At 38.4% G+C, this 144,179-nt stretch overlaps 2 protein-coding genes, 1 long non-coding RNA gene and 1 pseudogene across 5 annotated transcripts; 2 read left to right on the top strand and 2 right to left on the bottom strand.

Moving 5' to 3' along the window:
- The first annotated feature begins 77,471 nt into the window (after nt 1-77,471).
- LOC128210776 (BTB/POZ domain-containing protein 6-B-like) lies at nt 77,472-84,738 on the top strand (annotated as a pseudogene).
- Nucleotides 84,739-90,582: 5,844 nt separating this feature from the next.
- On the bottom strand, nt 90,583-108,554 carry LOC128212465 (transmembrane anterior posterior transformation protein 1 homolog). 2 transcript variants are annotated; one of them, XR_008257461.1, is made up of 12 exons: nt 108,401-108,554; nt 108,112-108,242; nt 107,629-107,747; nt 106,562-106,724; nt 105,578-105,713; nt 105,117-105,214; nt 104,023-104,173; nt 96,207-96,316; nt 95,399-95,458; nt 93,841-93,986; nt 92,064-93,402; nt 90,583-91,918 (listed from the first exon to the last, which is right to left on the bottom strand). XR_008257461.1 is itself a non-coding variant. In XM_052917940.1 (11 exons), the coding sequence occupies exons 1-11, from the start codon at nt 108,534-108,536 to the stop codon at nt 92,553-92,555; spliced, it is 2,100 nt and encodes a 699-aa protein (XP_052773900.1). In that variant the 5' UTR covers nt 108,537-108,554; the 3' UTR covers nt 90,583-92,552. The 2 variants fall into 2 exon arrangements, 1 of the variants encoding a protein (XP_052773900.1); XM_052917940.1 differs by having other exon boundaries at nt 90,583-93,402.
- Nucleotides 108,555-112,279: 3,725 nt separating this feature from the next.
- LOC128212356 (protein SERAC1-like) lies at nt 112,280-140,453 on the top strand. 2 transcript variants are annotated; one of them, XM_052917765.1, is made up of 17 exons: nt 112,280-112,379; nt 112,757-112,998; nt 113,363-113,390; nt 113,857-113,990; nt 114,361-114,411; nt 115,634-115,762; nt 116,073-116,191; nt 118,200-118,322; nt 119,265-119,378; nt 120,595-120,757; nt 123,705-123,870; nt 126,720-126,876; nt 128,010-128,110; nt 132,892-132,989; nt 133,850-134,038; nt 134,442-134,585; nt 139,270-140,453. In XM_052917765.1, exons 2-17 carry the CDS (start codon nt 112,797-112,799, stop codon nt 139,440-139,442), a joined length of 2,091 nt encoding a protein of 696 aa, XP_052773725.1. In that variant the 5' UTR covers nt 112,280-112,379; nt 112,757-112,796; the 3' UTR covers nt 139,443-140,453. The 2 variants fall into 2 exon arrangements, with proteins under 2 accessions (XP_052773725.1, XP_052773724.1); XM_052917764.1 differs by having other exon boundaries at nt 120,595-120,799.
- LOC128212357 (uncharacterized) lies at nt 135,064-138,485 on the bottom strand. Its single transcript, XR_008257439.1, has 3 exons — nt 138,124-138,485; nt 137,600-137,760; nt 135,064-137,427 (listed from the first exon to the last, which is right to left on the bottom strand). It is a non-coding gene; the product is annotated as an uncharacterized LOC128212357 (long non-coding RNA).
- Nucleotides 140,454-144,179: the final 3,726 nt, after the last annotated feature.

Genomic DNA, 144,179 nt, shown 5'->3' with positions numbered 1-144,179 from the left:
TTGAACCTTTTGCAATGACGTAGAAGGCTGGGACCGCGCGCGTTGTTCTTAGACGGCGGCTCGCATGGTGACTACGTTCTTACTTCTGACCGAAAAGACGTCACTTTACGTCACCGGCTGTCACCTGGGCTCCATACGGTTAACTGGGGACCTCGTTTTCGCGTTTTTGAACCCTTTTTGCGTTGACGTAGAAGCTGGACCGCGCGCGTTGTTCTTAGACGGCGGCCTCGCATGGTGACTACGTTCTTACTTCTGACCGAAAAGACGTCACTTTACGTACCGGCTGTCACCTGAGCCCTCCCATACGGTTAACGTGGGGACCTCGTTTATCGTTTTTGAAACCTTTTGCGAAGACGTAGAAGGCTGGGACCGCGCGTGTTGTTCTTAGACGGCGGCTCGCATGGTGACTACGTTCTTACTTCTGACCGAAAAGACGTCACTTTACGTCACCGGCTGTCACCTGGGCCCTCCCATACGGTTAACGTGGGGACCTCGTTTCGCGTTTTTTGAACCCTTTTGCGTTGACGTAGAAGGCTGGGACCGCGCGCGTTGTTCTTAGACGGCGGCTCGCATGGTGACTACGTTCTTACTTCTGACCGAAAAGACGTCACTTTACGTCACCGGCTGTCACCTGGGCCCTCCCATACGGTTAACGTGGGGACCTCGTTTCGCGTTTTTGAACCCTTTTGCGATGACGTAGAAGGCTGGGACTGCGCGCGTTGTTCTTAGACGGCGGCTCGCATGGTGACTACGTTCTTACTTCTGACCGAAAAGACGTCACTTTACGTCACCGGCTGTCACCTGGGCCCTCCCATACGGTAACGTGGGGACCTCGTTCGCGTTTTTGAACCCTTTCGCGTTGACGTAGAAGGCTGGGACCGCGCGCGTTGTTCTTAGACGGCGGCTCGCATGGTGGACTACGTTCTTACTTCTGACCGAAAAGACGTCACTTTACGTCACCGGCTGTCACCTGGGCCCTACCATACGGTTAACGTGGGGACCTCGTTTCGGTGTTTGAACCCTTTCGCGTTGACGTAGAAGGCTGGAACCGCGCGCGTTGTTCTTAAACGGCGGCTGCATGGTGACTACGTTCTTACTTCTGACCGAAAGACGTCACTTTACGTCACGGCTGTCACCTGGGCCCTCCCATACGGTTAACATGGGGACCTCGTTTCGCGCTTTGAACCTTTGCGTTGACGTAGAAGGCTGGGACCGCGCGCGTTGTTCTTTGACGGCGGCTCGCATGGTGACTACGTTCTTACTTCTGACCGAAAAGACGTCACTTTACGTCACCGGCTGTCACCTGGGCCCTCCCATACGTTTAACGTGAGGACCTCGTTTCGCGTTTTTGAACCCTTTCGCGTTGACGTAGAAGGCTGGGACCGCGCGCGTTGTTCTTAGACGGCGGCTCGCATGGTAACTACGTTCTTACTTCTGACCGAAAAGACGTCACTTTACGTCACCGGCTGTCACCTGGGCCCTCCATACGGTTAACGTGGGGACCTCGTTTCGCGTTTTTGAACCCTTTTGCAATGACGTAGAAGGCTGGGACCGCGCGCGTTGTTCTTAGACGGCGGCTCGCATGGTGACTACGTTCTTACTTCTGACGAAAAGACGTCACTTTACGTCACCGGCTGTCACCTGGGCCCTCCCATACGGTTAACTTGGGGACCTCGTTTCGCGTTTTTGAACCTTTTTGCGTTGACGTAGAAGGCTGGGACCGCGCGCGTTGTTCTTAGACGGCGGCTCGCATGGTGACTACGTTCTTACTTCTGACCGAAAGACGTCACTTTACGTCACCGGCTGTCACCTGGGCCCTCCCATACGGTTAACGTGGGGACCTCGTTTCGCGTTTTTGAACCTTTCGCGTTGACGTAGAAGGCTGGGACCGCGCGCGTTGTTCTAAGACGCGGCTGCATGGTGACTACGTTCTTACTTCTGACCGAAAAGACGTCACTTTACGTCACCGGCTGTCACCTGGGCCCTCCCATACGGTTAACGTGGGGACCTCGTTTCGCGTTTTTGAACCCTTTTGCGTTGACGTAGAAGGCTGGGACCGCGCGCGTTGTTCTTAGACGGCGGCTCGCATGGTGACTACGTTCTTACTTCTGACCGAAAAGACGTCACTTTACGTCACCGGCTGTCACCTGGGCCCTCCCATACGGTTAACGGGGACCTCGTTTCGCGTTTTTGAACCCTTTCGCGTTGACATAGAAGGCTGAGACCGCGCGCGTTGTTCTAAGACGGCGGCTCGCATGGTGACTACGTTCTTACTTCTGACCGAAAATACGTCACTTTACGTCACCGGCTGTCACCTGGGCCCTACCATACGGTTAACGTGGGGACCTCGTTTTCGGTTTTTTGAACCCTTTTGCGTTGACGTAGAAGGCTGGGACCGCGCGCGTTGTTCTTAGACGGCGGCTCGCATGGTGACTACGTTCTTACTTCTGACCGGAAAAGACGTCACTTTACGTCACCGGCTGTCACCTGGGCCCTCCCGTACGGTTAACGTGGGGACCTCGTTTCGCGTTTTTGAACCCTTTTGCGTTGACGTAGAAGGCTGGGACCGGGCGCGTTGTTCTTAGACGGCGGCTCGCATGGTGACTACGTTCTTACTTCTGATCGAAAAGACGTCACTTTACGTCACCGGCTGTCACCTGGCCCTCCCATACGGTTAACGTGGGGACCTCGTTTCGCGTTTTTGAACCCTTTCGCGTTGACGTAGAAGGCTGGGACTGCGCGCGTTGTTCTTAGACGGGGTCTTGCATGGTGACTACGTTCTTACTTCTGACCGAAAAGACGTCACTTTACGTCACCGGCTGTCACCTGGGCCCTCCCATACGGTTAACGTGGGGACCTCGTTTCGCGTTTTTGAACCCTTTAGCGTTGACGTAGAAGGCTGGGACCGCGCGAGTTGTTCTTAGGACGGCGGCTCGCATGGTGACTATTTCTACTTTTGACCGAAAAGACGTCACTTTACGTCACCGGCTGTCACCTGGGCCTCCCATACGGTTAACGTGGGGACCTCGTTTCTCGTTTTGTACCCTTTTGCGTTGACGTAGAAGGCTGGGACCACGCGCGTTGTTCTTAGACGGCGGCTCGCATGGTGACTACGTTCTTACTTTACCGAAAAGACGTCACTTTACGTCACCGGCTGTCACCTGGGCCCTCCCATACGGTTTGAGAGGGGACCTCGTTTCGCGTTTTTTGAACCTTTCGCGTTAACGTTGAAGGATGGGACTGCGCGCGTTGTTCTTAGACGGCGGCTCGCATGGTCACCATGTTCTTACTTCTAACCGAAAAGACGTCACTTTACGTCACCGGCTGTCACCTGGGCCTCCCATAAGGTTAACGTGGGGACCTCGTTTCGCGTTTTTGAACCCTTTCGCGTTGACGTAGAAGGCTGGGACCGCGCGCGTTGTCTTAGACGGCGGCTCGCATGGTGACTACGTTCTTACTTCTGACCGAAAAGACGTCACTTTACGTCACCGGCTGTCACCTGGGCCCTCCCATACGGTTAACGTGGGGACCTCGTTTCGCGTTTTTGAACCTTTGCGTTGACGTAGAAGGCTGGGACCGCGCGCGTTGTTCTTAGACGGCGGCGCATGGTGACTACGTTCTTACTTCTGACCGAAAAGACGTCACTTTACGTCACCGGCTGTCACCTGGGCCTCCCATACGGTTAACGTGGGGACCTCGTTTCGCGTTTTTGAATCCTTTCGCGTTGACGTAGAAGGCTGGGACCGCGCGCGTTGTTCTAAGACGTAGGCTCGCATGGTGACTACGTTCTTACTTCTGACCGAAAAGACGTCACTTTACGTCACCGGCTGTCACTGGGCCCTCCCATATGGTTAACGGGGACTCGTTTCGCGTTTTTGAACCCTTTCGCGTTGACGTAAAAGCTGGGACTGTGCGTGTTGTTCTTAGACGGCGGCTCGCATGGTGACTACGTCTTACTTCTGACCGAAAAGACGTCACTTTACGTCACCGGCTGTCACCTGGGCCCTCCCATACGGTTAACGTGGGGACCTCGTTTCGCGTTTTTGTACCCTTTTGCGTTGACGTAGAAGGCTGGGACCGCGCGCGTTGTTCGTAGACGGCGGCTCGCATGGTGACTACGTTCTTACTTCTGACCGAAAAGACGTCACTTTACGTCACCGGCTGTCACCTGGGCCCTCCCATACGGTTAACGGGAACCTCGTTTCGCGTTTTTGAACCCTTTTGCGTTGACGTAGAAGGCTGGGACCGCGCGCGTTGTTCTTAGACGGCGGCTCGCATGGTAACTACGTTCTTACTTCTGACCGAAAAGACGTCACTTTACGTCACCGGCTGTCAACTGGGCCCTCCCATACGGTTAACGTGGGGACCTCGTTTCGCGTTTTTGAACCCTTTTGCGTTGACGTAGAAGGCTGGGACCGCGCGCGTTGTTCTTAGACGGCGGTTTGCATGGTGACTACGTTCTTACTTCTGACCGAAAAGACGTCACTTTACGTCACCGGCTGTCACCTGGGCCCTCCCATACGGTTAAGTGGGGACCTCGTTTCGCGTTTTTGAACCCTTTCGCGTTAACGTGAAGGATGGGACCGCGCGCGTTGTTCTTAGACGGCGGCTCGCAGGATCACCGTTCTTACTTCTGACCGAAAAGACGTCACTTTACGTCACCGGCTGTCACCTGGGCCCTCCCAAAGGTTAACGTGGGGACCTCGTTTCGCGTTTTTGAACCCTTTCGCGTTGACGTAGAAGGCTGGGACCGCGCGCGTTGTTCTTAGACGGCGGCTCGCATGGTGACTACGTTCTTACTTCTGACCGAAAAGACGTCACTTTACGTCACCGGCTGTCACCGGGCCCTCCCATACGGTTAACGTGGGGACCTCGTTTCGCGTTTTTGAACCTTTTCGCGTTGACGTAGAAGGCTGGGACCGCGCGCGTTGTTCTTAGACGGCGGCTCGCATGGTGACTACGTTCTTACTTCTGACCGAAAAGACGTCACTTACGTCACCGGCTGTCACCTGGGCCTCCCCATACGGTTAACGTGGGGACTCCTTCGTTCGCGTTTTTGAACCTTTTGCGTTGACGTAGAAGGCTGGGACCGCGCGCGTTGTTCTTAGACGGCGGCTCGCATGGTGACTACGTTCTTACTTCTGACCGAAAAGACGTCACTTTACGTCACCGGCTGTCACCTGGGCCCTCCCATACGGTTAACGTGGGGACCTCGTTTCGCGTTTTTGAACCCTTTTGCGTTGACGTAGAAGGCTGGGACCGCGCGCGTTGTTAAGACGGCGGCTCGCATGGTGACTACGTTCTTACTTCTGACCGAAAAGACGTCACTTTACGTCACCTGCTGTCACCTGGGCCCTCCCATACGGTTAACGTGGGGACCTCGTTTCGCGTTTTTGAACCCTTTTGCGTTGACGTAGAAGGCTGGGACCGCGCGCGTTGTTCTTAGACGGCGGCTCGCATGGTGACTACGTTCTTACTTCTGACCGAAAAGACGTCACTTTACGTCACCGGCTGTCACCTGGGCCCTCCCATACGGTTAACGTGGGGACCTCGTTTCGCGTTTTTGAACCCTTTCGCGTTGACATAGAAGGCTGAGACCGCGCGCGTTGTTCTTAGACGGCGGCTCGCATGGTGACTACGTTCTTACTTCTGACCGAAAAGACGTCACTTTACGTCACCGGCTGTCACCTGGGCCCTCCCATACGGTTAAAGTGGGGACCTCGTTTCGCTTTTTTGAACCTTTCGCGTTAACGTGAAGGATGGGACCGCGCGCGTTGTTCTTAGACGGCGGCTCGCATGGTCACTGTTCTTACTTCTGACGAAAGACGTCACTTTACGTCACCGGCTGTCAACTGGGCCCTCCCATAAGGTTAACGTGGGGACTCGTTTCGCGTTTTTGAACCCTTTCGCGTTGACGTAAAGGCTGGAACCGCGCGCGTTGTTCTTAGACGGCGGCTCGCATGGTGACTACGTTCTTACTTCTGACCGAAAAGACGTCACTTTACGTCACCGGCTGTCACCTGGCCCTCCATACGGTTAACGTGGGGACCTCGTTTCGCGTTTTTGAACCTTTTCGCGTTGACGTAGAAGGCTGGGACCGCGCGCGTTGTTCTAAGACGTAGGCTCGCATGGTGACTACGTTCTTACTTCTGACCGAAAAGACGTCACTTTACGTCACCGGCTGTCACCTGGGCTCCCATATGGTTAACGTGGGGACTTCGTTTCGCGTTTTGAACCCTTTCGCGTTGACGTAAAAGCCTGGGACTGTGCGTGTTGTTCTTAGACGGCGGCTCGCATGGTGACTACGTTCTTACTTCTGACCGAAAAGACGTCACTTTACGTCACCGGCTGTCACCTGGGCCCTCCCATACGGTTAACGTGGGGACCTCGTTTCGAGTTTTTGTACCCTTTCGCGTTGACGTAGAAGGCTGGGACCGCGCGCGTTGTTCTTAGACGGCGGCTCGCATGGTGACTACGTTCTTACTTCTGACCGAAAAGACGTCACTTTACGTCACCGGCTGTCACCTGGGCCCTCCCATACGGTTAACGTGGGAACCTCGTTTCGCGTTTTTGAACCCTTTCGCGTTGACGTAGAAGGCTGGGACCGCGCGCGTGTTCTTAGACGGCGGCTCGCATGGTGACTACGTTCTTACTTCTGACCGAAAAGACGTCACTTTACGTCACCGGCTGTCAACTGGGCCCTCCCATACGGTTAACGTGGGGACCTCGTTCGCGTTTTTGAACCCTTTCGCGTTGACGTAGAAGGCTGGGACCGCGCGCGTTGTTCTTAGACGGCGGCTCGCATGGTGACTACGTTTCTTACTTCTGACCGAAAAGACGTCACTTTACGTCACCGGCTGTCACCTGGGCCCTCCCATACGGTTAAAGTGGGGACCTCGTTTCGCGTTTTTGAACCCTTTCGCGTTAACGTTGAAGGCTGGGACCCGCGCGCGTTGTTCTTAGACGGCGGCTCGCATGGTCACATGTTCTTACTTCTGACCGAAAAGACGTCACTTTACGTCACCGGCTGTCACCTGGGCCCTCCCATACGGTTAACGTGGGGACCTCGTTTCGCGTTTTTGAACCCTTTCGCGTTGACGTAGAAGGCTGGGACCGCGCGCGTTGTTCTTAGACGGCGGCTCGCATGGTGACTACGTTCTTACTTCTGACCGAAAAGACGTCACTTTACGTCACCGGCTGTCACCTGGGCCCTCCCATACGGTTAACGTGGGGACCTCGTTTCGCGTTTTTTGAACCCTTTCGCGTTGACGTAGAAGGCTGGGACCGCGCGCGTTGTTCTTAGACGGCGGCTCGCATGGTGACTACGTTCTTACTTCTGACCGAAAAGGACGTCACTTTACGTCACCGGCTGTCACCTGGGCACTCCCATACGGTTAACGTGGGGACCTCGTTTCGCGTTTTTGAATCCTTTCGCGTTGACGTAGAAGGCTGGGACCGCACGTGTTGTTCTAAGACGTAGGCTCGCATGGTGACTACGTTCTTACTTCTGACCGAAAAGACGTCACTTTACGTCACCGGCTGTCACCTGGGCCCTCCCATATGGTTAACGTGGGGACTTCGTTTCGCGTTTTTGAACCCTTTCGCGTTGACGTAAAAGCCTGGGACTGTGCGTGTTGTTCTTAGGCGGCGGCTCGCATGGTGACTACGTTCTTACTTCTGACCGAAAAGACGTCACTTTACGTCACCGGCTGTCACCTGGGCCCTCCCATACGGTTAACGTGGGGACCTCGTTTCGCGTTTTTGTACCCTTTCGCGTTGACGTAGAAGGCTGGGACCGCGCGCGTTGTTCTTAGACGGCGGCTCGCATGGTGACTACGTTCTTACTTCTGACCGAAAAGACGTCACTTTACGTCACCGGCTGTCACCTGGGCCCTCCCATACGGTTAACGTGGGAACCTCGTTTCGCGTTTTTGAACCCTTTCGCGTTGACGTAGAAGGCTGGGACCGCGGCGCGTTGTTCTTAGACGGCGGCTCGCATGGTAACTACGTTCTTACTTCTGACCGAAAAGACGTCACTTTACGTCACCGGCTGTCAACTGGGCCCTCCCATACGGTTAACGTGGGGACCTCGTTTCGCGTTTTTGAACCCTTTTGCAATGACGTAGAAGGCTGGGACCGCGCGCGTTGTTCTTAGACGGCGGCTCGCATGGTGACTACGTTCTTACTTCTGACCGAAAAGACGTCACTTTACGTCACCGGCTGTCACCTGGGCCCTCCCATACGGTTAACTTGGGGACCTCGTTTCGCGTTTTTGAACCTTTTTGCGTTGACGTAGAAGGCTGGGACCGCGCGCGTTGTTCTTAGACGGCGGCTCGCATGGTGACTACGTTCTTACTTCTGACCGAAAAGACGTCACTTTACGTCACCGGCTGTCACCTGGGCCCTCCCATACGGTTAACGTGGGGACCTCGTTTCGCGTTTTTGAACCCTTTCGCGTTGACGTAGAAGGCTGGGACCGCGCGCGTTGTTCTAAGACGGCGGCTCGCATGGTGACTACGTTCTTACTTCTGACCGAAAAGACGTCACTTTACGTCACCGGCTGTCACCTGGGCCCTCCCATACGGTTAACGTGGGGACATCGTTTCGCGTTTTTGAACCCTTTTGCGTTGACGTAGAAGGCTGGGACCGCGCGCGTTGTTCTTAGACGGCGGCTCGCATGGTGACTACGTTCTTACTTCTGACCGAAAAGACGTCACTTTACGTCACCGGCTGTCACCTGGGCCCTCCCATACGGTTAACGTGGGGACCTCGTTTCGCGTTTTTGAACCCTTTCGCGTTGACATAGAAGGCTGAGACCGCGCGCGTTGTTCTTAGACGGCGGCTCGCATGGTGACTACGTTCTTACTTCTGACCGAAAAGACGTCACTTTACGTCACCGGCTGTCACCTGGGCCCTCCCATACGGTTAACGTGGGGACCTCGTTTCGCGTTTTTGAACCCTTTCGCGTTGACATAGAAGGCTGGGACCGCGCGCGTTGTTCTTAGACGGCGGCTTGCATGGTGACTACGTTCTTACTTTTGACCGAAAAGACGTCACTTTACGTCACCGGCTGTCACCTGGGCCCTCCCATACGGTTAACGTGGGGACCTCGTTTCGCGTTTTTGAACCTTTTTGCGTTGACGTAGAAGGCTGGGACCGCGCGCGTTGTTCTTAGACGGCGGCTCGCATGGTCACCATGTTCTTACTTCTGACCGAAAAGACGTCACTTTACGTCACCGGCTGTCACCTGGGCCCTCCCATACGGTTAACGTGGGGACCTCGTTTCGCGTTTTTGAACCCTTTCGCGTTGACGTAGAAGGCTGGGACCGCGCGCGTTGTTCTTAGACGGCTGCTCGCATGGTGACTACGTTCTTACTTCTGACCGAAAAGACGTCACTTTACGTCACCGGCTGTCACCTGGGCCCTCCCATACGGTTAACGTGGGGACCTCGTTTCGCGTTTTTGAACCCTTTCGCGTTGACGTAGAAGGCTGGGACCGCGCGCGTTGTTCTTAGACGTCGGCTTGCATGGTGACTACGTTCTTACTTCTGACCGAAAAGACGTCACTTTACGTCACCGGCTGTCACCTGGGCCCTCCCATACGGTTAACGTGGGGACCTCGTTTCGCGTTTTTTGAACCCTTTTGCGTTGACGTAGAAGGCTGGGACCGCGCGCGTTGTTCTTAGACGGCGGCTCGCATGGTGACTACGTTCTTACTTCTGACCGAAAAGACGTCACTTTACGTTACCGGCTGTCACCTGAGCCCTCCCATACGGTTAACGTGGGGACCTCGTTTCGCGTTTTTGAACCCTTTCGCGTTGACGTAAAAGGCTGGGACCGCGCGCGTTGTTCTTAGACGGCGGCTCGCATGGTGACTACGTTCTTCCTTCTGACCGAAAAGACGTCACTTTACGTCACCGGCTGTCACCTGGGCCCTCCCATACGGTTAACGTGGGGACCTCGTTTCGCGTTTTTGAACCCTTTTGCGTTGACGTAGAAGGCTGGGACCGCGCGCGTTGTTCTAAGACGGCGGCTCGCATGGTGACTACGTTCTTACTTCTGACCGAAAAGACGTCACTTTACGTCACCGGCTGTCACCTGGGCCCTCCCATACGGTTAACGTGGGGACCTCGTTTCGCGTTTTTGAACCTTTTCGCGATGACGTAGAAGGCTGGGACCGCGCGCGTTGTTCTTAGACGGCGGCTCGCATGGTGACTACGTTCTTACTTCTGACCGAAAAGACGTCACTTTACGTCACCGGCTGTCACCTGGGCCCTCCCATACGGTTAACGTGGGGACCTCGTTTCGCGTTTTTGAACCCTTTCGCGTTGACGTAGAAGGCTGGGACCGCGCGCGTTGTTCTTAGACGGCGGCTCGCATGGTGACTACGTTCTTACTTCTGACCGAAAAGACGTCACTTTACGTCACCGGCTGTCACCTGGGCCCTCCCATACGGTTAACGTGGGGACCTCGTTTCGCGTGTTTGAACCCTTTCGCGTTGACGTAGAAGGCTGGGACTGCGCGCGTTGTTCTTAAACGGCGGCTCGCATGGTGACTACGTTCTTACTTCTGACCGAAAAGACGTCACTTTACGTCACCGGCTGTCACCTGGGCCCTCCCATACGGTTAACGTGGGGACCTCGTTTCGCGCTTTTGAACCCTTTGCGTTGACGTAGAAGGCTGGGACCGCGCGCGTTGTTCTTAGACGGCGGCTCGCATGGTGACTACGTTCTTACTTCTGACCGAAAAGACGTCACTTTACGTCACCGGCTGTCACCTGGGCCCTCCCATACGTTTAACGTGAGGACCTCGTTTCGCGTTTTTGAACCCTTTCGCGTTGACGTAGAAGGCTGGGACCGCGCGCGTTGTTCTTAGACGGCGGCTCGCATGGTGACTACGTTCTTACTTCTGACCGAAAAGACGTCACTTTACGTCACCGGCTGTCACCTGGGCCCTCCCATACGGTTAACGTGGGGACCTCGTTTCGCGTTTTGAACCCTTTCGCGTTGACGTAGAAGGCTGGGACCGCGCGCGTTGTTCTTAGACGGCGGCTCGCATGGTAACTACGTTCTTACTTCTGACCGAAAAGACGTGACTTTACGTCACCGGCTGTCACCTGGGCCCTCCCATACGGTTAACGTGGGGACCTCGTTTCGCGTTTTTGAACCCTTTTGCAATGACGTAGAAGGCTGGGACCGCGCGCGTTGTTCTTAGACGGCGGCTCGCATGGTGACTACGTTCTTACTTCTGACCGAAAAGACGTCACTTTACGTCACCGGCTGTCACCTGGGCCCTCCCATACGGTTAACTTGGGGACCTCGTTTCGCGTTTTTGAACCTTTTTGCGTTGACGTAGAAGGCTGGGACCGCGCGCGTTGTTCTTAGACGGCGGCTCGCATGGTGACTACGTTCTTACTTCTGACCGAAAAGACGTCACTTTACGTCACCGGCTGTCACCTGGGCCCTCCCATACGGTTAACGTGGGGACCTCGTTTCGCGTTTTTGAACCCTTTCGCGTTGATGTAGAAGGCTGGGACCGCGCGCGTTGTTCTAAGACGGCGGCTTGCATGGTGACTACGTTCTTACTTCTGACCGAAAAGACGTCACTTTACGTCACCGGCTGTCACCTGGGCCCTCCCATACGGTTAACGTGGGGACCTCGTTTCGCGTTTTTGAACCCTTTTGCGTTGACGTAGAAGGCTTGGACCGCGCGCGTTGTTCTTAGACGGCGGCTCGCATGGTGACTACGTTCTTACTTCTGACCGAAAAGACGTCACTTTACGTCACCGGCTGTCACCTGGGCCCTCCCATACGGTTAACGTGGGGACCTCGTTTCGCGTTTTTGAACCCTTTCGCGTTGACGTAGAAGGCTGGGACCGCGCGCGTTGTTCTAAGACGGCGGCTCGCATGGTGACTACGTTCTTACTTCTGACCGAAAATACGTCACTTTACGTCACCGGCTGTCACCTGGGCCCTCCCATACGGTTAACGTGGGGACCTCGTTTCGCGTTTTTGAACCCTTTTGCGTTGACGTAGAAGGCTGGGACCGCGCGCGTTGTTCTTAGACGGCGGCTCGCATGGTGACTACGTTCTTACTTCTGACCGAAAAGACGTCACTTTACGTCACCGGCTGTCACCTGGGCCCTCCCGTACGGTTAACGTGGGGACCTCGTTTCGCGTTTTTGAACCCTTTTGCGTTGACGTAGAAGGCTGGGACCGCGCGCGTTGTTCTTAGACGGCGGCTCGCATGGTGACTACGTTCTTACTTCTGACCGAAAAGACGTCACTTTACGTCACCGGCTGTCACCTGGGCCCTCCCATACGGTTAACGTGGGGACCTCGTTTCGCGTTTTTGAACCCTTTCGCGTTGACGTAGAAGGCTGGGACTGCGCGCGTTGTTCTTAGACGGTGGCTTGCTTGGTGACTACGTTCTTACTTCTGACCGAAAAGACGTCACTTTACGTCACCGGCTGTCACCTGGGCCCTCCCATACGGTTAACGTGGGGACCTCGTTTCGCGTTTTTGAACCCTTTAGCGTTGACGTAGAAGGCTGGGACCGCGCGAGTTGTTCTTAGACGGCGGCTCGCATGGTGACTATGTTCTTACTTTTGACCGAAAAGACGTCACTTTACGTCACCGGCTGTCACCTGGGCCCTCCCATACGGTTAACGTGGGGACCTCGTTTCGCGTTTTTGAACCCTTTTGCGTTGACGTAGAAGGCAGGGACCGCGCGCGTTGTTCTTAGACGGCGGCTCGCATGGTGACTACGTTCTTACTTCTGACCGAAAAGACGTCACTTTACGTCACCGGCTGTCACCTGGGCCCTCCCATACGGTTAACGTGGGGACCTCGTTTCTCGTTTTTGTACCCTTTTGCGTTGACGTAGAAGGCTGGGACCGCGCGCGTTGTTCTTAGACGGCGGCTCGCATGGTGACTACGTTCTTACTTCTGACCGAAAAGACGTCACTTTACGTCACCGGCTGTCACCTGGGCCCTCCCATACGGTTAAAGTGGGGACCTCGTTTCGCGTTTTTGAACCCTTTCGCGTTAACGTTGAAGGATGGGACCGCGCGCGTTGTTCTTAGACGGCGGCTCGCATGGTCACCATGTTCTTACTTCTAACCGAAAAGACGTCACTTTACGTCACCGGCTGTCACCTGGGCCCTCCCATACGGTTAACGTGGGGACCTCGTTTCGCGTTTTTGAACCCTTTCGCGTTGACGTAGAAGGCTGGGACCGCGCGCGTTGTTCTTAGACGGCGGCTTGCATGGTGACTACGTTCTTACTTCTGACCGAAAAGACGTCACTTTACGTCACCGGCTGTCACCTGGGCCCTCCCATACGGTTAACGTGGGGACCTCGTTTCGCGTTTTTGAACCTTTTCGCGTTGACGTAGAAGGCTGGGACCGCGAGCGTTGTTCTTAGACGGCGGCTCGCATGGTGACTACGTTCTTACTTCTGACCGAAAAGACGTCACTTTACGTCACCGGCTGTCACCTGGGCACTCCCATACGGTTAACGTGGGGACCTCGTTTCGCGTTTTTGAATCCTTTCGCGTTGACGTAGAAGGCTGGGACCGCGCGCGTTGTTCTAAGACGTAGGCTCGCATGGTGACTACGTTCTTACTTCTGACCGAAAAGACGTCACTTTACGTCACCGGCTGTCACCTGGGCCCTCCCATACGGTTAACGTGGGGACCTCGTTTCGCGTTTTTGAACCCTTTCGCGTTGACGTAAAAGCCTGGGACTGTGCGTGTTGTTCTTAGACGGCGGCTCGCATGGTGACTACGTTCTTACTTCTGACCGAAAAGACGTCACTTTACGTCACCGGCTGTCACCTGGGCCCTCCCATACGGTTAACGTGGGGACCTCGTTTCGCGTTTTTGTACCCTTTTGCGTTGACGTAGAAGGCTGGGACCGCGCGCGTTGTTCTTAGACGGCGGCTCGCATGGTGACTACGTTCTTACTTCTGACCGAAAAGACGTCACTTTACGTCACCGGCTGTCACCTGGGCCCTCCCATACGGTTAACGTGGGAACCTCGTTTCGCGTTTTTGAACCCTTTCGCGTTGACGTAGAAGGCTGGGACCGCGCGCGTTGTTCTTAGACGGCGGCTCGCATGGTAACTACGTTCTTACTTCTGACCGAAAAGACGTCACTTTACGTCACCGGCTGTCAACTGGGCCCTCCCATACGGTTAACGTGGGGACCTCGTTTCGCGTTTTTGAACCCTTTTGCGTTGACGTAGAAGGCTGGGACCGCGCGCGTTGTTCTTAGACGGCGGCTTGCATGGTGACTACGTTCTTACTTCTGACCGAAAAGACGTCACTTTACGTCACCGGCTGTCACCTGGGCCCTCCCATACGGTTAAAGTGGGGACCTCGTTTCGCGTTTTTGAACCCTTTCGCGTTAACGTTGAAGGATGGGACCGCGCGCGTTGTTCTTAGACGGCGGCTCGCATGGTCACCATGTTCTTACTTCTGACCGAAAAGACGTCACTTTACGTCACCGGCTGTCACCTGGGCCCTCCCATAAGGTTAACGTGGGGACCTCGTTTCGCGTTTTTGAACCCTTTCGCGTTGACGTAGAAGGCTGGGACCGCGCGCGTTGTTCTTAGACGGCGGCTCGCATGGTGACTACGTTCTTACTTCTGACCGAAAAGACGTCACTTTACGTCACCGGCTGTCACCTGGGCCCTCCCATACGGTTAACGTGGGGACCTCGTTTCGCGTTTTTGAACCTTTTCGCGTTGACGTAGAAGGCTGGGACCGCGCGCGTTGTTCTTAGACGGCGGCTCGCATGGTGACTACGTTCTTACTTCTGACCGAAAAGACGTCACTTTACGTCACCTGCTGTCACCTGGGCACTCCCATACGGTTAACGTGGGGACCTCGTTTCGCGTTTTTGAACCCTTTCGCGTTGACGTAGAAGGCTGGGACCGCGCGCGTTGTTCTAAGACGTAGGCTTGCATGGTGACTACGTTCTTACTTCTGACCGAAAAGACGTCACTTTACGTCACCGGCTGTCACCTGGGCCCTCCCATACGGTTAACGTGGGGACTTCGTTTCGCGTTTTTGAACCCTTTCGCGTTGACGTAGAAGGCTGGGACCGCGCGCGTTGTTCTTAGACGGCGGCTCGCATGGTGACTACGTTCTTACTTCTGACCGAAAAGACGTCACTTTACGTCACCGGCTGTCACCTGGGCACTCCCATACGGTTAACGTGGGGACCTCGTTTCGCGTTTTTGAACCCTTTCGCGTTGACGTAGAAGGCTGGGACCGCGCGCGTTGTTCTAAGACGTAGGCTCGCATGGTGACTACGTTCTTACTTCTGACCGAAAAGACGTCACTTTACGTCACCGGCTGTCACCTGGGCCCTCCCATATGGTTAACGTGGGGACTTCGTTTCGCGTTTTTGAACCCTTTCGCGTTGACGTAAAAGCCTGGGACTGTGCGTGTTGTTCTTAGGCGGCGGCTCGCATGGTGACTACGTTCTTACTTCAGACCGAAAAGACGTCACTTTACGTCACCGGCTGTCACCTGGGCCCTCCCATACGGTTAACGTGGGGACCTTGTTTCGCGTTTTTGAACCCTTTTGCGTTGACGTAGAAGGCTGGGACCGCGCGCGTTGTTCTTAGACGGCGGCTCGCATGGTGACTACGTTCTTACTTCTGACCGAAAAGACGTCACTTTACGTCACCGGCTGTCACCTGGGCCCTCCCATACGGTTAACGTGGGGACCTCGTTTCGCCTGTTTGAACCCTTTTGGGTTGACGTAGAAGGCTGGGACCGCGCGCGTTGTTCTTAGACGGCGGCTCGCATGGTGACTACGTTCTTACTTCTGACCGAAAAGACGTCACTTTACGTTACCGGCTGTCACCTGGGCCCTCCCATACGGTTAACGTGGGGACCTCGTTTCGCGTTTTTGAACCCTTTTGCGTTGACGTAGAAGGCTGGGACCGCGCGCGTTGTTCTAAGACGGCGGCTCGCATGGTGACTACGTTCTTACTTCTGACCGAAAAGACGTCACTTTACGTCACCGGCTGTCACCTGGGCCCTCCCATACGGTTAACGTGGGGACTTCGTTTCGCCTGTTTGAACCCTTTCGCGTTGACGTAGAAGGCTGGGACCGCGCGCGTTGTTCTTAGACGGCGGCTCGCATGGTGACTACGTTCTTACTTCTGACCGAAAAGACGTCACTTTACGTCACCGGCTGTCACCTGGGCCCTCCCATACGGTTAACGTGGGGACCTCGTTTCGCGTTTTTGAACCCTTTCGCGTTGACGTAGAAGGCTGGGACCGCGCGCGTTGTTCTTAGACGGCGGCTCGCATGGTGACTACGTTCTTACTTCTGACCGAAAAGTCGTCACTTTACGTCACCGGCTGTCACCTGGGCCCTCCCATACGGTTAACGTGGGGACCTCGTTTCGCGTTTTTGAACCCTTTTGCGTTGACGTAGAAGGCTGGGACCGCGCGCGTTGTTCTTAGACGGCGGCTCGCATGGTGACTACGTTCTTACTTCTGACCGAAAAGACGTCACTTTACGTCACCGGCTTTCACCTGGGCCCTCCCATAGGGTTAACGTGGGGACCTCGTTTCGCGTTTTTGAACCCTTTCGCGTTGACGTAGAAGGCTGGGACCGCGCGCGTTGTTCTTAGACGGCGGCTCGCATGGTGACTACGTTCTTACTTCTGACCGAAAAGACGTCACTTTACGTCACCGGCTGTCACCTGGGCCCTCCCATACGGTTAACGTGGGGACCTCGTTTCGCGTTTTTGAACCCTTTCGCGTTGACGTAGAAGGCTGGGACCGCGCGCGTTGTTCTTAGACGGCGGCTCGCATGGTGACTACGTTCTTACTTCTGACCGAAAAGACGTCACTTTACGTCACCGGCTGTCACCTGGGCCCTCCCATTCGGTTAACGTGGGGACCTCGTTTCGCGTTTTTGAACCCTTTTGCGTTGACGTAGAAGGCTGGGACCGCGCGCGTTGTTCTTAGACGGCGGCTCTGGTGGTGATTACGTTCTTACTTCTGACCGAAAAGACGTCACTTTACGTCACCGGCTGTCACCTGGGCCCTCCCATACGGTTAACGTGGGGACCTCATTTCGCGTTTTTGAACCCTTTCGCGTTGACGTAGAAGGCTGGGACAGCGCGCGTTGTTCTTAGACGGCGGCTCGCATGGTGACTACGTTCTTACTTCTGACCGAAAAGACGTCACTTTACGTCACCGGCTGTCACCTGGGCCCTCCCATACGGTTAACGTGGGGACCTCGTTTCGCGTTTTTGAACCCTTTCGCGTTGACGTAGAAGGCTGGGACCGCGCGCGTTGTTCTTAGACGGCGGCTCGCATGGTGACTACGTTCTTACTTCTGACCGAAAAGACGTCACTTTACGTCACCGGCTGTCACCTGGGCCCTCCCATACGGTTAACGTGGGGACCTCGTTTCGCGTTTTTGAACCCTTTCGCGTTGACGTAGAAGGCTGGGACCGCGCGCGTTGTTCTTAGACGGCGGCTCGCATGGTGACTACGTTCTTACTTCTGACCGAAAAGACGTCACTTTACGTCACCGGCTGTCACCTGGGCCCTCCCATACGGTTAACGTGGGGACCTCGTTTCGCGTTTTTGAACCCTTTTGCGTTGACGTAGAAGGCTGGGACCGCGCGCGTTGTTCTTAGACGGCGGCTTGCATGGTGACTACGTTCTTACTTCTGACCGAAAAGACGTCACTTTACGTCACCGGCTGTCACCTGGGCCCTCCCATACGGTTAACGTGGGGACCTCGTTTTGCGTTACCCTTTTTGAACCCTTTCGCGTTGACGTAGAAGGCTGGGACCGCGCGCGTTGTTCTTAGACGGCGGCTCGCATGGTGACTACGTTCTTACTTCTGACCGAAAAGACGTCACTTTACGTCACCGGCTGTCACCTGGGCCCTCCCATACGGTTAACGTGGGTACCTCGTTTCGCGTTTTTGAACCCTTTTGCGTTGACGTAAAAGGCTGGGACCGCGCGCGTTGTTCTTAGACGGCGGCTCGCATGGTGACTACGTTCTTACTTCTGACCGAAAAGACGTCACTTTACGTCACCGGCTGTCACCTGGGCCCTCCCATACGGTTAACGTGGGGACCATGTTTCGCCTGTTTGAACCCTTTCGCGTTGACGTAGAAGGCTGGGACCGCGCGCGTTGTTCTTAGACGGCGGCTCGCATGGTGACTACGTTCTTACTTCTGACCGAAAAGACGTCACTTTACGTCACCGGCTGTCACCTGGGCCCTCCCATACGGTTAACGTGGGGACCTCGTTTCGCGTTTTTGAACCCTTTTGCGTTAACGTAGAAGGCTGGGACTGCGCGCGTTGTTCTTAGACGGCGGCTCGCATGGTGACTACGTTCTTACTTCCGACCGATATGACGTCACTTTACGTCACCGGCTGTCACCTGGGCCCTCCCATACGGTTAACGTGGGGACCTCGTTTCGCGTTTTTGAACCCTTTTGCGTTGACGTAGAAGGCTGGGACTGCGCGCGTTGTTCTTAGACGGCGGCTCGCATGGTGACTACGTTCTTACTTCTGACCGAAAAGACGTCACTTTACGTCACCGGCTGTCACCTGGGCCCTCCCATACGGTTAACGTGGGGACCTCATTTCGCGTTTTTGAACCCTTTTGCGTTGACGTAGGAGGCTGGGACCGCGCGCGTTGTTCTTAGATGGCGGCTGGCATGGTGACTACGTTCTTACTTCTGACCGAAAAGACGTCACTTTACGTCACCGGCTGTCACCTGGGCCCTCCCATACGGTTAACGTGGGGACCTCTTTTCGCGTTTTTGAACCCTTTTGCGTTGACGTAGAAGGCTGGGACCGCGCGCGTTGTTCTTAGACGGCGGCTCGCATGGTGACTACGTTCTTACTTCTGACCGAAAAGACGTCACTTTACGTCACCGGCTGTCACCTGGGCCCTCCCATACGGTTAACGTGGGGACCTCGTTTCGCGTTTTTGAACCCTTTTGCGTTGACGTAGAAGGCTGGGACCGCGCGCGTTGTTCTTAGACGGCGGCTCGCATGGTGACTACGTTCTTACTTCTGACCGAAAAGACGTCACTTTACGTCACCGGCTGTCACCTGGGCCCTCCCATACGGTTAACGTGGGGACCTCGTTTCGCGTTTTTGAACCCTTTCGCGTTGACGTAGAAGGCTGGGACCGCGCGCGTTGTTCTTAGACGGCGGCTCGCATGGTGACTACGTTCTTACTTCTGACCGAAAAGACGTCACTTTACGACACCGGCTGTCACCTGGGCCCTCCCATACGGTTAACGTGAGGACATCGTTTCGCGTTTTTGAACCCTTTTGCGTTGACGTAGAAGACTAGGACCGCGCGCGTTGTTCTTAGACGGGGGCTCGCATGGTGACTACGTTCTTACTTCTGACCGAAAAGTCGTCACTTTACGTCACCGGCTGTCACCTGGGCCCTCCCATACGGTTAACGTGGGGACCTCGTTTCGCGTTTTTGAACCCTTTCGCGTTGACGTAGAAGGCTGGGACCGCGCGCGTTGTTCTTAGACGGGGGCTCGCATGGTGACTACGTTCTTACTTCTGACCGAAAAGACGTCACTTTACGTCACCGGCTGTCACCTGGGCCCTCCCATACGGTTAACGTGGGGACCTCGTTTCGCGTTTTTGAACCCTTTTGCGTTAACGTAGAAGGCTGGGACTGCGCGCGTTGTTCTTAGACGGCGGCTCGCATGGTGACTACGTTCTTACTTCTGACCGAAAAGACGTCACTTTACGTCACCGGCTGTCACCTGGGCCCTCCCATACGGTTAACGTGGGGACCTCGTTTCGCGTTTTTGAACCCTTTTGCGTTGACGTAGAAGGCTGGGACTGCGCGCGTTGTTCTTAGACGGCGGCTCGCATGGTGACTACGTTCTTACTTCTGACCGAAAAGACGTCACTTTACGTCACCGGCTGTCACCTGGGCCCTCCCATACGGTTAACGTGGGGACCTCGTTTCGCGTTTTTGAACCCTTTTGCGTTGACGTAGGAGGCTGGGACCGCGCGCGTTGTTCTTAGATGGCGGCTGGCATGGTGACTACGTTCTTACTTCTGACCGAAAAGACGTCACTTTACGTCACCGGCTGTCACCTGGGCCCTCCCATACGGTTAACGTGGGGACCTCGTTTCGCGTTTTTGAACCCTTTTGCGTTGACGTAGAAGGCTGGGACCGCGCGCGTTGTTCTTAGACGGCGGCTCGCATGGTGACTACGTTCTTACTTCTGACCGAAAAGACGTCACTTTACGTCACCGGCTGTCACCTGGGCCCTCCCATACGGTTAACGTGGGGACCTCGTTTCGCGTTTTTGAACCCTTTTGCGTTGACGTAGAAGGCTGGGACCGCGCGCGTTGTTCTTAGACGGCGGCTCGCATGGTGACTACGTTCTTACTTCTGACCGAAAAGACGTCACTTTACGTCACCGGCTGTCACCTGGGCCCTCCCATACGGTTAACGTGGGGACCTCGTTTCCCGTTTTTGAACCCTTTCGCGTTGACGTAGAAGGCTGGGACCGCGCGCGTTGTTCTTAGACGGCGGCTCGCATGGTGACTACGTTCTTACTTCTGACCGAAAAGACGTCACTTTACGACACCGGCTGTCACCTGGGCCCTCCCATACGGTTAACGTGAGGACATCGTTTCGCGTTTTTGAACCCTTTTGCGTTGACGTAGAAGACTAGGACCGCGCGCGTTGTTCTTAGACGGGGGCTCGCATGGTGACTACGTTCTTACTTCTGACCGAAAAGTCGTCACTTTACGTCACCGGCTGTCACCTGGGCCCTCCCATACGGTTAACATGGGGACCTCGTTTCGCGTTTTTGAACCCTTTCGCGTTGACGTAGAAGGCTGGGACCGCGCGCGTTGTTCTTAGACGGCGGCTCGCATGGTGACTACGTTCTTACTTCTGACCGAAAAGACGTCACTTTACGTCACCGGCTGTCACCTGGGCCCTCCCATACGGTTAACGTGGGGACTTCGTTTCGCGTTTTTGAACCCTTTTGCGTTGACGTAGAAGGCTGGGACCGCGCGCGTTGTTCTTAGACGGCGGCTCGCATGGTGACTACGTTCTTACTTCTGACCGAAAAGACGTCACTTTACGTCGCCGGCTGTCACCTGGGCCCTCCCATACGGTTAACGTGGGGACCTCGTTTCGCGTTTTTGAACCCTTTTGCGTTGACGTAGAAGGCTGGGACCGCGCGCGTTGTTCTAAGACGGCGGCTCGCATGGTGACTACGTTCTTACTTCTGACCGAAAAGACGTCACTTTACGTCACCGGCTGTCACCTGGGCCCTCCCATACGGTTAACGTGGGGACTTCGTTTCGCCTGTTTGAACCCTTTCGCGTTGACGTAGAAGGCTGGGACCGCGCGCGTTGTTCTTTGACGGCGGCTCGCATGGTGACTACGTTCTTACTTCTGACCGAAAAGACGTCACTTTACGTCACCGGCTGTCACCTGGGCCCTCCCATACGGTTAACGTGGGGACCTCGTTTCGCGTTTTTGAACCCTTTCGCGTTGACGTAGAAGGCTGGGACCGCGCGCGTTGTTCTTAGACGGCGGCTCGCATGGTGACTACGTTCTTACTTCTGACCGAAAAGACGTCACTTTACGTCACCGGCTGTCACCTGGGCCCTCCCATACGGTTAACGTGGGGACCTCGTTTCGCGTTTTTGAACCCTTTTGCGTTGACGTAGAAGGCTGGGACCGCGCGCGTTGTTCTTAGACGGCGGCTCGCATGGTGACTACGTTCTTACTTCTGACCGAAAAGACGTCACTTTACGTCACCGGCTTTCACCTGGGCCCTCCCATACGGTTAACGTGGGGACCTCGTTTCGCGTTTTTGAACCCTTTCGCGTTGACGTAGAAGGCTGGGACCGCGCGCGTTGTTCTTAGACGGCGGCTCGCATGGTGACTACGTTCTTACTTCTGACCGAAAAGACGTCACTTTACGTCACCGGCTGTCACCTGGGCCCTCCCATACGGTTAACGTGGGGACCTCGTTTCGCGTTTTTGAACCCTTTCGCGTTAACGTAGAAGGCTGGGACCGCGCGCGTTGTTCTTAGACGGCGGCTCGCATGGTGACTACGTTCTTACTTCTGACCGAAAAGACGTCACTTTACGTCACCGGCTGTCACCTGGGCCCTCCCATACGGTTAACGTGGGGACCTCGTTTCGCGTTTTTGAACCCTTTTGCGTTGACGTAGAAGGCTGGGACCGCGCGCGTTGTTCTTAGACGGCGGCTCTGGTGGTGATTACGTTCTTACTTCTGACCGAAAAGACGTCACTTTACGTCACCGGCTGTCACCTGGGCCCTCCCATACGGTTAACGTGGGGACCTCGTTTCGCGTTTTTGAACCCTTTCGCGTTGACGTAGAAGGCTGGGACAGCGCGCGTTGTTCTTAGACGGCGGCTCGCATGGTGACTACGTTCTTACTTCTGACCGAAAAGACGTCACTTTACGTCACCGGCTGTCACCTGGGCCCTCCCATACGGTTAACGTGGGGACCTCGTTTCGCGTTTTTGAACCCTTTCGCGTTGACGTAGAAGGCTGGGACCGCGCGCGTTGTTCTTAGACGGCGGCTCGCATGGTGACTACGTTCTTACTTCTGACCGAAAAGACGTCACTTTACGTCACCGGCTGTCACCTGGGCCCTCCCATACGGTTAACGTGGGGACCTCGTTTCGCGTTTTTGAACCCTTTCGCGTTGACGTAGAAGGCTGGGACCGCGCGCGTTGTTCTTAGACGGCGGCTCGCATGGTGACTACGTTCTTACTTCTGACCGAAAAGACGTCACTTTACGTCACCGGCTGTCACCTGGGCCCTCCCATACGGTTAACGTGGGGACCTCGTTTCGCGTTTTTGAACCCTTTTGCGTTGACGTAGAAGGCTGGGACCGCGCGCGTTGTTCTTAGACGGCGGCTCGCATGGTGACTACGTTCTTACTTCTGACCGAAAAGACGTCACTTTACGTCACCGGCTGTCACCTGGGCCCTCCCATACGGTTAACGTGGGGACCTCGTTTTGCGTTACCCTTTTTGAACCCTTTCGCGTTGACGTAGAAGGCTGGGACCGCGCGCGTTGTTCTTAGACGGCGGCTCGCATGGTGACTACGTTCTTACTTCTGACCGAAAAGACGTCACTTTACGTCACCGGCTGTCACCTGGGCCCTCCCATACGGTTAACGTGGGTACCTCGTTTCGCGTTTTTGAACCCTTTGGCGTTGACGTAGAAGGCTGGGACCGCGCGCGTTGTTCTTAGACGGCGGCTCGCATGGTGACTACGTTCTTACTTCTGACCGAAAAGACGTCACTTTACGTCACCGGCTGTCACCTGGGCCCTCCCATACGGTTAACGTGGGGACCTCGTTTCGCGTTTTTGAACCCTTTCGCGTTGACGTAGAAGGCTGGGACCGCGCGCGTTGTTCTTAGACGGCGGCTCGCATGGCGACTACGTTCTTACTTCAGACCGATATGACGTCACTTTACGTCACCGGCTGTCACCTGGGCCCTCCCATACGGTTAACGTGGGGACCTCGTTTCCCGTTTTTGAACACTTTCGCGTTGATGTAGAAGGCTGGGACCGGGCGCGTTGTTCTTAGACGGCGGCTCGCATGGCGACTACGTTCTTACTTCAGACCGATATGACGTCACTTTACGTCACCGGCTGTCACCCGGGCCCTCCCATACGGTTAACGTGGGGACCTCGTTTCCCGTTTTTGAACACTTTCGCGTTGACGTAGAAGGCTGGGACCGGGCGCGTTGTTCTTAGACGGCGGCTCGCATGGCGACTACGTTCTTACTTCAGACCGATATGACGTCACTTTACGTCACCGGCTGTCACCCGGGCCCTCCCATACGGTTAACGTGGGGACCTCGTTTCCCGTTTTTGAACACTTTCGCGTTGACGTAGAAGGCTGGGACCGGGCGCGTTGTTCTTAGACGGCGGCTCGCATGGCGACTACGTTCTTACTTCAGACCGATATGACGTCACTTATTTTATACTCCGGGTTCCGTCGTGAGCAGAGTAGTTCAACTACCGCACACCTATCCTGGGCAGCACCAGTACTAGGTGCTTTCACCTCTGCAAGGCACTGACAACTTCTGTTCATGCCAGAGGCAGTGGGAAAGTGCGAATGGTCTTAAAAAGGATTAACCAATCACAACAGAAGTGACTTGTTCCGCCCAGAAATCGAACTCGGTTTGTCCGATTCTGAGTCCAACGTTCTACCGATTGAGCTCAACGGGCGGACTCCGACTACACAGAAAAATTATCCAACTTACATACCAAAAATATAAAGTAATGTGACAGCTTTATGACCCAAAGCATCGCAGTTTATCCATAACTGTGCATTTGTAGCCAGTCGGCTGTCAACCACTTGCGCATTTGTTCACTGTAAAATATCAATCACTAGTATTGATCATAGTATTGATTATGATCATAGTACTGATCATAGTACAATAGTAGTTATCATATTAAGTTCCAAGCGAGAAAAACTACAGAACGAAAGTAATTTCCTCTACTGATGCCATAGTTGTATGTTGACTACATGTCATAATTAATATTTTGGTAGTGTTCTGTAGCAGTTTTCAATCAAAAATAATTTCTTGCGAATTACATAATCAAATAAAGATTCATTCAATAAGCACAGCGTTGAAAATATTTTTGGTGTTAGTAGTTTAAAAAAATGTATTCCATATATTTGGAATATTTGCAAAACATAGTTTGACACGTTATACAATAAAAGTGTACTGGTAGGCAGATGTCATCATAGAAAATGGTTAAAAAATTAAACTATTAACGTTTTATATATATGGTAACCTTATGAATTAGTAAACAGAAAAATCAGTATCAGTATAATCAGAATGATAACATCAGTATCGATGTGAATTAAATGATTCTAAATGTTAAATGCATCTAAACTTTTAAATGCTGTTTGACATGCAAAAAGGGATAATGGTATTGAAATATAAGTTGAGTTTATTGAGAACGTACATTTTGCTTGAACACTAGAAAAGTCAAAAGATTCGCAATCGAGACGGCAACCTATCTATGGAACTGCAACCTATCTTTGTAAAAATCGGAACTGCAACCTATCATTTCCTTTTCGTTCTCATATCTTTCAAAACCATTAAAATATTCGTTCATAAATACATGTACCAGTTATGTTTAAACAAATCTGAAGTGTTTAATGCAGTTTTCCCAATATATTACCTCATTTTCCGCTAAATCCGAGGCTAAATGATAAATTGAACTGTAACCTACCAGTAGAATTTCGTACATGTTGGACACATTGCAGAAGTGTTCTCGATAACGCTTAAAGTTTCAAGGAAAACATGGATATTCTAATACACACTAGGTAGGTGGGCATATGATAGGCTATGTTTTACATTCAAGAAATTATCAAAATTATATGTATTACCTTGATTTTCGGCTCCAGTCGAGTCTTTTCTTGACGCCATCTTGCACTGCAACCACCATTTGGTCACGTGGATTCCCCGCCGTGGATGCTTATTGAATACGGCCCCTGATCAAATAATTCTATGGATTATCTATATATATATGCATAAATCGCATGAAAGGTAGAGTGTATTTAAATAAATCGTTGTCTAAAATTACGAAATTCTCGAACTAAAATGAAAATAGTCACTAAGATGCTTATTGAATACGGCCCCTGAACAAATAATTCAATGTCTTATAACTTATTGACGGAATATAATCACTTCTTTGATCAATAATATAGTTTAATGACAATGGGCGTCATCCTTATCCCCTGGATGTGTCCGCCACATGTGCCCATGAGGAGCAAATATGATCGGATGTTTCATATCTGTCTTTTTAATCTTTCTCGAAACATACATTTTTGGCTGCTGTCTTGTCCCTGTCGAGGTTAAAACGTTTTACACTGTATTTTTCGAACTTTACAAACAGAGAGGTTGTTTTCTTTAAGTATGTTATAAGTTTTCAGTTTAAAACACGATATTTCATAACAAAGGCAGATATGAGAATCAGAAACAATCAAAATGGGTCATTTTGCTATATTACTAGAGATGTCAGGGATTTGTAAAATAATGGTTTTGAGTTGTTTATATTGTAACTTTCGAAATGCCGATACTTTTTTTTCAAGGTTTAACAAAATGGAGTCGAGTTTTTTAACTACCAAATTAATGTTACACGATAGCGAACAAAACTAAAAGCTTACAGGAAAACACGCGTGTCCGTTCCGTGGGTAGAAACACCAGATTTATTCATATAGGGAGAACTCGGAACCCCTTGTGATATAGGTGAATACCTGGATATGCAAATCTTTTGTATACTCTATTGAATGGTTTTATTTAACTTTTTTTCATGTATTTCAGGGGTGCGGGTAGCATAGCTGGCACGGTGATTGGTGTGTTGGTGTTTATCGGAATAGTGGTCGGGATCTACGTGTGTTGTCGGCGAAGATACCATCCCGTGGTCGTCCAGCAAACCGGAGCGCCTGGCGTGACGGTTGTCAATACTAACAACCGTATGTACAGTTCTAGCCTCATCGGTTTAAATCAATTTAGATGACAACGAGCCACCCTGATTTGAACATTCAGTTTTGTTAAACCACACAAATTAAATAAGCCCAGACAAACGCGTATGGACTTGGGCTTGTTTAACAAATCGCTTCAAGCGTTTTGGCTTCATGGCAATTTCCATCATTGATAAGTAGATTGATGTTTGGATATTTTAGGGTGGAGCGGTGAGATAATTTTCAGGGACCGTTAAATAGCACAGTGAACTTTCTCAAATGTGTAAGTTATTAACCCTGTGTGGTTTCTGTGCTCAAGTCATTCATTGTTGCGAATGTTTGATCCATATTCTGACTAGTGCTTATATGCTCAATAGTCGTTTTTAGAAATGGCTTAGCTGGCTTAGTGTTTTATCTGTAATATGAATTCAAGAACAAGATAAAAGCTATAATCCAGCAGTTTTTTTCTGTAAAACAATATTTTTACATTTCACTCATATTCTGACCAGTACATATCTACACACAATTTCAGAAATGGGACAGCAGGTTCAGTATCCAGGGTAACAGTTCGCCTCGCCACCATATGCGGGAGGTGGCGACGCCTATCCACCACAAACAAAACAGGGCGGGAATTACTAAAGACTATGATATTACTAGCTATCGTGATGATTTGAACAACATAATATTTGAACTAATGAAAATATCTACATGTATTTGTTTTTTTTCTTAACTATTAACCATTAACTATTAATTATGTCTTACTGATTTCAATTAAACTGAAACAGCTGTGTTAAAGGTTTGGATGAAGTTCCTGCTTGCAAGATCCGTCTTCAAGCATGTGTTCAAAGTAAGACTTGGGACCTTGTCGCTATTAATGAAGACATAGTATTGTTTTTATTGATACAAAACGTTCCTGCGTTCATGCTGTCAGTTTTAAAATTGTATTCGTCCGACGTCGTTATATAGTTCCATCAGTTTTTAATCGTGTGTTAACTGATCGCCAATAATTTTGCTCCACGTCACAAACAGGTAATTATTGATAGCTTTTTATTATCCTTTTAGTTTTGAGCTATGAAGAGAGTAATGTAACAGCTTTATTCTGTTCTTCGTCATTTAAAACTACAATGGAGACTTACATCATTAAACATAAGTGTGGAGCTAAACAATATGTTACTTACACGGCTCGCTAAAAGCTAATCCATGCGTATCTCTGACATAACTAATCTAAAATGGACTCTTACAAAACGGATCTATACATGACTCGGACAAAACTAAACTCTAAAAATCTTTGTCCCTTGACATAATCAAACAAATCTCGAATCATTTAAAAAAATACTTATAAAACATACCTAATAAATAATAAATGTTAAAGATGTAAAAATGCGAATCCATATAAACGAGTCTTCTTTTTTACATTTAGTACTCTGAGAAAATTAAAGCTATATTGAATATGAACATAAACGTAATAACTTCTCTAAACTTACTTATTTACTATTATTAACTGAGTCTGGGCAGGGTTCTTGAGTATTCATCAACTTCAATGATAACTGTAGTTTATCTTTTCAGTTCAAATACCAGGGCTTGACGTCTGATTTAGTGATAACTTTAGTTTACCTTTGGCCTTGACACCAGGGAAAGTGGCGTGCTAATTTGCAATTGACTAGGTCAAATAATCAAAATGAATAGACAGATTTGACAACTGTGAATGAACTTTGCGCTCATTAGAGGAGATAGTGAAGTGTTCTGAGGTACGAATCAACAGATTTGACTAAAGTCTTGAGATCTTTGTGTTTATTTGAAGAGATACTGATGTGTTTTGAAGTACAGGGTGCATGATAATTTTTGCTTTATCAGATATGTTGGTAGCCGGATTTATATCTCAGGAAATGAAATTATCAAAATATTAATTTGAACAAAAGTATTGTTTTTAACCTGGGAAGTCAAGCAGATGCTGGTCTAGTGTAATCGTCTAAATTGAAGATGCATTTATAAGTGCAGTTGTTTGGAAGTCTGTACGTACAGTTACACTTTTAACTAACCGCAGTTGCTTTGGTGCCAACACGATAACGCTTATTAGTCGAAAGACTAGTATTTCCTTCAAAAATTCACTTCACAATTTTGTTACATAACAAATTTTCTTTTTAAAAAATCACGTTTATTTTTAAGACGTTATCTTTGTTCGCGCGCGAAAACTTCGGAAGAAGAAAACTTCGTTAGGAACTCTTACTTAACACGTAAAATTTAACTATTAATATAAATATTTCTTATTGAAGAGAGAAATGACAATTGTATCACTTCAGCCGTATTTGGTAAGCTCAAAAGATAAGCTACGGTTGACGTGAGTGTAATAATGTTTACATTTAATGATTTTGAAATGTTGGTATTTTGTCAATTATTTATTTCCATCGGCTTCGTAACTCAACGCCGATGTCGGTTAAAATCTTACACAAACACTACAAGGTCGATAAAACGAAATCGAAATTAAGTTGGGAAGGAGTTCTTCTAAACTTCTATGAATTGTTTTTCATGCTGAATTATTGCAAAAATGGTACAAATAACCTTCGATGAAATGTATACAAAAAGGAAAACAAGTCATACAACACTGGAAAAGAAGGAATCTGACTCCTATCGGCGAAATAACAGTAGTTACTCATTTTATCTTTGTTCATTAATCATTTTACAAATTTACCAAATTCACATGATATGATCTTAAAAAACATTAACTAATTGTTATTTTTAAATTTCGTTTGATACGGAAATCCAAAAATAAGTATAATTTTGTTAAAAAAGATTAGCCTGAAGATGTCTTAAGATAGTTGATCTAGCTGCCTTTACGAAAATTCAATAATGTGTTGGATTGAAAAACGTTATATCGTTACTTTTATTAAATAATTTGCTTTATAATAAATGTATATTTGTCATAAACGTTTTCAAACTGAACACTTAATAATTATTGTAGGGCATATTTGATTTATATGTCATTGTCCACTTATGTGTATGTTTATCAAATAAAGATTCATTCAATAAGCACAGCGTTGAAAATATTTTTGGTGTTAGTAGTTTAAAAAAATGTATTCCATATATTTGGAATATTTGCAAAACATAGTTTGACACGTTATACAATAAAAGTGTACTGGTAGGCAGATGTCATCATAGAAAATGGTTAAAAAATTAAACTATTAACGTTTTATATATATGGTAACCTTATGAATTAGTAAACAGAAAAATCAGTATCAGTATAATCAGTATGATAACATCAGTATCGATGTGAATTAAATGATTCTAAATGTTAAATGCATCTAAACTTTTAAATGCTGTTTGACATGCAAAAAGGGATAATGGTATTGAAATATAAGTTGAGTTTATTGAGAACGTACATTTTGCTTGAACACTAGAAAAGTCAAAAGATTCGCAATCGAGACGGCAACCTATCTATGGAACTGCAACCTATCTTTGTAAAAATCGAAACTGCAACCTATCATTTCCTTTTCGTTCTCATATCTTTCAAAACCATTAAAGTATTCGTTCATAAATACATGTACCAGTTATGTTTAAACAAATCTGAAGTGTTTAATGCAGTTTTCCCAATATATTACCTCATTTTCCGCTAAATCCGAGGCTAAATGATAAATTGAACTGTAGTCTACCTGTAGAATTTCGTACATGTTGGACACATTGCAGAAGTGTTCTCGATAACGGTTAAAGTTTCAAGGAAAACATGGATATTCTAATACACACTAGGTAGGTGGGCATATGATAGGCTATGTTTTACATTCAAGAAATTATCAAAATTATATGTATTACCTTGATTTTCGGCTCCAGTCGAGTCTTTTCTTGACGCCATCTTGCACTGCAACCAACCATTTGGTCACGTGGATTCCCCGCCGTGGATGCTTATTGAATACGGCCCCTGATCAAATAATTCTATGGATTATCTATATATATATGCATAAATCGCATGAAAGGTAGAGTGTATTTAAATAAATCGTTGTCTAAAATTACGAAATTCTCGAACTAAAATGAAAATAGTCACTAAGATGCTTATTGAATACGGCCCCTGAACAAATAATTCAATGTCTTATAACTTATTGACGGAATATAATCACTTCTTTGATCAATAATATAGTTTAATGACAATGGGCGTCATCCTTATCCCCTGGATGTGTCCGCCACATGTGCCCATGAGGAGCAAATATGATCGGATGTTTCATATCTGTCTTTTTAATCTTTCTCGAAACATACATTTTTGGCTGCTGTCTTGTCCCTGTCGAGGTTAAAACGTTTTACACTGTATTTTTCGAACTTTACAAACAGAGAGGTTGTTTTCTTTAAGTATGTTATAAGTTTTCAGTTTAAAACACGATATTTCATAACAAAGGCAGATATGAGAATCAGAAACAATCAAAATGGGTCATTTTGCTATATTACTAGAGATGTCAGGGATTTGTAAAATAATGGTTTTGAGTTGTTTATATTGTAACTTTCGAAATGCCGATACTTTTTTTCAAGGTTTAACAAAATGGAGTCGAGTTTTTTAACTACCAAATTAATGTTACACGATAGCGAACAAAACTAAAAGCTTACAGGAAAACACGCGTGTCCGTTCCGTGGGTAGAAACACCAGATTTATTCATATAGGGAGAACTCGGAACCCCTTGTGATATAGGTGAATACCTGGATATGCAAATCTTTTGTATACTCTATTGAATGGTTTTATTTAACTTTTTTTCATGTATTTCAGGGGTGCGGGTAGCATAGCTGGCACGGTGATTGGTGTGTTGGTGTTTATCGGAATAGTGGTCGGGATCTACGTGTGTTGTCGGCGAAGATACCATCCCGTGGTCGTCCAGCAAACCGGAGCGCCTGGCGTGACGGTTGTCAATACTAACAACCGTATGTACAGTTCTAGCCTCATCGGTTTAAATCAATTTAGATGACAACGAGCCACCCTGATTTGAACATTCAGTTTTGTTAAACCACACAAATTAAATAAGCCCAGACAAACGCGTATGGACTTGGGCTTGTTTAACAAATCGCTTCAAGCGTTTTGGCTTCATGGCAATTTCCATCATTGATAAGTAGATTGATGTTTGGATATTTTAGGGTGGAGCGGTGAGATAATTTTCAGGGACCGTTAAATAGCACAGTGAACTTTCTCAAATGTGTAAGTTATTAACCCTGTGTGGTTTCTGTGCTCAAGTCATTCATTGTTGCGAATGTTTGATCCATATTCTGACTAGTGCTTATATGCTCAATAGTCGTTTTTAGAAATGGCTTAGCTGGCTTAGTGTTTTATCTGTAATATGAATTCAAGAACAAGATAAAAGCTATAATCCAGCAGTTTTTTTCTGTAAAACAATATTTTTACATTTCACTCATATTCTGACCAGTACATATCTACACACAATTTCAGAAATGGGACAGCAGGTTCAGTATCCAGGGTAACAGTTCGCCTCGCCACCATATGCGGGAGGTGGCGACGCCTATCCACCACAAACAAAACAGGGCGGGAATTACTAAAGACTATGATATTACTAGCTATCGTGATGATTTGAACAACATAATATTTGAACTAATGAAAATATCTAATGAAAGATCAATAAATAAAATAATTCACAATGGAGTAGAAAAAACAAAAAGTGAAGAAATAATCAAAGACATTTATTCATTCTACAGTAATCTATATAAAAAAGACATTAACATACAAACCGATAACAACTTCTTTCCAGATAATAACAAAAAACTCAATGATGAGCAAAAAAAATCATGTGAAGGTTTATTGACAGAGTATGAATGTGGCAAAGCACTAAAAGAAATGCAAAACAGAAAAAGTCCGGGATCTGACGGTATAACTACCGAATTCTATAAAATCTTTTGGAATGATATAAAACGATTCTTAGTAAACTCATTAAATTTTTCATTTCAAAATAAAAACCTAACTGAACTCCAAAAACAAAGCGTCATATCTCTTCTACCAAAAAAAGACAAACTATTAACAGACATTAACAACTGGAGGCCAATATCACTTCTCAATATAGATTATAAAATAGCCTCAAAATCCATAGCAAATAGAATCAAAAACATACTAGCCAACCTTATTAATGAAGATCAAACTGGATTTATTAAAGGGCGATATATAGGTGAAAACGTAAGAATTCTGTATGATATTATTGAACAAATAAATAAAGATAATGAAAAAGGAATTATTTTCTTCTCTGATTTTCATAAAGCCTTCGATAGTGTGAACCATGACTATATGTTTGAATGTTTAAAGTATTTCAACTTTGGAGAAACACTTATAAATTGGGTAAAACTATTTTACAATGATGCCCAAAGTTGCATTAATGTGAATGGACACTTATCAAACTTCTTTAAAATTGACAAAGGTGTAAGACAAGGGTGTCCCCTATCACCTTATCTATTTCTCATATGTATTGAAATTTTATCACTGAATATAAATAACAACAACAACATAAAAGGAATAAATATTTTCAATAATGAAATAAAACAAACATTATTTGCTGACGATGCAAGCTTTTTCCTTGATGGTACAGAAATCTCATTCCAAAACCTTGTAACAACATTTGAAAAATTTAGTCAAATATCTGGACTAAAATTGAACATATCAAAATGTACTGTCTTGAGAATCGGTACACTGCGATATACCAATAAAAAATTCTGTAAGTCAAAAAAATTTGTATGGACATCTAATGAAGCCTCAACGTTAGGTATATGTTTCTCAAATGACCATAGAAAGATACATGAACTAAATTTAGAACCTAAAATAAATGCATTTCAACACACTCTCTATAAATGGAAAAGATGGAAACTCTCATTGATAGGAAAAATCACTGTTTTAAAATCATATGCATTCCCGAAACTTGTTTACCCACTAACCGTGCTACCTAATCCAACAGAACCAACAATAAAACGAATTAAAAATATTATGTTTGACTTTCTTTGGGACTCAAAACCAGATAAAATTTCCAGAGACACAATATACCAAACCTATGAAAATGGCGGACTAAAAATGCTAGACATAGAATCCTTTATCAATGCATTAAAAGCTAGTTGGATCAAAAGATTAATAACTAAGAGTAATGCTAAATGGAATAAACTATATAACTCAGAACTCAATAAATTTGGTGGAACAAACATATGGAAATATAACACTAATGTAAACGATGCTAGCAACTTCCAGCTAAATTTTACCTTTCTAAAACAAATCCTTACATCTTGGTGCAAAATCAATTATAACAAGACCGTGAAAAATCTAGCAAAAGAATTTTTATGGAATAACTCTAATCTTAAACAAAGCAATGGCAATACCCTTCTTTATAAAGACTGGCAAAAAAAAAAAAATATTTTATGTTGAACAAATTTTCGATTTTGAAATTAAAGATTTTTTTACTTTCGAACAGATGCAAATTAAATATAACATTGTGGATGGTGATTTTCTCAAATATCTTACGTTAATAAAAACTATAAATAAAATATGGGGACAAGAACTAAAAGACTACCATGCCACTTTAAACAAAGAGCCAGAATACCTTATAGACAAGTTAAGAAAAAAGAACAAAGTAAACAAAATCCTTTATAATAAACAAATTGAATTAAAACAAAAAAATAACAAATGTCTTATTAAATGGGACATTGAATTTCCTGAGGAAGAATTAAATTGGAAGCATATACTGACAACACCAATCCACTCTACAATAGACACAAAATTAAGAGAATATCAATATAAGTATATAATGAATTTAGTTCCCAACAATGATTACCTACACAAATGTAAAATCACAAACTCAAGACTATGCGATTTTTGTTCAATGGCACCAGAAACACAAAAACATCTCTTCTGGGAATGTCCAATAACTCAAAACTTTTGGTCAAATTTACAAAATTTTATTAATACAAAACATATTCAAACAAACATAATGCAATACAGAGTAATATCATTAGGAGTTAAAAAGAACAATAATAATACAAACATTAATTTGATAAACTTTCTTCTGATATTAGCAAAGTACTACATAAGTTATTGTAAATATGACAGAAAAATACCAGAAATAGCATCATTTAAAAACTATTTGTTGAGGCGCATCTTAATAGAAAAAATAATCGCAACACAAAAAGACAAACTAGATGTATTTGAAGCAAAATGGAATGAATTTTTGCAACTGTGTTAATATATCTGCATGTGATCAAACACCTTACTTATGAAATTACAATTCCAACTAAACAATAGAATTATCTCCCTTAGAGTACCCTTTTAAAAATATATCTGCTTGTGATCTAACAACTCACTTATGAAAGTACACTATCAACTAAATTATAGAATTATCTCCCTTATAGTATTTTTTTTTCTTTATTATTTATTGGCTCCCCCTATCTCCTCTCTCTTTGTTCTCTACAAAAAACTTAAAAATTCAAGAATAGGAAAAACATACTTTATATTGATGAATAAACTTTGCTCGATATAAACTATATAAATATATATACTTCTTACTTAGTTGTTATAGATTATGTCAACATGTTAATTTATATTGACTGAACTATTTAAATTCTTTATATTGACTGTCTGTGTATGTATATGTATATTTGTATATGTTTATATTGTTCCAAAATCTTGAATAAAAATAATTGAAAAAAAAAGAAGAAAATATCTACATGTATTTGTTTTTTTCTTAACTATTAACCATTAACTATTAATTATGTCTTACTGATTTCAATTAAACTGAAACAGCTGTGTTAAAGGTTTGGATGAAGTTCCTGCTTGCAAGATCCGTCTTCAAGCATGTGTTCAAAGTAAGACTTGGGACCTTGTCGCTATTAATGAAGACATAGTATTGTTTTTATTGATACAAAACGTTCCTGCGTTCATGCTGTCAGTTTTAAAATTGTATTCGTCCGACGTCGTTATATAGTTCCATCAGTTTTTAATCGTGTGTTAACTGATCGCCAATAATTTTGCTCCACGTCACAAACAGGTAATTATTGATAGCTTTTTATTATCCTTTTAGTTTTGAGCTATGAAGAGAGTAATGTAACAGCTTTATTCTGTTCTTCGTCATTTAAAACTACAATGGAGACTTACATCATTAAACATAAGTGTGGAGCTAAACAATATGTTACTTACACGGCTCGCTAAAAGCTAATCCATGCGTATCTCTGACATAACTAATCTAAAATGGACTCTTACAAAACGGATCTATACATGACTCGGACAAAACTAAACTCTAAAAATCTTTGTCCCTTGACATAATCAAACAAATCTCGAATCATTTAAAAAAATACTTATAAAACATACCTAATAAATAATAAATGTTAAAGATGTAAAAATGCGAATCCATATAAACGAGTCTTCTTTTTTACATTTAGTACTCTGAGAAAATTAAAGCTATATTGAATATGAACATAAACGTAATAACTTCTCTAAACTTACTTATTTACTATTATTAACTGAGTCTGGGCAGGGTTCTTGAGTATTCATCAACTTCAATGATAACTGTAGTTTATCTTTTCAGTTCAAATACCAGGGCTTGACGTCTGATTTAGTGATAACTTTAGTTTACCTTTGGCCTTGACACCAGGGAAAGTGGCGTGCTAATTTGCAATTGACTAGGTCAAATAATCAAAATGAATAGACAGATTTGACAACTGTGAATGAACTTTGCGCTCATTAGAGGAGATAGTGAAGTGTTCTGAGGTACGAATCAACAGATTTGACTAAAGTCTTGAGATCTTTGTGTTTATTTGAAGAGATACTGATGTGTTTTGAAGTACAGGGTGCATGATAATTTTTGCTTTATCAGATATGTTGGTAGCCGGATTTATATCTCAGGAAATGAAATTATCAAAATATTAATTTGAACAAAAGTATTGTTTTTAACCTGGGAAGTCAAGCAGATGCTGGTCTAGTGTAATCGTCTAAATTGAAGATGCATTTATAAGTGCAGTTGTTTGGAAGTCTGTACGTACAGTTACACTTTTAACTAACCGCAGTTGCTTTGGTGCCAACACGATAACGCTTATTAGTCGAAAGACTAGTATTTCCTTCAAAAATTCACTTCACAATTTTGTTACATAACAAATTTTCTTTTTAAAAAATCACGTTTATTTTTAAGACGTTATCTTTGTTCGCGCGCGAAAACTTCGGAAGAAGAAAACTTCGTTAGGAACTCTTACTTAACACGTAAAATTTAACTATTAATATAAATATTTCTTATTGAAGAGAGAAATGACAATTGTATCACTTCAGCCGTATTTGGTAAGCTCAAAAGATAAGCTACGGTTGACGTGAGTGTAATAATGTTTACATTTAATGATTTTGAAATGTTGGTATTTTGTCAATTATTTATTTCCATCGGCTTCGTAACTCAACGCCGATGTCGGTTAAAATCTTACACAAACACTACAAGGTCGATAAAACGAAATCGAAATTAAGTTGGGAAGGAGTTCTTCTAAACTTCTATGAATTGTTTTTCATGCTGAATTATTGCAAAAATGGTACAAATAACCTTCGATGAAATGTATATAAAAAGGAAAACAAGTCATACAACACTGGAAAAGAAGGAATCTGACTCCTATCGGCGAAATAACAGTAGTTACTCATTTTATCTTTGTTCATTAATCATTTTACAAATTTACCAAATTCACATGATATGATCTTAAAAAACATTAACTAATTGTTATTTTTAAATTTCGTTTGATACGGAAATCCAAAAATAAGTATAATTTTGTTAAAAAAGATTAGCCTGAAGATGTCTTAAGATAGTTGATCTAGCTGCCTTTACGAAAATTCAATAATGTGTTGGATTGAAAAACGTTATATCGTTACTTTTATTAAATAATTTGCTTTATAATAAATGTATATTTGTCATAAACGTTTTCAAACTGAACACTTAATAATTATTGTAGGGCATATTTGATTTATATGTCATTGTCCACTTATGTGTATGTTTATCAAATAAAGATTCATTCAATAAGCACAGCGTTGAAAATATTTTTGGTGTTAGTAGTTTAAAAAAATGTATTCCATATATTTGGAATATTTGCAAAACATAGTTTGACACGTTATACAATAAAAGTGTACTGGTAGGCAGATGTCATCATAGAAAATGGTTAAACAATTAAACTATTAACGTTTTATATATATGGTAACCTTATGAATTAGTAAACAGAAAAATCAGTATCAGTATAATCAGTATGATAACATCAGTATCGATGTGAATTAAATGATTCTAAATGTTAAATGCATCTAAACTTTTAAATGCTGTTTGACATGCAAAAAGGGATAATGGTATTGAAATATAAGTTGAGTTTATTGAGAACGTACATTTTGCTTGAACACTAGAAAAGTCAAAAGATTCGCAATCGAGACGGCAACCTATCTATGGAACTGCAACCTATCTTTGTAAAAATCGAAACTGCAACCTATCATTTCCTTTTCGTTCTCATATCTTTCAAAACCATTAAAGTATTCGTTCATAAATACATGTACCAGTTATGTTTAAACAAATCTGAAGTGTTTAATGCAGTTTTCCCAATATATTACCTCATTTTCCGCTAAATCCGAGGCTAAATGATAAATTGAACTGTAGTCTACCTGTAGAATTTCGTACATGTTGGACACATTGCAGAAGTGTTCTCGATAACGGTTAAAGTTTCAAGGAAAACATGGATATTCTAATACACACTAGGTAGGTGGGCATATGATAGGCTATGTTTTACATTCAAGAAATTATCAAAATTATATGTATTACCTTGATTTTCGGCTCCAGTCGAGTCTTTTCTTGACGCCATCTTGCACTGCAACCAACCATTTGGTCACGTGGATTCCCCGCCGTGGATGCTTATTGAATACGGCCCCTGATCAAATAATTCTATGGATTATCTATATATATATGCATAAATCGCATGAAAGGTAGAGTGTATTTAAATAAATCGTTGTCTAAAATTACGAAATTCTCGAACTAAAATGAAAATAGTCACTAAGATGCTTATTGAATACGGCCCCTGAACAAATAATTCAATGTCTTATAACTTATTGACGGAATATAATCACTTCTTTGATCAATAATATAGTTTAATGACAATGGGCGTCATCCTTATCCCCTGGATGTGTCCGCCACATGTGCCCATGAGGAGCAAATATGATCGGATGTTTCATATCTGTCTTTTTAATCTTTCTCGAAACATACATTTTTGGCTGCTGTCTTGTCCCTGTCGAGGTTAAAACGTTTTACACTGTATTTTTCGAACTTTACAAACAGAGAGGTTGTTTTCTTTAAGTATGTTATAAGTTTTCAGTTTAAAACACGATATTTCATAACAAAGGCAGATATGAGAATCAGAAACAATCAAAATGGGTCATTTTGCTATATTACTAGAGATGTCAGGGATTTGTAAAATAATGGTTTTGAGTTGTTTATATTGTAACTTTCGAAATGCCGATACTTTTTTTCAAGGTTTAACAAAATGGAGTCGAGTTTTTTAACTACCAAATTAATGTTACACGATAGCGAACAAAACTAAAAGCTTACAGGAAAACACGCGTGTCCGTTCCGTGGGTAGAAACACCAGATTTATTCATATAGGGAGAACTCGGAACCCCTTGTGATATAGGTGAATACCTGGATATGCAAATCTTTTGTATACTCTATTGAATGGTTTTATTTAACTTTTTTTCATGTATTTCAGGGGTGCGGGTAGCATAGCTGGCACGGTGATTGGTGTGTTGGTGTTTATCGGAATAGTGGTCGGGATCTACGTGTGTTGTCGGCGAAGATACCATCCCGTGGTCGTCCAGCAAACCGGAGCGCCTGGCGTGACGGTTGTCAATACTAACAACCGTATGTACAGTTCTAGCCTCATCGGTTTAAATCAATTTAGATGACAACGAGCCACCCTGATTTGAACATTCAGTTTTGTTAAACACACAAATTAAATAAGCCCAGACAAACGCGTATGGACTTGGGCTTGTTTAACAAATCGCTTCAAGCGTTTTGGCTTCATGGCAATTTCCATCATTGATAAGTAGATTGATGTTTGGATATTTTAGGGTGGAGCGGTGAGATAATTTTCAGGGACCGTTAAATAGCACAGTGAACTTTCTCAAATGTGTAAGTTATTAACCCTGTGTGGTTTCTGTGCTCAAGTCATTCATTGTTGCGAATGTTTGATCCATATTCTGACTAGTGCTTATATGCTCAATAGTCGTTTTTAGAAATGGCTTAGCTGGCTTAGTGTTTTATCTGTAATATGAATTCAAGAACAAGATAAAAGCTATAATCCAGCAGTTTTTTTCTGTAAAACAATATTTTTACATTTCACTCATATTCTGACCAGTACATATCTACACACAATTTCAGAAATGGGACAGCAGGTTCAGTATCCAGGGTAACAGTTCGCCTCGCCACCATATGCGGGAGGTGGCGACGCCTATCCACCACAAACAAAACAGGGCGGGAATTACTAAAGACTATGATATTACTAGCTATCGTGATGATTTGAACAACATAATATTTGAACTAATGAAAATATCTACATGTATTTGTTTTTTTCTTAACTTTTAACCATTAACTATTAATTATGTCTTACTGATTTCAATTAAACTGAAACAGCTGTGTTAAAGGTTTGGATGAAGTTCCTGCTTGCAAGATCCGTCTTCAAGCATGTGTTCAAAGTAAGACTTGGGACCTTGTCGCTATTAATGAAGACATAGTATTGTTTTTATTGATACAAAACGTTCCTGCGTTCATGCTGTCAGTTTTAAAATTGTATTCGTCCGACGTCGTTATATAGTTCCATCAGTTTTTAATCGTGTGTTAACTGATCGCCAATAATTTTGCTCCACGTCACAAACAGGTAATTATTGATAGCTTTTTATTATCCTTTTAGTTTTGAGCTATGAAGAGAGTAATGTAACAGCTTTATTCTGTTCTTCGTCATTTAAAACTACAATGGAGACTTACATCATTAAACATAAGTGTGGAGCTAAACAATATGTTACTTACACGGCTCGCTAAAAGCTAATCCATGCGTATCTCTGACATAACTAATCTAAAATGGACTCTTACAAAACGGATCTATACATGACTCGGACAAAACTAAACTCTAAAAATCTTTGTCCCTTGACATAATCAAACAAATCTCGAATCATTTAAAAAAATACTTATAAAACATACCTAATAAATAATAAATGTTAAAGATGTAAAAATGCGAATCCATATAAACGAGTCTTCTTTTTTACATTTAGTACTCTGAGAAAATTAAAGCTATATTGAATATGAACATAAACGTAATAACTTCTCTAAACTTACTTATTTACTATTATTAACTGAGTCTGGGCAGGGTTCTTGAGTATTCATCAACTTCAATGATAACTGTAGTTTATCTTTTCAGTTCAAATACCAGGGCTTGACGTCTGATTTAGTGATAACTTTAGTTTACCTTTGGCCTTGACACCAGGGAAAGTGGCGTGCTAATTTGCAATTGACTAGGTCAAATAATCAAAATGAATAGACAGATTTGACAACTGTGAATGAACTTTGCGCTCATTAGAGGAGATAGTGAAGTGTTCTGAGGTACGAATCAACAGATTTGACTAAAGTCTTGAGATCTTTGTGTTTATTTGAAGAGATACTGATGTGTTTTGAAGTACAGGGTGCATGATAATTTTTGCTTTATCAGATATGTTGGTAGCCGGATTTATATCTCAGGAAATGAAATTATCAAAATATTAATTTGAACAAAAGTATTGTTTTTAACCTGGGAAGTCAAGCAGATGCTGGTCTAGTGTAATCGTCTAAATTGAAGATGCATTTATAAGTGCAGTTGTTTGGAAGTCTGTACGTACAGTTACACTTTTAACTAACCGCAGTTGCTTTGGTGCCAACACGATAACGCTTATTAGTCGAAAGACTAGTATTTCCTTCAAAAATTCACTTCACAATTTTGTTACATAACAAATTTTCTTTTTAAAAAATCACGTTTATTTTTAAGACGTTATCTTTGTTCGCGCGCGAAAACTTCGGAAGAAGAAAACTTCGTTAGGAACTCTTACTTAACACGTAAAATCTAACTATTAATATAAATATTTCTTATTGAAGAGAGAAATGACAATTGTATCACTTCAGCCGTATTTGGTAAGCTCAAAAGATAAGCTACGGTTGACGTGAGTGTAATAATGTTTACATTTAATGATTTTGAAATGTTGGTATTTTGTCAATTATTTATTTCCATCGGCTTCGTAACTCAACGCCGATGTCGGTTAAAATCTTACACAAACACTACAAGGTCGATAAAACGAAATCGAAATTAAGTTGGGAAGGAGTTCTTCTAAACTTCTATGAATTGTTTTTCATGCTGAATTATTGCAAAAATGGTACAAATAACCTTCGATGAAATGTATACAAAAAGGAAAACAAGTCATACAACACTGGAAAAGAAGGAATCTGACTCCTATCGGCGAAATAACAGTAGTTACTCATTTTATCTTTGTTTATTAATCATTTTACAAATTTACCAAATTCACATGATATGATCTTAAAAAACATTAACTAATTGTTATTTTTAAATTTCGTTTGATACGGAAATCCAAAAATAAGTATAATTTTGTTAAAAAAGATTAGCCTGAAGATGTCTTAAGATAGTTGATCTAGCTGCCTTTACGAAAATTCAATAATGTGTTGGATTGAAAAACGTTATATCGTTACTTTTATTAAATAATTTGCTTTATAATAAATGTATATTTGTCATAAACGTTTTCATACTGAACACTTAATAATTATTGTAGGGCATATTTGATTTATATGTCATTGTCCACTTATGTGTATGTGGTTGACAGCTTTGAGAAGTTGTTATGTTCCGAGTTAAGTTGACCACTTTGTTAGTTCCGTAGCGCTACGCTATACTGAAGTATAACGCCACAGTACTGGTACGGACAAATCACAAGGAACTCCTTTGACGCGAGTTAGAGTGAGGTTAAAGTTACGCTATATATTAAACTTCACTAATGGCTGTACAGATAGACCGTACGGGTTGGTAATTGTACACGTTCAATTAGGGTTTCGCAACCTCTTTACTGCCAATCTTACTTAGCGCTATTTTAGCCAATAAAATATACATATATCATACAAAAGTACTACTCAACGAACAAATCGTAGTCCAACAGTGCTGCACAAACATATTTCTCACATCCTAAACCGCAAGGACTATTTTCGCGTAGTAATCGTTCCGGTCAGCGGCTTGAACGCACGTGTCATAGAGTGTCGGTCAGTTAAAGGTGGCACGGCGAGGCATTGTGGGCCGTGCAGGTGGCTCTCATATCCGACCGCTGACGCAAAAATAACGCTGAAATACAAGAAATCACGACTAATAGAAATAGTTCGTGCAATAAGTGTATTTGTTTTTGCATTTCTGTTCGCTGTTATCGGACTGGCAGTGTGTAATTTCGTTTTCACATAACCCTTGCTCCCTATGCTTGTCTCCGTTCTGAAATCAAGTGTTCGGTATAGTTTAGTTAAGTAAGATTCAGTTTGTTTCGACGTTTAGTTTGGTTTAGTTTATTCAAGAATACGTCTTGAGGCATTTTTAGTGGAAATGAGAAACCAGTAATGGCATCCGTGTTGAGCTGGTCATTGTTGTTGCAAGTGCCCGCTACCAAATGGCTGACATGCAGCCACTTATTTAAAGTGGCACTCTTATTAAAATAAAATAAAGCACATGTATAACAAACATAAATTTTGAGTGATTAATCCCTAACTACAAACTAAATAATGCATTTATGGAAAATATCACGAACTAATCACAAGATTTTAGCAGTGAATTTAATAGCTGAACACCAAAAACTATTAATTAAATGATTGGTGAATGCTTAAAGATTTAAAGCGATCTACTGTAGTGTCATAAGTTAGAAATGCCGTGTTTTCTTCACATTTTTTTCAAATTTAACTCGGAATCCTTCATAAGAACCATTGTTTTCGGCATGAATTCATCCTTACTAGTAAATATAAACAAATGTATTAATTGAGGTAAATCTTATTTGGGAGTAATAGTGCATCCTTAAATATTATACTGATGTTTTTTTTTTGAAGTACGACATTTTATGTTACGCGTTATTGCAAATGACTTATCGTCAATTTTATAATAGCTAACAACCATTAATTACTCCTATATTTAATTGACGATGTCAGCATGTTTTCAACTAAGACTTGGTGTATTGCAAGGGTCCATATGTCCTAATCATCAACGTAAGATTTATGTTGTCTTAAATATTTGTGTAATCGGATAGTTTAATCTTAATTTCCGAACCTTCAGGAAAAAATGCAGATATTCAGGCTAATTTACAGATCCATTAATCACTTCGTTCTCAGAGAAATAAAATTAAGTCCGTTGTTTTGCGCTATATATTTTAATTACTACCCTTCAGTAGGTATAGGTTAATACAGTTACAATTACACATTTGAAGTTCAGGAGTGTCTAGAAATTCCAGTAAATCTCTGAATCCATTGAATTTATTTTTTGCACAGCATGGAAATGACAGTGTTTCTAGGTTAAACATTGCTAGTGAAAGGTTGGTGCCGACATTTCATGAACTATGTGTGTAAAATCGTTCTACCTTCAACCGGACGGAAGGATAACAAAATACGGCTACATTTTATAGTACAATCTCATATCTGGTTGCCATCATTGTTATTGACAATTTTAAACCCTATTTTACTGTTTATTAAAATCATCAATCTTCTCCTTATTCTTTCTTTCTGTATTTAATGAGTGTTAGATCGGAAACGATGAAATACATGTAGGTTAAAATTGTCTTCTTTAAATATTACTTTGTCATAGATTTTTGTCTTTTCAACATTTCATTCCTTATAAATTCCTTAAAGATGCACTATTACTCAAAATTAAGATTTAACACATTTAATACAATTGTTTTGATATACCATAAAGGATGAACAAATGTCGAAAACAATAGATCTTATGGAGTATACCGAGTTTAATTTGAAATAAATGTGCAAAAAAAAACGGTTTTGCTACCTTATGAGACTAAAGTAGATCGCAGTAAATCTTGTAGCATTCACCAATCATTTAATATTTTTGCGTTTTCAGCTATTAAAAACACGGTTATATTATTGTTAATAGTAATTAGTATTTTCCATAAGTGCATTATTTAGTAAGTATTTGAGGGTGCATCACTCAAAATCTATGTTTGTTTTACATGTGTTTGTATTGATTTTTGAAGAGTGTCACTTTAAAGCTACTGAAGTTTAATATAACAACAACTAAAGCTTTTGAAAATGAGCTTTGATTGACGTTGACTGTCTGAATCTAAGGTATTCGATCTGTACAGCCATTGGCTAGTTATCGCACGTTTTAATTCACGATACTAACTTTGCTGTGTGTTTCATGAAATGCTGGTATCATTAATATTGAATTCATTTTAACCAATCAAAAATAAATATCAAATTTATAATTTAGATTTCTGTGGTATATCATGATTTGTTGAACCTTTTTACCTTAACATAAGCAAAACTGTATTAGCATTAAATGTCTCAAGCCCAAAGAGATATTCAGTAAGTTTTAAGTACGCACTCAAAGTGCATACTTGTATACTACTCATGAATCATTTACAACTGGTATGTTGTTACTCTTTTTGCGTGTCGGTAAGGGACGGCAAAGGTCAGGGCCGCGGACACGCGGAGGGACTGCGGGACACGTTACGTGTAACGTTAGAAACGGTTTTCTGAATTAAGCTCATTTCCTCTCACAACTTAGATACTTATTAGCAATGAATCTTTATTTGCACTTTTTATTATGTTTTTGTCATATAAACAAGCATTTTCCTTACATATCACGCGATATCTGAGCTCCTAAGAATACATATATCATGAAGGTGTTTTACATTTTCGCAAAGCTCGGTTTAATTTTAAGTATATGTTTCGGATCTCTTATTTTATTTGAGACTTCCTGAAATGATTTTGCACATCAAGGTCATAGCAACCATGACCTTTGACCTTATGATATCAAAAAAGGGTCATTTGCTAGTCATGACGAACTGACATACGAAGTTTGAAGTTCCTGTGTGCAATAGTAAATCAGGAGAAACCAATGTTTAGCCTAAGGTCACCCAAATATACTGATTTACCAGGAATTTGGATTCTGTACCTTATTTCATCATTGAGTGGAAATTAAGTTTTTTTACCTCAAGGTCACGGCAATCTTGATTGTAGCCATACTCAAAATCAACTGGGGCAATGTACTAGTCATGACCAAATGACATACGAAATATGAAGCTCCTGGGTGCAAGCGTTCTTTAGTTGTGCCATTTTAAGCCTAAGGTCACCACAAACTTATTGTTTTCATCTGAGGGTCACCCCACCAATTCACAACAATTTTAAAATATCATGATTTGAATCAGTATGTATTTGAACAGATGCCAGTCAATTAAAACACACTAACGTGTTGACCTAGAATATCAGAATGGCCTTTCTGGTTTAATAATACCTGTTTTCTAGGACATACAATTACGGTTAACTTTGATTTTTATTCTTACTCGTTTGTTTGTAAAAAGCCAATCGATATATACTCCACGCGTAATCATTTCGTATTTTTGAAATTGATAGGTTTGTATTGAACCTTGTCTCAGTTTCTTACTTCCTTTTTACTTGGATCCCTTTCAGCCAAATACAAAAGGGCGATTATCATTGAACTTTCACAACTTGTTTAAAATATTCATTCCCACTTTGACCCACTCTTTCACTATGTTCATATAAATGACTTTATTTACCATTGCTTGTACTGCATTAGACGATTTTCTATGAGCAAATCGCACATATATCTCATTACCATTTTGAGAATAACAAACAATTTGTACCTGAAGCGTTACATCATAATTGTACGATGTAGAGTTATATACATTGCTTATTGTCAGTTCTTGGAATCATCGTGGGAAAATGCTCTTTTCGAAATACGACTTTCGCTCGATGTTTAAAAAGGTACTGAAATAATCGAACGGGAATGCAAATACAGTTAAGATATAAATTGAGTGCTACATCAAAACACTTAAAAATGATCACGTTTTTGCCGACGACGGTAGCAGGTTATAATAAACACTTGCTTATATAGTATAACCTGCTACCGTCGTCGGCAAAAACGTGTTCATTTTTAAGTGTTTTGATGTAGCACTCAATTTATATCTTAACTTTATTTGCATTCCCGTTGTCGCCATTATTGTTTGTACGACACAAATTAGCATATTACCACCAGGGATGATCGGCCAATGGCTTAAAATAATGTTGATTCTGTTCTCGCGGCTCTGAAAGTGACAGCGTCCCGCTGTGAAAATGCTTTTCACTCATAAATCATAACGTATATAAAAACACCTATAGTGCTTGAATCTATTCAAAGTTATCCGTTTGCCAATATTTAATGGATAAACTCTCACTGTTTAATTATTTTCCTGCAAAGAAGCGGAAAGAAATATCCTGGATTTTTAACACACCTCACAGGGTGATTGAACGATCTTTGATAGTGTGCATATTATTCATGCAGGGAGTTGACTCATCGTTTGGTCTTAAATGGTGTTTGGAAGCTCTTTATTGACAAAATAACTATTATGGAAATTTTATGCCTTTATACAATGTAACACCACCCATTCTTGTCTTAGTCCATCAAATGGACGCGATAAGGAATGATTGTAGTTTCAGACAACTCAGTCTGTTTGCTAATAAAGAAACCATGAGGTAGTAAAACAAAGCAAATTATTTTGTCTTCATGACTACTTTTAGGGCAGAATTTAATTATCGGTAGGAATTGACATTAACCGGAAATGGCTGGCTGATGGCTCGTTTTCAGTTTCATGTGTTGTACCTAAACAGATTTCGGTCTAGATATATATTTATTGTGTAAGAGCAACTTCACATATCGCTTGACACTTAAAATGTATCTCATTGATAGTATTCTTAATATATCAGCATTTACTCAAAATTTCAATTCAAACACACACACATATATATATATATATATATCATTATGAGAACTTCTGAATTTGGATTCGTCAATCGAAGCAAATAAAGATATGGAATTGTATTAAATTGAACTATAAATAAATTAAATTTATTTACCCTTTGGAGCAATGATCTCCATAGAAAAAATTATTTTATCATTTACATCTTGTATCGCAAACGTTTGCATTTTCAAAAACAGATATATTTCTTCCCAGATAATGAACGGAATAACTGGCTTGAGTAAGCACACAAAACAGCATTTGATTTATTTGTCTGAGACACTTAGAAGTAGTTCCATGCGTAAGAACTACTTCTCATATCGGTTTTCAATGGCCACAAGTTGTTCCTTAATTGTCTTGCATACAATTTTCTAGATCATTGTTTCCAGTTGTGTAAAGGTGGCACCCTTGCAGTCGTTTACTTTGTGTTTCTGAGCCACTGGGAGCAGAAGGACTCACTTCGAGCGCACATAAAATATGTGAATCTGTGAACTGTCTAAATGAAACCTCATACCGCTAAAAATTCAAACGGGTGATATTCAAACGGGTGATATATTTACCAATATATTTGCGATTGAATTGCTTTGTTTGTCATGTTAATCTTCGTAAATTGAGGATCTGTTTGACAAGATGAAAGAATCGGACAATTATACACATACGGCTTTTATAAGAAGAAGAAGAAAGTTTATTCAAAGATATATATCACACAATACATATTTGAAATAGGCCAACATGACCCGTGATCAAATCAATGTAATACAATGACTTATATATACATGTATGGCGGAACAGATTGATTGAATCTATTTATATATTCACAGATTTAACAACTATATTCATATAATTTAATATAATTGTCTTTATCGGTTATGAGTTATTACTTAACTGTATATCTATCAACCGTATGACTTATGCACTACAATGATACCATGAATTTTGATAAGCAATTCTTGTTACTACTGTACTCATTATGTACAAATAACATCAATAATGTTTTGCTAGTTTGGACTAAGTTTTTAACAGAAAGATAGTCTATGGAATACCCAAATCAGGCTGGTACGTACAAATATGTATGGTTGTCATCGATACCGATTAATGTGTGTCAACTTATTCCGAATAATTTATTAATCTGTTGTATTTTATATATACACTTTACGTCTAGCATAAAGAGTACCGTTATTCAAATACAATGTAACCGTACACTAAGTCGTGTTTACACTCATTCTTAATTTTCTTAATTCAAAAGCATGATATATGTATGCTGATAAGTTTCTTACAGTATTAACGTTTTCGGACTGCAAAAGTTGTACAGTCTTATACATACTAGGCCTAAGTCTATAATATCGTTTTATATATTTATCTCTTATAGTATTATAAAGATTACATTCCATCAAAAAATGGTATTCATCTTCGAGTACTTGGCATAAATTACAGATCTTCTCTTGGTACATTTGACCATCGTCCAGTTTCTATTAGTAAACGATGAGAACTAAGTCTTAACCGTGACATAGCAATTCTATATTTTTCTACATTAACAATATTCAAGTATGCTTGGTATTCAAAATTGCCGAGATATATATAAAACGTTGCCCTAGATGAATCATTTATCCGACTATTAAGATTTTGAATAAAGTTATCTTTGACTATTTGCTTAAACAAGCTGATAAATACATTTATATCACCAACACCTTGTGTTAATCATATCTCATTGAACCCAAAATTACACAGCATGTCTCTTACACTAGCGGCCCAGTTCTTCTTTGCTGGTCTTATATCAATGTCTCTTAACATCATTTTATACACATTGTTAATAAATTTTCTATCCGAGCACTCTATCACTTTAAACCAGTATTTAAGAATAGATACATAACGTAGATGAACAAAGTCTAAGCGTCCCAGCTCGTTATATACAAAATCGTTTTGCGTTGATGTCTTAACTTTCAGTATTGATTTGCAAAATAAAGTATGTATGCGTTCTACACACAATGCATCTGTAAATCCCCAAACCTCACATCCATAAAATAAGATAGGCTTAACCAGCTGATCAAAATGATCTAAAATATGTTCTACGGAAATATTAGTGAAATGAAATAAGTATCTCTTCAACTTGAAAATAGCTTTTAGCGCTTGGCCAGCTAATGTCTTGCATGTATTTTACAACGAACCACCAGGCGTGAAAACAATACCCAGATAACAATATTTGTTAACAATCTCAATATTCCCACCCTCATAACGGAAGTTCAAATCATTAGGCAGTCTACCGCAATTTCAAAACACAACTATCTTTGTTTTATCTCTTTTAACAATTAATTTCCAGCGTTTACCTTATTGCTCCAGAATATCTAAATTAGATTGCATATCTGCTGGTGTAGTTGCAAAAATAACAATATTGTCTGCGTACATCAACAGGAATATTTTTAGTGTGTTTACATCAATGCCATTCGCACCTTTTGTCATAAGCTCTTCCTCTAAATCGTTTAGATACATTGCAAATAAAAATGGACTCAAACTTTCACCTTGCCTGACACCGAGTAAACATTCAAAGGCATCACCTGTTTTACCTAGTAATTTAACACGTGAGCTAACAGTATTATACATTGACTTTATAATATTAAATAATTTAACTCTTATACCTAGTCTATATATCTTTTGCCAAATATTTGGCCTATATGCAGTTCGTTAATCACGCTTACTGCAAACACGCAGATTTTCTAGGGTTCCTTGAATTTTACATTTGGTTTTTTTTGTCTAAAACTAATCAATTTCAACATTTTTATTTCGCGATTTATTTGTCAGTTTTTTTAACTCTTAAATTTATCAATAGATTAAAAATGATTTTGATTTAATTTTAACATATAATGCAAATCAACCTCGGGCATGCAATGTTTTTGACGTTCGGAAGGCATGGCAACGGCCGGGAATAATTTAATTACTAAACCGAACAATACCACGATTTCCCATTCAAGTGTTTAACACTGATGCAGTTAAATTCAATGATTCAATCATAAACGCAGTCGAGCGTCATTTTCACCAGGTACTGAAAGCTCCGCGTACGTTTTCACTATTTTTCCTCAGAGTGTCAATTTTGCCACTTTGGTTAAAATACACACAAGGCCTAGACAGCAAAGGAATCAAACTACTTAACGTAGTTTAACCAGTGATAGCCATTAGTTTTATTAGGTTTTTTTTTCTCACTTTTTACAAAAACTATTAACAATCAACAAAGAACAATAAGGAGGTAACAAAGCAATTTTGGAAAATAGTGCCACAAACTTGACTCATGGAAAGTATTAAATCTATTGGGCATAGAAGTAGTTTTCATATTTTTTTAAAAAAAGCAAGGATTGTTATTATGTTATATTTATAACTTTAACTTGTCGAACGTTATCAATAGGGAATTAGGCTCTTCAACAAACTACAACCCCAAAGCAATACATTAAAAAATTAGAAACAAATGCAATTGTTTACATTTCAAGAATGTTTATAAATCAAACCAATGCAAACGAATAGTGATGTCAATTAATTGACTTATAGTTAACAAGTAACATTGATAATATTATAAGGAAAGTGCACACTAACGGTCAAACACATATATCAGCATATACAAATATGTACAGTGACAATACGTCAGAACCAACCACATTTATTGACATCAACAGCACAACAACATTTAAATGTTAACTAGAGATCCTGTCAACTAAACGTAGTTTTACGATAATCCAATTAATAATTTAACTCTTAAACTTTAAATAAAAAACATCAACAATAACTATGGTCCACTGCCACGTCATGTAACAACGACTTTGTTTACATTGCAATGAAGCCTGATTGGTAAATGTTCTTCAAGGCGAAGGTTCTTCAACAATTGCTTACAATGAAAATGTACCTTCATAACAGCGGTCACATTGGTGTTCACATTAAGGACACATATCGTTTCCTTCCAGGTAGGATCAATTGCATTGTCACAAAAACATTATCTTAAGCTGCTTTACACCTGATCCAGTTGTATAGCCTTATCCAACCGAACTTGCGGTCATTCTCTTTGCAATAAACTGCTATTATCACGACAGCCATGAACATTAATTAATTGAGAAAAGTATTCTACTATAAGGCCTTTAATATGTTCATCTCACCAGCTTTATACAAAACACAAGGACAGTAAGATGAATAAAAGGTTCAGTTCAGTCAGCAGCGATCATATCAGCTCACCAAAAGAGAGCATTGTTCTGCAATATGAGTCAACACTAGTGTCCGGTTCCTTTACTGGTTTCTTAGTATTGATTTGAGCTAATTCCTTTGTCATGACATTAACTGTTTTTCTTTCATACAACTTAGGTTTTTCTCGTGATTTGGTTTGTATTCAAGAGTTTTTCACCTAGCTGTGTTCCGAGATATCACACTGAATGGATTTTACTTTTAATCACAACATGTAAACACAACCTGGAACAGCCACATTAGTAGAATGTGCGTTAGTAAAGAAATTCAGGACGAGCAGGACTGTCAAATCAATCACAGTCCTCCGAAAGCGCTACCGGCCTTCCAACAGGTAAAAGCCGAACCATTCCTTTCATGTGGGTCCCGCCTGGTCAAAAGATAATTAAAAATTTAAAAAGGCCTATATTCATAAGAATATTAATGAAAATATAATATCAAGATGTTTGATAACTAACGACGTAGGTAGTCGGTATGTTCGGCCATTTTTTTACCGCATCTATCTATGTGCATAACTCCCGCGATGGAAAAGAAGCATATACATATCTGCCGCCTTTACAGGCCATACAAATATAATGCAACATTTTGTTTATATTTAACATCCATCCTCCAATTTTCACCATTGCTTAGGAAGCTGCCTGTTTTACAATATTTAGAATCACATTTTTTTCTTGTTAATGACAAAAAACAACATACATGGCAAATAACTACATAATGACCATACTGTTAAGCCTAGCCATCTCGAATTTATAATGAGGGTCTTCAAAGAGCCGTGTGATGTTGTAACAGAGAACGCCGTCCTGTCCGTCTGTGAATTCGAACTGCCTAAAAGAAAAAGAAAAACAAGTTTGTGTTTTGTGAAATGTGAGTAAATGCAACCTTGCCTAGAAACGTGAAGTTGACTGTTTGAAACAATCTTTACCGTATCAATTTCTAATTGAACGTGTTTTGTGAATTTAGTCTCATTTGATTTATGTATGTTTATTGAAATGAGATTTAAGTTCAAACATACAGCGTTGGTCTTAAGCTGGTTACGCAATTAAAACTCTATGCAGTGTATTCAGATCATTTCGAGACTCTCTAGTGAGAAAAGGGATACCAATTATGTGTTAAAAATGATATATTGAAGTTTGTAAATGCCAGGATTATGAGAATCTCGTCTGATTTGCAGGTAAAAACTCAAATATCATGGAGTTTATTGCATTAAACTTGTAACCCAATATTCGGCTTTATGGCGTTCGTCTTACGATACATGCTCATCAGAACTAAAACATGTTAACATATTAACGTATACACACCGCAGCACGTAGATATCACCTTCCTTTACGTTACAGTCAAATTTGTGCTCACGTCCGTCCATGAACGTAAACGTAAACGTCTTCTCTGCGAACGTGACGTGCCTGGCCTTATGGTGCGTAAAATTCCACGTGCGATGAAGCTCGTCTGGAAACACGCAACGCCGCTCTGAAAAATAGCAAAATGTAGCACAACATAAACACATTTAAGTGTATAACTTGTTTGTCCATTATTCATGAAATTGAACTGTATGACGTCAATTTTCTACCGAGCATGACATTTCACCAAGATTTCACTCCGATTGTATTATAAACAAACGTTTCGTATACGTTACTTGTACGTGTACGTGCCGACTTCGTTACAATCTATGTCATTAAAGGTTTGTGTAAAAGGTACAAGTTTAACACGTAGACTCGAGCAAACTGACATATAACGCAACGGTACTGGTATAAACAAATCACGGGGAACTCGATTGCGAGTGTCAGTGAGCTTACAATTACGCTATATATATAATACTAAAAACAAGTGGCTGTTCAAAAGGAATGGCTGGGTAATTTTACACGTACACGTATACCTAGGGTTTCACAATATTTTTACTGCGGAACTTACATTGTGTCGTATTTAAGTCAATTATTAAAGTATTGTACAACTCAACGAACATTTTGTAGTTTCACAATACTGTACAAGCATATTTCTTGATTGTTTCATCTTACCTGTGCGGACAATTTCTGCGTAGTCACCTTTCTGGTCCGCGGCTTGAACGCACGTGTCATTCAGTGTCGGCCAGTTAACGGTGGTACGAGGGAGGAGTTGTGGGCCGAGCAGGTGACCCTCATATCCAACCGCTGAAACATAAATATCGCTGAAATTCAATACAAGGTATCACAAGTATTTCTCAAACAGTTCGAACAAAGAAATGTAATTATTATCTCATTTATGTACGTTGTTATCAAACTGGCAGTGAGTTATTTCGTATTCCCGCCCGTGATAATCTACGCCAACATCAATTGTTCTTGATTATACGACTGTAAAGGAAATCATCAACAATTGACTTTTATAAATATAGATTGCATTCAACATTATGAACATAATAATTAGTTGTTTCATTTGACGCGCTTTACGACAAGGACACCATGCATGTTACCGTTGAGTCTGACGATGCTGTACTCGCCGACAACACTGTTCCCGAAGATGGCAGCAAACCCCAGACAGAGAACACCGGAACCTTGGATCCCTATGCTTGTCTCCGTGCTGAAATCAAGTGTTCGGTTCAGTTAATATGAGTTTAGTTAAGATAAGTTAGATTTAGTTTAAATTTAAAGTTTAGTTTTGTTCAATCTAAAGGCACGTTATGAGGAATGTATGACTAGATATGAGAAACCAGTACAGGAATCTGTTAAGAGATGGTCATTGTTGGTGCAGGAGCTAGGAACGACATGGGTGACAGGCAGCCACCTTACTGAATATTTTATTGTTGATTTTGAAGTACGGCGTATTATGTTCCGCCTAATAGCTTAAGACTTATATATTCATAACATTTCACAGCCATTCTTTACTCCCATAATTCTATAACGATATAACTATATAATATACAAAATGTTGTATTGCACAAATCCATATGTTCTTATTATATCAACGTAAACTTATGTTGTCTAAAATATTGGAATAGTAGTATTGTTTAATCTATTTTTCTAAACCTTCTGGAAACATGTAGACATACCAGCTAGTTTATAGAACCATTGATAACATTCTCCGAGAACTTACATTATGCCCGTAGTTTCACTATAATTTTTAATTACCACAATTTGATGTATATTGGTTAAAACAATTTCAGATACACTTTTGAAGTTCGGAATTGTCTTAAAATGTCAATAAATTCCCGAACCCCTTGAATTATTTCTTTTTAAAACAGCACGTTTAAATGAAATGAATAGCGTTAAACATTAGAAGTGAAAGGTTGACGGATACATTTCAAGAAGTTTTGACATCCGTTCAACCAGCAACCGGACGGAAGGATAGCAAAATACGGCTACATATTATTAGCCAATCTCATATTTGATTCACATCCTTGTAATTGTCAAATTCAAACTAAATAAAAGTATTTTTATTTTGTATTAAAGTCAATGTCTAGAGTAAAACATTTTTTTTATAAATGATTGACCGAGGCCATCTAATATCCTCATGCATAAATCACGAATGGACCTTCCACACGATTTAAGCACGGACTGAGAAATACAAAACACATAATTGTCGCTAAAGGTGGCGCAGATGTTTTATACCAGACGTTATACCATTTCAGTCAATATTCTCAATGTGACAGAGTGTGTTTCCATTAGCCATTCAGGCAATTCATGTAAATCAGAGTCAGCCTTTCTTCCATCAACTGCTAGAGAGGCGCACGATTCAACTACGTTTCATAATATCCGCCACGGGCTACAAGTAAAATGTGTTTTCATCCACTTTCATTAATGACCGTCGCGATGTTTAAGAACAAGCTAAAATGACATGATGCTCATAATGAAGGTTATTTTTTCGGCTTTATTAATTCTGACTCCATTTCCACCCGAGCGGACCAGCAGCGACGGCTGCCAAGCCGTTCACATCAATTGCTCTAAGTGATCCCAGTAATACCCAACGGTCAAACCAGATTGCGATAACATTATTGTATAGCAGGTGTCATTATAGGGCGTTTGTCTCATAAATAGGCGATTTACTTTATACCGCTCTTACGTGTTTCGTCATTCCACATCCAGTTAATTGGATATAAATCGTCACATCGGCATATACAAGTCGACATGACTACATTCCTTCATCGTCAATTTTTCATAATTATGTATCATTGATATATGGATAGACAATTTTCCCGAGAAGAAATGTGTGTCCCCTACTCTCTAAACACCGGTAGCAGATCCTGGTCAAGTTGGTTTTTCCGAGATACCTCGCCGTCATTGAGTGTGCCCGGATACGCAGTCGCTCGCGATCGGGCGTCAAGAGCGTCCATCGGTCTCTGAGGCGGCCGGGAATGTCGCATGTACCGTTCAAGTGGCGGGGAGGGCTTACAGGCGGAATGTCACGCTGTGAGACTCGCCGAGACTCCACAATGTACTCGCACGATAGACTGGGTGTCGCTTCAATTCCAGAGCTTATGAGTATGAGTTTGGTATGATAATATTTGAATTGGTCTCTCAACCTTTTTACAGTTCACACATTGTCATTATTTTGAATTAAATTTCGAGGTGTTCACTTTGATCCTCACCTCAAAGAATTTGTCAGTATCAAAGCTCATAAAAGATACCTTGTGTCTTGTTTCATAAGTATTGTATTAGTACTACATCTTTCATTTTCTTTTCATACAGAATTTTATTTCTTTTCTTTGCTAGAATAATGATAGTTTCACTAATTAATGCCAAGTCAATACGACCATGCGCACCCAAAAACATTACGTCAACATTGAACCTACCTAGGTCGGCGACGGCAGCGATCACCACTACGATCTTTGTCTGTGTAAAGCATAAAGAAAATGATTTAATATATGTACTATATTTTTTCAGAGGTACATATCATGATCTACATCATTTTAGTGTTGAACTATTTTTATAATACAGTCGTTTACCATTTATATACACTATTAGACGCACTGTAGATATTTATTAGTTTTAGTGTTGACATCTCTGTTATGCATTTCCACGACGTTTATTTGAAGGCGACGCGTTGTCGTTTACTGGCATCAATAATGTGTGGTTTATGGTGTTCCCAATTTGTTTTCAGCAGTGGGAGTCATTAGATTAATGTTCTACTCATAAAATATACGAACCTTTTTGTCAAATATTAAACTTATTAAACGTTCCTGTATGTTATGAGTGTCGGAAATGCAGATAAATTACGTTTCAATTTTCGGTCTTAAATATTTTCATATAAAATTTATTTTGCTGATTCAAAAAATGTTTTCAATAATGTTTTAAAGTAACTGAAGTTTAATACAACAACAGCTCAAGCGAATGGACATTAGTTGTTTGATGCTGTCTGTCTATATGTATGGTATCTGAACCAACATTAAGCAAGTCTAACATGTCAATATACCCTAATAATAGTTGCAATGACAGACTTAAAAGGCTGGTATCATTTATTTATAATTAGATACAATCCATCGACTAAGTTAGTAAGTATATATTAAACAAATAAATTAGATTGCTGTGGTATAAGATGTTATTGTTAAACTTTTAAACCTGAACGTCAGCAAAATGGCATCACCAATAAATGTGTGAAACCCAAAAGAGATACGCTGAAAGCATGTAGTTGGCACTCAAATTGCATACTTGTATCCTGCTCATGAATTACTTCCAACTATTTTTATGTTACTTATGTTATATTGTATTAGTTTGTTTTTATCACGAGTGAACATCATAAAAGGTTTCGTAACAAACGCAGGCATATCCATAATTTGTGTTGATTTTTTGTCTTCTAGTCCATTAAGCTTTCTAACTATCGATTTATTCTTTCCTGGACCTTTATTTTTGGATCTTTTTTCCTCGTCGGTAAAGGACTGCACGACATATGCAGGACAGCGTGACATGTACTTAGTTTTATATTTCTCAGAAAACCTCATTAATTCATACGGTTACAATCAATAATTAATGTTATGTACAACTGCTTTCGTCTAACAATAGAGTTATTTTGCATAAAGAGATTAGGGTTAGTAATGTTCGCAACGATGTATATCAATTTTGCTGAACTAATTTGATGAAAGAACACGGTAAGTCTTTCTCATTGAAATGCATTTAATATTCATACATAACAAATGGTTAGTCATATTGTAATGTTAAGTTTCTACTCATAACAAATATGATAATACAATATCATGTTGTTGTTTTTTGTTCCACAACATGAGATTCTGGCCAATTATTATAGTGTGTTCGCCAACTTCGCAAAGTTCATATTAGTTTTAAGTTTAATGTTGTGTTTGCTTGAGAATGTCTGAAATGGTAACAGGAAACAGTTTTTTGTTAAACAACATCGGCGTAATTGTTTTTCTGTATAACATTTTTAGCAGATCAGACGATCTTTGCGTATACAAAATTACAATCTTATCATAAATATAAACTGTGATACATGCACAAAAGTCATTTAATTAGGTCAGTTTAATGTCTTGTCTTATATGAATAACATCTTAATACCCAGCACATTTCTGTTATTACTGCAATGTTCACGGTCATAAATCTGATATGTAAAAATGAACTATTCCCCGTAATAGTATTAGTTTTGAAGACCATATCTTGTTCAACTCCTGATGACAAATTTCGTTCAAATCATTTTGAAAGTTTAAAAGCAGTCCAAGCTGTGTTTTTTTCTGAGCTGTAATGAATTATGTATAGTTTTTTTAACGGTACGGGGATCACAACACTTCTTATATATTGTGAACTGACACAGCATGTAATGGAACAGATGACAGCCTATTAAAACATACACCGACCCCTCAGCTAGAAACTAGGAGTTGTCTTTTTGTTTACTGAGTCCAGTCTTCTATAACATACACTAACACTTCACCTTTCTTGTTCTTCCAATACATTGTATAGAGTGTTTTTCTTGCTTATTGGGATGATATATGTGTATATTATTAATATTTTATTTGAAGTAGGTTATTTCTCATCTCTCAGTGACTCATCTTTTTGTCTGAAATGATGCTTGAACGTCATTAATCAACTAAGGTACTAATATGGACAATTATATGTTCACAAATATGTATCATTAATAACTTTCAAAGAACATTTTAGATTACACAAGTCGATATATAATGCCTAATGGCAGTTAAGTAAGGCATTATACAGTAATAAAATCCATGGTATCCCGTGTATTCACTTTTCAAAAGTTATAACATCTAGTTGATACTCCCCAACTCATCAAACCCCATAAATAGCATCCTATATAACCTGAGCTCACAGACACAAGTATTTTTGGCTCACAGGACTTACAGCATATATTGTATTTGAAAATTTCCAGTTGCATCCTGATACCGTCAAGTACCGAGTTAATTTGAATCAATGTGGGGTTTTTCACTGTATATGTAAAAGGCAAACTGAGATTGATCATTTACATTCATACTGAAATTGTAAGATATTTTACCAAGATGGACCGGAAAAAAACGGCACAAACGCGTTTTTGTCAATATATCATATGATACAGGCACTGAATGCCACCCACTTATCGAAGGCTTATGCTGGATCTTATCTAGTAGCATTGTATACATATATATACATTAAATTGACGCAATTAAGACGTATTCTTTTTGATGGCAGTGGTAATGAAGAAACTAAAAGAAAATCTAGAGAAACAGAGCAACTGGTTTCATTTTCACGGAAACTTTTAGAACAGTATATTTTATCGGGACGAATTGACACCCTCTGAAAATTGTTGGCTATATCAGTTAATACGTTTTACTTTACACGTTAAACATTTATACGATGAATCACCACTCAATCTTGTCTTAGTCCATCAAATGGACACGATAAAGAAGGACTCTTATGTTTATCAGACGATGAAGATTGTGTGGTAATAAAGGAACTAGAATGAAGTAAAACAGAGCAATTGGTTTTGTTTTAATGGACCCTTTTAGGACGGCAATTTTAGTTTTCAGGAGGAATTGACACTATCCGAAAATGGCTGGCTAGCGGCTCTGTTGCAGGTTACAGTTTTAGGCTTCTCAAAAAACATGCTTGTCGTACCCACAGCCTTTCAAGGCTTTCAGTGCGCTTTCATGTGTTTATGGAACAGGAATCATGGCACTGAAATACCCTGATTCGATATGTATTTTATGGAACAAAAGGAAAGATACCTTCTAAAATATGCAACATTAATATATCGAGAAACTCAGTCGTGTTTTTTCCGGACACCTTTTATCGTGTCCTATGGATTTATTGGCCCATGTGTAATAATATCATAACGCCTAAATTCACAGGTCATGCATATATTGTACTTTGCTTCAGCTTCTTACCTGATTTTTACTTCGGTCCTTTTGTTAAACCGAATATAGAAAAGTATCAGCATTGAAAGTTCTCAAAATCTATGAATCGTGTCTTTAAATTTTAACCCACACCTTCTCTATGTTGGAGATAGTGTCTTCATTGCGATTGTTTTACTGCATTAGTAGATATCTTTTGAGACTATATAAAGCATGTTTCAGTGCATTAGAAAGGCAAATTTTCTGTTGCAGCTCGTTGTAGCATTACATTATATTTTCGGCATGGTAAATTAAATAACTTACTGCCATTTGTTAGATCTCGGGATGTTCTTACGCAATGCATCCTTTCCGAAATGCGATGTCTGCTCAATTTGTTCAGAAGCACCTAATATGAGTGAAGAATTTTCATAGTCTATAATTGGCTGCCACTGTTTGCGGCAATAGCGTTTTAATTGTTTAAGTATTCTGATTTCGCAATCAATATACTATTAACTTGATATGAATGCCTAGTGTTTCCGTGAACAAATAATTATTTTCGCGACAATTGTTTGTACGTTACAGATTAGCCTAATGCTCGGACAAATAGCTTACATCGATTTCGTTCCTTTTCTATCGGCACTGTGAAAACGTTTTCGCCTGTAAATAATAACGTACAAAAATAACTCCCATAGTGCTTTTATGTATTGAAACCTATCCGTCTGTGAGTACTTTGATGTACAAAACAGTATTCGAACTCCCACTGTTGTTCAATAATGGCAGGTATAGAAGCGTCAAGTATGAACGACCAAGAACAAATATACTGGTTTCTGTCCGACGACGACGCCCCATTAAATATTGTAGTGTACGCCAGAAGTAATTCCTTTTATAAAAAGAACACGCAATGCATGTGCTTTGCTCAAAAATGAGAATCATTCTGGTCTTGAATGTAATATATATGTCTGATGTCAAAAGGAGATATTTTAGATTCAGTTCCCAATTAAGTACATAAATGCGCCTTAGAGCACGAGTTCGGAATTATTGCATCTTAAAATTGATTCAACTGCGTCCAACTATGTATAAACATTTCAAAATTTAAAAACACATGTTAGATCAAATGTTATTTTTATTAAATCATTTTTTATTTCCTAACCAGTAGTCATGCAAAGAGTTTGGCAATACTGTCAACATTTTTGCTAATATACTGTCCGTGTTTCCTGACTTAGGACCATAAGCAATCAACATTTTTAAGACACTTCTAAGATGTCCATGCTTATATTTGAAAATGATTATACTGATCCAAGAAAAATATTTCAGTTGGCCGGACGAAGACAACAATATGTGTACTGCAAACGCCTAAGATGCCTTAAAGTGGAGTTATAAAATTGTAAGTTATGCAACAGCATAAAGGTGATGTTGTTTATATATAGTATATTATTATATACTGACATATTCAGTTGATGATTGTTTATATTTTAAATACTGTATGGTGAATAAGTGCAATGAATTGTTATCACACTGTACTACCCTCAGGGTAGGTATAGACTATTTAGAAAGTTTGCAGTTTTAATGCATAACATTTTTGAAATATGAGCTGTGAAGCCTACACATACAGGCATTTGACTCATCGCCTGGTCTAAACTGATGTTTAAAATCAACCTGAGCACCAAACAACACAGTGCAGTTCGTATAAATGAAATTTGACATCATTTTAGACTAATTAATAAGTTTAATTATTGTGTCTTAACGCTTAAGATTGTTTATTTAAATATAGACAGGATTTTGTCAACCTTTAACAACACTCGCTTTTTACCTAGGCGACCCGGGTTTGATATCCGGCCTGGGCCTATGTGAGTTTGGTTTGTGTACACCAAGCGGGACAAGTGGGTTTTGTCCTTGTACTCCGGATTCAAACACAACGCAACACCACCATCTCGCGTAACATTGTGCCAACAAGAGTGATTAATATAGTGTTGTAGTAACTTGTTTCCCAATCTTTGTAAAATAAATAAGTTCAAACTTACTTACAAACATTGACACTTCTTATTGTAATAAATCGTCCCAACCAACAATTAATGTAAGGGACATTGTCTAGTATTTGATCTACTCAAAAGTTTGTGGAAGCACCCTGATACCTTTTGCAACCAAGTTGATTTAAACAAATGTGTTGTATACGTAACCTTTTTGAAAAGAGGAATATACTGACCTGAACAAACGGCACACACGCGTTTTGGTAAAAGAAATATATGATTAACACACGTGCAGACACTAATTGTCATCCGCTTGATGAAAGCTTATGTTGGAGCTTATCTAATAACACTTTATATATGTATACAATTAAACACCACACACTCTTGTGTTAGACTAGCAAATGGACGCGAAAATGAAGGATTCTATTATATGTCAGACATCTCAGTCTTTGCGGTAATAAAGAAACTTAAAGGTAGTAAAACAGAGCAATTGGTATCGTTTCCATAGAACCTTTTAGGACAGCATTAAGTAGACGGGAGAAATTGACACTGTCCGGAAACGGCTGGCTGGTGGCTCTGTTTCAGATTGTTGATCTATGCCATCGTGTGTAGTACAGAAACAGTATTGTTTTATTGTGACGGAATGAATTTCTTGGTGTTGCTGATTCGATCAAGTTATGTGGCTGATTCAACTTCGTGGAATAACTAACTTGATTTCAGGGCCGATATGTTCAAATGATACAACTAGCGTAGTTTTAAGTGTCCAATGCAATGTCAATTGTTTAGATTTTTACGCAAAATATATATCTTAATATGGTAGATGTGACAACTCTAAAATTAACACACGGAAAAGATTTTGATAAATTGGTGGCGACATGTAATTAACAACAATTTATCTGGTTTACTCGGATGGCACCACGATGCTGCACGATTTTTCTAATGGTGCGTGCATCTCATATGTTCCAATGATTTACGCAGAATAAATTTCGAAGTGACCCTTCATGCACATAATTCCCAACCAATAGTTTGGGCAATAGGGACCTAGCCTGCATTGCTTTAGTACGTTTTTTTTTACTTTAAACAACAAGCATGTGTAATTTTTAAATAAAGATTATAAAACAGAAAATTACAAAGTTATACATTATATGGTTTCAGTTTTCATCCAGAACATCGTTGGTAGCATTGCCTCATAATAAACAACGTCAGAGTTACAAGGAATGTGATTTCCATTTTTAGCGGATGATCGCCAGTATATTATAAAACTATAGTAGTATTGAAATCTTAAAACAATATTAAAACAGCTAACGAATTACTCGGACCTTTGGTATTACGCTTAAAAACAAAGCAAAATATTATCACGAGATTACAAATTGAAAATATCGATATTAACCTTGACTGTTTTGACTCGAATTTTGATCGACTTGTAAGAGTAATTCATGCAGATACAAACCAGAATATATTGAGAAAAAGTAATTATTTATAAAGATTCCGACATTGCCTATTTGTTGCAAAACATAAATGCAAATTTTATTAAAATATACACGCTTTGTCAGCTCGCTCGAGACGCGATTAATGGGCAATGGTTGGGAAATGAATGGGCATTCCACGACTGTCGTTTAGTTGTCTTTTCTGGCAAAGATATACATGTCAGTGTTAGAGTGACGTGTTATAGTTCGGGTTAGAAATACTGCACGTCACGGTTTTACTGCAAAAGTCTATTTTTATTCAAATGAAGTTAGCTGTGTTCAAAGATATAAATTATAGATGCAAATCTCACGAGTTAATTGAAACAATTCATTTTGCGCTTATATAATCTGCTACATGGACTCGACCAAAGTGTATGGGTTTATACTACACAGTGCCAAAGGCAATCAAATACATTTCAATTAAATTTGTGCAGAATGGCAGGTGGCTGATGGGTAAAATACAAGTCATGTTTCTCGGTTTGCATGTTCGTGAGTAATCTACGCTGAGTGATCATTCTTTGGTAGATATGAAGGATGTTATCAATGCTGGTTTTAAAGAACAGTATGATGTAGGGAACGATACATGATAAGGCTAAGTTGAAATGAAGTCCGAAAATGTTTTTAGGCCACAACAAATTGATCATTTGTTCGTCGGATTTGCCGCACCTAAAATTCGAAAAACGAAAAAAAAATAAAAAAACTTTTTTTTTGCGCCCGCACTTACTATTTGGCCGCGCATATTTTTTTTTTTTTTACTTCTGAATTTCCTCTATTTTCTGAAGTTTTTTTACTTAAAATTTGAACCTGCAACGTCGACTTCGCCTTTTTTGAAGGTATTTCCATGTTTTACATTATCCGCGAGCAAACTTTCCTCGTGTCAGGACAAAATCAGGTCCGGGTAACCGCAAAACAGCCGATATTTGTTGACAGTCTTTTTTGTCGGGAATATTTTGCAGGACGCACCGTTGTTCTCTATTTCCGGTATTAATTTGCAGGATACTTTCAGTTTTCGTTAATGTAAAATACACATTTTTAATTGAAAATCAGTGTCATAGTCAATGGATTATAGTCTTCAGTAAACAACAACAGTTTCACAGCGTCGAAGGCAATAATTATTTATGTGTGTTTTAAGTAATTCATTGTTTTGTACTCAAAATTTAGTGTTAAATAATAACTAAATCAGATTTTGAGTGCAAAACTTATATTAAAATACACGGACACTCGACTTACAACAAATGAACATGTTTTCGTGAGTTATTTTTTAAATTCTAAAATGCATTTCTCAGTTTTATACTCGTAATTGATAAAAATAGAAGGACTTGTAAATGTTTCAGAAACAGTCTGTATTTATGCACCATTAAATTGTAACCATCCCCCCCTCCCCCCCCCGGGGTTGGCTGGACCGAAAGTCGAAGTCCCCGCTATTCCCCGGACCTTGGGGGGTCGTGGTTACAATTGACTAGTGCATTACACATACATGTACAGTATAAAAATAACATCAGTAAAATCAGAAAATAAAACCTTTTATAAGTAAAATGACTGTTTTAATTTTCTCAATTCTTTGTTCTTATCCACTTGTTTTCTTTGATCGATTTGTAGTAAAGTGGCCTGTTATTAAAGTGGCCTGTTTCTTACGGGCATTGAAGCTATGGAGGGTGTCATGATTTTCTTTTTCAAGGCACGGACCTATAAACCATTGGTTCGTGGTAAAGGCGAGGTCTTGAAAGGGAAACATCTTTATTCCACCACCTGCTCTAATATAATGACCGGTGCCACATTTGCAGATTTGTTTAATACTGCTTCAGTTGTGTTGTCCCGCAATTTAATCGGCAGTGTCTTAAGTAATAGTAAAGCACTGGATCTTATTGCCATTTGTTATATATTGAGACAGATTTTCATGTGATACAATCAAAACCTTTTCATTTATATTTAAACTAAGAACCTATGTTTAACTAAGAACCTATGTTTGCAATTAAAAAGCATTTCTTGACATATTGCATGATAAATTTAGTAAGAAATAAACTTTTTAATTTTTATTTTATTTTTCGCCTTGCGCTCGCCTCTGAATTGCCTTAAATTAAAAAAAAAGTATTTTAATTTTTTTTTCGCTCGCTCGCTCCTACTTTTTTTGGGCAAAATCCGTAGAACAAATGATCAATTTGTTGTGGCCTTACGTCCATTTACGAAAATGAAGTCTTTAATTTTGTTATGCTGGCTCACAATTCTCGAATAAATTGCTGAGTAGTGTTCTTATATATTAACAATATTTAACAACGTTTGATAATATCTACGTTCGACAATAAAGAATGAATCAGATTAAGAGGGGTGGGAACGTTATCAAGAAAACGTGTGACTCTGGCAAATCCTTAAAGTGCTCTACAATTTCGCAAAACTGCCTTTATTTTGAAAAATTATATACAAACGCTTAATTTAATTGTGACTCAATGCAATGGTAAGAAAATTTTGCCTCGGTATGATTTCATTCATAGCACTGCAGTATATTCTTAACTCGGTGTTTAGTTTGACAATAATGTAATTATTTAGTTAAAGTGACTTTTAATCGAAAAACCTTGTCACAAATTTCAAGTCCGAAATAGTTAGATGCTTTCCATTTATCTTGCCCCCAATACATACCTACATCATTTTCATACTAATGTATCGTTTATGGCCCAGTCTATGATCGAACTAAGGCCCCATTAAAACATACAATGTTCCCTTCTAGACACCTATATATCTATACGTAGAACAGTCAACTCCATACTATTGAAAATATAATTTTGAGCTCAAACCCTGTTTTGTTGGCATTGTTGTTGTTCTTGATATTGTTTGCTTCCATATTTAATATTTATGTTCTCAATGCTTCTCCAATATTTTAGTATATAATAAAATGCAATAGTTCACCAAAAGAATGATTTCACAGGACATTCAATGTCTATTGTAGGCCTTGGTATTGCAAGTCAACGTAATCAATAAAATAGTTCATCAAGAAAAAATGGTTTGAAAAATAAATCTAATATTTAAAACTACGAAATAATTGTACATATGTAATCGGCATACAAATACTCTTTAGTACTAGTAATCATTTGTTGTTTTTTTAGTTATCTATAATAATAAATTATTATTATTATTATTATTATTATTATTATTATTATTATTATTATTTTATATCAAAAAAGTATAAGACAGATGTATGGGACTGAGTATTTTAATCTGGTAATTACCATCTCCTGACGTAAAAAAATGACATCTTACTTACCCAGTATATTTCCATTATAACTGCAAAGTTCAAAGTCACATTATCGATGATGAAAAAATTGTTCAACCCATGATTACGGGCTAAAGTTCTCTAAATCATTCAGAAATTTAGAACGCATGCCAAACTGGTGTGATTTGTCTGAGCGTTAAGGAATTACGTATATTTATCTCCTCATTGGATCAGGGAACACAACAGAACTGAAATATCCTAATTTGACACAGTATGTAATGGAACAAATGTCAGTCTTCTTAAACTTCACTTGATACTCCGAGTTTCCTTTTTCATAAACCGATATTTCTGTTTGTACACAAAGTCACTCTCTTTTTGTCCAATGTATAGGAATCATAAGGTCTCAATTCAGAGTTCTTACATTTCACCTTGCGCCAGTTTCTTACATGTTTTTACACCAAATATAGTCTGGCTATCAGCAATGAAAGTTCACACATTGTAATAATTAACTTCCACTATATACTGCCTTATCCCACACCTTGTTTATGGTAGTGAAATTGACTTCATTTGCCCTTTCTTATATTGCTGTAGTAGATTTCATTTGACATAAGAAAACACATGTCCTATTGCCATTGAAGAATAGAAAACTTCCTGTTTGAGCTCATTGTAGAATTACATTATATTTTTGTCGTGGTAAATTGTTAGATCTCGGAATGGCATACACAATGCACTCTTTCCGAAAGACGATGTCCAAGGCATCTGATATAAGAGAGGCTTCTCCCTTGTTTTTATTATATCTATTGCTGCAACTGTCGTCGGCATTGCAACGTGTAAATTGTTAATGACTTTGATTTTGCAATCAATGCTCTATGAATTGTATATGAGTTTCTAGCTTTTCCATGAGCAATAAGTATTTGTCGCGACCATAGTGTGTTCGTAACAGATTAGCCTGATGCTCGGACAAATGGATTACATCGATTTTATTCCATTCAATCGGCTTGGAGAGGGCCCGTTTTTGAAATTAGCTGTTCTCCTGTAAATCATAACGTACACAAACACCTCCCAGAGTGCTTTTATTCACTCAGTATTATCTGTGAGCATTTAGATGGTTAAAACTGCATTCATTGATGTTAAAAATTTGCAAGTATAGAAGCGTCAAGTAAAAAAGTCCAAACAAATTTCAGTCTTACGACGTCAACCAGTTAAACTCGACAAACTCTAATTTGAGTACTTTTACGAAACAATTGAACCTTGAAATGAATCCGTCTAATTTTGGCTTAAACACTTCAGTCTCCCACTTTCTGCTTCTACACTGACTAGGTTCACGGACTTAGGACCATCCTAAAAGAAATAACAAATATAATTGATTTGGTTTCAATGTTAATATATGAAAACCAATGTGTGTACTACAAATGCATAAGAAGCTGGAAATTGGAGATGATTAGCTGCAAGTTGTATTTTTTAAAATTATATGGGTGATGTTGTTTATTCATTCTGAAATATCTAGTTGCTGGTGGTTTTTATTTCATGTACTGCATGATGCATTATAAGCGCAATGAACGATTTTTTCTCTGTCCTTCCCTTTAGAAGGTATACGGTATTTTGAAAGTGTGTATTTTATTCATAATATTTTTAAATGAACATTGTATGATATGTAGCCTAAAATACAGGAATTATATCTCAACTGATGCTTATAAGCCATCTTATTGTGCTTAAATAATGTTTAATTAATCATTATACAGTACATAAATCCAAGATTATTTCGGGCAGCAAGGACTTTGTAATACTAACGAAACTAGATGTTAATAAAACAGAGTTTTTTCTTAAATTTTCATGGAACATTTTGTAAAACATTAATTATTGGGAGAAACTGACAATGTCTTGAAATGGCTGGCTGGTGGCTGTCTTTACATATCGGGTGTAGTACCGAAAAAGACTCGTCTTGGTGTAACGGAAGTAAATGTGTGGTGTTGCTAATTCGAGATCAAACACGTTGTTGTAACTGATTGGAATTTGGGAAAATATATAATAACATTATCAATAACATACCTTTTTGGCGTCAAATGCAAAGCGGTAAGTGTGGTTTATCTTACGCGATATATATAAGAAAATATAAAAGATGTTGTATGGATGCAGGTTTACAATGAGTCACAACGTGTTATTTATAAAGACTTAACAGCAATTCTCGGGTGGCAACATGATGCGGAACAGGTTGTTCTTCTTTATTTTGAGTTCCTCTTCAGTTCTTATTGAATCGACTTTGGTGAATATAAATCTGTTCACAGAGATATACAATGGTTTGTTATATTCTTTTAAGTTTAAAGAAGGTGTAATTTTCTTTCGCAAAGTTTTAACGATGTCTACGAAATAATAGATAATTAATCGAGAGAGACAGATAGACCGAGGACGAGAGAAAAAGAGTGGGCCCGGAGTTTCTAGCCACCAGGTGTAAACAAAGTTGTCTTATTGATAGCACGTTTTAAAGAACAGATTGAAGGTGATTCTCTGGTTAAATTTTGCATTCGGTTCCATGCTTATATCTTAGATAGTACAAATTCGATAATTGTTGCGAGTTACACAAATTGTTACAAAAGATGCGAAAGTTTAAAGTCTACGTCCTTGAGTTGTTTTCGTAGATATGTTTTTTTCAGACACGTTTCTATATATATAATGTAGAGACAACTAACGTGGTGCTCTGAAGATTCTTCTAGCAGCTTCGGTCTGTACTATCTCTAGAATCAAATTGAGTTATGTTGTCCCAGAGAACGTCAGCATATACTAGAATAGGCCTGACTAATGGTTCATACATCAATTCCACAGAATCGAACCTTGCAGGACACCTGCAGAGATAGAAAGGTAGTCGGATTGTACATGAGATGTGACGCCACATTGTGCCCTATCAGAGAGATAAGAGTGGAGCCAGCTAAGAAGTCCACAGAAACTATAATTTCTGTACGAGTTTCAAATTGATGCCATACCCTATCGCACGCTTAACCAATATCACAGAAGACTGGTCTTATATATTGGTTTACATGTGATTCATTTAAACTAAATCCAGATGTCATGTTATACGAAGTTAAAGGCCTATTTGAGGATTACTATTATGCTAACTTTGGTGATGAAACATTAGTGAGAGATTGGTCTGTATCTAGCAGCGTACTGTAGATTATTAGTCTTGATGATGGCTCAAATTACCACTTACAAGAGACACAGCGATAAAATGAATACACTAGAAGCAGATCATTCATCAGAGATCTATTGCAGACAGGATCCAGGATCATTCACAGGGTCCGGACAAGAGGTCTGTTCGAAGAGAATGCGAAGAGTATCAGATAGATAATTGCGGAGTGAGATCGATGTTCGATAACAGAGTCACATTTGCGTCATTGTTTGCTTTTAAACGTAAATCAGATATAATATTAGCTAACAACAAATCTAATAACTGGAACTCACTATGTTTAAAGTTAAATGCTTTAAATTAACATTCTGAAATATAATCTATACTTATAGCAATAAATGGGATTTTAGTTCTTAAGAGGGTGATCGCTTCTGTGCTAGAAATGATAGTTATATCGAAATCTTAAAACGATCTTGACGCAGCTATCGAATTGCTCAGATATTTGACGATACGCTAAAATACAGCTTTACAGCGAAACAAATAATTATCACGAGTTAACTCATAGAAAAAAACGAAAGCTGGGTCATTCTAAATAAAATTGACACTTTACATCAAGTCATAGCACAAAATTGCGATTAATACTATAATGAAAATTGCATAGTTTAGCTCTAACACAATATTGACAAAGAATGAATCCCAGTAGTAAAATTACAAATTATCATCATTAAATTTTATTTTGCTATTTTCCCTGATCTACATCTGTTATTTTGTCATTTCCGTTACAGTGATTGGTTTTTATTTTTATTTTTTTTTAAAGCATTTTTTTAAATTTGTTTTTTGACGAAAACAATTAATTTAATATATCTATGATATTTATGTGAAAACCGTAAGTCAGCATCTCGAATTTTGTATGTTCTTGGGAATTTACAAGGCCATGTGTAGGAAACAGACTCAAAACGGAGCATAGCGTTTATTATATAGAATAAACAATCAAACATTTCAACATAAACTCAGGTGATCCAATAATTTCATTGTAACAAAATTCATTTTATATCTACACATTTTATAAATTGTTGATAACAATACTTTTAAAATTCAATAAACGCAATGTTTCGGAAATGATACACTGGTTATGGTAATGATGGGTGAGTTACGGAAATGATTTCTAAAATAGGTTGTAGTATTTAAAGACATTTTAATACATTGATGGAATGTTAAACTCACGAGCATATAATGCCAAAGGTATAAGGGTAACTATGGAACAAAAAAACTCAGGAACATTTAACACTCTGAACCACTGGCCATATATAATGTAGATATAGCGTTACTTGGGTAAAAATGCTATTCTACATTGCTTTCAATGGCATCAAACAATTTTTCATCTATTTTCATATGTCTCTTTGTAACTGGTTGTGGTTCTGTGCTCAATACTGTAATGACATTAGCACTGTGATACCAGCAAATATCTGGTAAAAGGTGCCAGAAATATCTATTACGCCCTATTCTGTGCATGACTTGTACATGTAAATCAGATTCATCGACATCAAGGACTTTTCCTGGATATGGAATACCGTCGTATAAGACCATGCAAAACTGACCAATCAGCGACTCATCAACAGTGTCGACTGGCAGTAACAAGGATTCATTGACCTGAAATTACAATGTTAACATCAGTGTGACTGCTAGGCAGCAAACCCAATATCTTATTATAAAGACTTTGATTATAGAATTATGTTTAGTTATAAACAAGTGTTCACGATATGCAAAATCATTATGCTATTGAATTTAGTGTACTTATCACATAAAACAACATTTTACATGTTTTGCATCACGTTTGGTATGATTTTCACCCCTTACCAGATCAACATCACCAGCTGAGGTGTTCATAAGTGAGGAGCACCGAGGCAGCTGACTATCAACAATCTGTTAGGTAGAATTATATCAATGAAGAAAATAATCACGACAATATTTAATTCAAAGTTAAGTTTTAACCATATTAATACTTAAAAGGAAAAACAAAACAATTTTCATTAAGCCTGTGAACAAATAACAAATATGATAAGTTCATCAGGAGCAGTAGTAGTAGCGACACTATTGATATTATGTTAAATCCTGCAGATTTTCATTTTTGTTTACCTGTGCATCAATGAATGAGCACTTTGAAGTTCCATAGCAAGAGCATATGTTGGGACGACAGCAAAAGCATGACAAAACCCTGGACAGCACTTCTCCTCTCTCCTTTACCATGACCTGCTCATAATACAGAAAAACAACATAATAAATGTTATTCTCAATTCAATTTCAAAACCATTGTTCATTTTCCAACAGTAATATTACTTTATAAAACTGCATATATTTAAAGTAAGTAAAACTGCGTGTAAAAGATAGAAAAAGTAACCTACCTGGTGGATTTTCATTGTGTTTGGGACAACCCTTAGCTGCTTGGGCAACTCTTTCTCTATCCTTTCAACTGCCTCTTCTTTCACTTCAAATAACTCAACTGAAGTGTTTGTCATCTTCAACGCCCTTATCATATCTTCTGCATTTGTAATATCTACTGATCGAGTGTTTACCGCTCTGTCAGCATGCTGCTTTACAGCAGCCCCGATGCCGTCGGCGGCACCTTTACCATGAGAAGCTTCAAGAAAGTTCCAGGTACCCCTTTGAAATCCCAGCTCAAATAATTTGGTTGAGAATAGGTAAAAGTTCTGCTTGTTGTGATATTGTGTGGTTGGGCCATAAGACAGAATATGTAGAACACTAACGTTGCTTTTCTCTTTCAGAAACGTCAGAATAGGCTCTAAATGAGCCCAGATTGCTGCTGGATTGTGTTTCAAGCAATCAGAGAAGCTTGTAAAGGAGTATGTCTTCTCCCTGGTGTAAGCAACTCCTGTGTGTAGGTTTACTTGTGTCTGAGATGCTCCAAAGTGAATAGACTGAATTTCCTGGTGGTACTTGCAATTGCAATTCTCACTAAAGTCAATGTGGATTAATACATCTTCAGCTTTCAGGTTTTCTTTTAATCTGCTTATAGCTTGGTATTTGTGTCTTATGTTAAAGACATGTCTACTAGCTCTCTGTGCTTCAGCCTGTATTTCATCATTGAGTTGGTCCAACGTACCCTGATCCTTCTCTTTTACTGTTTTTGTCACAGTTCGTACTGTTAAGGACCCAACTTCATCTTTCTTTGGTATTTCAATGCGCTTGTTTCGCCAAACTCGCTAGACAACTTGCCTTCCCCGGTCAATATTCTCATTTAATGGAATACTTCTCCTTTACACCCATTGCACTCCCTATACATGCATTCTTTCTTGTCCAGGGATCCATCACATGTTAAACACTTCAGAAGGTCATTAACACTTCTTGAGTGGTACATATTGTTGCTAATTGATGTTGTTAGTATCATGTCCAAATTGTCGTGAATTTTACAAAGGCAGGTTTGTCTATCTCTAAATGTAGGCTTGATGACCCAAAAAGGTTTTAGTTTGCAAAACAAACTGTAGGATATTTTCTTCTTCTTTTCAGAGATATATTTAGCATGTAAATGCTTAATATCATCGTTTAACAGGCGGATCTGCTTTTTACATCCTTTCTGAGTTATTGTTGCCATTTTGTCAGCTTTCATTTTGCTATTATCGTCTCTTTCAAAACACTCTGTAACTTCTTTCTTTTGAGGTGCTATAGATGTGATTCTTCTGATTTTTCTAGATTTCATTTGGTGCATCGTCATTCCTAGGGCTTTTGTAGCAAACTTTCCTAATCTATATTTCTTCAGTACCTCGTAGCTACAAATCAACATTGAAATTTGTCTTCTTTGCTTGTAGCTCTTTTCTCTTCTGTACCTGTCTCTGATATGTTTGATGATCACGTTACTAAATTGCACTGCTTTTTCAGTCTGGTTTTTCATTTTACTGGTCACATTCTTCACCTTTAATCTTTGGCTTCTCTTCTTGTATTTCTCCTTTAATCACCTCTCTTTATTTAACTGAGTTGTCAGCTTTAGTATCCTTCTGTAGGCTTTTGCTCGATCCCGGAGCTGTTTTCTCCTTCCATTTCTTTGGGCTGCTTCTCGGCGACTGTTTTGCTGAAATCTGTTTTCATCGGGGGATGTTGGTGGAGTCATCATTGCGTTCATATCTTTTATTCGTTTTGTTCTGGCCCTTTGACTTTTTCTCCATGCTCTACGTGTTTTGTTTTGTTCACGTGGTGTCATATTATCAATAGATTTCACTACCCCTCTTTCTTTTTTCTTCAAGTATCGTTCATGTTCTTTTAGTTTATATTGGGCATATTTGATTGGGTCTTCTTTCATAAGTTTCCGCCAGTTCGCTACCCTTTCTTTACTTGTCCCGACCATTGTATTAACTCTTTTCTTTTGAGAAGTGTGTACTCTTTTGTATCTTGAACTCTTTCATAAAGATCTAATGCCCTACATGCCCAATCATTAGTTTTTGGCTCATCACTGAAGAGAACTTCGCTCAGTTGCTTTTGGGTTTTTCCTAGACCTTGATCAAGTGCATCCAGCTCACGTTTAAACGCTGAAAATATACTTATATTTAGCCTTTTTTATAATTGTATGTGTTCGTCATTTAACATGACAAACTGAAAACAAATATTATCTATTTCATGAACTATATATGCATATGTTATTTTATTATTTTCATAATTATTATTATAAACATAATTATAACTATTATTAATATTATTAATTTATTATTGTTATTATTATTATTATTATTATTATTATTATTATTATTATTATTATAATTATTCATTTTCATATCATTTCCGTTACACTACTATCATTACCGTGCTTTCAACAACAAAAAATGTCATGTATTTTCGAGGTATGAATATGAATAAAATACTTGACGCTAATATGTTAATGTACTTAAACCTCTGTTGCATGCAAATGGTAAACGGTAATGATACTTCTTAAATGTACGCAAAAAGAAGTTCACTTACCGATCAATAACTCAGGAAGAGGACTTTTCATCTGTTCATGAAAATGCCTCTTCAAAATTCGCGCTTTTCGAAACAATGTATGACGTCAAAAAGTATGAGTATCCAAGGGAGGCAGAAAAGCAATCAATGATTTTATTAAATTGTTACGGAAATGATTTTACTCTGAGGGACATTTATTTTGTGACAAATTAAACACTAAAAAATCAGTTGCCACAAAAAATACATACTTCTAACGAAACAGACGTCACATTTTATTTGTTGTCTTTATTATTTTTTGTATTAGTTTTGTTATTGTTCCATTATTTATTGTAAGAATTACGCCTAATAGGTTGGGGGATATGGCATTTTTGTCTATGTTACTGACATAAACCAAATATTATTACCTAAAACAAATTAGTTACACATCTTTTTAGATTCACAATAAGTTAAATTCTTTTAATGATAGAATAAACATAAAACATGTTTAGGATTTGTATTTTTTTCAAAGTTAATAGAGGCAATATTCAGGGGACACATGGGTGTTAGAAAATAATATAATGACCCAGCTATGTTCCAGGATTTTTATCAGTTGTTTATTGTTATTCATACAGTTATAAAGCAGAATTTATTGAGCCATGGTAATGATTTATAAGGATTCCGACATTGATTTGCTTGTTTGTCTAAAAATGCAAATTTGATTAAAAAATACGCACGATGTCACTCGCTCGAGAAGCAATATTAATGGGCAATGGCAGACAAATGAATGGCCATTCCCCGCCTGTCTTTTAGTAGGGTTGTTTAAATGTAATATTTTTCTGGCAAACAATTACGTGTCAGTCGAATGTTAATAAATATCGTGCAAAACATGTTTACTTCCAGATTCTGTTTGAAATCTAAATGAAGTTTAATGTGATATAAGAATTAAATACCAAATGGAGATATCACACCTTAATTGAAACCATTGAAATGGCGTTTAAATGATCATATCCCTGAAATCGACCACATTTTGAATATCTTACACAGCCAATCAAAGCCAGTCAAATGCATTTAAATAAAATATGTACAGAATGACAGATTGCTGAGTGGCAAAAAAATAAAAATAAATATTTCGCAATATGCGAGTATGACCCTTGGTAGTTCTTTTTTGGTAGCTATGGGGACGTGAGCAATACTGTTATATAGATCTATATGAGGTAGGGATCAATATGTGACTGGGATGAGTAACCAAAATGAATGCCGGGGATAAAATAACTACATACATTTAAAAGTTGAACACTTACAGCTTTGTTGGCAAGTCTAGCTGAAGCGTTGTCAAAGGTCTTGGGGATTAAATGCGGTGGTGTATTGATATTTTTTACTTCATCTTATTTGGGTATGTATTACGAATCATTTAAAAGCCTTTTATCAACAAACCGTGCAGTTTTGTACACGCCCAGGATGTACAATTGCTCTTGTTGAGGATTGGATGGCTTTCCTCAAAGTAATATTTAAACACGTGCATTCAGCTTCCGGTTTTGGTGAGATGAGCGATTTGCAACTCTTGTGAGTCCTATTCGCATGTAAACATCATTTTCTGAGGGTGTTTTGTGGTCTCGCTCCAAGATTAAGATTTGCTATAACCCTACCCATATCATTTGAAAACCCGATTTTGATGCGTCCCTTAAAGAGACTTCTTCACATTCTATTGGGCCAGATATCGAAATGTGCAAGGAAATTTACAAGCATACAACATAACCAAAATTTGAAAGATATTGTAACATGTATCTTAATATTTAACCATGAAGAAAAATATACATGATTGTGCTATTAAACCAGTTTAGACATAATTGTAACGATAACCTCAAATACCAATTGAAATATATTAAAATACAAATGTTGGCATTGACCTTTGGTGTGGAGCATAATCCTTTAAATAGGTTACCATGTTAAATAAAAGAAACTGTTTACATGTCATGTATGAACTATTAGTCCTCGTAAGAGTTAAGCCCCGTCTAGATTAGAAAGACAACTATAACAGAAGTTAGTTTGGCTATTGTCTATTCATTGCTTTGCTTTAAAAAACTGAAAATCATATTTTCATGCAAATCTATCAAACGAAAAAATGCAGTTATTCCTAGCTCAATTAAGCTAATATATTTCTTTTCTACAAAAACGCTTACATTATATTAACCCGTTGCGTTCATCTTATATTACGATCACATTTTCGATTCTGAGTAGTTGTAATATTCATTTTGAAACAAGGAGTTTAAATGGTAGGCTAAGGCAAAGTTTATTGGATTTTGCAAGTAAGCCTGTTGAATGTGATTTGTGACACTGAAAAAATATTTTACTGTCTTGATCTTCTGACATATCGTCGTACTGTCTTTGATAGAAAGACCATATTATGTAGAAACATTCACATGTCTGCTTTTGGGTGATTACTATAAATGAAATTTGCTGCAACGAACAATTTAAAGGTTTAGTTGAATGTATATTTCGTATTTAAGCTTCTGGCCAGAATGATAAACGCTTATGTATTGAATTGCATACAAATGTGTTGCTAATTGCATGATAGTGTTGGCTGTCGTTTAATCATATTTGCCAAAAGCAGAAAATAAATAGATTATAGTAAGTAAACAAAATCAATGCATGCTGTACCCGTAGATGCTGTGCAATTTGAGATATATACATTTGTGATAATAAAGATTAATTATTAGGTTTTAAAATTTAGTCTTTTAAAGTATGAACTCTATGATTTCCAAACGGTCGTGAACAATCTTCATTGGTGCAAGGCAAGCTGTGATAAATGAATACACTGTCCGGCACATTGGACCGACCTGTCGGGGCGAAGCCGGACCATTCGTTGACAGACTGGCGAGCGGCATCCACCTCAGCGGGACTCTTGGAACAGGTACACAGGCTTTGGAACTTCCTGTTTTGGGAGATCTCGAAAGAATGTGTCAACACCATTTTCGAGACGTTACCAAGAGAAAAAGCATTGCTCAAGCATACATTGGCAGTGTTCTACCGCCCCTTGACACCGTCTCTGAAACAACGATAATATACTTTTCCTTTTGTTGTATAATAGTTTTGAGCAGGCCTGATAGCCATGTTCTTGGTTAAAATATGCTTGTACCATGTACATCTTGTATCGTAAACGTATGCATTGTCTAAACAACCCTTTCTTCTCGACATAACGCATTAGGAACTCTTCGGTCATTTTTATCGAAAACAACCTCGGATGTATGCCGGTTCATCAGTTGAAGTAGTTTATAGACTATCTGCGAATGCGCGCAGGTAGTCTTAAGACCACAAACTCAAAAGAACTACTCCTATTCATGTCGTTTTAACCCATTGTTTGTCTCAATGCGCTCTAATTTTAGCAGAATGACCTCGAAACCATAAAAATAGATTGGTTGTGTTGCAGTCCGAGTATGAGTTTTTGCTTGTTCGGCTATTTCCGCGCTGTAATTATGTATCCCGGGTGTTTTTTTTCTTTTTAGCGGAATATAATTATTTTTAGATCGTTATATTTATCAGATTAATGAGGGTCAAGATAATGAAGGCTCTGGTAGGAAGATAACATATTGATATTCACTTTAAGTTTAGCCCATGATGTTTCAGAAATGATTACCGACCGCAAGTGTCCCATCGCCTGCAGGGTTTGTTATTATAACTTGACGTGACCCTGAATCACGAATATTTGTAATGGTGCTTTTTATTTGACTTTTATGAGATAAGAAACAAAAATAATTGTCTAAGTGTTAAAATAGTTGTATCTCAGGTTTCGCATTGCTAATGCTGCAAATATCTTGATGGCTTTCTATCTGTACATTTAAATTTATTTTCGAGTATACGATGGTTGTCTTTAAATGGTAACTCATAAATACTAAATGACAAATGATTTTTTTAAACATAATGGCAGTGCCATCTTTTCCACACTTAAGGGACCGTAGTTATCAACAATTTCGTCGACATTAACGATACAGTTATAATTCATGTGAATACTATTCATAAATAAAGCAGATCTAGGTAGGAGCTTGTGTTCGCTTATAAGCGCAATATCAACATTATATTTATCTAACATATTTGCTAGAGCCTAGATACATTGTAATTTACCTTCTACACAATGACAAGATACTATTCTTTCTATGATTTTAGGCGTTTATATTTCTAATGAAATGTTTTTAATTTTTTGCATAAAAGCTTCGTTCCGGTGTATTCTTGGCATAGTTTTAGACATAAGGCTTTCAATTTATTTAAGCACACATGCCCTGATACGACAGTGAGTCATGCATACGTTTAGTGAAGCAAAGTAGTTCGGATTAAACCTGTTTAACATCCAAAGAGTACGAAGCATTCATAACAGCACTAGTACTATTTCTACACAGGTACTTACATAAAACATTAATAACAATAAATTTATCAATAAACTTTAAAAAGCACGATCATATTCTCATTCATAAAACAGACAAGTTCCGATAATCTAAAAATAGATTCAACTACAGTCGAACCTCGTTATGTCGACTTTTTCGGGACCTAGTGAAAAAAGTCGAGATAACGAAAAGTCGACTCATCCGAATTACAAAAAATATCACCAATTCCCAACACATTTGAGTTGGATTGTACGATGTTTACATTCACAATTGAACGGTTTTGTTAAATATTTTCGTCGTGAAAACAGCAAACTTATTATTGACAAAATAAAGTGAAACAAAAGAAGAATTATTTGTGTCAAATTTATTTCTTTTACGTTTATGGATCACACAAAACACATATAAAACCACAATTGCATACATTTGTACATTGTAAGATTTTATACCGGGTCCTTCTCTGAATTGGTCGACCAGAGCAGCCGAACTAACATACCAAAGAGCTTGAGCAATAAATGTCTCTTTAATTAAATACATAAACAAACAACTTTAATTATTCGCACTTACCAAATACTTTTTTGTATCCCCCAATTATGACAGTTTGTTATATTGACACGCACTTAATTTTGCGACATGCCGCAAACCGTCATGAATATTTTCACACCTACGTCTCGATCTACAGTTCGACATAAAGAACATAGAAAATGTGTGAAATTCGACCACTTGGACTGAAAAACGAGGTCGACATAGCGAAAAAGTCGAGATAAAAAAATCGACACAAACAGATTTATTTTATATAGAATAAGAAGGAATAAATTCGGGACCGGAAAATAGTCGACATAACCGGAAAGTCGACTTATCCGACGTCGACATAGCGAGGTTCGACTGTACATTAACTTACCGGTATTCTAAACATTGTTTCTACATACATTAACTGACCATATGTTTGTCCTCACTGCGGGAAAACGACCATCTGATAAGCTTTGCATTTTAAAAGGTATTATTGCTAAAGTTGCTCGTTAAAATAGAATCATTTTCCTTAAAGAATTAAAAAATTAAAAGTTCATAAAACTTGTCTTACGTATGCTATCTAATCAAAGCACCGAATAACCTTTAGGCACGATTGAATTGCTAAAGTTGTTTGTAAAAAAAAATCCCTAAACAAAACGTGCATGCTAATAAAAGGAAATGATATATATATATATATATATATATGATGTATTGTATTTTCCTATCGTATGATATCTAATCAAAGCAACGAAAAACCTTAAGAAACGATTGAAATGGGGCATGCATTGTAACACTAAATACATGGGGATGGGGGATTACGACGAATGAAGTGACATTTACAAAAACAAAATGACACAAGACGCCATAAAGATATAGATATGTTTGTTTCCTCGCCCAGTGTGGGCACGAGCGCTTTCGGCACATTTTTTCACTTTTGTTTATGCGCCCTTCACCCATTCCCATAGTTCAAATAAAATTTGCAACTCTCACATATTTGCCCGCAGATAGTCTTTCAGCGCCTCGCGCTTTGATTATTTTTTTGAAACATTTCATTAATTAAATGTAGTGTCTTAGCTGGTGTTCATTGATCTAAGTTTAAATTAATTGCCAGTGAAGTGTATTATTGCAACTTGAAGGATAATTAAGATTCCGAGAGTTAAGTCATAAAGTTTAACTGCTGAATAAAATTACTACGTGATCTACTTGCAGCGGACTTTTTGAGTATGTTAACCGTCCAAATACATTCGAGGTTGTTTTCGATAAAAATGGCCGAGGAGCTCCGAATGGATATTTCGATGTACGGAATAAATGATCTGACCTCAGTGTGCAGACTAAACAGCAGTTGATTTATTTGTCTGCGACAATAAGACATAGTTCCTTAATAGTATTGATTGTCCTTAAATCTATACATTTGTTTGTAGTTATGTATGAGTGGAACCCTGGCGGACGTTTACTTCGTTTTCCCGAGCCGCGGGGAGCAGCAGGACTCACTTCCAGCGTCTGAGGTTATCGTGCGTGACATGCGGACAACCACCTTCCGGACCATCCTTAGGTAATTCTAGTAGTAAGTAGCAAGTGAACGAGGAGTGGTATGTATGTATGGCAAGCATGTATAGCACTTGTTTTCTTGAAAATTTCTTGATATTTTAACTAAGCCTGAAGTAATTGGTATTTGACTGCATTGTTTTTTTTTTTCTTTTTTATACGCTTCACAACAGTGTCCTTCGCTCCATGGAGGACACTGTTTCCGTGTTCTACTGTATGGAATCTTGACATCAAAGGAAAACTCTCAAATCTGTGCTTCTGTGAACTGTTGAAATGAAACCTCAAATCGCTGAAAAATGAAAAGTGAGATGGATTTTAGAGTTTTGCAATATTTATGTCATTGATTTGTTTGGTCTGCCATTTTACATGCGTAAATTGAGCTTCTGTCTGCAATGGTGCTGGTAATGACACGGAAAAAATACGGCTTTTATATGCGGCTCGTTAATCACGCCTACTGCGAACACACAGACGTCATTTTTGGCCAGAGAAATATTACCATTATTAAATTATTGTGTCAGAGTCATAAATTTCATCACTTCGATTTTATATTAACTTCATTTTTGGGGATATTTCGATCTGTGAAATATTTTCTATCGACATCAAAAACTCTCAAGCAACTAGGTTTATTTAATTAACTGATCAATTGATTCGATATTGTATTTGATTACATTTAAATATATCATGCAAATCATCCTTTTCATTTGCATTATTTGAAAAAGAAAACAAGACTCAGTATTCATGTACGTGTTGTATTAACATCGATAGGTCGGGAAACGTTTGTTAACAAACTCGCACACACAACAATACCGCTATTCTTCTATCCGAGTGTTAAATGTGCACTCTCACAGATTGACCGTTTTCACAACTTGTGTATTTCTTGTCTTGGAATTGGCCATTTGTTTGGCATAAAAGATCATTTTTAACGTAATTATGAAAAACTTCGATCTGATCTTTTGTCAGCAGTCTTAGATCGCCGGTTCTTTGACATTTACGCAAAATTGGCACATTCTAAGACAAAAAGCAAAGTGTAGGTCTAAGAAAAGATGCATCTAAATTTGAGAATACTGTCTGTCAAATTGTCCGTCACAATGAATTTCTTTCCACTGTATCGTTAAGTGATTAGATACGCACGTTGCCAAGGTTTAAAACAATACCATGAATTGAAAAAAAAATTCAATACAATATATTCAATACCCAATACTTCGCATGAAAACTTATTGAGTCTGAACGCGCACAATATAGGTTAATGTTTTTATTAATTTAAATTAAGTATAATGTTTTACTTACCTTATTTTAAATTATCAAAACAAAACAAACGGAAACGATGTGTGTACCAAAATAATATAAGCGATATATTGTCGCTCTTTTAACTGGATACTTTGTGGCCACGTGGCCATTAATAATATATTTCTTTTTAAAGGCTTAGATTTTGTTAATCTGTACGAAAATCGTTTGGGTTTTTATCATTTGCTCAAATGAGGTAATATCATGTAAGGCTAACAATAAACAGGTGGTGAAAAGTAAAATTACTTTTTTTGTAGCAGCACAGTGACCGTAATATGCTGTTACAGCAAAACAAATAGTGTTGTGGCGCGTGCCTCTGCTAATGGGATCGTCAGACAGCTCACATGAAATCATTTAAAAGCGCTCTGACAACCAAACGCCATAAAGCAGATTACAAAACTGCAAAATGTATATTAAGTTATGATATAATATTTCGTATATTTATTACTTGGTTTGGTTTAGTCATTTAGAAGCTTACGCATGCGTGTTGGCGTATAAAGGCATTGAATACTGAATACTAAGAAAGTGACCATCTTCGGTCTTCCAAACAATTAAGCGCAAAGAGCAATGAACTACTCGTATGTTCAAACATTGTTGTGGAGAAGATGATATAATGGTGTTGTACATAACTTATGTATCACCCATTTGTTACTTGTATAGTATTGCATATTATTGTTGTATAAATTCAAACTGTTTAAAGAAAAGGGCAATACAAATGTTTAGAGCAAAACGTAAAACCAGACGATACTTTATCCGACAGAAGGCATTTTAAATTCACTATTTACTATTCCTCCCTGCTATTCAGATACATATACACCGACAATGTGGAGTTTGACGGGAATACTGTGATGCACGTGCTGTACGCGGCCCGGAAGTACGCACTTGAGCCTCTCGTGGCGGAGTGCGAGCACTTCCTACAGACGGCCATCGACGTGAACAATGTCTGTTCCTTGTTCAATCAGGCCAGCTTCTATCAGATGGACTTACTTCAGGTAAAGAGATGTATGGATTCACTTTAAATTGTTAAATATAAAACAAGCAAAAAATGAAATGAGTCATGCTCGCTCGTTTCATGTAAAACAAGTCCGAGAGACCTTACTGAGAAACTGTGCGAACATTTTACCTTGCGGGTCAACTGTGGCTCAAGCCCACGTCGATTGAGAGGTGGACGCATACATAAGCAAACCACCTCACTGAGGGCCATCTTTTTATATTTTTCGAATTTTCTTTTAAGAAATATTTATACTATATTAATTCTATCTATTTCGTAACTAAGAATGTTTTGTCATGTTTGATTACTATGCACGTCGGGTTTCGGTTGGTAAGGCTCCGGAATATGTACATTCAAAGCATATATACCTAAAGATGACTATCAGTGTACTTATTTTATTATGCATACCAGTTTATACCAAGTAATTGCAATTCTACATTTAAGGCACTATCAATATAAGATTTAAGTAATTCTGGTATGCACTATGCAGACCTACGCCCCACATACAAATTAATTTCAGTATATTTATGTATTGCCCTAGTGTAAGTGCCTCGATTTCATCTGCATGAACGCGAACGACGTCTTCCTGACGGACGATTTCCTGCAGCTGACGCCCCTCTCACTCAACGAGATTCTCAAGGCGGGTGCGCTCGGGGTCGAAGAGGAGCTTGACGTCTTTAAGGCGGCCGTCCGATGGGCGAAGCACCACTGTGAGAAGAAAGGCTTCGAACCCACCCCGACCAATCAGCGCGCTTGGCTCGCTGAGGTGCTTTATAGAATCCGACTGCCGATAATTCCGGTGGCAGAATTTACGTCAGTTGTGGTTGAGAGTGAGTTGTTGACGTCAGAGGAACAATTGCAGTTGTACAAACACATGACGTCTCATAGGAATCCCGATACTGACGAAGAAATGGCGGAGAAGATTGGAAAGTTTGAAGCAAAGCATCGACCCGGAAGTGTAATTGAGTTAAAACTGCCATTGTCTTCCACAGACAATATCAAGAAATGTTTAACCGCCGCTTGTCAGATCTTAATCAATAGCAGACAACCCCCTACGTCTCCGAAAAGTCAGTCTCTTCTATAGTCCCACACGATACGAACAGAATATATCAGTGGCTGTGACAAACATGAAGGACCGATCACTCCAGCGGCCCCGCCTGGAGCCGGTTCCGGAGCGCGGCCCAATCTCTCTGGCAGAGAGTGTCTACCTGGAGCCGAACACGCAGTACAACGTCGCCGTGACGTGCATGGTGTACTGCGGTGACGTCAAGGCGCTAGAATACACGGACACGTTGAGGGGAGTTCTAGTTAACATCAGTAGCGTGTTCAACTCCATATCGTCACTGCATCTATCCAGGGTCCATTCCTAGCAACTATGTGTAAAGCGAGTATTCAAAGGATATTTTTATAATGTTAAAAAGTTTTGTAACATTCGTTTGTTATACATGTATTACATGCAATCAAACAGTTGCATGAATACTTTTCTAGGACACATCATTATGGATGAATCACTTTATTAATAACATAGCATCTACAATAACGGTAAAACGTTTTGATTCGAATATTTTGACGTCAAATACCCTTTGCTCCAGTTAACATTATGAAATTGCGAAAAGATGAATGCACTTATAGAAGTTGAAATATAAGTTATGTTACGTGGCCATGTTATAGAAGTTACACATGTTTGTTTAAGAATGGTAATATATTTTTTCAATATATGAATGTGCATTTGTTATCACTTTGTTGTACGGCAATTCAGGCGCGTAACTACCTAAACGCCAGTACGTGATTGAATCCACATGATTCTGACAAAATAAATCAACGAACAAATCAGCCAATGTTGCAGTATGCGTACTTGACTACATAATCCTTAAGCTGTCAATTTTCGCTACTAAATAAAGCACCTCAGAACGACCAGATTGCACCAGGGTTTTCAAGTTTTTCTGAGGGGCTATGCGCCAGAACCCCCTAGCACAATTATAAATCCACATAAACAGTGGGCTAGCTACGCACCTGGGCATGTCCAAATTCATTAAATCAAGAAAAATACAATGTATTGCAGACGACTTGTGATGCCTATTCATTTTCTTTCATATACGTAAAGTGGTTAAAAATGACCTTGACCTTTAGACCTAAAGTTACTTGTAGCGTCATCTTTTGATCAAAACAGGCATAATAACATATATTTATTAACCATTTGAAACTTGTTTCAGAAAGGTTTTAAGTATTATCCTAAAGCGTAACAGTATAAACCTTGACATTTCAGCAGTCATTCAAGTATTACCATCATGTTTCAGCAACATTATAATAATATGATTTTATAGATATTGTGGAGAAATTTCTTGAATACATTAAGAAAAATGTTCTACGGAATAAAAGTATTCAAATTTAAAACAATTTAATAAAATTTCGAAAACTCATTCACATGTACGAAATTTAAAAAATAAAACTATAAATAATAAAAATTAAGAGCTGTCACAGAGACAGCGCGCTAGACTTTTCCGCCGCTTCTAGTTTAAGGAAAGCAAAGTGTTGGTGAAACATGCATGAATCACTGTAAAATTAGATTAGAACTGCAAATCCTTAACCAGAATGTTTAAGTCGAATAATTAAAGGGCCATAATTTGTACTATATTAAAAGACTATAAGTATCTTCCATGGCCGAGAGTGTAAGATAGGTTCATTCCGACCCGAGCGTAAGGTGTTTTGCGGAAACGAGGTTTACCGAGGCGAGGGTCGTGATGAACACGAGCGGCTATGGTAGATGTTTTTTCTCCCATCTCAGTTAAACAAATGAATAAGTAAATATGTATTTTTTGCTGGAACTCTTTTGTGCTTAGTGAAAGTAATTGCGTATGGATATGCGATAATTCGTGGTTGTCATGGATATGCGCGAAGTGATTTAGATTATGTTAATAGTCAAATCGGTCTTTAAATAGTTTGAAGGATAGTGAAAGATAGGTTCATCCCGACCATCGTTGCGCGCATATCCATGACAACTACGAATTCTTGCATATCCATACGCAATTATTTTCACTACGCACAAAAGAGATCCAGCCAAAAAATCACTTTTACTAAATTTTGTTTAACTGAGGTGGGAGAAAAAGCATCTTCCATAGCCGCTCGTGTAAGATAGGTTCATCCCGACCCTCGCCTCGGTAAACCTCGTTTCCGCAAAACACCCTACGCTCGGGTCGGAATGAGCCTATCTTACACTCTCGGCCATGGAAGATACTTATAATCTCACTTCATTAATAAAGTAGGTTGGGTAGTTGGGTACACATATCCAAAGTTTCAATGCAATACATGATGTTTTTGGTGTGATAATAACCAGAACTTTTAAGTCGAATAATAAAAGGCTATACTTTGCATTATAAAATCAGACAGTGTTATCTAACTTCATTAATTAAGTAGGTTGGGTAATTGGGAGCACACAAGAGTCAATGCAATACACATGATGTCTTTGGTGTGATAATGAATCGAAGGTGCTTGCATGCAAAACCTTAAGTTGTGACGCTGACGCCAATGCCAGAGTGAGTAGTATAGCTCTCCTTATTCTTCGAATAGTAAAGCTAAAAATAGACAAAAAAAATAAATAAAACTGTTGGTCTGCAGCAAGTGTCCAACCCGGGACGTCTACGTTACTAGAAAGAGGCATCAGGGTGTAACATGTGCTATGTAATACAATACACAATTCATGATTACATCGGGGTTTGTCAAGGTTTTCAACATTCAAAAGATTGTTTTACAAGTTTGGTGAACATACTTTTCAACAAAGTTATATTTTTGTGGGCACTATTCGATATCAGGGGTACTGCTCACTCATTCATCAGAGGTTTGATAACTATAAATCTAAGTGTGGTACCATAGCCTCATCACTCTGGTGGAGGAGAATGGGGTATTGCAACCAGTTATCAGTTATTTGTAGCGATACTCATGGACGTGAGTGTGGCTTTAATGTGCTCATACACTCTTTCAGGAACTAGTCTAGTACATTAAATTAATCGTTAAACTTCCTCCAGTTTCAAATTATTAACATATAAGATATGAAGAAGAAAAAGTCTGCTCTTGTCATCTTTTTTATTGGCACATGTAAAGCAAACAGCATCTGTGTATTGAAACATGTTATCTGTAAGTCTGTAAACAACTATATTCTGTAATATACACATGATATTAGTTCTAATTAATTATAAAGCCATTTTGATCATCAAGAAAATGGATTTTGGAACAAATTCAGTATATGAACTCTTGAAAAAGATCATAACCATCATTTAATAATCTGGAAGAACATACAGGGGTTCGACAAGCGGATAATTGTCAATCCTGAAACTAGCAGGGTCCATTGCTCAAAGTAGGGTATAGGGGGTTTCACTCCTTTTGAAATACTTTCTACTGTTTTTGAAACAAATGTCCACCAAAAAAACAAACAATCTTTTTATCTGTAAAATAGTCTGCAGTTAATAGCTCTCCATCCTGATTTTAGGATTCCTGAACATTAGAACCCCTGTACATAATAATGTACAAAACTCATCCAGTGAGTTATTTAACATATGTATGAAATAATGTTGTTGTTTTTTTTCAAATATTTTAGAGACATTTTAATTACAAATAAATAATTACATGATTTTAACACATAAACAATACAATATTTTATGTAAATTTCATTTCTGATAACTAATAATTTAAAATGTATCACCAGGAAATGAAATGCATTTTTATTTTATGACCATACCAGTACATACTATAGCTGTTTCCAATCGCACCAATTTAATCCTAATTCTTGTAAACCAGAACTGTACAGCTAAAATCTTTGACAGTCAAACATACTGCATTTAGAATGGAATAAATCATTAATACTGACAAAAAATAATGGACCAATATATACCAGTAATGTTAATCAATGAAATATGGTTCCTCGAGATGAATAACGATGATATACACACAACATGATCAATCTGAATAGAATTGGTATCTACCACCTAGGATAGAATGTCCAGCCATCAAAGTTCTAGCAATCACTAATGCAAGTTCATTCATAATTTGCAATAAAAATATCAAATATGTTTGACCATAAGCCTGTTAAGTGGAAAACTAAACAACTACTGAAGAAAATTTCAAAATACTGGTTATGCAATACATGTTTGTATCTAAGCAGACATTTCCAGATCTTCATCATTCTGAATTTCACTTGCGAGGGCTATTATATTCTCAGGATGTATTTAAGATATGAAAACAAGTATGGTCAAATGGCTGCAGAAGAGGGACGGGGTGCCAAGGGAGAAAAAGGGCACATTGAATCAGCTGTGAAGAATTTTAACAGTATCAATTTTGACAGAAAATGTAAGCAATTGCGTTTAATTGAAGGGATATTAGGTTTCAACTGCTTAGTATATACATGTTATGGTTGTATGTATTAATAATCACGTCATAAGTTTTAATAAAAAACAAAAGATAAAAATTACAGTCTTAAGCATTTCATTCTGTGCTAGTCAATGTGTAAGCAGACGGGAGCTACCAACAAGCTTCCGATTCTCTTTAGCTAAGGCCCAAAAAAAAGTTTGGTTAGGGTTACATCCTTTTCCAAAAAAAGATAGGGTAGGTAGGCATTTTTTTTTTTTATTAGGCTTTATAAAAGAATGCTATTTTCGTCATTGGAGAATGATGTTAAAGTAATATTCTGTATAAAGTGTTCAATGTTTTATACTACATATGAGATCACACTTAAAAAACAAACTCATTTTTTTAGTTTTTCATTTTTTTTATCATCTGACTATAGAAACAGTAGGGTAGGTGCCTATTTCGTAGGTAGGGTCAGGTAACCCGAACCAAATGTATTTTTTTAGGCCTTTAAAACTTTAAAGTGTTTATCCAAACAATATAACTTATTATGCAATTAGACCTTAAGAAAAACATAGTAACAAGTTTCATACACATGGCAACAATTTATAAGCTAGAAATGTCAGTGAACATTTATATATGTAGATGTTTATTAACACTTAAATATGGCACAACAATATTAAACTCAAAAACCATCACAATGTAACACAAAAAAACCTTCCAGCATTGCACACACATACAGAATCACAAATATCTACGAAACAGTTCCAAATGCATTTAAAATGAAGCAAAATACAACACTACAACCACATGTTCAAAGATGCTCAGAGATTTGATTTTCAGTCAGTGACCAGTGGTCGAAATTAACACAAGCCAGCAAGCCCTGCACTGGTAAAATGTCTTCCAGGCCTGCTCAAGTTCTGGATTTAATATAGCAGGGCTTGTTAAAAAAACTAGAGCTGTCACAGGAGTGACAAATACCCCCAAATGCCGCCTGGACACAGGAATGGCAAACCATTCCTTTGAAAAGAGGCCATAACTCCAAGGTTACTGCACACTGCATCTTCTTTTATCATGCATGTATTGTTTTATTTAAATCTGTTGAGTAATTTAGAAGTTACACTGCTGACAAGAAAAACTAGTCTTTCATGAGTTATCGTCCGGAAACCGTTTTTTTTATTTTTAGTAACAGTGACCTTGACCTTGGCCCCTCCAGCCCCAATATCAAACTTGACCTGTATCTTCTGATGTTACACCTGTGTACCAAAAATTGTTCAAATCTGTCTAGCCTTTCATGAGTTATCGTCCGGAAACCGTTTTTCTATTTTTAGTAACAGTGACCTTGACCTTGGCCCCTCCAGCCCCAATATCGAACTTGACCTGTATCTTCTGATGTTACACCTGTGTACCAAAAATTGTTCAAATCTGTCTAGCCTTTCATGAGTTATCGTCCGGAAACCGTTTTTCTATTTTTAGTAACAGTGACCTTGACCTTGGCCCCTCCAGCCCCAATATCGAACTTGACCTGTATCTTCTGATGTTACACCTGTGTACCAAAAATTATTCAAATCTGTCAAGCCTTTCATGAGTTATCGTCCGGAAACTGTTATTCTATTTTTAGTAACAGTGACCTTGACCTTGGCCCCACCAGCCCCAATATCGAACTTGACCTGTATCTTCTGATGTTACACCTGTGTACCAAAAATTTTTCAAATCTGTCTAGCCTTTCACGATTTCTCATCCGGAAACCGTTTTTCTATTTTTAGTAACAGTGACCTTGACCTTGGCCCCACCAGCCCCAATATCGAACTTGACCTGTATCTTCTGATGTTACACCTGTGTACCAAAAATTGTTCAGCCTTTCATGAGTTATCGTCCGGAAACCGTTTTTCTACTTTTAGTAACAGTGACCTTGACCGTGGCCCCACCAGTCCCAATATCCAACTTGACCTGTATCTTCTGATGTTACACCTGTGTACCAAAAATTGTTCAAATCTGTCTAGCCTTTCATGAGTTATCGTCCGGAAACCGTTTTTCTATTTTTAGTAACAGTGACCTTGACCTTGGCCCCTCCAGCCCCAATATCGAACTTGATCTGTATCTTCTGATGTTACACCTGTGTACCAAAAATTGTTCAAATCTGTCAAGCCTTTCATGAGTTATCGTCCGGAAACTGTTATTCTATTTTTAGTAACAGTGACCTTGACCTTGGCCCCACCAGCCCCAATATCGAACTTGACCTGTATCTTCTGATGTTACACCTGTGTACCAAAAAATTTTCAAATCTGTCTAGCCTTTCACGATTTATCATCCGGAAACCGTTTTTCTATTTTTAGTAACAGTGACCTTGACCTTGGCCCCACCAGCCCCAATATCAAACTTGACCTGTATCTTCTGATGTTACACCTGTGTACCAAAAATTGTTCAAATCTGTCAAGCCTTTCGTGAGTTATCGTCCGGAAACCGTTTTTCTACTTTTAGTAACAGTGACCTTGACCGTGGCCCCACCAGTCCCAATATCCAACTTGACCTGTATCTTCTGATGTTACACCTGTGTACCAAAAATTGTTCAAATCTGTCTAGCCTTTCATGAGTTATCGTCCGGAAACCGTTTTTCTATTTTTAGTAACAGTGACCTTGACCCCTCCAGCCCCAATATCGAACCTGACCTGTATCTTCTGATGTTACACCTGTGTACCAAAAATTGTTCAAATCTGTCAAGCCTTTCATGAAATATCGTCCGGAAACCGTTATTCTATTTTAAGTAACAGTGACCTTGACCTTGGCCCCACCAGCCCCAAAATCGAACTTGACCTGTATCTTCTGATGTTACACCTGTGTACCAAAAATTGTTCAAATCTGTCTAGCCTTTCACGATTTATCGTCCGGAAACCGTTTTTCTATTTTTAATAACAGTGACCTTGACCTTGGCCCCACCAGCCCCAATATCGAACTTGACCTGTATCTTCTGATGTTACACCTGTGTACCAAAAATTGTTCAAATCTGTCAAGCTTTTCATGAGTTATCGTCCGGAAACCGTTTTTCTACTTTTAGTAACAGTGACCTTGACCTTGGCCCCTACAGCCCCAATATCGAACTTGACCTGTATCTTCTGATGTTACACCTGTGTACCAAAAATTGTTCAAATCTGTCAAGCCTTTCATGAGTTATCGTACGGAAACTTTTCTATTTTTAGTAACAGTGACCTTGACCTTGGCCCCACCAGCCCCAATATCGAACTTGACCTGTATCTTTTGATGTTACACCTGTGTATCAAAAATTTTTCAAATCTGTCAAGCCTTTCATGATTTATCGTCCGGAAACTGTTTTTCTATTTTTAGTAACAGTGACCTTGACTTTGGCCCCACCAGCCCCAATATCGAACTTAGCTGTATCTTCTGATGTTACACCTGTGTACCAAAAATTGTTCAAATCTGTCAAGCTTTTCATGAGTTATCGTCCGGAAACTATGAAAACTGACAGACCGACCGACCGACAGACAGGCCGACCGATCGACCGACCGACCGACAAGCTCACTCCTATATACCCCCTCAAACTTCGTTTGTGGGGGTATAATGATGCCAAGTGAGAGTATAAAAATTTGGGATTGTTAATGTATGATGTGTTCACATCATTGAAAAGCTAAACCTGAGACTGTTAAAAAAGACTTAAAAAGAGTGAGACAAGTATTTGAATAATCTCTCATAAAATTTGTTTTCAAGCGATGAATAATGTTATCAAATGTATAAATTAAAATACATTATTTCTTTTATATTCACCTACTGATGATCTGACAAAATGCATCTTTCAAGTACAAACAAACCTAAACGTATTCACTAAGTCTCCTTATTCAACTTTCCCATCCTTTTCAGCACCACAATCTGATGTTACACTTTCATCGCGTTCTAGACTTTTACGCGACACTTGGTCTGCATCATTAACATTTTCACTTTCATTATCTTCAGGTATACCTACTGTCTCAGGTAAAGAAGCACTTGAACCAAACTTTTTTCTTGCCCCAAAACTCATCATAAAACTCCTATTAGAGCGCTGGAACAAGCTAGCTCCATGCAAGTCTCTTGATGCAGCATGGCGCCTTGGTATTAAACTTCCTGAATGTTTACTACTCGAATTATTTGAACTTTTATTACTTTTAACTTCAGAATCACTAAAACTTCCACTATAATCCATACTTTTTGATTCTTCATAATCATGTGACACAAGAGTCTGTTCATGTGATACATTATCATGATCATGTGACATAGGTTTTTGATCATGTGACACCAACAGATGATCACATGACTCCATTTCCTGCTCAGACATTTCACCATCCGACACAATTGACGAAGCCTCCTGCCTTGCATGAGGAACACGCATATTAAACCCACCTGTCGGCTCAATGGCTGTGGTATCTGTAATTAGAGTCAATTCTGTGTAGGAATCGGCAGAAAATATCTGACTGAAGTTTTTCGGAACAGGAATATCTCCACCCGAGGCCCGTCTTTCCTGTGGGATGTTTTCAGGCTCAGGTGAAACTCCAGTTTTCTGTTCTGGGGAGTGGCTTCTTTCCTTCTTTGCTGTGTTTTCCTGTGTCTGTGAATTCGTATCTGCCTCATTTTCTTGATGATATTTTTCAATTATATGGTAGGAATGGCCCAGTAGTATAATGCTGTTTAGAACTTTGAAAGACATGAGGCTGAAACAAAAATAAGACATATTACCTGGCTATCAGTATGTATGTATGTGGAATATGTTTGGAGACATGTAAATGGGTAGAGAAAAACTTTGTCTTTGTAAGATGAATTCTCATTGGTCTGTCACAACAAGCTCGTTGTTTAATTCAATATTTTCCTACAGCAATGAAAATACACTTTACATTGACGGTGTTGATGCACTATTAACGTCATTGTATGGACTGTTTTCTTCAGGATGCCCTTACACAGAGACTTCAAAAACACAATACAACACAATGGCAATCCATGTTACCCACATCAATTTACTGGATATACCAATTTCTTTTACTTAACTGTTTATCAAAAATAATGTACATGTATTGCGTTTTTGTTTTGTTTTTTCTTCTTTTTATTTCCTTAAATCTACACCAACAATTCAAAGTAGCAAAATCTTAACTTACCATAAATACAGTAAGGCAAGTATTGTGTAATCCATAGTTGTTGTCAATCTGACTGACCGAGAGACAATAAGATACAGCAAGCAGGCCAGGGGCAGGGGAGTGAGGCCCATTCTCCGCGATACCAGGTCAGAGTGGTCAGTGAACGCCTGAAATTGGAGAAATTTTTAGTAACAGTCTATCTTACCAACCAGATTATTATCATGAGTACCAAGGTGGCAAGGGGTAAGGGGGTGAGGCAAGCCAGGAGCTGTGGGTGAGACGGACCTGGGTATGGGTAGTATAACCCATCCTCTCAATACCAGGTTAGAGTGGAGTCAGTGAACGCCTGAAACTGGAGAAAATTGGAGAACATTTAGGGAAAGAGCCTTACTAACCAGAAGTCAATCATGCATAGCAGAGAGGCCAGTGGTAGGAGGTGAGGAAAGCCATGGACTGGGGATGAGGCTGGCCATTTTTTTCAAGATACCAGGTCTGAGTGGTCATTGAATGCCTAAAATAATGAGTAGAACTAGTAATAGTTCATTGTGGTGGCCAGTCTTTAACTCAACGGGAAGACTGATCAGGAGGCACTTAGGAATACCAGGCAGACCATGGGCAGGTGGTCGAGCCATGCCAGGTACTGCGGTTGAGGGAAGACAGGGGCTGAAAGGTAAGGCAAGCGATAGGCGAGGAGGAGAGCCAAGTAGGGGGCTGGGGTTGTGGCAAGGTAGGGGCAAGGAGGAGAGCCATGTCAGGGGCTTAGGGATGAGGCAAGCCAGCTGCTGGGGATTGAGGCAAACCAGGGGCTCGGGAGTGAGGCAAGCCAGCAGATGTCGATGAGGCAATGCACCGGCTTGGACATAAGGCAAGCCAGCAGCTTCGGAGTGAGGCAAGCCAGGGGCTGGGGATGAGGCAAGTCAGGGGCTGGGGGTGAGGGAAGTCAGAGGCTGGGGGAAAAGGCAAGTCAGTGGCTGGGGGTGAGGCAAGCCAGGGGCAGGGGGGAGAGGCAAACTAGGGCCGGGGGTTGAGGAAAGTCAGGGGCTTGGGGTAGGGCCCATTTCCAACATACATGGTCCAAATAATCAATGAACGCCTAAAAAAGAACACAATATAGATTTGTAGAAAAAGCATACAGAACAACATGTACATGTAAATATGTGTGTATCTTATACATCAGTACTGATTTGTTTTCGCATAAAAATCACTTGTGCATGTAGCTACAAAACTTAATTCATTGATAAAATCTGCAAAACAATCTGGTGCTTTTTGCACTTCCTACATTGTTTCGACTGAATCTTCCTTTACTTACACCATCCAGGTACATCCAGGTACATCCAGGTACATACTAATACACTGTGTTTGTGTACATTGTATGCATTGAAAATGGCATGTCAAAAAGCATGAGGAAATTGTTTTATGCAAGTATTAGTGAGAAAACAAGTAGAAATTAGAGAGAGATTTCGAAAACAACTGTCAAGCTCAACTGCATCTTTTACCTGAAAGTACTTGTAGCTACTTGTACAGATACACAGGTTGCTTTGTTACCTCTATGTTCGCATCAGTAGATATTTGAACTCACCTGCGACTGTCTACTGGAGGCCATGTCAAGGGCCAGTTTCACCTTGAACTCTCCGTATACCTGGAAAAATATGTGAACCTTGTTGTTGGTATGTATGGTCCAAGCACATTCAGTGTCATCATTAAACATTGAACTGTGGAGTGCTTTGAAATTTACTTTAATCCTTAAATGGACTTGTTCATGTGTAAGACATCAAAGACAAACATTGCCAACATACAATCTGGGAGCAAGTCCATTTAAGTTTTCTTGAAAAGTAAAAAAAGAAATAAACCAAGTGTGACCTTGACCTTAGAGGTAGGGACACGGGTCTTGCACGCGACACGTCGTCTGAGTATGTGGAACACATGTGGCAAGTTATTTTAAAATCTGTCCATACAAGGGAAAGTTACAGCCCGGACACGATATGCAGCACTCCATTGTGAATAAACACTAAGTGTGACCTTGACCTTAGAGGTAGGGACACAGGTCTTGCACGCGACACGTCGTCTTGGTATGTGGAACACATGTGGCAAGTTATTTTAAAATCTGTCCATACAAGGGAAAGTTACAGCCCGGACACGATATGCAGCACTCCATTGTGAATAAACACTTAGTGTGACCTTGACCTTAGAGGTAGGGACACGGGTCTTGCATGCAACACGTCGTCTTGGTATGTGGAACTCATGTGGCAAGTTATTTTAAAATCTGTCCATACAAGGGAAAGTTACAGCCCGGACACGAGTTATTGAGCCGGACACACGGACACACGGACGGTGCGATTTTAATATGCCCACCTTCTGGGGCATGCACATGCATTACACATACTCACATCAGCGAGGATTTCATTAAATTTGAGAACAAAAGCATGTTTTCCCCAGTCAACTAGGACTTCCGAGATCAGTACAATGATGGCGTCCGGTAGGAGGACCCACAGGTGTTCTGAAAATAGCAGCATCTAGTGAAACAAAATGGCATACCTGCATATTTAATACTTTTACTACTTTTAAAAGTCCCCAAAAAGTCAATAGCATAATATGATATTGACTTTTTGGGGAAAGTCTTTCAATTCATAAAACATAGTGAAGTCTTTCAATTCAATAAATTTTACAACCTATTTGTACGATATCGACTAGAAAATAAACACTAGAGCTTTGTTAGTGAAACAACCACAATATTGAGCAATGTTGAGCCCGCTGCTGAATAGTTAACATGGAACAGTTCTGTAAAAGGTTGTCAAATTAAACATCACTATGTTTTATGAACTTTAAACTCATGTTGTTTCGTTAGCATTGTTTGTTGACTAGAAATGTTATTAGTGGCAGCTTGATGGCTATAGATAACAGGTATGATAAACAAGGGAAAATGAAAAAAAATCTGACAAATGGACAATAAATGCAACCTTGACCTTTACGCTGGACCAAGTTAAAGCCCAGACAAGCCAGAATACAAGGAATTTGGGCCAATAATCCTTCAGTGTGGCCTTAACCTTCGACCTAATGAACATGACATGTTGGCTTGTCTTGGTGAACATTTGTGCAAAAAAAATAAAAATCCCCAGGTTCATGGCCAATTACAGCTCAAGGAATTTTGAAACCATTGACCCTTACATGGGACGTTGACCTTTGACCTAATGATATGAGTCTTGCAGGCAACATGCATACTTGTTATTGTTAACATTTCTGCCGAGTAATTATAAAATCCTCAAGTGAATGGCCAAGTAACAGCCCAGACAAGCCATCATCTGACAGACTGACAAACAGGCTGATGCACTTACATTCATTTAACTGATCGCCATAATTGTGACAACTAAGTCAAGCTCTCAGCAAAAAAAAAATAAGTGGAAAAAAAATTAAGATGTTCTGATAGTAATATTGATTATCATTGTTTATAATGTATGTAAATAGACACATACAATAATAACTGTAGAATTCTCATTTTCCCATAAAACTTCTCATCAAGGAAACAGATGGCTGTAATAACAAGAAATATTAGTATACAGATGGTTCAGGTTATAGAGATATTCAATATTTTGTTGTCATGTTTTGAGGTAGAAATGGCAACAGGTCCTTAAATTTACATTGTATGGCCAGAATATGAAGACAAAAGTTTATTGAGCACAAATCATAATTATATGCCACACTTGCATCCAATAAATTTTCCTTTAAGGGATACTCATATTTAATCATAAAATCAATGCATAGAAATGTATAACAAACATTTTGAGTGATAAACCAACTAGCTTAATAATGCATTTATGGAAAAATATTCATATCTGATTATAAGATTGTAACTGTGTATTTCATAGCTAAAAATGCACAAAAATTAAATGACTGGTTGGTCCTAAAAGATTTACAGTGATCAATTATTGTCTCATAAGGTAGGAATATTGCATTTTCTGCACCTTTCTTTCAAATTAAACATGGTATCCTTCATAAGAACCATTATCTTTTTATATTTATTCATCGTTTTTGGTAAATTAAAACAATTGTGTTAATTGTAGTACTGCTTATTTGGAGTAAGAGGGCATCTTTGAATTAGCTGGTTGATACAGGATAAGACAATATCTGTCAATAACTTGTTCTGAACAAGAGATCCTTTGAAAGCACAAAATACAAACAAGGAACAAAATTAGCTGTCACAGTCAATAAGATTGGGACTGCCAATTGATGTGAAGGACATTCATTAAGAATTCAAAAGTGGAAGTTTAATCTTCCTTGCCATCCCTGATTGAAGTTTCTACTAAAATATGCCAACATCAAAAAAGTGTATTTAAACAATTATTTTTTATTCAAATTATTGAAAAAGACACCTTAAATGTAACATAAGCACCCTGTTTGATACCTTGAACTTCAATCCTTCACCTAAGCAATTTTATTCAAAATGTTGGAAGTTTATGGCCTCATTTTTGGAAGTTCTAGCCTATTTCAAGGGAATAATATACTCCCAAACTTTCATTTTAATGGAAGCCCTGTCAGATGGTTATGTGAATTTCAACTAGGTCAACATTTCTTAGACCCACCTTAAACGATATTCTTAACTTCTACTGACATAAAGAAGACAAAACTACAGGTTTTATTCAGAACCCAGGCAAACATGGTCATGTAACATATGCAGACATCAAATATTGACATATATGTACCTCATATTTAATTGTAAACTTAACCTTAATAACTATTTTGTACCTTAATCCAAGGTGACAGTATTTATGTTCAACATGCCAACAACATACTGCATAATAATATACCCTCATTTTTATATGTAATCATATGTTGACACGGCTAAAACACGGTATTTGTCCATTTTATATTTTTTGGTTGTTATACATAGATTGAAGGAAAGTGTGTGATTTCAAACTTAATTCTTTGCAGCCAAAGCATGTAACCTAGTCCACTCCTGCTGGCCTCCAAATTTCAAGTGAAAATATCAATTTGTATTCGAGTAACAGCAAAAAACATATCCCAAAAATGGCCATTTTCAAGCGTTATGCTGTCTCATTTGATTTTTTTATATATTCAAACTGTTATATATCTATTTTGCATGATGATTTGGAAAAAATGCATTACCTCAGCTTATAGAAAATTTCAAGTGCTAAATTTTGGTGGGTAAATCAAGAAAATAGACAAATTATTACAGAAAATATAACTTATTAACATAAAGTGGTGCTTTTGCCAATTTTTCAAAATCACAATAAGTATCCCTTGTTATATGCATGAAAAACATTGAAAATTCACCCATTTACAAGTGATAACTGTTTTGTAAGACTGATTATTAATCAAACTTCCAATTTTTTGTTGCTTTGGGCATTCATGATTCACATTCTTAAAAAGAAGGAGGTTCACCTGTAAGATTTTCAGGGTTAAAAAATCTGTAGAGTCCGTAACCATGGGTTTGTATCTACATATGTATTAATGACAGAAATGTGGCATTCCACAAATAAAAACCTCTGTATGAGTATGTTTAATGGCTGAAATATTTTTGGAATATTTTGATTTTAAGTTGCATTTTTTTACATATTTAATGTTACGGACACTATAAAATCTGCCTTCAAATTTTGATTTGAAATTTCCATTGTTTTCAATAGCATATTTCCTTATATTTTTTCATGGTAAAAGCAATTTTTTTATTGTGCATTATTGCATCATCTTTTAACTATTGGAAAATACCAATAAAAGGGCTGATGCAACAATATTTGTGATGAATTATTGCATCATCCAAAACAACCGCCTTTCTAAGAAATACAACAGTCCAGCTGTAATGATGGAATCAGCTAAGAAAATGGCTTATTTTGGGTAATAGTCGGTCAGATTCCAGCAAGAAGTCCTTTCAAATGGAAAACACTAAAGGTGTTGGTTCCAGTGATGCTCTAGGTATGTATTATCCTTATCTAAACATTCCATGCTATGTTACGTAGGGTCCGTAACCAAAACCATATGTCTGTACATGATGCCCTGAATTAATGCAATTGTCCACATGAAATGCACATGTTGTGATGCTTATTTGTTGAAATTGCCATGCCCAACATATAACAAACTAAAATGGTCTTAACAGGTTGTTTAATGGAAATCCTATGACAGTATGACACACAATTTCATTTTGTGTAGCCTATTACGGAGCCGAGATGAAATATTTTTACATAAAGATTGGCGTGTATGCCAATGAATACAATCAGTGTTATAATATACAGATCACAGACACAGTGGATACTTGTTAAATGTACAGAATTGAAGCTTAAGTAATATTTGATTTGTACTTGTACTCAGGTTACAGACTCTACAAAATACGGCCACTTGTTTCTAAGTCTACTGTAAGTATGTTCAAAAACATTTTTATGAACAGAAACAATACAATTGAACCATATAGGGACATTTATACCTTTTGAGGTTTTTCTTTTCACAAAACCTGTCTTTATATGAAGATTTATATACCATATATATTAATATTCTAAGGTATACATTGAACCCAACCGTTTAAGGTTAATTAATATTCAGAATGTCTTTTTACAGAAGAGAGCCGAAAATCATCACTGCGATCTCGGAAACTTGAAAAAAATGCTGAAATGAATGCTGAAAAGAATGAAGACATAGAAAAGAAGCAAAAGGAGAAAAACAGGCTGAAAGTCAAGGCATGGAGAATGCGTCAGAAAACAGAAAACTCCACAAAATATTCTGAAATCAAAAAGAAAGACACAGAAAGAAAGAAGGAAGCTCGAATGAAAGTGAAACTCATGGCCAATTCAGATCCTGAATTAAAAGCCTCCTTTAGAAAGAAAAAAGCTGAAGAAATGAAAAGATACAGACAGAGAAAAAAGATGAAAACAACATGTTCTTCTGAAGATCCTGGTGTTAAAGAGAGTAAGAAACCGGCTCTGGAAGAAAAAAAGAAAAAAGCTGTGAAGCGAACACAAGCCTGGAGAATGCGAATTAAACTTAAGTCTCCTACAATTCCAATTGTTAACACAGTTGATGAAAATGACAGTCATGGAGAAAGCAGACAGAACAAAAGTAACTGATTCCGTGCAACAATATACAGACGAGCGCAAATGGTGAAAGGCATTCTGCCTAGGACACCAAAGAAGAAAGCCGCCATTTTAAAGAAGCTTATTGAGTCACCTTCAACATCCAAAGTACTTTCTGACCAAGGAGTAACAATGACACCAGCTTGTAAGAAGAAACTTGAAGTAGCAGATGCTATAGTGAATTCCTTGAAAGAAAGTATTTCCGAAGTAAACATTGGTATTCGAAAAGACAGAGAAAAGAAACATGCCTATGATGTAATACGTGAATCAGTACTAAGGAAATACAAAAAGATCACAGTTAGTAAATATTTCAATGTGTCTTACAAGACAAGGAAGATGAGAAATGAATGGTGGAAAAAGAAACAGAGAAAAACAAGATGTGATGTGATAAGTGATCATGTGAAACAATCAGTGAAAGAGTTCTACCTGAGTGCTGAAATTAGCAGAGAGGTGCCATCCAAACGTGATGTTGTTAGAATCAAAACTCAGACTGGTATGAAAGAAACACTACAGAAACATGTGATGACAATGACACTAGAAGAAGCACACAAGTTATACAAAACAAGAAACCCCAATCATAAAATAGGACTTACATCATTCAGCAAACTAAAACCAGTTAATGTAAAGAAAGTGTCCGAGACAAGCAGACGGTCATGCCTGTGCCAGACTTGTTGTAATGTAGCCCTGAAAGTAGAAGCACTTACAACATTGAAACGAGTTGTAAAAGAGACTGACATGACAGAAGACATTAAGATTGATAAGAAGAGTCTGAGTGATGCAACATTCTGCAGCTATGAACAAGAGCCATCTTTAAAATGTGTGTCAAGAAATTGTGAAAAATGTGGAGTACAAGGCCTTCAAAAGTATTTGGCGACTATGGAAGAAAAGAACAGAGATGGGATGGTGTCATGGTATCAATGGGAAAGCATTGAAATAAAGAAATATGACAAAGTAAAGCGCTGCGTTTCTTGTGTGCCCAAAGAAGCTGATTTCAAAGTGTTTTTGACAGCTTTAGAGAAAGACATGATGGTGTACCCAGAGCATGCATTTAGAGCATCCTGGCAACAGAAACAAATGGGTGTATGTGTAGAGAAATTAACAAAGGGATCTGTAGCCATGGTAATGGATTTCAGTGAGAACTAAGCATGTGTCTTCCAAAGTGAAGTGCAGTCAGGGTTCTTTGATAGAAACCAGGTAACTGTACATCCAATGATGTGCTACTATAAAAAAAGTCTTGATGACAAAGATGTTACAGTAAAACATGCCATCATTGGAATAAGTGAAGAAACCAAACATGATGCGGATTTAGCAATTGTCTTCGAGAATCAAGCCATTAAATTACTAGAAAGCAGAGGGGTGAAGATTGGTGAACTCCACGAGTGGACTGATGGGTGTGCAGCCCAGTACAAGGGGAAAAAGGCGTTTGCTGATATCAGTCTCAGAAAGCAGCCCAAAATGACTTGAAACTACTTTGAAACGTCTCATGGAAAGAATGTCTGTGATGGGTTGGGTGCAACTGTAAAGAATGCTTGTTATCGTGCTGTAATAAGTAACAGGAAAGTTCTTGGTAATGCTGAAGACGTTTACCAATTTTGTCAAGAAACTCTGAATATGGAAGTAGTGGACACTGTAAAAAGCACTCTGTCGAGAAGAGAATTTGTATTTGTTGAAAATGTGAATAGAAACCGACCAGAAACAAATGTACAAACATTAACTGGAACACGGAAGCTGCACTCTGTTAAGTCTGTTGGTAAAGACTATGAGCTGAACTCAAGGAAACTTAGTTGTTACTGTGATGCTTGTGTGAATGGTGTAACATCAAAATGTGAGAATGTAGACATAGTTAATAAGTGGGAGAAAAGAAACCTTGATGTTATTAGTAAAGTCCAAGAAAAACTAAATGTAAAGAAAAAACAACCATCTAACAAGGAGCAGCCTAAAGCAACCTGCAAAGAACAAACAAAAGGACAGAAACAAATAACTTTGAAAAGAAAATCGGAGACCAAGCAACCAAAAGCCAAGAGGAGAAAAATAGAAGAGACAGCAGCAACAACATCCCAACAAGATACAGCCTTTCAACCTGGTGATTTTGTTACCGTTGGGCTCAAACCGAGAAAAGGACCCATAAGTGTTTACGTTGCTGAAATTACAAGTAAATCTGAAACAGAATATGGGCTTAAATATATGAAGAAAGCTGGAAACGCATATGTGTGGCCTGAGAAGTCAGACGTTTCTCAGGAGCCAACAGAACATATCATTTCAAAGCTAGAAGCTCCTGAACTTGTCAATGAAAGAGGTCATTTTAAATTCAATACACAGGAACTCAGCAAAGTTAAAGTTAATCTGTTGAAAATACACAAACATGTGTATTTCAAATAGAAAATGTTGAGCATGTGTTGGTTCTTACAATGTGTAGAGTCCGTAACCGTAGTGCAGTCTATTTCTATCTCATACAAAAAATATGTTCTATTGATATAAACAGCAGAAACTGACTATACTTGATAGGAAAAGTGTTTATTTTAGAAAAACAATGTGCTTGGGGCACTTGGTTCTACAAACTTTAAAAGTTACAGTTAAAGTTGTGTGATCAAAGTTGTTTTTGTCAATTTTTAGAGTTCATCGCAACTGGGATGAAATATGTTTTTTTTTATGCTTATCTCAAGCAGAGATTTTATGCATTTGTTTGTTAACATTCTAATTGTTAGTTTTCTGTGTTAACCTGAATAATACAGACTTGTTTCCATTAAAATCTTTGTTGTTATATGCCTGTTGTAGTGTCTGTAACCTTACACTGACCTGTATGTAAAAGTCGCCAAAAAAATAAATTTATAAAAGCGACTGTAGGAAAACAAATATCATTTCCAATGACTGAAACTTTAAACTAAAAATGGACAAAATTTCATGGCCCTGCATGGAAGTTCATTTTTCCACCTTGGTGAGACACTTAGGTGGACAAATACCGTGTTTTAGCCTACGTAGAGAGTCCCACTGAGAATGCTCCTTGACAGCAATATTGTATATTTAACCAAGTCAATGTCCTCTAAGCACCATGTTAACCGGTATTCCATTTTCAAGTGTTCAAAATCCCTAGCAATGTGTCAGTGAAGTCAACATTAGCCTACTGTCTTACCCAAGTCCCAGGCGACAGCATTCATGTTACGAATGCAGACAAGCGAGAGGAGAACAACATAGTGGAACCTCTCCTTCACATCACTGCAGGCTATCTGGTATAGGTGGTTAATATCCACCTTTTTAAACAGGTGCGATTTTATCTCTACAAACTGAAATGTGAGATGCAAAGTACATGTTGTTGTTGTTGTAGAGTTTATAAAGGTCTGCCCGCGCCCTATAATGGCTGCATTATGGCTGGACCCTGTCACATCCCCAAGTGTGACTTAAACAGAATTTTGAAGCCAAAGAGGGAGTTTTACTCCCATCAGTTGATGGGATATTCGCCAAAGGAGTCATTTTGTACCCAAAATGCTACGAAACCGGCGATGAATGACATCTAGAGTGGTCCCACAGCTCTACAAAGTATATATAATGATTGATATTTATATATATCACGCCTCCAACATAAATGATGCAACGCCATTGGTCCAGGACTGATAAAACGGTGACTTATCTTTATATTGTATCAAAATGGCGTCTATTTTCCAATTCTGATGATTATTCCGATGAATTAATGAAACATGTAAACAGGTTGTCAACGTGAGATAAACGTTACAGGGTTAGTAGGTGACCCAATATGGAATATTTGGGGCAAAGAAAACCATATCAGGTGACAGCGAAGAAAGATATGGTGTCCTTTGCCCCGTATATCCCATATCCAGTCACCTACTAACCCCGAAACTTATAATATGTCATGATAGTTAAGAGAGGAAAAGTTCACATTTCTGATAAATTTAAAGTTAAATCTTCATGTAACAAATGCAGACAACAAGTATAGACATACTCAATATATTATAAGAACCTCCTCACATTTAGTAGACTGTCAATTTCAATTATATGTCTAATGTGAGAACAAAAATAGACTTTCAAATTAAATGTATATTATGATATAGCAAGCTTAGAATAAAAGTGACATCTAAATTAAGAAGCAATGATGAAAACACCAATGCTATCACAATACATCTCTTTTTTTCTTAAAAAAATGGACTGGCTTAAAAATTGTGAATATACTGGTAATACCATCGAATAAAATAAAACTACACAAAATCTTACATTGTTTGACATCATGATGACTAGAAGTGACTTATTATGGGAGTTGAAGGCGACGTTGAGCACCGTTGCTTGGAACAGGATCAGTAATGTGTGGGCAACAAAGCAGTGTTAAGGTAATAATGTTTACAAGGTTACCGTATTTTTTTAAAGTTACAAACATAAAATCTGAAATTTTATTAACAGGCAAAATTAATGTATACTGCTGATTTCTATAAAATCTATATTATATAGTTTTAATGTAGTGCAAAATGCAGACATAAATGGTACATAAAGTATGAAAGTGTTGCCTTTGGTGTCAAAGTTTTCGTAAATGAATGCTGCCTCCTTCAGTGCAATACAAGTTTTCTTCAGTGACAATATTACATATCATTAGTCTTGGTTATAAGCAGTAGCTATTTTCAAATTTGTACTAAAAAAAAAGGGCTTCTTTTTTAATACCATCATGCCACCACAAAGGATACTGACATACACGATAGCAATAACAAGATGGGCAAGAGTTCCAAAATGCTCCCTTCTCCTGCCTCTAGGCTCCGTTGCCGTCCAGAACAGAGCATCCAGTATGTCATGGCCAACAGTTGACAAAAGGCGGTCAGCCATCTGAAGATTATTGTATATTTCTAGATGTACAGCTTCAGTGTAAGATCATCCAAATTAGATTGTCTAAACAATAATAGGAATAATGATGAAATGATTTACAACCTTGGTCTTTCTTACATACTATCAGAGAAATGAAGCATTAAAAACAGTAAGGACAACACTGTCCATTGAAAACCTGTCCAATGACCAGTTTTATATGGTAAAAAGAAGAAAGTTACAACAGCACCCGAGACAACACTTGTCTGTTCTTTTTCATGTAAAAAAGGGGCATGACGTGACAATTATAAAGGCAAAGTAAATGGCCTTACTATACATGTGTGTATTGTCAGTGGCAAAGTAAATGGCCTTACTAGACATGTGTGTATTGTCATAGGCAAAGTAAAAGGGCCTTACTATACATGTGTGTATTGTCAGTGGCAAAGTAAATGGCCTTACTATACATGTGTGTATTGTCAGTGGCAAAGTAAATGGCCTTACTATACATGTGTGAATTGTCAGTGGCAAAGTAAATGGCCTTACTATACATGTGTGTATTGTCAGTGGCAAAGTAAATGGCCTTACTATACATGTGTGTATTGTCAGTGGCAAAGTAAATGGCCTTATTATTCATGTGTGTATTGTCAGTGGCCAAGTAAATGGCCTTACTATACATGTGTGTATTGTCAGTGGCAACATGTGTACCATGTTTCATTTGAATATCTAGAACTTATAAGCAAACAAACTTTCCTGTCAATGAATTTGCATAGCTTGAACTAAATGAATTTCTAAAATGATATTTCATTGACAAATTATCTTAAGTAGCAAGGTTTAAGTTCAAAATAACAAAGAAACACTGTCAGGGCACTCACATCAAGCATGTTAAAGAACACATAGAGTTTGATGGTGGCCTGTCCGCGGACTAGATGGTACATCATGGAGGTGTCCACATGACTCACGATGAATGAGCAGACTACCAGCACCACGCCCTTTAGAATGTCACAGATCTGGGCTGGCTCCAGGTATGAACGAGATCTACAGGTCAGAAACATGGTTCGAATTGGGTTTATCTTAAAGATAGGTAGGAGAGCAAAATTAAAAGGAAATGTTTTACAGTAAAAAAAACTATTATCCTTCAAAGCAACCTAACCACTGATATGAAATCAGTTTAAAATACTTTACAGGAGATGAACAGTTTTTCCTCCCACCTCAGATAAGTAGATCCAATAATTTAACCATGCTAGATATTCTTATCTTGCCCACGGGCGAAGATAAAATGCCCGTATGGAACTCCTTTTACCACATTGTAATTACCTCCCTTGTTCAAGACTGTCGTCAGTAGCATCAAGGAAATCTGTCTTATGGTAATATTTAGAAAGCTTATTAATTATTTCTCGCTTCAAATGTCAACATAAAACAGTTTTCACGCACCATTCAAAAAATAATGCTTCATTCTCCTTAGAACTATTTAAAAAGACCAATTTGACTATTAACATTAACTGGATCACTGCGTGTTTATCCATGACAACCACGTGCTATCGCATATCCATACGCAATTATTTTCACTAAGCAAAAAAGAGTTCCAGCAAAAAATACATTTTTACTGAATTTTGTTTAACTGAGGTGGGAGAAAAAGCATCTTCCATAGCCGCTCGTATAAGATAGGTTCATCCCGACCCTCGCGCAGGGTGTTTTGCGGAAACTCGGAAACACCCTACACTCGGGTTGCAATGAACCTATCTTACACTCTTGGCCATGGAAGATACTTATAATCATAATGACACTAAAAAGAAGTCAGCTTATGAAATATTTAAAAAGTTCCAACTTTAATTTTGAAAAAAAAAATCATTTTACTATGGTAGTTTGTTGAATATTTTAAAACTTCTATAACCATAAAAATCAAATTGATGTGTACATGTCAGATATATCTAAATTATACCTTATCAGGCCACATGGAAGAGTAAAGACACGCAGCACTGCAAGTAGAATACGCAATGGCAGGAATGTGAAGATGAACAGGAATGCATCAAGGCATTGGAAAAATCCAAATATTGTGAACTGGAAAATATAACAGCATTGGCAAGTTATCTATGCTATAGATGTTCCATATGTCAATATTTTAAAGAGCATCTTTTATGCTTTTAAGTATTCAAATAATTGTTTTTGACTTTTGATTTAAAATATTACCTAAATTAAGGGTTATAAGTTGCAGATGCATGGCTGGACCCAATAAGGATGTGCAATGCTCCTCCGTGATTTTATTTCAATTTTGTAATGCCTGACTAAAAAATCACTTTTTCTGAAATGTGGCCTTCAGTGACCATTTAAAATAACAGTAACATTTGTAACAAATAACTAAATTATATTTTATTTTCCTTAAGAATAACAACATTTTTCGCAGAGAATGTTAATCAAAATATACCTTTTCAAGTTCTCTGGGGGTTTTCATGAACGTGTAAACTCGCTGCCGCTTTTGCGCATACTTTTCCTCTTCGCGCTCCAACTGATAACCTCGAGTCATCTCAGTTTTGAAGTAGCCCCATACTGACATAGCTGTAAATCATAACGTTCATAACTGTTTATACTTTATAAAACACTAAATGATTTAATGGTAAATATTGATATTTTAAAAATGTTAAGTGTCAGTTTGACATTTGTACCATATCCGAAAAAAGTCCATCCGGATAACAATCAATATTACAAAATCTTACTTCTGAACTGATCTTCAGCAGACTTGTGTGTTTTTTCAGCAGCCATTTCTTGTTCATGGAAAGTATGTTCGTTTAATGCATTGACTTTGATTAAATCATCACTTGTGATTTCAATATATAGGAAAATCCATATCATAAAAGCTTGACGTGCTTGTTTACAAACTTTCGGATGGGTTGGTATGAAATGCATACAACAAAGAAATAGTGTAACGCATACAACATAGGCAAAGAAGGGTTTTCACATTTGCATACAACATACACAAAGAAGGATGTTGAGAAACGCATACAACAAAGAATAAGTACAAAAATATTGACAGTGAAATTTTATTGTTTAAATCAATAAATTATTATGTTTATGAGTTTAGTGAAGTGAAAAATAGTTAATTCACTTTATTTTTGAATTTTGCTTCTAGAATTAAAACCTAATTGATTGTTTTTTAAACTTCTTGTTTTGTTTGAATAGGGAAAAGAACCTTATTTCAAATCATTACAATTGATTTAATGGTTTAATATCTAGATTTATAAAGAAACAATTTATTATTTCTTTTATGAAGACTTTGAAATCGGGGAAAGTAAGACAGAGTCCTTGGATAAATCGTGTTATAGTGTTTTCTTTTCAATAAAATGAGTTGAGAAATAACAAATATACGATTTTCTGGGGCAATTTAAAATGAATGATTTAAAATCGTAAAGATGTGTGTTTCCCATATGTGTAGAATCTGTAGAAACTTTTATTTCATTTATTGACTTTATCTTCTTCTGATCTGTGTATCTTACTCAGCTTCTGTGTATTGATCTTAATCTTTATTGACCTATATGCTGTCTTGTGACAATCCTTTGATTTCATTTATTGACTTCCTTATTATAAACTCACCAAAATTCTGAGACAATACTCCTATTATCCATGATAGCAGGTGCTATGCAATCGTTTGTTTGTTCTTTATTCACACATCGTTAATTTAAGGGATGCCATAAAGATAGGTGTTAGGTGACAAATGAAAAATATATAATGAATCATGATTATGTCATTAATGAATCATGATTATGTCATTTGGACACCTTATGGCAGACAATACCCATAAGTAATCTCCAATAACTGGTATTTTACTGGACAAGTGACCCTTAATTTTATTGGATAAATGACCCCCACCAATCTGTATATAGTACACAGCTTCTGTGTATTGATCTCAATCTTTATTGAATTTGATGATTTTGTAAATCTAGACAACTCATTAAGTTTAACGCCAAACTAAAACACAAAATTCCAGGAAAGCAAAAAAAGCCTTTTTTACTCTGCATTAACGCCAAAATTACTCATTAACATCAAGGACTCCAAAGCAGGATTTATTTTTTTATTTTTTTTCATTAAAGTTTGAGGCAAATTGAATTCATAAAATCCCTAAAATAGAACCATTACCAGAAAAAGAAAAATGTGACAGCTTTGTATATCTTGAAAACATAAGAAATTATAATGAACCAGTTTCAGAAATGTTTCTTACTGGTCAACCTTAATTTGACTGTTAATGACAAAAACTTTACAAAAAGCTTTCTTTGAAACATATGGAAGCAGCACATATGTTGTATAGAAAACATTTACTTAGTATGTAATACTATATAATGTCTCCCACTTTTCGGTGAGGATGAAGAACGGTGAAAATATAATTTTAAAATGGACCCAACAATTTCGCCTGCATGTCAAATTCACCACACCCGTCAAGACCAACAAATATTGTGTTAACACACCTTCAGATAATTCAACAACCACTGAGGAATTTCTATGTTTTTCATGCAATATTTAAGTAAAAAATTACTCAGTATAGTAAACAAATAAATGTACATGTAAACTCTTTACATCCCACATGCTTCTCTGTTGTATTCATCATTTTTTTATATAATATATTTATGCAAATGTGTTGTTCATTTTGGATACAATTTATAATTGTTACATATAATTTACAATAATTCTTGAAAATACATACGTATGTCTTTTATCAAATACCAGGTGCTTTACTATACTTATGAGAAATTATTTATATCTATTTATTTTATATCTGATGTATTGTAATCATGCAGTGTGACATGATATGTTTCTGTTTCATAAATGTGCTTATATAGCAGGGTTAGACACTAACATTTTTTACAAGGTAGTCCCTCGGACTACTGGATCTAAAATCCAGGTAGTCCAGCAAAAATTCTGATAGTCCAAAAAAAATTGCAAGCCTGCAACGGATTCCTTCAGTGTTTTGTTAGACTTCTCCTTAAAAACATTGTCAGTATAACCCTTTGATTGATCATGTTTCTTATCTGTCTCAATCTTAAAACTTCCACATTCTTCAAAACAATGTTTGGCCTTCAATATTAAAACCTTAAAAAGTCTAAAAACCATGCTAAAATACCCCAGAATAAAATTCTAAAAACCATGCTAAAATACCCCATAATCTGTCACTTTCAGGAAAATGTTGCAATAAATCAATTGACACCTCGACCGAGATCGTTGCTAAGTTACGGAACAAATGACATCCTACTGGTCAGCACTATTTGATAATTGATATTGGCATCCTACTATTCAGTAGTGTTTGTTAATCTATTAAAATGACATACAATAATGCTTTAAAAATATAATGAAATTAATTCCCAAAATGTTATTAATTAATTGGGAGTTGATAAGAATTGTTATTGGCCCTAACTTCAATGTATAAAATGTTACGACATTTTGGCGCGAAAATTAACGCACACAATTTCTGCCGTCGTCTGCAATTAGACATTTATGAGCAGTATAATTATTTTTTAAGCTGCTCTTTTAAAAGCCAGTTAAAATATTTCACAAGCCATACATAATGTTCCTTCTGTCTTCTTTATCAAAACACCGACATTTGACAATACTCTAAACGATAAATAAATAGACATGAGGCATGACGTATTTTCAGAAAATCTAAAAATAGTAACAACCATCAAGTTTTTGCTAACATCGTATCTGTCATTGTTTCTGACTGAAAATGCAAGGGATCTAGAAATTCTACCTCATTTTAAACCCAAATCTATCTCGCCGACACTGGCAGACTTTCACGTGTCTGACGATTAAAACACACCATACAGTGCAAAATGGTTTTTCCCATTCTAAATAAAGACATTCTACAGACTGGTTTAAATATTGATCGAAAGGCTATACGAATTGCGCGCGAAACTCGCTTAACAGTCCAGGTTGTCCGGAACTGCTCGGCCATCTTTGGCAAACTTTAGAATGAGTATTTACCGGTGATACTCGTTTTTTTTTTAAATTTTAACAACACGTTTTACGCAAGTTTAAACGTAATAAATATTTTATGCTCAATTACCTGATGTCATATTTACTTTTTCTAGTAGTCCGACGGACTATTGACTTAAAATTTCTTGTAGTCCGAGCACAAAACTGGTAGTCTCGGACTACCGGACTACCGTTAGTGTCGAACCTTGTATAGTATACACAATGAATACAATCTTTATTTCATCCAATTGCAAAGTTTTCATAAACTTTTTGTTTCCTTCAAGCTTAATTAAACCAATTTTAATGATTTCATATAAGGTTCTTTTCCCTATTCAAACAAAACAAAAAGTTTGAAAAACAAATCAATTAGGTTTTAGTTTTAAAAGCAAAATTCAAAATTAAAGTGAATTAACTATTTTTCACTTGACTAACCTCATAAACATACTAATTTATTGATTTAAACAATTATATTTCAATGTCAATATTTTTGTTCATATTCTATATTGTATGCGTTTCTCAACATCCTTCTTTGTGTATGTTGTATGCAAATGTGAAAACCCTTCTTTGCCTATGTTGTATGCATTACTCTATTTCTTTGTTGTATGCATTTCATACTGCGCCCTTTCGGATATCTTCGGAACTCATTATTTCCGCACGTGCGGTGAATCAAAACAACAACAAAGTTTTGCCCGAAATCAGCAATCGCGAAATCAGCTGAAACTAGTAGCCTTGACAGTAAGGATACACAAAATCTGATTATGCAGTCGTTTTTTTTATTGTATTTAATTGTTTTGCATTGCATTCAAGCATTGCATTTATCTTCCTTAATTTATTTTATTCAAATTATTTGACTTTTCAAGGACATTCGTACCAGGATTATTCGACCCACTAAAACTAAAACGTCAATTTTTCAGCGTTATCAATTTTACTGTAATGAAGGGAAATATATATAATTGGTGATTTTCGCCTTGTTAAGAAAAACACATTCTTTCAATTATTTATCTATATTACAAACTATAATAATACTAAGCATATCTACCGCTAGTTCATGCGTTTGTGAAAGAATCTTAAAAAAACACATTATTTTGAACATTGTAAACTTTCTCTTTCAGTTTATTGTCTGTCCGTGTTTTACCATTGTTGTGATGCGGAATGGTTTACGTGTTAAGTGTTTGGATAGTTTCCTCTCTTCTTCGACGATCCATTCCAGTGGTGACCAGTGTTCATACAAGAACATTCTTCAAGCAAAACCTTACGGTTTTACGATCTAAATTACAATCAACAAACCTCAGAGATGAAGAAAAGATAAAACAATTGAGGCAGCACTTTGGCTTGTTATTGAAAGCTAAGCTAGGTATTTACTATTATGAAGATATTTGTACGAAATATTGCAGTATGGCATCCAAAATAGGTACAGTTTAAATATGAAGCAAATGAAGACTAACAGGTATTAAATGTTAACATGTCTGAACTGAACACTGAAGTTACATGTACATTATTTAGTTTTAGAAGAATACAGCTTGATGAAGCAATCTTCCACTAGAAACGTTGCAAAAATCTACACTTTCCTGTACTTCAACATGTAGCGATAATAGTTAAATTATGTTAAAGGTGTAATAGAGTCTAAAAGTAATTTGTAAAAGCTTTTTCCATCCTTCTTTAATTTTTAAAGATTTTTACTCAATATTTATTCTAAATATTACTTTTTGTATTTACAGGTATTGGGTGGAGCATATTTATTGGATGGTAAGATTGAATTCTATTTGTTTGTCATGCCTCAAACATGAACTTGAGTATTTATTGTCTTCATGAGCATGCTGGATATTTTTTTCTGATGTCAATGGGTTAATGAAGGACATGTGATGCTGGACAAAATACAGATTTCTCTATAACATTTCTAGTTTAGGTCTTAAAACACTGAGTCCTTCATATGTGCATGCAATTAAAGCAGTGCATATTACTTGAAACATTGCAAAACAAAGTGAGCTCATACCAATGTATTTATTGTTCTTACCGTAGATAGTTTTTGGGACTGGGAGTATAAAAGCTTCAGAGAACAGTATGGAAATTAAAAGCAATGTTTAATTAGATATGTTTCCCTTACACAACCAACATGCCATCTTTATAACATGTTCTACATAAGTACTCCACTTATCAGGAAAAAATGGAGTGAAAATATCTAAATATTATAAAAGTTCTTATTTGTTTTTAGTGTGGCGTTTGTGGTGCACACAGTCATATCCCTTGATGATCGGCTACAAACAACTCACAGTGCACATGAGGCTGACAGGCAGACACGCTTCATCTACCCGGAGAAACCTCCCATACTCACCTTAGAAGATGTCTGTATGTATACTGTAACAAGGGTTTTAAACAAGTCTGTCTGTACCGATTCTCAATTTAAATAGCACACTAAACATGCTATATTCTATTATCAATATTGTTGATTACAGCATAGCTTGAAGTTAATAGCAATATGTGTAATAACCTTCGAAAAACTAAGGAAATTGATCATTTCAAGTGAAGTACATACCTTTATAAGCTAAAAATTAAAGTTTTGTGATTGTGTCTATTAAAGGTGCAGACCTCCAGAAAATTAAAGTTATGAGCTGTTTAATGATCTCTGAGATCTTTTTGACAAGAATCATCAGTACATATCCATGTACATATGCATGTATAGTTATGTATTTATTTTGTTTCTTGTTTCTTTTTTCAGTTCCTGGCACATTCAGAGGCAAAGTGAAGTACAAGTATGAGAAGTTGTCAAGTATGTTAATCAAGTACCCGGCCCAGACCGAAGTTTCACATTAATTAAGATGTGTTTGTTGTTGTTTTACAAAATATAGGAAGTTTAGCATTGATGGAACAAAATCAATTTAATTAAGCTGGAGCCAATTTCTTATTGCATGCTCATGAAATATCAATGATAAATATTAACTCTTTGATCTTACACAATGTGATTTTCAGTTTTACTGAGTAGAGCTTTTTGTTTGCTGGATGTTTTGTGATAATATGATTTTATTTCTAACAGGAGAAACATTTTCTTATCAACAAATTTCAGTCATATTATTATTTAATTCTGTGCATAATTATTCACTGATTTAATAAACACAACAGCTTCTAGCTGATGTATACTAACTGTTTTAGGTAAGGTCAAATTTATGCCATGTCACAAAGATGTACATGTAATTTAAGGTTTGTAGAGCTTATATAGTGACAAACACATAACAGTTTTGAAACCTCTGATGTACATATGATTAATGAAAAAAATACAACTCATGGATGATCGCTAGTATTAATAATTAACAAATCTCCAAGCTTGGGACCCTCTTAACCAGACTTTGATATGCTAACCTCACAGCCATCAGAACGGCTGTTTCTGGTCTCTGAGCCTCTCTTGGGGATGACAGGGTTGCAACATTTAAAGCTGCACACTCACTGATTTATGGTTTTGACAACTTTTTTTTTTATTTTTTTGTCTTGAAATAAACCAATTTTTGTGTAAATATCAGCTAACCAGTTATATAAGACTGCTGGCCAAAGATCAGATTGCAGATTTTTATATTTCCGTTCGAAAACTAATGTTTTATTGCTTAAGCCTTTACTAACGGTTTAAGAAAAATGCATAAAACATCAATTTTGAACTTAAACATAAAAATCTGCGATCTATTGTTTTGTCAGCAGTCTTATATAATTGGTTTCCATGGGTTTTCACAAAAATTGGTTCGTTCCAAGACAAAAAAATAAAAATGTTGTCAAAATGTTCAATCTGTGGGAGTGCAGCTTTAAGGTGAATCAAGATCAGGCTCTAATGTATTTTTCTTCTTATGAACCGGTGCTTCTTATTCTCTGGTCAAGGTAAATTTCCCACTTAGGATTCTAAATTTCGGAATGACTCTGCACAAAGGATGCAGAAGTGTTAAGCCATATTTCAGGCAATGAACAACAACCTTATCAACTCTAAAAACAACCCATCACCACTGTTTTAGGAAAAGTGTTACCATGGGTGCATTCAAAGTCACGTGACCCAGCCATATTGCTGAACTTAGCAGAGTCATCAGATCCGAGTACTCGGCGCCGAGGTCTCACCAGTCTTACTGCCGATAATGATTGGGAAGGTAAGTAGATTCGCTTTCAATTTATTTTCAGAAAATGTTTGTGCATATGCGTCAATATCAAACCTGAATAATTTTGCTAAGTCATCATGTGATGTTTAACATTTGGGAGAAGACACTAAATGACTTATACTTAATCCAGATGAACTTGTTTTTTTTTGTTTTGTAATTTCTGTGTTTGGGTGTTTATCAGATGATAATTGGGACATTGCTTGTTTGTAAGGTTTAATAGTTGAATGATGATGGTTTAATATTGTTTTGATTAATAAGCACAGATTTGGTTTTCAATGGACTTGATATAATACTTTTAAAGACCACCAGTTCCGGAAGGTTTCACAGGCGTGTTCCCAACGTACACAGGTTAGTTTAGCCAGGATTCCTGAGGCTGACCAGCGACTGTTTAGGCCCATGCCTTGGAGTCATGCAGTCAAGGTAAGGGTTTGGTTGGAAAGCAATTTTTTTAAATCTAATTATGGAAGTATGAACATCATGTTTTGTAAGTTGTCTACTTTTCAAATTAAAATGTACATGTACTCATAACACTTGATTGTCTATTTACAATCACAGAACTGAAAAATGCACTATTTTCACATAACAATTAAAAAAGTCCAGGGCCAGACCAAATTACTGCAGAAATGTTTAAAGAAACATAAACACGATCACCATTCCTGTTAGATTTATATTATAACTTATTGCAGGAAGGAGAGTATCATCAATCATGGGTGATAGGCAATATTGTACCTATTTTTAAAGGGGGGAATCCAGATGAAACTAAAAACTATCATGGCATCACACTTATAAACATAATTGCAAAAATATACTCAAATCTTTTATCTAATAGATTATCCAAATGGGCAAAGGAAACACACAAGTTCGTCGACAATCAATTGGGATTTAAAAAAGGGAAGTCATCAATCTACTGAATCTTCATTCTTCATGCATTAATTACTCAAATGCTTGACGTTCAACAAAATTGATAGAAGCTTCTAATGGCAAAAATTACTAACAGAGAATGTTAGTTCAAAATTATTTAAGGCAGTAAAATCAACTTCACATATAAGGGGTAAACAAGGGGATCCTGCAAGTAGCAATTTGTGTTTATTTTTCCTAAATGGCATCATCAATAGCATTAATGTGGAAAATGAAAACATCATAACATTAGACCAAACAAAATGATTTCTGTTACTTTTTGCAGATGATGCAGTGGTATCGTTTTATAATCTATAATCAAACAGATTTACAAGTCTCAGAAAAAATCAAATTATTCAATGTTTTAGTTGCACCAACGCTAAACTATGGCGCTGAAATTTGGGAATATCACAATCGGAAAGACATCAAACTAATCCACATCAAATACTTCAGATTTTTATGTTTAAAAAAACAAAACATATATAGACACGCTTAAAATGGAGAACTAATGGTATAATTCCAATGCATATACAAAGGAAATTCATACTCATAAAGTACTGGTCTAAATTGATAAAAAGTAACCAGAACTCTTTATTATTCAAATCATATAGTATGCTTAAAACACATTGGACGATGGATCAATAAATAAAGCTAACTGGGCATTTCATATAAATAACATTCTGCAAGAATGCGGAATAAATGGATATACGGAAACAATTGCTCAAACCATACTATAAATATGGCAATATATATATAATTTTATATACCATGCAAATAACATCAGAATTTAACACAAATGGCATCATAATTCAATTTGAGCAGATGGACAGTATACATATATATGAATTATATAGTACAAATTATTACATTACCATAAAGTGCTGCAACTAATTCCTACATATCCACAGTTGGAATGTCATTCAAAAGTTCTTTCCATGAACAGCAGTTTGATAATAGTAAATATCACATGGGTGTCAGGTCAGTGAGTATATAAATTAACACGAATTCGTTCAGTCTATGTTCATAAATATATTCATGATTGGATGAATACTACTTCTCCTAACTTAAACAAAAATTCGGACTTTGATGAATCAATCTATTAAAAAAAAATGCTAGCAAAATGTTAACCACAACTTTTTATATACGGTATATTTTATAATCATTCATCTTGTGGTCACATTTTATATTTATGCATCTTGCTTATTCAACCATTCTGCTTGTAAACTGTTTGTATGAAATAGGCATAATTGCTTTAATGCATTCAAAGTTGTTGTCGATGTAAAAATATGCTCAATAATAAAATGAGACCTACATTTTGATTTGTTATAGATAACATGAAGTCAATGTTTCCAAACAAATGTACATGTACCAAATATAACTGTAAATAAAACCTTATATTTAGTACACAAATTATTCCAAGTCCATTAATCATTTAATACGATCTATAGAATGCTGGCAAAGTTTTTTATCATATTCGGGGGAGAATAATTGCATAATTTCTATTATAAAAATTGGTATGTCTATGCTACAGGGCAGTATAGAGGATGAGTTACGTGGCCTGCTAGCCCAGCTCAAAGAGGAGACCACTGATCCTGTCCTACGACAGTTTACGGCACGACGCCTGCCTGACACAAAACAGAAAAATATTGTAGAGGTAAATTGAAGCATATATTTTCAAGTTTTAATTTATGTTTAAAAACAGTGACTCTTATCTTTGCTCATTATTATTGATATGAATGCAAATGTAAATGATTGGTGTAACATACTTTCAGACATTTATTTTCTATTCTAAAGATTACTATTAAGATAAATATTACTCTCATACTTTCAGAGTAAACTGCTTTAGAAAGTTTAAAATTGGTTAAAACTGCAGTTAAAGATTACATCCCTTGATATAATACTGGGTATAATTTAAATTTCAAAAAAATACACCTCTAAATTGACATTCCTTTTGCTTCGAACACATGACAATGTAAACTTCAGCATTGTGCAAGGACTTTAATCCTTGAAACCATGCTTTACATTCATGTGGATGATCATCTCCCCTGGATGAATATTCACATATGGTTAGTATATTGTATATTTCTTGTACATTACAGTCCAATGTTTTGGTGATAAGGCCCTCTGGGGTCGTATTCAATAAGCAACATAGATTGATCTTAAATTTAAGATAAGAAACAAAGTCTTTTGATTGGCCTGTATATTTAGCTAACCAATAGGCTGAATGGAAACACTGACGCCCTCATGTCTAATGATAAGAATAAGATCAGTATTGAATACTGGCCATGGTCAATGACTGATGGGAGACAGGGTGCGATGGCATCTATAGATGAGATGTTTTTAGCTTAAACCTGTACCGGGATACTTTACAGCCCATGGTGTTTTAGGGTATTCTGGTCCTTGAGTGATGAGAGTGCGGGACAGGTGGCATCTACAAATGTTTTATCATAATAAAATTATATACCTGTGTATTACAGTCTAGTCCCTGGTGTTTTGGGGGTACCGCCCTGGTGTTCATTCGCTCAGTGAGTGACAAGAGTGAGGGACAGGTGGCATCTACAAACGTTTTATTATGATAAATACCTGTGTATTACAGTCTGGTCCCTGGTGTTTTGAGGGTACTGCCCTGGAGTACATCCGCTCAGTGAGTGACGAGAGTGAGGGACAGGTGGAACTGTTTTTTCTGGAGGCTCTTGCAAGGTTTAGTCAGGTAATGTCTCAGAATGTTTGTTCTATACCTTATGACTATTGTTAAATTTATCTTGCACCATTGAGTGGCACAAGGAACATAGAACCGCCCTTCATTGTCCATCCTCCCATATCTAACACTTTTGTGTCTGCATCACTCAAATGTTGTACAAGTAATATATGACGAATGTTCTGAAGCAACATGCAAAACTAATGTTTAAACCTAGCCATGTCCGCAAAGTGTTTTAATGAAACTATAGTAACATATTCTTTTCATCAAGGTGATGGCAAAAATTACATTATCGAGTCAAGGTTACAATTGACTAGATCAAGTTATGAACCCTGACCTTGTGTTGTCTCCATGTCTTTTACACCTGTTAAAATATATTGATATATCTTATGTCACATGTTGGCTCAAGTCAATGTGCAAACCGATGTCAGAATTTTGCAGGTCAAGGTCACAATAATAGGTCTTGTGTTTAATTCGTGTCTGCTCCATATCTCCACACCTTAAAGTATATTGATGAAACTGTAGTCAAATAGTATACTCACAAATTTGATGTGCAAAATCTATGTTGGAACAGCAAGCTTTCTAGGTCAAGTTAAAGATATTAGGTCATGAGTTTGAGCGTGATTTCTTTGCCTGTGATTTTGATAAAACTTTGATTACATGTTATACTTGTCACTTTGTAGTGCAGAGCCAATATTCGAGCCATGCCTTTTTCTTTAATTTTTCTGTGACAGACTTTTACTATATTAACGCAACAACGATTTAAACCAGTTTTAATATTGAACACCATTTATTGTTATTCAAATTCAATCCTTTTTAAAAAGCATTTACAAACTTTCTCAATGAAGTCCTTCAGAAGGTCTGTAAAGATATGACACTAACTATAACATTCACTTTTATCTGGGACCTAATCAATTTTCTGAGCCCAGACTCACTGCCAATCCCAAGTCTGTTTTCCCTGCCAGACACAGCAATGCTTAAAAACTCAGCACTAAACCTAACGATGCAAAGTAAAAAATTTCCTGCCAAAACCAAATTGCTGCCTACATTTGCAATTCTGACAGCAATGCCTATAATGCATGTTTTCCGCCAAATATCAATAATGTATACAATGAACATAAACACTGTTTTATAACTACCGTATAAAGGAGTAACTTAAAATTTCCAATACTTGTGGAACACAACACATGTAGTGTTATAATATCGCACAATTCTCAACAATTTTTAGGTAAGGGAGCAGCATGTTCAGATGTTAGAGGCTGGAATTCTCCCTCTACTACAGCGGGTGTTACTGGAGCTGAATGGTGTAGGGGAAGTCCGATCCCTGGTTGCCCGGATTCTTGCAAATCTTGCGATGAGCCCTGCGCTTCATTCACATATCATCACTGGAGGTGAACAGGATCCTTTTTATGCCCCCCTTCGAAGGCATGTCGGTATGTCGGTCAGTCGGTCGGTCGGTCCATCGGTAGACCAAAGCTTGTCAGAGTGATAACTCAACAATTCCTGGATGTATGGTCTTCAAACTTCACATGAAGGTTGGGCCTGACCAGTAGATGACCCCTATTGATTTTGGGGGTCATCGGGTCAAAGGTCAAGGTCACAGTGACCTTAAATGGTAAAATAATTTTAAAGCTTGTCCGAGTGATAACTCAACAATTCCTGCACCCATGGCCCTCAAACTAGACATGGAGGTTGGGCCTGACCAGTAGATGACCCCTATTGTTTTTGGGGGTCATCAGGCCAAAGGTCAAGGTCACAGTGACCTTGAATGGTAAAAGGTTGTCCGAGTGATAACGTGACAATGTCTGCACCCATGGCCCTCAAACTTGACTTGGAGGTTGGGCCTGACCAGTAGCTGACCCCTATTGTTTTTTGGGCTCAATGGGTCAAAGGTCACAGTGACCTTGAATGGTAAAAGGTTGTTCAAGTGATTACTCAACAATGCCTGCACCCATTGCCCTCAAACTTGCATTGGAGGTTGGGCTTGACTAGTAGATGACCCCTATTGTTTTTGGGGGTCATTGGGCCAAAGGTCAAGGTCACAGTGACCTTGAATGGTAAAAGGTTGTCCGATTGATAACTCAACAATGCCTGCACCCATGGCCCTCAAACTTGACTTGGAGAATTGGCCTGACCAGGAGATGACCCCTATGGTTTTTGGGGGTCATCTGGCCAAAGGTCAAGGTCACAGTGACCTGAAATGGTAAAAGGTTGTCCGAGTGATAACTCGACAATGCCTGCACCCATGGCCCTCAAACTTGACATGGAGGTTGGGCCTGACCAGTAGATGACCCAAATTGATTTTAGGGGTCAAAGGTCAAGGTCACAGTGACCTTGAAAGCAAACTCGACAATTCTTTGACCAAACTTGACATGAAGGTTGGGCCTGCCCAGTAGATGACCCCTATCGACTTTGGGGGTCATCAGGCCAAGGTCAATGTCACAGTAACCTTTAACGCAAAAAAGTTAACAAATCTTCCCCCACTGATATTTCAACAATGCCTGAACCTATGATCATTAAACTTGACATGGATGTTAAGCCTGACCAGTAGATCACCCTTATTGATTTTAGGATTCATAGAGCCAAAGGTGAAGGTCACACTGATCTTGAATGGTAAAAGGTTGTCCGAGTGATAACTCAACAATGCCTGAACCCATGGCCTTCAAACTTGACTTGGAGTTGCATCTGACTTGTAGATGACCCCTTATGATTTAAGGGGTCATCGGGTCAAAGGTCAAGGTCACAGTGACCTTGAACGAAAAAAACTTGTCTTGTGATAACTTGACAATGCCTGCACCCATGGCCCTCAAACTTGACATTTAGGTTTCTGGTGACCAGCTGATGACTCTGGATTTTGAGTTCATAGAGTCAAAGGTCATGACGGTCATAACACACTTTATCCTCACACTTTAATGGTCATAATCTTAAAACAGCAACAAATCAGCTGTCATTTCGGTCCATGCATATTTCATTCAATTGTCCATATAAACCTGACAACATGGCGCTCAGGGAGGCATAATGTTTGACAAACATCTCTTGTTTCTTATCATTTTTAGCTTGTTTGCCTTTTGCTTGACTGATATTTGGTTGTTCATGCTTGTCTATTTTTCAAAAAAAAGTAAATAATTGTCATATTCTTGGTGTCGTTGTCCTCATTGCTGTTGAAGGTGGTGTGGCATTGATGTGCAAAAACTTGACTTAAACTCACATTCCAGATATGCACATGAATGTTTGTTCACATTTTACCAGTGACAATATGTAGAGGGGGTTGTAACTATGACTTTAGTTATTATTGTGTTATGTCCCTTGAAAGTCTGAAGGATAACTCTTCCAAACTAAATGACACACATGAAAAACCTATTTTTATGAAATCTAGAGCTATCACAGAAGTGATCACTACCCTATGTGTCACCTTAACACAATGTGTACAAAGTATCCCTCATTTACCCTGAAATCACTCTGTAAACTCCTGCATAGCAATATAAGTATCATTCTAGTTTCAATGCACAACTTGGAAACAATTAGCGAGGGGCTCTCAAGATAAGATGTTAGCACTAGATCAGTTCATAGTGATTTTAAATCATGTGGACTTAGTTTAAAAATTATCCCTCTGACAATGTGGAAGTGGTTCGTTCCACATGCTACCATACTTCTATTAAGTAGAACTTAAAAAACTGGCATGTAGTTCTAAAATGACCAAGCTGTAGCTCACAAAACAAAATCTGGCACTAGTAGACTTAATGGTGATTATGTTTACCAAGTATGGTACAACAATGTGTGAAACACATTTAATTATTAAATGCTCAAAAACTTTCATAAAGCTTTTGTTAGATCTATATTCATAAGCACTAAACTCTTTGACAACTTGCCTGTGGCTCACAAACAATATGTCAAACGCAAGGACACATGGTGATAATATGAATCAAATTTTAGTAAAATCCATCTTAAACTGTAGAAGTAACTACATATTTTCTACAAAACTTGGTTGTGGCTTGTGAAAAGTACATGTATGTAAGGCACAAGTTTACTTCATGGTGATCATGTGTACCGAGTTTCAGTACAATCTGTCCAAAACTGTAGAAAAACATTGCTTCACAAACATTTTGCGATCAACTGCTTGTTTGATCAATTGACCGACCACGGAACGACCAAACACCCAACAGTATAGTGAAGCCAGAATACCCCTTTAAACTTTCTTTGCGAGATGTTACTCATGTCACTGTTTTTCATGATTCGTTTTTGTTCTACTCTGCTTAGACATAACCGACCTGTACTGAGAGTTTGATACATATCAATGTATCCCTGTGTTATTTCAACTATAAATTCTTTGACTTCCAGGATGGGCAGGGGTTTTACACAAGTGGCTGTTTTCCCGTGAACCTTCCCTTTTCTTCTACTCTGCACGAGCCCTAGCCAACCTAGATGGAGATATAGATACGGATCTCAGAATTCCCGGTGTGTTTGAGGATGGGGTGTATCCAGGATACCCTATCTTTAGATCCAGGTAATCAGTGTACTGTCACTAGTCCAGGATAACTTGTGTACAGTCATAAAGCATATATTATGCCCCATTCAAAGAAGAGGGGGTACATTGCTTTGCACATGTCGGTCGATCCGTCCGTAGGTGATTTTGGGGATCATCAGCTCAAAGGTGAAGGTCACAGTGACCTTTAATGGTAAAAGGTTTTCAAAGCTTGTCTGAGTGATAACTTGACAATGCCTGCACCCATGGCCATCAAACTTGACAAGGAGGCTGGGCCTAACAAGTAGATGACCCCTATTGATTTTGGGAGTCATCAGCTCAAAGGTCAAGGTCACAGTGACCTTTAAAGGTAAAAGGTTGTCCGAGTGATAAATCACCAATGCCTGCACCCATTGCCAAATTTGACTTGGAGGTTGAGCTTGACCAGAAGATGACCCCTTTTTATGCCCTCGAAGGTGGGCATATTATAATCGCACCCTCCGTCCGTCCGTGCGTCCGTCCGTCTGTCCATCCGGCCGGCTCTGTAACTTTCCCTTCTATGGACGGATTTTAAAATTACTTGCCACATGTGTTCCACATACCAAGACGATGTGTCGCATGCAAGACTCGTGTCCCTACCTCAAAGGTCAAGGTCATACTTAGTGTTTATTCACAATGGAGTGCTGCATATAAGGACATAGAGTATAGGTTATCATGTCCGGGCTGTAACTTTCTCTTGTATGGACAGATTTTAAAATAACTTGCCACATGTGTTCCGCATACCAAGACGACGTGTCGCATGCAAGACCCGTGTTCCTACCTCAAAGGTCAAGGTCACACTTAGTGTTAATTCACAATGGAGTGCTGCATATAAGGACATAGAGTATAGGTTGTCGTGTCCGGGCTGTAACTTTCCCTTGTATTGACAGATTTTAAAATAACTTGCCAAATGTGTTCCATAAACCAAGACGACGTGTCGTGTGCAAGACCCGTGTCCCTACCTCAAAGGTCAAGGTCACACTTAGTGTTTATTCACAATGGAGTGCTGCATATAAGGACTTAGAGTATAGGTTGTCAAGTCCGGGCTGTAACTTTCTCTTGTATGGACAGATTTAAAATAACTTGCCACATGTGTTCCACAAACCAAGACGACGTGTCACTTGCAAGACCCGTGTCCCTACCTCAAAGGTCAAGGTCACACTTAGTGTTTATTTACAATGGAGTGCTGCATATAAGGACATAGAGTATAGGTTGTCGTGTCTGGGCTGTAACTTTCCCTTGTATGGACAGATTTTAAAATAACTTGCCACATGTGTTCCACAAACCAAGACGACATGTCGCGTGCAAGACCCGTGTCCCTACCTCAAAGGTCAAGGTCACACTTAGTGTTTATTCACAATGGAGTGCTGCATATAAGGATATAGAGTATAGGTTGTCGTGTCCGGGCTGTAACTTTCTCTTGTATGGACAGATTTTAAAATAACTTACCACATGTGTTCCACATACCAAGACGACGTGTCGCATGCAAGACTCGTGTCCCTACCTCAAAGGTCAAGGTCACACTTAGTGTTAATTCACAATGGAGTGCTGCATATAAGGACATAGAGTATAGGTTGTCGTGTCCGGGCTGTAACTTTCTCTTGTATGGACAGATTTTAAAATAACTTGCCACATGTGTTCCACATACCAAGACGACGTGTCGCATGCAAGACTCGTGTCCCTACCTCAAAGGTCAAGGTCACACTTAGTGTTTATTCACAATGGAGTGCTGCATATAAGGACATAGAGTATAGGTTGTCGTGTCCGGGCTGTAACTTTCTCTTGTATGGACAGATTTTAAAATAACTTGCCACATGTGTTCCACATACCAAGACGACGTGTCGCATGCAAGACCCTTGTCCCTGCCTCAAAGGTCAAGGTCACACTTAGTGTTTATTCACAATGGAGTGCTGCATATAAGGACATAGAGTATAGGTTGTCGTGTCCGGGCTGTAACTTTCTCTTGTATGGACAGATTTTAAAATAACTTGCCACATGTGATCCACATACCAAGACGACGTGTCGCGTGCAAGACCTGTGTCCCTACCTCAAAGGTCAAGGTCACACTTAGTGTTTATGAACAATGGAGCGCGTCATATAAGGACATAGAGTATAGGTTGTCATGTCCGGGCTGTTACTTTCCCTTGTATGGACAGATTTTAAAATCACTTGCTACATGTGTTCCACATACCAAGACGACGTGTCGTGTGCAAGACCCATGTCCCTACCTCTAAGGTGAAAGATACACTAAGTGTTTATTCACAAGGAAATTCTGAATATAAGGACATAACAGTGTAGGTTGTCAAGTATGGGTGGTATTTTTTATGTTCAGAGGCAATTTAAAATAACTTGCCATATGTATTTGACATGTAAAGGCAAGATCAACTTTTCATGTACTGACCTTGTTCATAGGTCAATGTTACATTCGGGGGCATTCGTCACATACTGTGACAGCTCTTGTTATTTCAGGGGTCATCAGGTCAAAGGTCAAGGTCACAGTGACCTTGAATGCAAAAAGCTTGTTTGTGTAATAACTCGATAATGCCTGCATCCATGGCCCTCATACTTGACATTTAGGTTTGGGGTGACCTGTTTATGACCCCTTTGGATTTTTAGTTCATAGAGTCAAAGGTCAAGGTCATAACCCATAATCATCATTTATATCATACTACCCTATTCCACGCTGCTAAGCTGATACATTTTATCTGCAAATATCAGTCATCATCTTTCATTGCATTCAGGGTATTTAAAATAAGGGGGGGGGGGGGAAGGTGGTCATAAGCAATTCCTGTGAGATTTAAGATGAATTTTTATTATAAGTAAGAATGTTGACAGCTTTTGCTTTATTGAAGGCAAAAGAGCCCTAGGGTGGAGGTTGATATTGTCTTTATCCATGGGCTTCTGGGTGGTCCTTTCAAGACCTGGAGACAGGAGGATCGCCGAGACACAGAGCCCAACTTTGTCATGACTGAGGAGTTCAAACAAAGCCATACATTCTTCTGGCCCAAGGTAGGGAGCCTTTACAGCTAGAAATCAATTGAACTTCTGCTTAAATTGTGTGCTTAATGCTTTCATAACTTTTCTGTTCACAAGTAGTTGTCATTGTACATGTATCACTTAAAGGTAGCTCATTTTTAGTTGGTGTGTTTTTAAAAGGAAAAACATTGAGAAACTGTGGTAGCCTTGGTGTGGTTTCCATGTTAAAACTTTAGCATTTCCCAATACTCAAACAATGTTTAATATATTAACATAAAACTTCGTACACATGTTCAATATGACAATACTCTCAAGTGTAGGAAGTCTCATATTTGAAATATGCTCGTCATAGAACACATGTTTTTAGGCCAGGAAGGTGAGCACCTTGATCTATAACTTGAGAAGCATTTTTCCAATTATTGTCAAATTTGGTCAAAATGTGAAAGGGCATAATATATCATGAACAAGTTGTTACCGTAACCAGCCATATTATTTTAGTCACTCGATAGTTATCACAGTTTAATTATAGAAACTACCTAAGATCAGTATTGTCGGATCAATAACTATAAAAGTCATTGTCCAATCATCTCCAAATTTGAATGTGTATGGGCATAATATTTTGGACATGTTTGTTAACCATTTATAATGCAGGAGTCATTTGAGAGTTATCACCCTTTGATAAAAGAAATTACCTAGAGTCGGTCTTGTTCCTTCAAAAACTGTAGAAGTTTTTTTTCCGAACATCGCCAACTTTAGACAATATGTTAATGGGCAGAATGACTTGGTCATGTTTGATAACCAGTCACATCGTCCTAGTCACACCATAGTTTTGACCCTCAAATGGTAAAAACTGCATTTACAGTGTCTACTCTCCAACTTTTGTTCACATTCAACTAATTATCACCAAACTTCGTATTCTAAAAATGGGACGAGTGTATTTTGCAATAGTTGGTGCTTTTGTTGAGTTTGTCCCTTGATCATTCTCATTCACCAGAGTGATGATGCTATGCGTACCAAAGATTAGATTTATCATGATCGAACCTCTGATGAAAGAGAATGCCCTTGATTGGCTGAGAAATAATGTATGTAAGCATTTGCTTGCAATGATCTTGGTTAATATATGACTTAAATAATTCAGGACAAACTAGATTAAAGTATTATTTCAGGACTGGTTAGGTTATGATCTAAAGGAAGCCCGCATTCTGAATGTGGGATATGACACAGAATTGACCACATGGAACCTTAAGCACCCTATAGAAGACAGCAAGTAGGCACTTCTTTGTTTTTAATTCATAGAATCAATTTTTAAATGTTCATCTTATCAGGACTTTCTAATAGGCTGTTAATAGCTCTACTGGCCAAAGGCCAGAAGAGCTTATGCGAAGGTAATGTGTACGTAGTATGTGCATCCGTGCGTCTGTGCGTTCGTGCGTCTGTAAACAATTGCTTGTGAACAGGATACAGTCTTCAGTTTTGATTGTATCTCGATGAAACTTGTACAGTATCTAGATATTCATTAAAGCTTGGTTCCTTTCGAAAACCAGCCAGATCCGCCCATGCATGCCTAGATTATGGCCCTTGACAGTATAAAAAAATGCTATTGTGTAAACAATTGGTTGTGAACACGATACAGTCTTCATTTTTGATTGTATCTCGATGAAACTTGTACAGTATCTAGATATCCATTAGAGCTCGTTTCCTTTTGAAAACCAGCCAGATCCACCCATGCATGCCTAGATTATGGGCCTTGATAGTATAAAAAAATCAGTTTGTCTGTAAACAATTGCTTGTGAACATGATACAGTCTTCAGTTTTGATTGTATCTCGATGAAACTTGTACAATATTAAGATATCCATTAGAACTCGGTTCCTTTTAAAAAAACAGCAAGATCTGCCCATGCATGCCTGGATTATGGGTCTTGAAAGTATAAAAAATGCTATTTTAAGCTAAGTCTATTTTTAGCCAAGTCTACATGTGCGAAGTCTATTTTTAGCCAAGTTTACATGTAAAGTCACAATTGCTTGTGAAGGTTTGTTCAAATAATGCCCCTGGGGTCATTACTGCCCCCCCCCCCCCCCCCCCCCCCCCTTTAATTTTTAAAGCTACAATAATGAAATTTTGACCATGTGAACAGTTTTGCAAACAAGCATTAATGTTGTCCTCGGATGTCCTTGACTTTGACCTTTGACCAACTTTTTATTTTTAAATCTACAGAAATGAAATTTTGATAATGAGAACAGTTTTGAAAGCAAATGTTTTTTACCCTCAGATTACCTTTACTTGGCACATATTAAAATAGTTCATGCAATACTTGGGAGCAAGACAAATCGGCCCCTTACCAAATCGGCCCCTAAGACGTTTCGGCCCTGCCATTTCGTCCCCTTAATTAAAATGACTCGAGATGTTTCGGCCCCTTAGTGATTTTCAACAGAGACATTTCGGCCCCTTAATTTTATTTTATTTTTTATCTTGAGTATAAAGAAAAACATTGTAGGTCGTCTTATAAATGTAAATGAGATCTGTAAATAAGTTGTAAATAACATCTTTAAACTTACAAATAGACAAATATGCATGAAAAACATTGATATGACTGATATAAAAATTATAATTAAAATCTAAATAACTATTAACCCTGATTTTTAATATAAAATGTTAGAAAATCTAAGAAAGTTTATTTGTTATAACTGTTAATTATTAATTGATCATTAAAGACTTCAAAGAAAATGTGTCTTTGAACCATGCGTTCTTTACAAGGCAAACGGTAAGTGTTGTGGGTGTGAAAAAGACATTCAAAGACGTGTGAATGAATAATTGTCTTTAATTTTTTAATGTTATTTACAGTTGATTAAAGAAGATTTGAGTAATATAAACACCGTAAGTATATATATTTAGAAACGATTTGTTTTAAACGTGTTGCTGTGCTACTGTTAAATTTTCGTGTATTGGACATTATTAACGCGTTGTTGTTCTACTTTTATTTTATTGTGTAATGGAATTTTGTTAAAAATTGTAATGTCTGATTCGGATTTTTGTATTGAGTGAGATAAGGTTGTGAGACCGTTGGCAGCATCAAGTCTGCGATACAGGTAGGTGCAAGTAATATGTTTTATAGACACAAAAAAACATATATAAATGTATAACACTATCCAGGTATGGCTATGTTTACAGCTAAGTACTCCCATAACGTATGTAATTTAGATTAAAATGCACGTACCGCCAAAGGTATATCAAAGCTGTTGTCATTGACACTGGACTGGCTTTCGTGGTTTTTATTTTGCAATCATTCCTGATTACACGCGTGTCTGTCTTGTGATTCCCTAGTATGAATTTTTTGCTATGTTTCTTTGTTATGTTTATTGTATCAAAAACGGTAGTGTTTAAACATAATTCTGTAGATCCTTAGGACATACGCGATGTACATATTCTTGTTTCTTTTGTGTTGTATGTACCTTGCGGTATGTATAACACCGAAATCATTACCTTTTCATATTATACCTTAATATCGATAACATTCTCACAATTTTTTTTATCAAACTTATGATAGAATAGAACTTATGTTATTAAGCAAGGTTTTTGAAAATGCCTTTACGTTTCAACCATTAATTTGTTATGTATGTGGTATTATACTATAAAAAACGTAAAACGTAAATAATTTATAATTATTCTGGAGCAATAGTATACTGTATACTATTGCTCCAGAATAATTATAAATTATTATTTTTGACAATTAGTGTTTTATCTATACATAATTAGGAAATGATGTGTGTTTTATAGATATGACTTGCAAACAAGTGACAACTTGATAGTTCTACAGATATTCTACAACAAATATGCATTTTAAAAAGAGTAAAGCAATATATCCGTAATAAAATAATAATATTCTGTTTGAGGTGCGAAGAGATAATTGGTATTATTCTGTAAGTGTGAGAATTAGCGGTTGGGAAAGTCGGAACAAACCTTGTACACGTATTTATAAGCTTGTAAACACAAAGTGTCATAATTCCAACGCCTGATACCCCTGTGGAATGTGACAATTCGCCATAAGACCGTCTGTCTAAAAACACCTTTTAAGCCAGTATGGTTTTGCATACGTATTCAATATAAGATTAATAATAGTTTTTTTTTCATCCTTACCTGATTTAAAATATAAATTCATAAAATGTATAACTTATGTCTTACCATGTGTGTATATTTATTATTAAATTGTAGTTAATAAGAAGGTGTACTGTATTTTAGTTCTTATAAAAAATCTGTTTTCTTCTTTTCATAAATTATTATCCATCAATTCAGATGTTTCGCAGTTCGCCACTGCGGAATCGTTCCTTGATGAAACTTCAAATGAAGTATCCGCTCTAGACGCCAGGATCATGGATGAGTGGGACTCATACGATTCGCATGATGTCACCTGCGAGGAGTTCCTGAAAAATGTTGGTGCCATCTACGGCGGGCGATAGGTGTTTGGTCAAGACTGATGTTAGACAATGGACATGTCATTATACATAATATTAGCAACATAGTTATGTATAATATTTAAAGATTATTTAAAAAAAATGAAGTTTAATTTTTTTTCTTTAACTCTATTTCGTTTTATAAAAATATCTCGTGAATAAATCTTTACATGTTTTCAAGTGTACAGATATTTTTTTTAAATCTATTTTATCTATACCTTTGTATGTATGTAAATAGCTTTGTCTATTAAAACAAAAAATGAAATTACATGTTTTTTACTTATATTTGGAAATAAAAAAAATAAAATATAAATAAGGGCCGAAACGTCTCGGTAATCAGGGGCCGAAACGTCTACGGGATGGGGACGATATGGTAAGGGGCCGAAAAGGTAACCGTTTGAGCTAGGGGCTGATTTGGTAAGGGGCCGATTTGTCTGGTAGCCCAATACTTCCTGTCCTCAGATGTTGAACGTGCAGCGTTTTCAGCTTACCCAAACATTAAAAGTGAATGAACTATATATTTGTTGCCTATTACTCAAACGTACATGCTCTGGATTGAAAATGACCACAAGAGCCATGCCAGTAGAGCATAGGCCCTTTTGGGCCTCTTGTCTTCAGTAAGTGGTGTGAAATCATTTATAGAATCTGTATGAGCTTCAGATTCAAAGATCATTATGGACAGAAGTTATACGACAAAATCACCAAATTTCACGATAGATTATAATTATACTAAGATATGTACCAGGCAGGGAAAAATATATTGAAAAAATATTTTCAAAAAAAATCATACTATGAGAGAAAAAGGATAGTCAAAAACTTAATATGTTTAATGGTACAAAGGCAATAAATCATACTCTGTGCAGAATAACTGCACACTTTATAAAAATAGAGATGTTTTTTGACAGGGACAATCCTAGACTAGACTGGGATTTTGAAAAAAGAAGAGAATCTTTTCTCCCACCTCAGATATGTAGATCCAATAATTTTACCATGCTAGATATTCTTATCTTGCCCACGGGCGAAGATAAAATGCCCGTATAGAACTCCTTTTACCACATTGTAATTACCTCCCTTGTTGAAGACTGTCGTCAGTAGCATCAAGGAAATCTTGTCTTATGGTAATATTTAGAACGCTAATTAATTACTTCTCGCTTCAAATGTCACCATAAAACAGTTTTCAGGCACCATTCAAGAAATAATGCTTTATTCTCCTTAGAACTATTTAAAAAGACCGATTTGACTATTAACATTAACTGGATCACTGCGCGTATATCCATGACAACCACGAGCTATCGCATATCCATACGCAATTATTTTCACTAAGCAAAAAAAGAGTTCCAGCAAAAATACATTTTTACTTAATTTTGTTTAACTGAGGTGGTAGAAAAAGCATCTACCATAGCCGCTCGTATAAGATAGGTTCATCCCGATCCTCGCGCAGGGTGTTTTGCGGAAACTCGGTAAACCTCATATCCTCAAAACACCCTACGCTCGGGTCGGAATGAACCTATCTTACACTCTCGGCCATGGAAGATACTTATAATATTTCTTCTAAGTCATGGAAAAAGTCCTAATTATCATGTATGTATATATTGGCAGACGTACCCTGTCAAGCAGAAGTGCATCATTTTTGGAGAAGTTAAGGCTGGCTGATGTTGGTTCAAGGCCTGTTATCTGGGTTGGACACTCCATGGGAGGTATGTGATAAGTTGTAATGCCAACTGCTTGGTGTATCAGATTCGGGATCAGTGGACCCTGGGTTTGATCCTCACACCGAGCTCTGTTGATAATTGATACTAGTTGACCCAGAAACTGCTTATGATTGTTAATGTTTATATGTATAAATGATAGATGATTTTGTCATGTATATGATACAAATTATTTGATGGTCTTGATGTTGCTGTGCAAAAACTTAAGGTAGGCTTAAAAACAATTCTATATATTAAACTTAAACTTAGTGCATATGTTGCCAGAGACTAGGTGTACATGTACAGCAAGAGTAGGTGGTGTGTAAGCTCTCAGGCCTTGCTTATGAATCTTGCAATGATTAACGGACAAGTATTGTTGTTTGTTTTGCGGCACTCATTTATACTTGGCTATAACAATTCTGATGTCTTTAACACATTTGTAGCTAGACTGGTTACAGAAAAGCAAATACATCTTTAACTATTTAAGACCTGTTGCACTTTGATTGCAGATTGATAAACATGGCTTCACCTAACGTTAAGAGAGACAAGGATAGAACCCCAGTACCATACCAAAGACACATTCTTCTTAATGCCTATTCAGGGGTCATTTGTAGCTTTCCTGTGAGAATGAGAGTGGTCTAGTGGTATAGGTGTCCTCCTCTCACCCAAGAGGTTGTGGGTTTTAATCCCAACCAGGGGAACTTTCTCTCGGCCTCTCAAAATGGACATCAGTACTGGTTTCTACCCAGGAAACAGACTCGAGAGTGATTCTATAAGCTTCACCTTTCGTCACAATCGAGCTAAAAGAAATTTGTATAACCTAACTTTCCAGTAACAGCTCTTGTTTATTATTCAACTTACTTTTACAGGCTTATTGATCAAAGACATGTTGAGGAAGGCAGAGACAGATCCCCAGTATCACACCCTGCTGGACAACACAATCGGCATTCTCAACTACAGCGTTCCACACCAAGGGTCTAGCCTCCCACGATACACTAAACAATATGGCCTCAAACATGCAATATCTCTTACAGTGGAGGTCCAGGAACTGGATGAAGGTAACAACTACTAGTTGGTTATATACTGCCCCCTTAACTTTATGTTCTAGGAGATTGTTATATTTGTTGTCGTTAATAAGGAAACTTTAGTGTCAGACTGTTTGATAACTGAATAGAGGCGTAGTCAATTGACAGTTATTAATACTTGCCATACTGTAATGCTACTTATATGATGGAAATCGAAAAACAGCAAAGATATGTTTCAACAAATACACAAATAATTCCATCATGTGTTGTATTCACATTGACATTAAAACTAAAGACTTTAGTATCTGTTTATTAAGATTTTATTATTAAAATAAACATTTGGAAATCCATTAATTGATAGTATTTTTTTGTCTTCCAAAGTTACTGTCAATTTCTCAGAATTGTTACTAACTAGAGTTTTAAATGTATTCCATAGACAGTCCAAACTTAAAGAGCTTACAGAAGAGCTTCCAGGACCTGGTCAACTCTCGTCATATTCCGGTGCTGAGTTTTGGGGAAACAGTGAAGACTCCAATGGGTCTCAAAATGGAGTTGCACATAGTACCTCCTGAATCTGCTGGTGAGTAAAGATTATCTCAGTTGAAAATTGTTCTTTAAAATCAATTAGCATTGTTGGTAGAAGTTGTATTTGCAGGGATGCAACTACTTTTTATGGTCTTTTGGTGATTGTTATGATTTGATTAGTCTGAAAATAAAAGCACTGGCTTAATTAAGTATTTGATAGGTTCTCATCTTTCATAACATCTCATTTTATGTCATATTTCTATGTGCAAAACTGCAAGAACATGTACTTGTACCTTATTTATAATGTGACATTATTTTCATGCATCAATTGATGATATGATAGTACTATGTTTACCCAATTTCAAGACAATCTTAGTTCTTTTTGTCTCACTTTTTCATTGAGTTTTCAGTGTTACTTGTAATATATATCATGCACTGTTTATGCTTTTATCATCGGGAAGATAACTTTATGTCTTTTTTATGTAACTAACATCCAATACATTTTACAATTATTTATTCCCAGGTATTTCATTGGCTATGTTGTATAAACAAGCAAAGTCATCTGTTATTTTGAACAACACTATTACTTAAACATTCATATACTTAGTACACTTTCTTCCCTAAACTGTTGAATAATTCATCAAATTTGCACAACACAAGCACTTAATGTATATTTGATTTATATATATAAGTGGTTATGTACATATAGTTTCATCAATCCGTTGCAGTGCAGTTACGAGTACAATACAAAATATTCCTATAAACTATCTAAGACCCGTTTCATCAATTATTATCATAGGTAGTCCAATCAATTTAAATCTGAAATGGCCTCCATCTCAAACAAATTGCAACATAAATAAATCCAGCACAAGCTTTCCTACAGCACTAAGGAGCGAGTTAGTACTACTGTTGTAAATATGTCCTAAATACAAATATGCTGTTAGAATTCTGAAAGAGACGAACCCCCAGGCTCTCAACAGTTTTATTCAGAAGCACACCAAATGCATCACAATTGAATTTACCTGCAAGGTCAGTACAATACCTTATGTTTGACTTACAAAAACATTCAACATTGACAAGCTAAACATAAGGGATCAGTACTGACATTTCTTTGTCGCATGCACATTATACGAGTACAATGGAATCTACATGGACAAGCTTAGAAGCCCAACTTTTTAGTGATAAATGTTTCTGGTTATATTCGCGACCACCTTGAAACATTTAGTGAAACAGGAGGATCACTAGGGTTGAAACTGGTTTATGATAACTTAACATCACATTTTTCCAACCATGATATATCAATCCATTTCATAGCAAAACAAAACTACTGAAATAAAACAACCAATATCTTACCACATCTGCTTAATCAAAGGTGTTCCACAGTGTTTTAGTCTCATAAACTTGGATGTGTCAATTGAAATTACACAATCTAACACATGTCGTATATGCATTACCTAAGATACAACATTTCAAAAACATAATAAACATTCCCCACTTTTTACTGAGGAATCAACAACTTGTCGCAATATGTTTATTCCAAGACTAATTGTTTCAGTTACATGAACCTTCAAAGTGTCTACTCAAATAAAATAACCAATAAATTGTCACACCTGCTTAATCCAACATATAGTTTTTCAGTTACACTCACACAAACCGTTCTTGGTTGAAGTAAAGTGGCGCCTAAAACTTCTACTCCAAATTCCTCTCTGTGGTCGTGTTTAATGACGTTGTTGGAATCGTGTCCACAGATGTACAGTCTACCTTGCTTGTCTACACAGACTCCTTCTGGGCCGTTTAGATATTCCTCTTCTATTGTTTTAAGTATACGTCCGTCTTTGTCAAGACACACAACTTTGTTTTGCTTGTAGTTTGTGACGTAAATTTTACAGCCATCTGCTGTTACAGCCAGTCTGTCTACCGTGTGCCGACCTGATTCATCTTCAAATATTTTCTTCTGCAGTGTACCAGTCAGATTATAGACATAAAGGGCATTGCCTGTTGTCATATACAGTTGTTCACTGGCATACTGTAATGATGAACAGCTGTGGTCTACATTGAACGCCTTTGTGGGTATAATAGATGTGTCCGTACAATCAAAAAATCATATCTCATGAAGTGTTTTGTATAAATTTTCGTTGTTTAGTGCAACAGCAATTTCGCTTTGTCCTACTTTACAAATGTCCTTTAAATATGGTTGAAGTCGGTAAGTGCATACTATTTCTTTGTATGTGTTCAGTAGCTTCAACGAACTGTTTCCACCATCAGCAATAATAATTCCTCCGGTTTTAAGCTCACAAATACCAGTTATATTGCATGTGTTCTTGTCATCGGGGCATTTTATATGTATCTGCCTGACTCTAGTGGCAGTGGTTTTAACATCTGCAAACGCTTTCTCCGCAGAGAGCCGTGTGTGGATATCCGAGTTCAGTGTCAGTGCCATTGAATATGATGGTGTTAGTGCATCCTCTTCTAAACTAATCTGAGCTTGTTTCATTTCATCAATGCACTGTCGAAATGCCAAACATGTCGCAGTATCGCTGTCGCCATACTTTTCTGATATTTTGTTTAGTAAAATTTCTAATCGCTCATCGTAATCATTCAACTCCTCCTGTCACACCGAAGTAATTCACACACATGTTTCTCAGCTGTGCTTACTTGTTGAAGTGTATCTGCTTCCATTTTGTCAAGGACATTGTCAATATCCTTTCGCAAAGTCCTGATCTTTGCAACAAATTCGTCCGATGTTTTGCGTAGAGCTTTTTGTGTCGTTCTTTTCTTCTTGAGTACTTCGCAATTTTAACTGTGTCCTATTTACTTCAAGAATGCCATCTGTAAATTCATCTTTAGTCCTGATTCCGCTGGCTAACGATGACAAATTTACGATTTTCCTGCAACACCTAAATAGAAGATAATTTTATTTAATCAAGACAACAAAGAGAGATAACCATTGAGTTTATCGAAACCAAATGTATAACTTCGAGATATGTGTACGATAATTATATTGAATATGATATCCTGCATAGGTTTTATTTACATGTACATACATTTTTGGAGTAAAGTCTATCTTACCCATGATCAATAGAAACGCACTTCGGACAGCAAACGACATCATGCTCTTCACAGAAATAAGCAAGACTCTGCTTTGTATGTATCTTGCAACAGAAAATATCATCAAATTCGACCCACTTCGCCTTGTCTTGTGTCGTCAGAACTTGGTGTTCTTTAAGAATCTGTGTGTGAAATGTTATGCAGTTATTGCAGTACAGTTTTCTACATTCAGTGCAGCAATAACTCGCTTCCGCGTTCAATTCCTTTGCTGTGCACACGGAACATTGATAATCATGAATACTATCCGATGCCTCGTGCTGTTGCGAATATAAGACACAGTCCGACCCTTTATTGATTGAACTTTCCATATTGGCACTTCAACTTCCACTTTCAACTTTCCTGGAATCTATGTAAATACTTAAGGAAGACGTAGAGCATAATCGTACTTACTTTCAGATGTACATTGTATTTGAAAACAGTACTAAAATGGCATTATCTTTTATAATATCAATTTGGTAACAATGTAAATATATAAAAACACTCACCGCCTATTGAAGACAATTTGACACGGAAGTTTACCATGAATGAACACCAAACGAGTATAAATTACACAGACTGTTTACGCTTTGTAAACTTCTGAAAATAATACACTTAAACCAGCAAAGAGAGACAACCTATTTGAGTATATTTACTATAAATGCTTAATATTAAGTATTCCGCTGTTGAGTGTACTTAGTAATTGTGTATTGGTATTAGGACATAACTAAACGACAATTTTATATATAATTATGAATCGAAGTAAATCATTTAAAATACTTCAACTGCCAAATGTGCGCATCCAATTCTTAGTTGGTATCTTTTTCTTTAAAGTTATGAATATTCAAATATCCGGTCTTAATAGCATTATCTTTTAAAACTGGTAGCGAAATTCTAAATGGATCATGCGGAACGAATTTCGAATTTCTCGTTAGTTTTTTCTTCAAAATATGTTGTTTTGTACAACGTGTAACAACGTTTGTTAAAAAAGAGTTATGTTTTGAGTAAAAATGGGCCGAGTGCAGGGGCGGTTCTAGGATTGGACGTTAGAGGGGCGTAACTTAAGGGCGTATGCTTTTGACCTAACTTTTCTTTCTCCGAACCGAAATTTATTTGGTTTAAATGTTGGCAGGGGGTTGAAAATTAGCCAATTAACTGATAACAAATTTCTGCCGGTAGATATATATTATGGCTAAAATTGTGTTTCCTGTAGGACTTAAAGCAAATCATATTTTGTATTTTAAACGAAATTAAGACAATTTAACAGCATCGTTATTTTACGAACTTGTTACGCGAGCGTTTTATGTTATTCCAAGCGGAATTTTTAGCTTGTAACATAGACAGGACGTGGAACCTAAGTGTCCAGGCCCTTCGTCGCGACGCCAGCTAAGGAGCAGAAATAAAGAAATAAATCCGTTTAGAAGGATTAAAAACAGCAAACTGCTGTTATAGCTAGTTTGTCTAATACTGCGTGCCGTCTCTTTATTTGTCTTCAAGTCTTTTTAGATTTATTTTCTTTAAAAAACAAAAACACCTTATTAACCCTGTGAATTTTAAAAATAAGCAATATGTATTTGTTTGTGCACAATTAAGGACTATCTTAGTGGCTATGAATATTAAAAGTTTAACATAATCCGTTGTTCTTAATTTTGTAGATCCTGGTGTGGGAGAATTTGAGCTATTCCCGAGTGACCACATCAACATATGTAAGCCGCGGGACCGCAACAGCCCACTCTACACCCAGTCGTACCGTTTCATCCTTGCCTGTATCCACCAGCATCGGGTCAGGGACAAGAAACGTCGCATACGTAGGGAAGTTACATCTTGATGTTAGGAAAATGTTAGTTTGACGTTATAACGCAACGCATTCCGTTTTAATCAGTGTATCATTCACTGCATCTGGGCGAAACTACTACCAATAGTGCATCCAGTCTGCACCCATCATCGATAGAGAAACAGCTTTACATACGTCGGGAAATAACATCTTGATTTTAAAAAGATCGCTTTGTGCCTCGGGAAATAATGTCTTTTAGTGCATCGGGAACGAACGTCTTTTTAACGGATCACTTAGTGCATCGGGAAAAAACATATTTTTTTAGAAGGATCATTCATTGACTGCATGTAAAACAATTTCGTTAAGTTCATTTTACTCGACCATGCATCAATGGGCACAATGTCGGGAGGTGGCATCTTAATTGTTTTATGTTTAGGGGATATTGTTTTATCCTTTATCTTTTCCGTTGCCTTCATTTCAGACTTTTAAATTCATAAAGAAGAAAATGTCTGAATTGTATTGACCATTCCACAACGAGATGGTAGTTTCATTTCATAGATACAAAACGTAGAAAAATAACGTCTTGATATAGGAGACTATTTTCTAGACTAGATAAAGATACAATTGTACTTGACACGATTTCGACCATTGACAACAAGGTTGGACGCCTTGTATGCGCACGTGTCCTAAACCTGGAGATGCTCCCAGGGTATTGTCATATTGTATCCAGGGACATAAAAAATCGCATTGTCTAGAAATGAATTACTCTGGAGACTCTTTTACGTATTAGACGTGTACATTTTCAAATGATTTTGGGTGTTCTTAAAAGGGGAGGAGGTGTCGAAGCAATTGTGACTGATTTTTTGGTGTTTTTATAAGCATATCATTTTCATTTTTATCAGTTTATTATTTTAATAAATCCCAGGGGACCTTGTTATTTGCGTCAAGATAAATATTTGTCGGGATAATTGTTTGATGTTGAGTTGTATATTTCTATCATTATGTTAATGATGCAGTTTATGTTAACGCATGTCAGTGTGTTTAAATAAATGTTTGAAAAGCATATACTTGTGTACGTTTATTCAATAGTGTTCTTTTCAAAACACGTGGCTATACATGGTGGAACAACTAAAACAAGTGGGCAAAATCCGACAAGCTTCGAGATTGTCAATTATATTGGATAATGGCCGAGGTGTTTCGATTGACGGTGTTATTGTTGATACTTCAATATCCGACTGTTTGCTCTGATGAGTACCATTTTACTATAAGCCATTCAATGACACTCCAATAAATATTAATGATATTATGTCGCCTTCGACTTTTCAACCTTACAAGATACGACGGTCAGTTAGAAAAATAAGCTTACAAATAAACCGGAAATTGCCTTTGAGGTCTTCGAACGGCTCTAAATTATGTTTTTAGATGGACTATCCGAATAATAATGAGAGTTGTTTTACTCATCCTTATGTCGGTGCTGGCGTCACACATTGGACTTGTTGTGTATGGATCAAACCCATCCAGAAACGTTGTTGAAACCTTTCAATTTAGTGAGGACTTTTTTTTTCAAAGTAAAACAACCCAATTTTATTGAAAAAAATACAATGTCGTTAGAACATTTGAACAGATTAATTCCCGATAAAGCAGTGTAAGCGTCCAAACAAGGCGAACATATTGCACACTTTTACAGAAACAGTGACTTTTTCGACTTGCTACAATTCGAGGGGTGAAAGCGAAAATGTTCTACCGTCTTCTTTATTTAATGTCACTTAAAACCTTTTCGCATTCACCCCTCGAATTAGTCTCAACGCCTTGGAAAAGAAAATCGCCAACCGTTTGATTTGGTGACAACGTTTCAAATACTTCTCCGCCAAAACTAGAGCATAGACATGTAACATTAGTAGTTAAACTGCCCGATAGCAAAACGTCCCAAGCGTTCTAGATATTTGGAGCCCTGGGCTTCGCCAATATGAAGTAATTGGTCGGGCGTTGTACTAAACCATATTCCCAAATGTCTCGATCATTTTCAAATGCATTAAAACAATATATGTTTGTAAATAATAATGCGCAATCCTTACCTTGTCTTAACTTTGTATATGATAAGCTAAATCAAGGTTTTTTATGAAGAGATTCAATTAAAAGTTATCTATACCTGCAAACAGTAAGTTTCATCTACATGAACTAGTAATTTCCAACTGAAATAGTCATCATTCAATCGTTCTACTTTTTAATCAAGACTAGCAATGATCGTTTCCTTCAAAAATCTGGTTCATTAATGGTCATAAACCATCTACAATTGTATGTTTATGGTCATCAATCAGACCGTTTTTGAAATATTGTGCGCTCATGTTTACAACAATTTTACTCTTGACCTCGAGTCACACTCTCCCAAAACAAAAGGATTCACATGCTGGTGAAGTGCAACATACCATCTAGGTTTCGTGGTCCTATGTCAAACTTGAAACAGTTGTCGAGATTGTGCACCTTAAAGTTCGGTCTACTGAATTATATGGGTCATCTACAACTACAGCCTACCGCTAAAGTTGCATAGTCCTAGATTCAACCAGTATTCGACTTATTTTATAGTAATGATCAAATGTTAAGACATGGTTGGCATCGATTGACCAGAATAATAGTTCGAACTGTTTAGTTATTGTGTTAAAGGACAAGTTTACTCATTCTAGGTCAAACTGTTCTTTAACTTTTGTGCTTTTCCCAAGACATTGTTGCTCAAAATATCTGATCCAAATTACAAAAGGGGCCATCAACTATTCATGTTCAACATAACAAAGAAACCCGCGGCCAAATCGTACTTAAGTGTTACGGATAAACCTTGGTCCATCGACTGATCGACCGACCGACCGACCGACCGACTTACACACAAAAAACACGTTTGCAAACCTATATGCCACTTCTTACAAAGGGGCATAGCTTTACTAGCTATCTTATTTCACCAGTCAATTGTAACCACGCCCCTGGTCCAGGGGTGGGGAAACGGGGTAGTCGGGGAAATGGGCCGTATTTTTACCTTTGAGGTGGCCGCGTATTGCCGGGTGAATGCGGTGGCTTTGTCTTTGCGCTAAAAATGGCCGGGAATTGGCCTAACTGAGTCCCTGGGGTGTGGGGGCATTTGGCGGGTTTTTACCAGCAGTTTGTTCCCGCAGGAAGGGGATCTTTCCCGGGCTTGGCTGGACCCCGCTATTCCCCGGACCTGGGGGCCATGGTTACAATTGACTGGTGCATATTAAGTGCATAATTAAATGACCCATCACACTAAATTATCACCATGCTCCCAACCTTTTCCCATTAAATTTAATAATAATACAAACAAAACACATTGAACATTTAAATATAACACTGTACATGGTTGATGCTGAACGCAAATTATAGACAATCAAAGCCAAGGAAATCATTTCATGTCGGAAAATCAATAAAAACATGCTTATATCAATAATTTGTAATAAGTTTACATTTCATAACCTTTTTTACATCTGTTAGTATGATACCGCTTTTCCATGAGGTTGTAAGGCGGCATTAGTCTTTAAACAAGCAATGTGTTTACACTAGCTTTGCAGCATAGCGCAACGGACACAGCCACCTTATTAGACACCATCTTTGTAGTATGACGTAACGGACACAGCCACCTTATTAGACACCATATTTCTAGTATGACCTAACGGACACAGCCACCTTATTAGGCACCATCTTTGTAGTATGACGTAACGGACACAGCCACCTTATTAGACACCATCTTTGTAGTATGACGTAACGGACACAGCCACCTTATTAGACACCATCTTTGTAGTATGACGTAACGGACACAGCCACCTTATTAGGCACCATCTTTGTAGTATGACGTAACGGACACAGCCACCTTATTAGGCACCATCTTTGTAGTATGACGTAACGGACACAGCCACCTTATTAGACACCATCTTTGTAGTATGACGTAACGGACACAGCCACCTTATTAGGCACCAGCTTTGTAGTATGACGTAACGGACACAGCCACCTTATTACGCACCAGCTTTGTAGTATGACGTAACGGACACAACCACCTTATTAGACACCAGCTTTGTAGTATGACGTAACGGACACAACCACCTTATTAGACACCATCTTTGTAGTATGACGTAACGAACACAGCCACCTTATTAGGCACCAGCTTTGTAGTATGACGTAACGGACACAGCCACCTTATTAGGCACCAGCTTTGTAGTATGACGTAACGGACACAACCACCTTATTAGGCACCATCTTTGTAGTATGACGTAACGAACACAGCCACCTTATTATGCACCAGCTTTGTAGTATGACGTAACGGACACAACCACCTTATTAGACACCATCTTTGTAGTATGACGTAACGAACACAGCCACCTTATTAGGCAGCAGCTTTGCAGTATGACGTAACGGACACAGCCAACATATTAGACACCATCTTTGTAGTATGACGTAACGGACACAACCACCTTATTAGGCACCATCTTTGTAGTATGACGTAACGGACACAGCCACCTTATTAGACACCATCTTTGTAGTATGACGTAACGGACACAGCCACCTTATTAGACACCATATTTCTAGTATGACGTAACGGACACAGCCACCTTATTAGGCACCAGCTTTGTAGTATGACGTAACGGACACAGCCACCTTATTAGACACCATCTTTGTAGTATGACGTAACCGGACACAGCCACCTTATTAGGCACCAGCTTTGTAGTATGACGTAACGAACACAGCCACCTTATTATGCACCAGCTTTGTAGTATGACGTAACCGGCCACAGCC

The sequence above is a fragment of the Mya arenaria genome, chromosome 12 (genome assembly GCF_026914265.1).
Source record: "Mya arenaria isolate MELC-2E11 chromosome 12, ASM2691426v1".
Taxonomy (NCBI): Eukaryota; Metazoa; Mollusca; class Bivalvia; order Myida; family Myidae; genus Mya; species Mya arenaria.
The sequence above is the reverse complement of the archived record's forward strand: the minus strand, read 5'-3'. Positions and strand labels throughout refer to the sequence as shown.

Excerpts from the sequence above, each read along its gene's own strand:
- LOC128212356 (XM_052917764.1), top strand. The coding sequence starts at position 112,797 with ATGGTTTACGTGTTAAGTGTTTGGATAGTTTCCTCTCTTCTTCGACGA. Across the intron at positions 119,379-120,594 it reads CTCTTGCAAGGTTTAGTCAG|GTAAGGGAGCAGCATGTTCA; the intron begins GTAATGTCTCAG and ends AACAATTTTTAG. Across the intron at positions 126,877-128,009 it reads ATACATTCTTCTGGCCCAAG|GACTGGTTAGGTTATGATCT; the intron begins GTAGGGAGCCTT and ends GTATTATTTCAG.
- LOC128212465 (XM_052917940.1), bottom strand. The coding sequence starts at position 108,536 with ATGATATGGATTTTCCTATATATTGAAATCACAAGTGATGATTTAATC. Across the intron at positions 105,215-105,577 it reads TATTGCTATCGTGTATGTCA|TTGCCCACACATTACTGATC; the intron begins GTATCCTTTGTG and ends AACACTGCTTTG. Across the intron at positions 104,174-105,116 it reads TCATCATGATGTCAAACAAT|TTTGTAGAGATAAAATCGCA; the intron begins GTAAGATTTTGT and ends CTCACATTTCAG.